The 118,923-nt window shown below is 39.3% G+C and overlaps 4 protein-coding genes across 10 annotated transcripts; 1 reads left to right on the top strand and 3 right to left on the bottom strand.

The window, feature by feature from the left end:
* Positions 1-14,578: 14,578 nt before the first annotated feature.
* RNF168 (ring finger protein 168) lies at positions 14,579-45,637 on the bottom strand. 3 transcript variants are annotated; one of them, XM_039250877.1, is made up of 7 exons: positions 45,366-45,637; positions 44,371-44,707; positions 31,749-31,825; positions 28,963-29,142; positions 26,080-26,201; positions 19,491-19,572; positions 14,579-17,282 (listed from the first exon to the last, which is right to left on the bottom strand). In XM_039250877.1, exons 2-7 carry the CDS (start codon positions 44,669-44,671, stop codon positions 16,347-16,349), a joined length of 1,698 nt encoding a protein of 565 aa, XP_039106808.1. In that variant the 5' UTR covers positions 44,672-44,707; positions 45,366-45,637; the 3' UTR covers positions 14,579-16,346. The 3 variants fall into 3 exon arrangements, with proteins under 3 accessions (XP_039106808.1, XP_039106807.1, XP_039106809.1); XM_039250876.1 differs by lacking the exon at positions 45,366-45,637 and adding an exon at positions 45,053-45,359; XM_039250878.1 differs by lacking the exon at positions 45,366-45,637 and adding an exon at positions 45,195-45,359.
* A 3,449-nt stretch (positions 45,638-49,086) lies between these two features.
* On the bottom strand, positions 49,087-74,902 carry SMCO1 (single-pass membrane protein with coiled-coil domains 1). Its single transcript, XM_039250852.1, has 4 exons — positions 74,884-74,902; positions 60,898-60,987; positions 50,270-50,419; positions 49,087-49,830 (listed from the first exon to the last, which is right to left on the bottom strand). The coding sequence occupies exons 2-4, from the start codon at positions 60,963-60,965 to the stop codon at positions 49,386-49,388; spliced, it is 663 nt and encodes a 220-aa protein (XP_039106783.1). The 5' UTR covers positions 60,966-60,987; positions 74,884-74,902; the 3' UTR covers positions 49,087-49,385.
* On the bottom strand, positions 50,390-93,513 carry WDR53 (WD repeat domain 53). 5 transcript variants are annotated; one of them, XM_039250850.1, is made up of 4 exons: positions 93,421-93,511; positions 86,787-87,282; positions 81,898-82,072; positions 50,390-50,419 (listed from the first exon to the last, which is right to left on the bottom strand). In XM_039250850.1, the coding sequence occupies exons 2-4, from the start codon at positions 87,264-87,266 to the stop codon at positions 50,415-50,417; spliced, it is 660 nt and encodes a 219-aa protein (XP_039106781.1). In that variant the 5' UTR covers positions 87,267-87,282; positions 93,421-93,511; the 3' UTR covers positions 50,390-50,414. The 5 variants fall into 5 exon arrangements, with proteins under 5 accessions (XP_039106781.1, XP_039106780.1, XP_039106777.1 ...); XM_039250849.1 differs by lacking the exon at positions 50,390-50,419 and adding an exon at positions 75,010-75,083 and having other exon boundaries at positions 93,421-93,513; XM_039250846.1 differs by lacking the exon at positions 50,390-50,419 and having other exon boundaries at positions 81,448-82,072; positions 93,421-93,507.
* Positions 93,514-93,767: 254 nt separating this feature from the next.
* FBXO45 (F-box protein 45) lies at positions 93,768-108,641 on the top strand. Its single transcript, XM_039250851.1, has 3 exons — positions 93,768-94,200; positions 101,066-101,422; positions 105,435-108,641. The coding sequence occupies exons 1-3, from the start codon at positions 93,886-93,888 to the stop codon at positions 105,618-105,620; spliced, it is 858 nt and encodes a 285-aa protein (XP_039106782.1). The 5' UTR covers positions 93,768-93,885; the 3' UTR covers positions 105,621-108,641.
* Positions 108,642-118,923: the final 10,282 nt, after the last annotated feature.

The following is a 118,923-nucleotide window of genomic DNA, read 5'->3' as shown; positions in this document are numbered from 1 at the left end:
AGATTAGTTGGCTGTATACTTTTGGGTCCACTTCTGAGTTCTCAATTCTGTTCCATTGGTCTATGTGTCTGTTTTTGTGCCAATACCATACTGTCTTGATGATGACAGCTTTGTCGTAGAGGTTAAAGTCTGGGATGGTGATACCTCCCATTTTGGTTTTATTTTTCAGTATTACTTTGGCTATTCGGGGTCTTTTGTGGCTCCATACAAATTTTAGGATAGTTTGCTCTAACTTTGAGAAGTATGCTGGTGCAATTTTGATTGGAATTGCATTGAATGTGTAGATAGCTGTGGGTAGTAATGACATCTTAACTATATTTATTCTTCCTATCCATGAGCATGGGATGTTTTTCCACTTCTTTGTGTCTTCTTCAATTTCCTTCATAAGTTTTCTGTAGTTTTCATAATACAGATCTTTTGTATCCTTGGTTAGGTTTATTCCTAGGTATTTTGTGGTTTTTTGTGCAATTGTGAATGGGATCAGCTTCTTGATTTCTCTTTCTGTTGCTTCATTGTTGGTGTATAAAAATGCAACTGATTTTCTGTACGTTGATTTTGTACGCCATTTTATTTCTTACAGAAATAAACTCAAAATGGGTGAAAGACCTAAACGTAAGACAGGAAGTGATCAAATCCTAGAGGAGAAAACAGTCAACAACTTATTTGACCTTGGCCACAGCAACTTCTTACTTCACATGCTTCCTGAGGCAAGGGAAACAAAAACAAAAATGAACTACCTGGATCTCATCAAGATAAAAAACTTCTGCATAGTAAAGGAAACAATCATGAAAACTAAAAGGCAATCAATGGAATGGGAGAAGATATTAGCAAATGACATATCAGATAAAAGGTTAGTATCCAAAATCTATAAAGAACTTGTCAAACTCAACACCCAAAAAACAAATAATCCAGTGAAGAAATAGGCAGAAGACACAAATAGACACTTTTCCAAAGAGGATATCGAGATGGATCATAGGCACATGAAAAAATGCTCATCACTCACCATTAGGGAAATATAAATCAAAACCATAATAAAATCAATACCACCTCACACGTGTCAGAATGGCCAAGATGAACAACTCAGGCAATGACAAATGTTAGTGAGGATGCAGATAAAGAGGAACCCGTTTGCACTTCTGGTAGGAACGCAAACTGTTGTAGCCACTCTGGAAACAGTATGGAGGTTCCTCAAAAAACTGAAAATAGAACTACCCTATGACCCAGCAATTGCACTACTAGGTATTTATCCAAAGGATACAAAAATGCTGATTCGAAGGAGCAGAGGGATTCCCAATGTTTTTAGCGGCACTATTGACAATAGCCAAAGTATGGAAAGTGCTCATATGTCCTTCAATTGATGAACAGGTAAAGAAGATGTGGTATATACACACACTGGAATATTACTCAGTGATCAAAAAAAATGAAATCTTGCCATTTGCAACAACGTGGATGGGAGTAGAGTGTATTGTGCTAACCGAAATAAGTCCCTCAGAGAAAGAGTATAGTTTTACTCATATGTGGAATTTAAGAAACAAAACAGATGAACATAGGGGAAAGGAAGCAAAAATAATATAAAAACAGAGAGGGAGACAAATCAGAAGAGACTCTTAAATACAGAGAACATACTGAAGGTTGCTGGTGGGTATTGGGTGGAGAGATGGGCTAAATGGGTGATGGGCCTTAAGGAAGACACTTGTTGGGATGAGCACGGGTGTTATAAGTGATGAATCAAATTCTATTCCTAAAACCATTCTTTTTTTTTTCTTTTTACAAATAGTTTATTTTCGAGTTGGTTTCCATATAACACCCAGTGCTCATCCCCACAAGTGCCCCTCTCTATACGTGGATAGTAACTAGCTTGGATTTTTTTTTTTAAACCCTGATCCTGCCTACATACTCCATATCATTGCACCTCTTCAGCAATTCTGTGAGGAAGAGTTTATTGTCTGTTTTTTTACAGTTGCGGAAACACTCAGAGTGGTTAAGACTTCACAGCTAGAAGGCAAATTTGAATCCACATCTGTCTGATTCTAGAACCCTTATCTTGTCATCTTACTGTGGATAGGCATTCGGAAGTATAACCTAAAGGTTCCAGGCCTTTTCAGACTGTGGGTGCAAATGAGGTCACATTAGCGCTTACCCAAAATTTTGCTTCCAGGTCACCCTTCACTTGTTCCCCACAGGATCTCAGCCCATTCAAACTGTGTCTCAAGAAGATTCTCGAAGACGTTCAAGAATATGTTCACTTTGCTAAGTATTGGTGCCCTCTTGTCTCTCCTCCTTGACAAGGAGAACTGACAAACTTGATGCTCATACTGCCTGCTGTGCCATGAATAATGAGGTCCTTTCCCTCTGACCCAGCAATCTCAGGACTTCTGCCAGCATCGGTGAAACAGTAATAGGCTAACTTATTAGCTTGTAAGTAGGGTAAGATCCAATCGCAGACCTGACATGTGACATAGGCCACGTGACCAGGACTATGTGAAAGCAGCCACACACAGCAGTTTAGAGCCGAGGCAGAACCGGTGACTGGAATAAGAGGCAGGTAAAACCCAGGGAATCCAAAGAGATGATGACGTGTCCCCTACTACAGTTCTCTCTCCTCAAATCTTATACAACCACCCTCCCTGCTCACCGTCAGCTGAGAACGTGAAAACTGGAGCCATTGGGCAGGAACTCAATTGACCTGTAGCCACTACACCCACAGATGTAACTTCACTCATCCAGTCCTCTCTCAAGACAGAAAAGCCATCTTTCCTCTTGCACAAGATCTATCCCTTCTTTGGCCTGCCTGTGTAGAGGAAAACAGTCCTTCTCAACTGGACCCTCTCTACTGGCACTTAAATATATCCAGGTGTGCTCCCCTCCCCCCATACCTACACCCTAATCCTTCCAAACCAGACTTCCCTACATTGCTGTCTACACAACCATCTCCATTTTTCTTTCCTCCAACTCACTTAGAAACCACTCTATTCAGGGGCACCTGGGTGGCTCAGTCGGTTGAACATCCAACTTCAGCTCAGGTCATGATCTCACGGTTCATGGGTTCGAGGCCCGTGTCAGGCTCTATACTGACAGCTAGCTCTGTAGCCTGTTTCAGATTTTGTGTCTCCCTCTCTCTCTGACCCTCCCTTGCTCATGCTGTCTCTCAGAAATAAATAAAACATTTTTTAAAATTTTAAAAAAAAGAAAGAAAGCACTCTATTCAGATTTCTGCTCACACTTCACACAATCCGCTTTTACTAGGACCTCAAAGTTGCTCATTCTTATAGATGTTTATTAGTCTTTAGCTTCACTGAATTTTTGGTAGAATTTGGCATTTACTTACTCCTCCTTCTCAGAACAGTCTCACTCTTGGCTTCCCAGGTACCATCGCCCTGATTTCCCTGCTATCTTTCTGGTCCTCCTTCTCCTCTGTAGTGTCTTCTTCTCTTGGCAGCCATTCACTGTCCTTAGGCCTGCTCAGGCCTATCCCTGTTTTCCTTTGCAGGACAGGATATCTTCCTCAGCTTTAACACCAGAAATAAATGTGACTTACATATTTTAGGTGTCATACATTAAGTCCTTAGGTTTATTTTATATAATTTATATTTAACAAGGCAGCACATTTTGCTTAAGAGAAACGGGCTTTGGAATCTGATCTAGATACAAATCCTGACTCCACTTACTTACTGTCAGAATCCCCTTGGAAAGTGTTAACTGCCCGGGTCTCAGGTTCTTCCTCTATAAAATGGGGCATATCATCTCCTTATTAGGTGTTTGGAACAGCACACAACCCCTTCCTTTTTTCCCTCTAAATTAGATCCTTGCTTATTTCCTTTCTGAGTAGAATAGAGTCAGAGTCCAGTCTCTGGAGTCAAGTAGTCCTGTGTTCAAATCCTTACTCTGCCTCATTCTTTCTATCTGATCTTGGGCAAATTACTTAATCTCTTTAAGTTTCAGTCTCCTTTGTCTGTACAATGGACATAATGATAGTATCTACCTCACAGACTTGTTGAAAGGATTAAATGACATGTTAAGCGCTAGCCCATAGTTGGTTTTCAATAAATGTTAACTCTCTGAAATATCATCATCTCATACACTTAGGCAGTCATATTTCAGTTTTGATTACTTGAAACTCTAGAATTGTCCCCAAACAAGATGTAATTTAGAGGTGATGAATGAAACTGAATATCTTGAAAAAGTTGGCACACCTTTTACCAAGGTTAACACCAGAATAAGTTAGCCTCCTGAGTGTGACTCAGCAGTATCTTAATCTGAAACTCAGACAGTTGATGCTTGTAATTGGGACCTTTTTAACATATAATGATAAATTAATCTTTATAATTGATTAATTAATTTGTTTTTAGAGAGAAAGAGAGGCAGAGAGAGAGAGAGGAAGAGGGAGTCTTAAGCAGGTTCCACGTTCAACACAGAGCTGGACAGGGGGCTCAATCCAATGACCCTGAAATCTTGACTTGAGCTGAAATCAAGAGTTAAGTGCTCAAATGACTGAGCCACCCAGGAGCTCCTGTTTTATTTATTTAAGTACACTCGATGCCCAGTGTGGGGCTTGAGCCCAATACCCCAAGATCAAGAGTCAGATGCTCTACCAGCTAAGCCAGTCAGCCACCCCAGTAAGCTAACTTTTTTAGAGGGTGGAGGAAGCTAATAGCTTCTGTATATAACATCCTCATCTTTCTACCCCAAAGTGTGTGCTATTAGTAGTGCTCTCTTTGAGTAATGTCCAAGTTAAAGACCGATACATGCAAAAGATCACACAATGTCTTTCTTTCTTTCTTTCTTTCTTTCTTTCTTTCTTTCTTTCTTTCTTTCTTTAAAATATTTTTTATTTATTTCTAGGTGAGAGAGAGACAGCATGAGCAGGGGAGGGTCAGAGAGAGAGGGAGACACAGACTCTGAAACAGGCTCCAGGCTCTGAGCTGGCAGTCAGCACAGAGCCCGACGCGGGGCTCGAACCCACGAACCGCGAGATCATGACCTAAGTGAAAGTCGGACGCTTAACTGACTAAGCTACCCAGGCGCCCCACAATGTCTTTCTTTCTTGATGCTGCTCCTGTGCCCCTCCTCACCAAGAGCCTGATTACCACAGGAAACCTTTCTAGACATTTACAAGAATCTGGGAATGCACAAATGGGAAAGGTGCTTTGAAAAACAGAGAAAATTCTGGAGAAAGTGACTTGAGAGTGAGAATGGATAGTGGGATCATCCAGGCAATGTCTCTCTCTTCAACAGCATTTTCAGAAATCCTCTGACTTTTAATTTGTCTTCAGATACCTTGTCACTGAAATGAATGAAAAATATTTTGGACACAATAGGTAGTCACATCATAGTACATGTGATAGGTGTCCCTTCCTCTTAATTACTGTTTAAAAATAGCTAAAATGAAAGAAGGTGAAGGGAGAGAAGAAGAAATAGACGATAGTCTCCACATTTAAAGTAAGGTTGTCATTTACTAAGATCCGTAGGCAGGGAGGGGAAATAGAGAAGCACACACAGAGGTAAGGTTCAACTCTCTTACCGCTTTAAAATTATAAACTTTAAACAAATGTGCCTTTATTCAGAACAAATATGTGGAACTGCTATAATAACTTGAGGAAGCCATAAGATTCTTTTTCCTCCCTGTTAACTATTTCCCTTTGTGGTTCGGGGATCTCTTGAGACACAGGGAAGCATGGAGGCAGGGGCTTCATGTGATATGGGAACTATTCAAAGGATCATTGAGTGAATCCTAGGAACCAATGGGCATGGATTGACAGATTTCATGGACTGATTAAAGCAGAAATTTTTTAAATATTTATTTGTGAGAGCAAGAGAGACGGAGTGTGAGTGGGGGAGGGGCAGAGAGAGAGGAAGACACAGAACCCCAAAGCAGGCTCCAGGCTCTGAACTGTCAGCACAGAGCCCAGTGCGGAACTCCAGTTCACAAACTGTGAGATCATGATCTGAGCCCAAGTCAGACACATAACTGACTGAGCCACCCAGGCGCCCTCATGGACGAATTATTTTTTTTTAATCGAGATATAATTTACATGCAATAAAATGCATACAATTTAAGTGTACTGTTTGATGAGTTTTTAAGAGATGGAACATCTCCATGATTTTGAGTAACTGGTATGCTTCCTAGTCTAACTAACAGTACCACTTAGAGGCCTGGCAAGAGATAGATGGCTCAGTTAAAACTAGATAATTTGAGAAGAGGGATTATTTATAAAGGCGTGGGCATGGTGTGGGGAAAGCACAAGATGGTTCCTTGTAGCAAAGCCAGAGAGCTGTTACCACTCCTAGATCAGAAGGGTGGAGAAGAGGAAGCATTTACCAGACCCAGGAAAGACAAGCTGTGTGGCGGGTATTTCCTTCCAGGAGCTATGACTCAGTTGAGAGGCACAGCCGGCCAGACTGGGGTGGTCCTGCAGAGGGGTGAGGGAGAGAAGTACTCCAATCATACTCTCCTCTCTCTTTGGTTTCCTGCAAACCATAATTCAACTAGAAGTCAGAGGGTAAGCAAGGCTCCTTACAGGTTATCTTCTTGGGGCATTTCTGGGACAAGGGTGAAAAGTGGCATCTGGAGGGGCAATCAGAAAATATATGTTATGCTAATAAATGAGTTTAAAGAAGAAGTAGCAAGACCTCTTATGGAAAGGGTTTTTTTGGGCAAGGGTGGTGAATGGGGAGGAAAGGCCACTTCAAACTCAGTTTCTCAGGCCCTATGACCTGTATCGGTTAATGACTGATGCATAACAATATAACCATAGTGTCTTGAAACAACAGAGCATATATTACATAGTCAGGAGTCTGGGCACGGCTTACTTACATGGTCTCCATAAGGTCTCATAAGGCTGCAGTTGAGGTGTTACCCAGGTCTGGGTTCTCATTTGGAGGCTCCACTGGGGGCAGGATCTACTTCCCTGCTGGTGTGGTTGTTGGCAGCTGTAGTACAGAGAACTTTGATTTTTGCTGGCTGTGGTTGGAGGCTGTCCTCAGCTCCTAGAGGTCATTCACACTTCCTTGTTCCATGAGTTTCCCCAGGATGGCTTCAAGCACTCTTAGCCAGAACAACCAGCCGGGGAAGCCAAAACGGTGCAGTGGATCTAGAGAGTGCAGATGGGCAAGAAGGGGGAAGGGTCAAGGGGTCCTAGAAGTGGCAGATCCCAGGACATCAGGAAACATTCATCTTCAGGAGGTAAGGTTCCTTGTGTGTAGAAGAACTTCTGTGTGCAGATATGGGAATAAACAGGGCCAGGCATAAGCATTGCAGGGGGAGGCCAGGGAGGCAGGTGGAGAGGAAAGATGAGAAAATTATAACTAGTGATGGCAAGTTTGAGAGGGTATCCCTTTAGAAAGCAGAGGCAGTGTCCCTCAGTAGCAGCTACTGTGATTGAAAGAAAGGAAGTGTTTAGAGGTGAGAGACCATCAGAAACAGAATATGATTCTAGTTTATATGGAAAAAATAATGAGAATTGCCAGGATATTGTGAGGGGGGGAAAAAAAAGAGCCATGAGGGGGTAATTTGCTCTATCATAAAATTTCAGTAACTAAAACAGTATGCTATCAACACATAAATGGATAGCATGGCAATGACACAGAATAGGAAATCTGGATATAGACCCTAATATGTTTAGCCATATGAAAAGTAAGCATCTTGGATTAGTGGCAATAATGGATTTTTAAAAAAATGATGATGGTCGAGGGGTGACGGAGGGGTGGAGGCAGCTGGCTGGCTCAGTTGGAAAAGCATGTGACTCTTGATCTCATGGTAGTAATTTCTAGTTCTAAATACATAAACAGGGGCACCTGGGTGGCTCAGTCGTTGGTGTGTCCAACTCTTGATATCAACTCATGTCACAATCTCAGCGTTCATGGGTTTGAGCCCCTTGTTGGGTTCTGTGCTGACAGTGAGGGGTCTGCTTGGGATCCCCTTGCTCCCTCTCTCTCTGCCCCTCCCCTGCTCTCTCTCTCAGAATAAATAATCTTAATACATAAACTTCAAAAATGGTGATGGGAAAACTGGATAAACAATGGGAAAGAAAAAGTTGGACCCTACTTAACTTCCTACACCAGGTTAAATATCCAATGAGTCAAACATTGAAATGTAAAACACACACATATTTAGGAAGGGGGGAGGAAGGTAACACCTTTTAGGCTAGCTGTGGAGAAAATCCTTTTAACAAAAACTTCAAAAAATGTTTTTAAATGATTGAAAAATTCCATAAAGATAAAAAAATTTCAGCATGGCAAAAAAAGTGCCAATTTGTCAAGGACAAATTGGTGTCAGAATATAAGATCAACGTTCAATAAGTAAGCCCCCAAATCTGAGTTTATTACTTATGAAAGGAATAGCTATGCAGGTGGTCAGTGATCAGCATTTCACAAAGCAAACTGCCAATCACATAGGAAAGTGTGATGGTACTGATTGTGTTGGAAAGTGTTCACTGGCATTAGGCCACCAATGATTAGCAACTGGTTGGTTCTCAGAGGTGTGTTCAATGAACCAAGTTGTCACTGATTGATTAGACAGGCTTACAACCTGTTCTGGTAAGGTTATTTGTTACCATGGCTATAGAATAATCAATTTTTCTCAGAGTATGGGGACTCTTTTATTCCCATTGGGAATTTTTTTTTTCTTTTGTAACTTATTACAAAGAAAGAGTCAATCTGGGATGCCTGGGTGGCTCAGTCGGTTAAGCGTCCAACTTTGGGTCAGGTCATGATCTCATGGTTCGTGGGTTTGAGCCCCGCGTCGGGCTCTGTGCTGACAGCTAGCTCAGAGCCTGGAGCTTGTTTCAGATTCTGTGTCTCCCTCTCTCTGTGTCCCTCCCCTGCTCATGCTGTCTCTCTCTCTTTCTCTCTCTCAGAAATAAATAAAAAGCATTAAAAAAAAAAGGGTCAATCTTCCCAATACATAAAGAGCCCCTAGAAATGGAGAAGAAAGTCCAACAACTAATAGAAAAATAAGAGGGCAAACAAAAATACTGTTCCTAAAACATTAAACAAAAACCCACCTCAACCTCATTCAAAATAAGTATTTTTTTAAATGTTTTGTTTATTTTTGAAAGAGAGATAGAGACAGAGTGAGCAGGGGAGGGTCAAAGAGAGAGGGTTACAGAATCCAAAGACAGGCTCCAGGCTCTGAGCTAGCTGTCAGCACAGAGCCCGACGCAGGGCTCGAACCTACGAACCGTGAGATCATGACCTGACCCAAAGTTGGACGCTTAACTGACTGAGCCACACAGGTACCCCCAAAATAAGTACTTTTTATAGTAACTGTCCTTAAGACCCTGGAGAAAAACATAAACTACACTCCATAAAATTAAGGACAATTTAATGCAAAAGCCACCAAACTTAGAATTAATGTTTCAGAGAAATATAAGATAGATACACCAAAGATTTCTTTTTTAAGACTTTTTTTTCTAAGCCAAAGAAAAGAGGCATCGTTGGGTTCAGTTCTCATTTTTTTTGTTTCTTTTACTATTATGCAACATTGAAATTGCTACTTCTCTCCCTCCCCCCAAAGACTTGGGTAATTAGGCCTCTCACCTAGTTTTTGGTTTGTGACCTGCTCTTATAAGCACACTCCCAAAATTCTCTACTTTAAAAAATAAGCCAATTAAATTAATGTAATTTTAGCATTATATAAGTAAAAGAAGTTTGCTAAGCATTTGCCAGTAGAAGGAATCAAGTAGATTTTTTTGTTTACAAGATGCTTTTTTTTCCTCAAACAGTAAATCATTCTTGAAATCTTGACATTTTTGAACACTGTTTTCAATTCAATAAATTTAGAATACAGTTGTATAAACTATAGCACTTCTAGCTCTTTGGAAGAGGAACAATTCTGTCACACACTAAAATAAAAATTATTTGGTATTATCTTAGTGTCTCTTGCTAAAATTATGTAATTCCTCTGTCATCTGACTTTTTTTGCAATCTAGGTTTACCCTGGAGAGTTATACTTCATTATGATCTACTTCAGTTGCTCAAATGCCCTCCTTTAAATTTTATACAGGCGTTCTAACTCTATTATCTCTGAGATGTACCCAGAAATACACTGCTAGGAGCTCTGGGAATATAGTGATGATGCCTGAGGCCTCAATTTTCTATATAAGAAATGTCAGGGAGGAGTTCTTGGTAGTGAGGAACCGGAAAGCTTGTGAGGAGTCAGGACAACGGTGGCTTTACGTTAAGGTTAGTCTGCGTGCAGTAGCACATACAAAACTTCAAATTGTCAACTTTAATCAAGATGGGGACACTCAAGATATCGTCAGGGTGATAGAAACTAAACAATTGGGAGGGCTTTCCTCAGGTACTTGGGAAGGTTCTCCACAGTTTTCTTCCACAGACCCTCAACGAAGTTTTACTTCTATACATTTGTATGTAAGCATCATTTCCCCACAGAAATAACTGCATTTGTCAGGATAAGAGCTTTCCATGGTTTTGCCTTAGAAAATTCAAGACATCAGGACTGGCTCAGTCGATTAAACATCTGACTCTGGTTCAGGTCATGAGCCAAAAATAAATGCTTATTATTATTTTTTAATGTTTATTTTTGAGAGTGAGTGAGCACGAGTGGGGGAGGGGCAGAGAGGGAGACACAAAATCTGAACCAGGCTCCAGGCTCTGAGATGTCAGCACAGAGCCTGACGTGGGCCTCGAATTCATGAACCACTAGATCATGACCTGAGCCGAAGTCGGACGCTTAACTAAGCCACCCAGGCACCCCTCATTAAAATTTTTTTTTAAATTCAAGACATCTTAGTCCCAGAATCCATGGAAGGAAATCATCTCTGGTGTGGGTTTTTTCCCCACCCTGCTTCTTTCAGCTCCTAAACCTGCCATTCCAAACTCTGCTGTGACATAAAAGACACTTTCCTAGACTCTCCCACACTCCTCCATCAGCAAGCTTCCTGTTCAGTTCTATTAAGCGACAAAAGGAGAAAAAGGGAGGCATCTTGTTTTTTGCTGTTCTCGTCAATGTTACCCCAGCAGCAGCAGTTGACTCCAGCTACCAAATTCTTTAAACTTTTCTAGAACTAGACTCACTAGACCCTTTCACAGCACTAGCAGCATCTGAGAGTGGTCTCTCAGAGCTCTAAACACCAGTTCTGTACCGTCAGCCCTCCTCCACCTCCTAAGCGCCTCATTCTAGTAACTGAAACCCTTCCCTTTTGTTTCCCAGCTTTGAAGGTGCAGCCACTTCCTGCAGTTATCATCTCTGAGTTACCTCAGTGTTCCCCTTTGCTCCTGCACCTGTCTAACCAATTCCCTACACTGTATACTCTCTGCTGAAGTATTGATTGTGGTTTTTGTTTTCTTAACTGGACCCTGATCAATACACTACACATTCTAGTATAAACTGAAAAGGGAGTGGGGTGGGTTCTCATCTTCAGGAAGCCCGTGGCACGTCAGTCTAAACTGCAGTAAAAAACAGACACCCAAACTTCTTATGGGACCTAAAGAGACGGAGTGGAAAGATTAAAAAAAAAAAAAAAATGGACACTCAGTGAATGACTTCCAACTGAAAGCCTTCTGAATTGAACAAGTTCCAGGGACAAGAGCCTAATATTGGACAGCCTGGAGCTACAAAAGCCACATTGAAGAGAAATGTAGTCAGTAAAATGTAGTCCCCTCAGTTGAACTCAAGGTTCAAGTTGCTCCAAGTCTTGCCAACACAAGGCAAAATGTGGAAAAAAACAAGTCAGACTCAAAATTTAAAGTCATAATTGTTTATTAAGATCTTTATGCCAGGAATAAGAAATGGGTAAACATACAGCAGTGGCTTAACTCCCATCTTTTTAATCTCAAAATGTTTAGTGTTTCTCACACCTCTATACACACCAACTGTGAATTAGTATAGGCATTTGTGGAAGCCACTTAGGATTTCTAAGAATTAATTTCCTCTGGGGCCAAGGTCTCTTGTGACCTGAGAGCTGTCGCAGAGGGGGATGTGTGGGCAGGGGTCTCTTGTGATGCAGGGAGCCACAGACATGCCTGGCAGAGGAAAGATGAGTGGAGGGAGCCTTCATCAGTAGACAGAAGAGAATTGAAATTTATTGGATGCCACATTTGGAGATTTAGGGGAGCATGAAGTCACTGTGTGAAGTGAGATCCTTCCAGGAAGTGGCCAGAGAATAATAGCCAGGGGAAAGGAACCATCACTTATTCTGGTTCTTTTTTGAGTCAAGGCCTGCACCAGATGCATACCTCTTGATAGCACTAGGTTAGTTACATTATGATTCCCATACAGAAATTTAAAAAGTGAGATAATGAAATGTAAGTAGTTTACCTAAGGTCATATAGGTAGAGACCAAATTAAGAAAGGAATTCTTTTTCTTCCTTCTTTCCTGCACTATACATGTCTTTGTTTTCATAGTCCAAAACAGGCACAAATTACTAGCCCCATGGTTAAATTCCTTATGGATTAAATATTTGTGAACTAAGAAATCTAAAAGCCATTTAAAACCATTCTTAGCCCACAGGCCCTAAAAACAAGAGGTTGCAGATTTGGCCCCAGGGATGCACTTTACCAGATTCCTGTGCTACAGCTTCCAGTTGATGTCCTGGCTTCCTTCCTGTTTAACAGGCTTCCTTCCCCCGGTTGGTCATGAATGCTTTTCTTGTCTCATCAGCAGTGTGAGCCTGATGACAATTCTCTGCTTTTCAGGGGTTTTCAGCCTTGTAGCGTCTGCCCCAAGCAGTTTCAAAATTCTGCAATTACACCTTGGTGGGAAAGCTGGCCTTTCGGGTCTCCAATATCCTCCTCATTCCAGCTTCATCAGAAGAGCTCTGCCAGTTTTGGTTCACCAGCACCAGCCCTGATTCTTGTCCTGTACCCAAAACAGGCACGTGCGACCAGCAAAACCACTTTCGGGTTGTAAATATCAGTTCACTTCTCGTAAGTCTTCCTCTAGAATCTTAGCACCGAATTTAGCCCTCATTGTTTCAATAGCTCTGACACATTTCAAAGAGTAGGCAATTTTACACTTTTAATTTTTTTTTCATGTTTATTTTGAGAGAGAGAGACTGCAAGCTTTGTGCACGAGTGAATGGGTTAAGGGCAGAGAGAGAGGGAGAGAATCCCAAGCAGGCACCATGCTGTCAGAGCAGAGCCTGACTCGGGGCTTGATCTCACACTGAGATCATGACCTGAGCTGAAATCAAGAGTCAGATGCTTAACTGACACTTAAAACAATTGAGCCACCCTGGTATCCCTTTCCGGTTTTACCTGGCTTTTCTCATTGCTCTCAGCAGGATTATAGGTCTGTTGCATGCAATGTTACCTGGAAAGCATTAAGTCTTGCTTTTCAAATAATTTAAAAATAGTACCTTAAAGCTAAATACATTCAAATTCACTCACAATGCTGTATTTTTTCCAAACTGGAAAAATCTTCCTGAATTATAATTTTTAAAATTTAAAGGCAAAAAAGACCATTTACAGTAGTGCAGGCTGACATGAGTAAATTTTCTTTATCTTGCTTGCAATGTATTTTTTATTTATTTTTTAGTAATTTCTACAATCCAAGGTGGGGCTCAAACTCACAACCCCAAGATCAAGAGTTGCATGCTCTTCCAACTGAGCCAGCCAGGTGCCCCATCTTGCAATATTTTAATAACATTTAAATTTTGATTAGGTGATATATTCAATATGACTGATCAAAAAGTATAAAAGAACAGAGTGAAAAGTTATTCTTCCATCCCTATCCCCAGCCACCCAGGTGGCATGGGAGATGCTGGCGACATTACTCCTTCTCTTTCTAGACATTTTATGCAAATACATGCATATATCTTTTCATATCAGTAAAGTGATTTTGTTGTTGCTGTTAATTGCATATAGTATTTCTTTGTACCATCATTTATTTAGTATCTATTGATGTAACATTAAGTCTGTTTCTAGCTTATTATTATAAACAATGCCATACAGAAATGTTTTGTACATGTCATTCTACACACATGTGAAGATAGTTTTAGGAAATTCCTAGAGGTTGAATTGCTAAGTTCAGAAGTGGGATTTTAAAGTTTCTACTGATACCAAACAATAGATACGACTGTCTATCCCTGTCAAGATTTAAAAAGCACACATACATACACAAAAACAAAATGAAAAAGCACCTTATCTTAGCTAATTTGAAGGGTGGAAAAATAAAAGTGTATGAACATTAATGTAAGTGATGTTATGCATTTCACATATTTAAGAGCCATCTGTATTTCCTTTCCTGGGAACTATGTTTCTTGGGAGCATTTCTAATTTTCCTTTTGAGGTATTAGTCACTTTCAAAATATATTGGCAGACACTTCATATAAAGTAAATGGAGCTCTTTGTGCTGAACTGCATCTATTTCTTCCCCAGTCTGTCATGTTTTTCAATTCTTCATTATGGTAATAGTCTTAGTTATGCAGAGCTTTCCATTTTTATATAGTTAATTTTTATTTTTTAATAGTGGTAAAATATACATAATAGTCCAATTTTATTTTTATTATTTTAATGTTCAGATTCTCCACCTCTGTGGTCCTAGTGCTCCTTGAGAAGTTAATCAGTCCCATGTCCCTTCCACAAAAAGGAGAGAAGTAGCAATACACTCTAATGACTGATTCAAAATATTTATTAATTTCTAACAAAAAGGCATATAAGGTCAGACTGTCCAAAAAACTAATAAATTAAAATTTACCTTAAGGTCAGGAAGACTACTTCACAGACAAATAAGTGGTTAAATGTATAAATCCTGAAGATGTCACACTATTTCCCTTCTCGGTCATGGACTATTCTAGGAAAATTTAATTATATAATTTTTAAGGAGTTCCAAGAGTTATCTACCCTAAAATGTAAAGTGAAATTGCTCTTAGAAAAATACTGGTTTGATGAAAACAGATTTTAGTCTATTTTAGAGAAATCTGGTTAGCTTCTCACTAGACTTCATTTCAGCACAATCATTACTCAGAGGGCAATCATTCTTTTTCTGAGAAAGGGCAAACTAAATTTTAAACTAGCATCAGAACTCTTCCCCGTAATTACCCAATCAATACTGAAATAGATGCCACCAAGTATGCAAAGATTAACAGAATTTAAGTTACAAAATTTGGAGGGAAAAATAATAAAGATAAAAATACTGACAAATTTAACCTAGAATTAGCTCTAGGACATTTTATTATACTTTTATTTTAAAAGGATGGATAACTAGAGATGAGCAGAATTGCTGTTTAAACTGTTATTTGCTTAAAGTTGTTCATATTAATAAACAAGCAATTACGTCTCTAAATTAAATTTCACAAAATGAAATCACTGCCTTCTGATTTAACTTTCAGGGGTAAGATGGCAAAACTCAAGCATGACTTTTTCTATCCATACACACAAATAAAAGTATCAATACAACTGATAAAATAAGGAAATAAACACATGGTTATGTCTCAGGTCCCATAATATGAGATACTGATATTTAACTCTCCTAAATTTCCATTTTTTTCCTGGAATAGCAGAATAATAGAAATGTGAACTCCCCAAATTTCAGGCAATTTAGTAACTGATTTTGATTTTGACACCAGATACTATGGTGTGAAAAGCCTAAAGCCAAATGTTTTCCATGTCACCTAGCAAAGAAAGGAGGACGGGGAATCCTCTGCCAAACCTCATCTGCTACTCCATCCTGAACTCCGTTTCTAACTATTCCCTCAGTTCCAGGGTTTCCAAATTGTCAATCCATCCCACTGAGCCTCAACCCAACTCTTAACTCCTTTTGCAACAAGAGTCTAGTTTCCTTTGTCAACTAATTCCTAACTTTCCAGGACACTCTGATTTTTCTGATTTCACACTGATCATAAACCATTTAAATTGAAGAAAATGCTACAATGCTTAAAATAACTAAAATGGAGATGAAAACTAGATTACATTAGTGTTATGGAAGATGCATGTCATGTACTCTGCAAATAAATGGGAAAGTAGTAAGAAAACTCACCCTGCCTGGGCTCCTAACTACTTGGTATAGTATAATCTTGCTTTGATTACTAGTTAGGACAAAAAGGGAAGGAAGCAAAGGCCATAAAACATGCATTTTTTGGAAAGAGAATGGCACTTGAAGATTTCTTGGGAGTTCGCCAAGGCATTTTTATATCCATAAGGACTGTCAAACAGTACATCACAGTTATTAAAAAAGGAAAGGACTGGGACTCCTGCTTACCACTGAGTTTGGCAGAAACACATTTATATATTTCTCCCTTGTAATCACCAGTCCTTTAATTAAGGACAATGAGTGTGACCACAGAGCAGAATTAATGAAAAAAATTTTAAAGATTCTATGATAGAAAAGTGAGCTTCACAATCCAGCTTTACTAGATTATGAAACACTCCCTTTGCCCACGTATTACTTTGTATACCTCTGAAACATCTGAAAAATACTTTTCTGTGACTTACTAGGCTGTAGGGAACAAGCATTTTTAGATACATTACAATTATCTCTCGAAGAATTTGGCATCTTTCTCCCATTAACACTGACTGAATGTTTCAACTGGATCTTAAAAGATGGTTGCCAGTTTTCATTTTTTGAGCCTCTCCGAGATTTTGAATGCTCTGTATCAGTCTGTCTTTTGAAGTTCCTATCTTTGGAATTCTTCCTCTGTCCACTTAGCAACTTGTCTGGTGGTGAAGACGTAGGACGTAACTGATACTCATCTGGGGATCCTTTCTGCCGGTTTGGCTTCATTTGTTCTTTATCAACTTCTTTCTGAAGCTGTACTGCTAACAACCTGTCCTGTTCTTCCTGTTTATGTCTCTCAAAAAGTAAGCGTTCCAAATCTATCAGTTTTTGGGTAAAGTTGATTTCTGTTTCCTCTTGGTCTGAGGAAGCTTTGGGGAACATTTTCCTCCTTTTTGCAGAAATGCATGGATCCCTGACTGCTTCAAACGAAGATTCCTGGTTTTTTCTTTTGGAAGTATCTTCACTGATCTGTAGGCAAGACTCTTCATTTTCTGTCTCAACTGTGTTACTTTCAATTATCTGTGTCATACCTGATATACTGCATGTGTTCTCTGTTTCTCCAGAGCAGGGAACTCTGGCTTCACGTCCCTCATGATTTAGGACACATAACTCTTTATCATGATTGCTTGGTCTCATTTTGACTTTTGCTTCAAGACACCACTCTCTACCACTGGCATATAACTGAGGCATAGGTGACTCGACTGAAGACTTTGCACCTTGTTCCGGAGTGTCCATGCGTATTTGCGGAGAAAGTGTTGGCATATCTTCTTCAATTTCTGTATCTTGCCCTGTAGGACTATTTACAACAGTACCATCAGTTTCCTGTAGAAAACAAAGAAGACTGAGTGAACCAGGGGAAAACATCAAGTCATAATTTAGAACTCTATACCGATACTCTAGCTGAATTGTAACTATAAGATAGTTAGCATTAGGGGTGCCTGGGTGGCTCAGTCAGTTGAGCGTCCAATTCTTGATTTCAGCTCAAGTCATGATCCCAGGGTCATGGGATTGAGCCCCATGTCAGGATCTCTGAGCATGGAGCCTCCTTAAGATTCTCCTGGGGCACCTGGGTGGCTCAGTTGGTTAAGTGTCTGACTCTAATTTGGCTCAGATCATGATCTCACGGTTTCTGGGTTCAAGCCCCTCATCAGGTTCCATGCTGATGGTGCAGAGCCTGCTTGGGACTTTCTCTCCCTCTGTCTGCCCCTCCCCTGCTCACTCTCTGTCTGTCAAAATAAACAAACTTAAAAAAAAGAAAGCGTCTCTCCATCTCTCTTTGCCCTTCTCCTCTGCTTGTACCCACTCTTAAAAAAAGAAATGATAGCATTACTAATAATAACATATTAATTCTTAATAGTATTTGTATTGTGGGGGTGCCTAGGTGGCTCAGTCAGTTAAACGTCCAACTATGACTTTGGCTCAGGTCATGATCTCAACAGTTTCTGAGACTGAGCCCTGCATTGGGCTCTGCACTGACAGCACTGGGCCAGCTTGGCATTCTCTCTCTCCCTATCTGCCTCTTCCCTGCTTGTGTAAATGAGTTCTCTCTCTCAAAATAAATAAAAACTTAAAAAAAAATTTTTAAATAGTATTTTTATTCTGTGTGCTAATTTAAGACATTTCTTCATTTTCACTCCCATGAATACCTACAGATTAAAATGCACAAACTGGATTGTTTATATGGCCAATAAACTGGCACTAGGACCTGACCTCTCTTTCACCTTACAAACTTTCTCTAGTCCAGAGATTTTTAGCCCCTCTTTGTGCCATGGACTCTCTACCTTTCAGTATTTTGGTAAAGCTTACAGACATCTACTGAATATTTTTCAGTATAAAAATAAACACATAGGATTACAAAGGGAACAACCTAGATTGCAACACAATTATTAAAAATGTTTTAATTTCTTATGTAATAATGTGTCCCCATTAATACATTAAATAATAAGATCTAGTGACAAGTCTAAGAACTTGTAATACTGAACGAGGGATGAATAACAATATTTCAAGAGACCTGCCACAGACATAACATGATAAAAACTTGACCTTTCCACTGATGATCAAAGGTACAGCTTTTGCTAACAGTATTATGGTTTGCAGTATACGGTCATAATTAAAGGAATGACAGGTTAGGTGAAAATAAAGATAAACCTTTTCTTCCACTGAGCTTCATATGTACTTCCTGGATTCTAACTGTAGACCTTATTAGGTTAAGAACTTTGCTTCTGCCAGTATATTTCTTTTCACTTACAGGTCTTAGGTAAGTAAGGACCTAGGATTAGTTTTGACTTTAAATCTTTCTTTTACCTGTTCTGCTTTGCATTGATCATTCCTTACAGCATTTCTTATGAACCAATGTGGTTGGACTAGACAAGTTCCAGGTTGTTTACCTAGTTTTGCTGTGAATATGAACACCAGGGTAGGAAAAATAGCCCCACCTTGAAATGCCTCTTCCATCCTTAGTTCCATTATGAGCCAGATCATGTGGACCTAAATCCTCCCTCTATATCATCTCTACTTAAGGGACTTAGTGCAAGTCTCATATTTCTGTGTGCCTTGGTTTTCTTAACTATAAAATGGGCACAAGAATAAATACTTACCTTATAGAGCTGGTGCTTGTGATGGAGATTGAAGAAAATAATACATACATTATCTGGCACATGGTAAATGCCAATTAAATGATAGGTGAGCTTAAAAAATTTTAGGAGCCTCTTAATAAAGTGTTAATAAAACTTCTCTGTAGGAAATCAACCATGGTGTCAGTTTACTTTTTTCCCCTAGAAACTTGATAAATGTGTAATGTTACCTGTGTTACTAGGCCACATAGCTGACGGTAAAAATGACCTTATTGGTGAATTGCATCTTTAGAGAAGGTTGCTGACTCCTAGTATAGGTGAGCATAAGATGACTAAGAAAGGGGGTTCCATATACAACAGTGATTTAAGAAAAAAAAAAAAAAGGAAACTACAAGTATTAGCAATCTATAGCATTAGTAAACTTGCCAAACTAAGGATATCTTTAGTATCCACATACCTTGGACATGGAGCTTTTCCTGCTTTCTTGTACAACTTCAGATTGTGATGCTGACCCAAATTGAGATTTAGGTGACAAATACCTTAACAAAACAAACAAACAAACAAACAATGTTTACCAAAGTTTGAATGCTTTGACAGACAAGTGGTATGTAACTAATATAATATGTCACATAGCTATTTATGTGAAGGTTGTCTGTTTGCTGCTTGGCTGATTTATCAGAAAGAGTGTAGTCCATTTCCTTGTCTCAGGTATTTTGGCCTAACTCCAAAGCAAAACTTAAAAGGCCGAGTATTGATAGTTTAGTGAAAAATAGCAGGAAAGGAAGTAAAATCCAAACATTTCTTAATTCTCAAAAGAAATTCAAAAGGTAGACAGCATCAAAACAACTCAAAACTATATAGTCTTCCCAAAAGTGGTGGAAATGAAATTTTAAATCAGGAGAAAGAATATGTTAGTTTCTTTTTAATGCCAGAAATTCTGGCTGTTTACTACATTAAAAAAAAAAGTTTACTTATTTGAGAGACAGACAGACAAACAGAATGTGAGAAGGGGTGAGGCAGAGAGAGAGAGAGACTCACACAGATCTGAAGCAGACTCCAGGCTCTGAGCTGTCAGCACAGAGCCCGATGTGGAGTTTGAACCTGTGAACCACGAGATCATGACCTGAGCTGAAGTCGGACACTTAACCAACTGAGCTACTCAGGGGCCCATTTACTACACTGCTAAGGGCTACTATTGAGAAAGTATCCATGATTAGATTCTTTACTATTCTGAGATAAAGATTTTGTTAGATACACATTTTATATAAACTATGCCTACAAAAATACAAATCTATCAATGTATCCGTTATAAGAGTATATTTCTAAATTTCTAAGCATCATTAATAGGCTGTTTGCCACTGAAAACATGAAGTCTGTAATATGATGAAAAATGCTGTAAAAGAAATGGGAATAAAAGGACAGGTTATGAGAAAGTTAAGTATATTTTTAAAACTAAAAAAAAAAAAATACATATACAACTTGCTTCAAATCTCCTAAAATGTTGGCAGTCTTCAAGCAATGGAAGTAATATCAGGTGATTTTCAAAGAGTAGCTAGCTATTGTTTTTATAGTTAAAGAAAACAATGGAAAAATGTCTGACTGCAAATAGTATGTAAAACCATGAGTTCCATAGTGTTCAAAACACCATGAATAGTATGCGAAACAATAAAATAAAATCTAGGCAAAGATCTCATATAAAGAACAAATAACATTCCTTCTAAACTAGAATATCTAGACCATATATTTAGTTGAATCATTCTAAATACTCTGCAAACTTGTAAGTACAAGAACTACCTTTTCAACTGATAAAACAGGAGCCCAGTTTAGTCTGATTTTAATTTTGTGTCTCAAAGCTGAAGAAACTCTTCTGCCAATATTAGATATTAGTTACCAAGATAGATTTATTATAGCATAATCCTTTTTTTGAAATCCATAAGCAGAGAACAAAATGTGACCAGATACTTATTCAACATGATCAGGAAAGATTTATGAGCTTGTCCTGAATATTCTTTATAGTATGAATAATGTATGAATATGTGCTCATTCTAAAAAAGTAAACAGAGGGGCACCTGGGTAGCTCAGTCAGTTGAGTATCTAACTTCAGCTCAGGTCATGATCTCACAGTTCGTGGGTTCAAGCGTCTTGTTGGGCTCCGTGCTGACAGTCAGCTCAGAGCCTGGAGCCTGTTTCAGTTTCTGTATCTCCCTCTCTCTCTGACCCTTCCCTGCTCATGCTCTCTCTCTCTCAGAAATAAAATAAGAAACATTAAAAAAAAAATAGTTTTACCACACATTTGTATCCCTAAACATGTACTGCTCAGTTCTGCATGATTTTGAACTTTACATCTATGGAATCATATTACATGCATTCACCAATTTTTTTCCTCACCCATTTTCCTGACTCATGCTTGTTGTCCTCTGCTGGATTCATTCTGACTGTTGGACAGTATTCAGTTCTACTTTTGGACATCTGGGTGCTTCTACTTTTTGCTGTTACAAATAGTACTGCTGGGAACATTCCTGCACATGTCTTCTAGGGTTTCTTTCTTTTTTTTTTTTTAATTTTTTTTTTAAAGTTCATTTATTTTGAGAGAGAGAAAGAGAGGGAGGGAGGAAGAGAGAGGGAGGGGGCGGGGAGGAAGAGTGAGAGAGAGAGAGAGAGAGAGAAAATGAGTGGAGGGGCAGAGAGAGGGGGGGAATGGGGGTCTGAAGCAGACTCTAATGTTGACAGAACAGAGCCCGATGCGGGGCCAGAATTCACTAATTGTGAGATGGTGAACTAAGAAGCAAGTTGGGATGCTCAACTAACTGAGCCACCCAGGCGCCCCTCTTCAGGGATTTCTTTAGTGTCTGCACCCCAGAGTCCTAGGGTATCAACCTTTTACATTCCCACTAAACATAACTGTTCCTTAGTATCTATAGCACTTTATATTGCCAGAGAGATTAATTTTTCCAGTAGGATGAGTATGAAATGCCACCTCATTGTGACTTTGTGTTTCCTTCTTCTCAAATATTTATTAACTTTCAAGGTTTCATTTTCTATAAAGTCAAAATTTTTTGTCTCTCTTTCTACTGATCTTTCTCTTCCTTATAGGTGGGTATTTCTTTAACAGCACAGTCTTTTTTTTCAGTTAAGTATGTTAAAATTTCTTTTCTTAAAAAATTTTTTTTTCTTTAATGTTTTTTATTTATTTCTGAGAGAGAGACAGCATAAGCAGGGGAGGGGTCAGAGAGAGAGGGAGACACAGAATTTGAAACAGGCTCCAGACTCTGAGCTAGCTGTCAGCACAGAGCCTGACGCGGGGCTCGAGTCCACGAACTGTGAGATCATGACCTGAGCTAAAGTCAGACGCTCAACCAAATGAGCCACCCAGACGCCCCTAAAATTTCTTCTTAAAAGACAGAAGAGTATCATTTTATTCTCTAAAGGTATTTTGATAAAGACATTCTTAATCTTATAATCTGTTTTGTTCTTTACAATAGCCTTCCCCAAAGATAATCTGCTTCATTATCTTCTTAAAGATTTATTGTCTGCCTTTTTAATAGACCTTTAATTCACCTTAATTTTTATACATAGTATGAATAGAGGTCCAAGCTCATTTTTTCCTTGTATAATCAATTGTCCCTGTGACATTTACTGACAAATTCATCTTTTTCCCACTGATTAAAACGACTACTACTGTATTAGCTACCCAAAGTATCCCAAAACTTAGTGGCTTAAAACAACATTATCTCACAGTTTCTGAGAGTCAGGAATCCAAGAGCAGCTTAGTTGGGTGGTTTGAGCTCAGGATCTCTCACTAGGGTCTAGTGAAGATGTTAGTCATTTGAAGGCTTTATTGGGGCTTAAAGGATCACCTTCCAAGAAGGCTCACTCACAAAGGCTATTCTATAAGTCCCATTTTGCTATTGGCTGTTGGCAGAAGGCCTTAGTTCCTACCAGGTGGGCCTCTCCATAGGGCTGCTCACAACAGGGCAGCTAACCTTCCCAGAGCAGGTACTCCAAAAAAGAGAAAAGTCACAGTGCCTTTCAGGATTTAGTCTCCAAAATATACAATGTCCCCTCGAATAATTCTATTTGTATACTTAAGTCCAGCCCACATTCAAGGGGAAGGGAATGAGTATCAAAGAATTTGTGGGTATATTTTAAAAACACCAATAACATCATGAAGGCACCATAAAATTGTTGTATTTCTACACTAAGGCCATTACCCTGCCTTAATCATTTTGTTCATCTATTCTTGTGCAAATATCACACATATTTACTTATAAATTTAAAGCATCCAACTCTTCACCACACATTTTATTTCTCTTTAGTGGCACCTGAAAGTCCTTTCTCTTCCATATAAATTTTTAGAGTCAGATGGTTAACCAACTGGGCCACCAGGCGTCCCAAACTCATTTATTTTATTTTATTTATTTATTTATTTTTTAAATGTTTTATTTATTTCTAGGAGATAGAGAGAGAGAGAGACAGCATGAGCAGGGGAGGGTCAGAGAGAGAAGGAGTCACAGACTGAAACAGGCTCCAGGCTCTGAGCTGGCAGTCAGCACAGAGCCCGACTCGGGGCTCGAACCCACTAACTGTGTGATCATGACCTAAGCGAAAGTCGGACGCTTAACTGACTAAGCCACCCAGGCGCCCCCAAACTCATTAAATTTAAAAATGTATCTCTGAACTCTTGGATTTTCAATGAATTTTCTATATTCCACCTCTAATAAAAATGGCTTTTTTTTTTTTAATCCACAATGGTAATTTACTTATTTTTTAATGTTTATTTGAGAGAGAAAGAGAGCACGCACAAGCAGGGGTGGGGCAGAGAGAGAGGAGACAGAGGATCCGAACCAGGCTTTGTGCGGGCAACTGAGAGCCTGATGTGGGCCTTGAACCCACAAACTGCGAGATCATGACCTGAGCCAAAGTTAGATACCCAACTGAATGAGCTACCCAGGTGTCGCTAAAATTAACCACTTTAAAACTGTACAATTCAGGGGCGCCTGGGTGGCTTAGTCGGTTAAGCTTCTGACTTTGGCTCAGGTCATGATCTCACAGTTCATGGGTTCAAGCCCCGTGTCGGGCTCTGTGCTGACAGCTAGCTCAGAGCCTGGAGCCTGTTTTAGATTCTGTGTCTCCCTCTCTCTCTGACCCTCCCCTGCTCGTGCTGCCTCTCTCTCTCAGAATTTAAAAAAAAAAAAAAAAAAAAGTGTACAATTCAGTAGCGTTTTAGTATGTTCACAAAACTTCAACCATCACCTCTATTTAGTGCCAAAACATTTTCATCATCCCAAAGGAAACCATGTATATGCTAAGCAGTAACTCCTCATTCCCACCTTTCCCCAGCCCCTGGTAACTACTAACCTGCTTTCTGTCTCTACAGATATACCTACTCTAGCTATTTCATATAAATAAAATCATGTTAACAGGCAGCTCTCTTTGTCTGGCTTCTTTCATTTAGCATGTTTCTGAGGTTCATTCATGTTAACAGCATCTATCAGTATGTCACTCCTTTTTAGGGCTGAATAATATTCCACTGCATGGATTATACATTTTGTTTATCCATTCATCCTTCAATGGACATTTGTGTTGTTTCCATCCTTTGGATGTTTGAAGTACTGACCCAAACATTTGTAAGTATTTGTTTAAATTCCCATTTTCTACTTGGGTAGAGGTGGAATTGCTAGGACATATGGTAATTCTGTTTAATTTTCTGAGGAACTGCCAAATTGCACCATTTTATATACCCACCAGTAATGTACAAGGTTACAGTTTCTCCAATCCTTGCCAACACTTGCTATTTTCTTTTGGATTATAGATATTCTAGTGGATGTGAAATGGTATCTCATTGTAGTTTGATCTGCATGACTTATGATATTGGGCATATTTTCATGTGCGTCTTGGCCATATGCACATCATTGGAGAAATGTCTATTTCATATCCTTTGCTCATTTTGAAACTGGAATGTCTTTTGTTAAATTATAAGAATTCTTTACATATTCTAGGGGCACCTGGGTGGCTCAGTGGGTTAAGCGTCTGACTTCGGCTCAGTTCATGATCTCAGTTTGTGAGTTTGAACCCTACATTGGGCTCTGTGCTGACAGCTCAGAGCCTGGAGCCTGCTTCAGGTCCTGTGTCTCCCTCTGTCTATCTGCCCCTTCCCTGCTCACTCTCTGTCTCTCCCTCAAAAACAAATACTTTTTTCTTTTTCAATTTTTTTTAATGCTTATTCATTTTTGAGAGAGAGACAGAGACAGAACGTGAGCGGGGGGTGGACAAAGAATCTTAAACAGGCTCCAGGCTCTGAGCTAGCTGTCAGCACAGAGCCCGACACAGGGCTCAAACCCACGAACCATGAGATCATGACCAGAGCTGAAGTCGGACACTCAACCAACTGAGCCACCCAGGTGCTCCAAAAACAAATACTAAACAAAACAGAGTTGCATGCTCTACCAACTGAACTACACAGGTGCCCCTATTTTTAATGTATAGACTGTGGTTCTTAAACTCTTCTAATTGTTAATTACTATGGGAAAGCTTATATCCTCATAAAATCACCAACACTACCTGCTGCTGGAGGGGCATTATGGGGAGACTAAATCACTCTACTACTGACTATCTGACTCGTACTTTTTGTATAGTAGAGAAGAAATATAATGTACAGACTAGGGAAAAGAGGATAGGGGAATGGCCTAGATGCCAAGTTATAACCTCCTTCAGTGAGGATAACCTTATATGAGACCAGCCTTTCTCATCTGAATCTAAACCAGGAGAAAAAGGGAATCCAACTGGTTAATTTTGAGAAAATGGGAACATGAAAATCCTGAGGAATCAAGATAAAAAGACTTCATATCTCTCTTTATGCTAGCCAGGTGTCTAAGCTATGTGAGTAGCACCCTTATTTTCACTTTACATCAATCTCAGACCATTTGGAGAGATTTCACACAGAGTTGATGGACTGGATTTTGTTTATCAGTGGACTATATGAACAAAAACACCAGTATACAGTAAGTTGATCAATAAGTAGCTGATAAATAGTCATGTTTACTTACTTCTGAATATCTCCAGTGTTTGTTTGTTTGTTCTTACTTTTCTTTTGGGACTTGGTTGTGACTGTATCAGATTTTCTAGAATTCAAGGGAGAAGCCAAAACGCTTCCGTCACAGAAATTGTTCTTCAACAAGAGAAAAAGGATAACAGACGTTATTTTAAAAAATTATAATAAAGTAAGTTATTATTTTGACTAATTCAGACTCTACCATAGAATTTTTCAGGAATTATGCTCACATTTAAATTCTACACATCCTTTGAATAATAGTGACATGCAAAAATTAGTATAAATAAGATTCAATCCATCGAAGTTGGTCTGCATTAATTGCATTTTTATTCTACATTAAGAGCACAAAGGGTATGATGTTACTAATATTCATTTTTCTAATGAATAGCTTCATGTAATTATAACTACCTTAATCTACAGGAAAAAAATGTGGATATGCCTGGAATAAAAGTTAATTTTATGTGAAGATAATTTAATTGGGGGATTTAAGAACATACCAATATCATAAATATTTACTTGCTATTACCGGTCTCATAAATTTCTTACTACACTACTGGAAAAATTAATAAAATTGGTGGTGATATACATTTGGTTTTGGACCACCAAACTTTCTCAAGTAAACCCAAGAATTCTTCTTTTTTAAATGTTTATTTATTTTTGAGATGGAGGGACAGAGCATGAGCAGGGGAGGGACAGAGAGAGAGGGAGACAGAATCCAAAGCTGGCTCCAGGCTGTGAGCTGTCAGCAGAGCCTAGTGTGGGGCTCAAACCTAAAAACCATGAGATCATGACCTCATGACCGGAGCCAAAGTTGGATGCTTAACCAACTGAGCACCCCAGCCGCTCCAAGAATTCTTCTAAAATATCAATGGTTCTACTCTTATAATCTCTATTAATAACAAGAAGGATCAGAATAAGATTCTTAAAAGATAGGTAAAGATAATCCCAGATTCTCCTCTTTGATGTATTTTCTTACCTATCTCATCTGTTATTCTACTGGTCAGTGTCTTTTATTTAATTTCCTAATTATGTACTTTTTCAAAACTATTCTGGGGCGCCTGGGTGGCTCAGTGGGTTAAGCGTACGACTTCAGCTCAGGTCATGATCTCACGGGTTCGTGGGTTTGAGCCCCGCATGGGGCTCTGTGCTGACAGCCAGCTCAGAGCCTGGAGCCTGTTTCGGATTCTGTATCTCCCTCTCTCTCTGACCCTCCCCTGCTTGCGCTGTCTCTCTCTCTCTGTCAAAAATAAATAAAACATTAAAAAATTTTTAAAAAAGCAAAAAACTATTCTACTAAAATTTTAAAAGAAGAAATATATTAAAAAGGGTATATAATCTAAAACTTAGATATACTAATGGACCACCTCGGTGACTCAGTCAGGTTAAGTGTCTGACTTTGGCTGAATTTGAGCCCTGCATTGGGCGCACTGCTGTCAGAGTAGAACCTGCTTCAGATCCTGTCCTCCACCTCCCCACCCTCCTCCACTCACACTCTTTCTCTCAAAAATAAACATTTAAAAAATAAAATATAACATTATCATGAACAGAAGGCCTCTAAAAAAAAAAATCCCAATTCTGGATATACTTCATTTTGGTAATTATATTTTAGGATATTTGTTTGAAAGCAGAGGAATTGTTTTTAGAGGCTCTCACACCCAAATGCACATTCAGCTTCCCTAGATGCCTCTGGGAATGGCATTCCCTAAATCTTATCCCAAGAGATTCTGATTCAGTAGATTTAGAAAAGATATGGGAATTTGTATTTTAAAAGAACCCCAAATAAATTCTGCCAGGTTCTTTCACGTCACTAGGTCTCACTGTACCCTCAGGTCTTACAGTATGGTTTTATCACCCCTTCTTCCATTCATTTTTCCTGAGGCAATAATTTAACTACAGCAAGGTAGTAAAATTCAGGTCTAAGGTCTACTGTATTACTTAAAGCTTTAATGTGCTTGACTTCCAAAGAGTGATTTACATCCATACAATGGATTATTATGCTACTCTTAAAAAAAGAATCAGATAGGGGCGCCTGGGTGGCTTAGTCGGTTAAGCGTCCGACTTTCGCTTAGGTCATGATCTTGCGTTTCGTGGGTTCGAGCCCCGCGTCAGGCTCTGTGCTGACTGCCAGCTCAGAGCCTGGAGCCTGCTTCAGATTCTGTGTCTCCCTCTCTCTCTGACCCTCCCATGCTCACGCTGTCTCTCTCTCTCCCAGAAATAAATAAAACATTAAAAAAAAAAAAAAAAGAATCAGATAAGACTCTGTAGTTACACTGGGGTGCCTGGGTGGCTCAGTTGGTTAAGTGTCTGACTTTGGCTCAGATCTGATCTCATGATTCATGAGTTCAAGCCCTGCATCAGGCGCTGTACTGACAGCTCAAACCCTGGAGCCTGCTTCGGATTCTGTGTCCTCCTCTCTCTCTGTCCCTTCCCTGCTCATGCTCTATGTCCCTCTTTCCCAAAAATAAATAAACATTATTAAAAAAAACAAAACAAAACTGTGTAGTTACATAAAAAAAATCTCTAAGACATATCAAGTGAAAAAAGACAAGGAAAAAAAGTGTGCTTGATACACCCTTTATAGGTGAATAAGAAAAAATGATAAACTGTTAATAGTGCTAACCTTTGGGGAAAGAGACTGATATAATGGAAGAGGAATGGGAATACAGATGTGGAAGGAGAGAGACGAAGCTTTCCTATATGTTCTGAATTTACTAACATGCTAGGAAATTTTAAGTATACTTCAATCAGAACAAATATGTAGCAAAAAAAATTGTGTTTTGTTTTAAGTAGAACAAATATGTCAGAAACACTTCCTCAGATCTTTGAAAAACATGCAAAGCAATGGGAATGTACTTCAAAGTACTCTCCTAAAACTTACAATATTAATGCTTAGCTTTCTTGCTAGTTCTTCATCACTTTTTAGTTGTTCTTCCATCTCTCTTCGCCTTTTTTCTGCCTGTTGTTTTTCTTCCTCTTCTTCCTCTGCCAGTAATCTCTGTATGTATGCTTCGCTGGCTTTGTTTTCTTCTTCCTCACTGGCTCGTCGCTCTGCCTCCACCTTAAAAAAAATTAATAAAGAACATTTCTCTGAACTTTTGATTATACTTGCAATATTTCTCTTTTCTTAAAAGCAATTCTTTTTTCTTTTCTAGAGAGAGAAGAGTGCGAGCTGGAGAGAGGGGCAGAGAGAAGGAGGGAGAGAGAGAATCTTGAGCAAGTTCCAGGCTCACAGTATGGCAAAAGACAGGGACAGACATTCCATCCAAAAAAATAAAAAATTATAAAAATGTCCCCTAATTACATGAAAAGATAATCTTTTTCATAATAAGAGAAATAACAATTAAATCTACACTGAGATAGGACTTCCAGTTTCCAGTAATGATACAGTAAAACACTGGGGGAAAATCCTCCAACAAAAACTGACTTTAAAACCTGGGCATGATAAGCAACTACCGAAGGAACTGGAGAGTGAACATGATCAGACAAACTGCTCCTCCTGGCTTGAAGCCTGGAGCTAACATAATCTGACACTGGTGGAAACAGACCCTATACTTGGGGTTACTTGAAATTCTAAAAGGTTCACAGATAATTTACTGGGGAAAAGATGCTTGTTACAATACATGGGGGTAGAATACAGAATATTTGTAGAAGAAAAATAATGAATCTCAACCCTACCTCATGTCATACTCAAAAACTAATTGAATGGATTATACATCTAAACATACGAACTAAACCAAATTCCAAAAGAAACCTTTGTGACTTTGAGCTAAGCAAAGTTATCAAACTGTATACCTAAAATTAGAAAATTTTCCTATATTGAAACTTACTATAGATAAATTCCACCTTAACAAAGCTTTAAAAAAAACAAAACAAAACAAAACAAAACAAAAACGATGCCAATATCATTCTCACACATCAGACTGCCAAAAATTCAAAAGCCTGACAGTATGCTGTTTTTTAAAACTTTAAATGCTTATTTATTTTTGAGAGAGAGAGAGCAGAGAAGGTGGGGGGTGGGGGGGATGGAGACAGCTGAAGCAGGCTCCAGACTCTGAGTTGTCAACACAGAGCCTGATGTGGGATTCAAACTCACAAACTGTGAGATCATGACCTGAGCCAAAGAAAACCTGATAATACTCTGTTGTCAAGGGTATTATCGAAACAGGTGCTCTCATTGGGAATGCAAAATGGTACGCCAATCAAGGAGAATTTGACAGTTCTAACAAATCTATAGATCATTTAACTTTTGACCTGGCAATGTCAGGTAGAAATCTACCTTGAAGATATACTTCTAATAATATTAAAATATACATGCACAGGAGCACCTGGGTGGCTCAGTTGGTTAAGTGTCTGACTTTGGCTCAGGTCATGATCTCACTGTTTGTGAGTTTTAGTCTCATGTCAGGCTTTGTACTGACAGCTCAGGACCTGGAGTTTGCTTCGGATTCTGTGTCTCCCTCTCTCTGCCCCTCCCTCCCTCATGCTCTGTCTGTCTCTCAAAAATAAACATTAAAAAAAAAAAATACAGGGGCGCCTGGGTGGCTTAGTCGGTTAAGCATCCGACTTTCGCTTAGGTCATGATCTCGCGGTTCGTGGGTTCGAGGCCCGCGTCGGGCTCTGTGCTGACTGCCAGCTCAGAGCCTGGAGCCTGTTTCAGTCTGTGACTCCCTCTCTCTCTGACCCTCCCCTGCTCACGCTGTCTCTCTCTCTCTCTTAGAAATAAATTAAAAAAAAAAAATTAAAAAAAAAAAAACATATATATATATGCACAGTATTGCAGTACTATTTGTAATTAGAAAATACATAGTATGCAGCATTTAATAAGCAAGTACACTTATACATCTGTTTATCTTTACAAAAGACACCAAAGGAAGGATAAAGTACCCTGCGATGAAATTAGTTATCTACAATGTGGGCAGACACAGGGTAGATAAGATACAGGAGGGAGTTATTCTCTCTGAGAGTAACTTCTAATGTAATTTTTATGTTTGGGTGAATGTTAATATTCTACACATTCGGGGGCGCCTGGGTGGCTCAGTTAAGTGTCTGACTTTGGCTCACATCATGATCTCCCAGTTCACGGGTTCAAGCCTGGCATCAGGCTCTCCGCTGACAGCTTAGGGCCTAGAGCCTGCTTGGGATTCTGTCTCCCTCTTTCTCTGCCCCTCCCCAGCTTATGCGCACAGGCTAGTGCTCTCTCTCACAATAAATAGATAAAATTTTTTTAAAAAATATAAGGGAAATGAAAAGAAAATCACTATCACAAAGGAGTAGCAATTATATATAAATAAAACTACTTTCTACCTATTTTAAACATGTAAAAAATAGAGCTTTTGTAAAGTACATTAAAATTAATTATATCACAATATATATTATTTACATAGGCACATAAAAATGTATGTAAAACCTAAAATGGAAAACAAAACAGAGAATTTTTCCAGAAAAGAATAAACATTAGGGTGCCTGGGTGTCTCAGTCAGTTAAATGCCCAACTCTTGGTTTCATGACTCAGGTCATGATCTGATGGTTCATAAGATCAAACCCCGTGTTGGGCTCAGGCTGCCTGGGATTCTCTCACTTTATCTCTCTCTCTCTGCTCCTCCCTCTTTCTCAAAATAAATAAATAAACCTAAAAACAAAAAAGAGTAACTATTTAGTACCTACCTTGCTGATCTCCTCTTCATATTCTCTTCTCAATTCCCCAGGTTTACTTAATAAGCGAACTGGCTGATAGTCATCAACTGTTAGAGATCAAGGAAGAAAGTAATATTATAGGCAACACAGAATTTTATGGCTAGCTTTGGTCTTCAGTTAAACCTATATTAACATGCAAATGTGATATTAAAAGAAATGTACAATTATTAACAGTTATAGCAGTATCTTCTCTACAGAATTCCATTATAAAAGAAAAGTCCAGAGGCGCCTCAGTTGGTTAAGCGTCTGTCTTCGGCTCAGGTCATGATCTCACAGTTCATGGGTTTGCGCCCTACATCGGGCTCTGTGCTGCCAGCTCAGAGTCTGGAGCCTGCTTCGGATTCTGTGTCTCCGTTTCTCTCTGCCTCTCCCTTGCTCTCACTCTCTCTCAAAAAAAAATAATAAACATTAAAAAAAAATAAGAGAAGAAAAGTCCAGAGGTTTTTTGGTTCAAAATGGCACATGAATACATATACTTAACTCCTGCTCTAGAATCTGTTAAAATAACAGTGAAGGAATTTTTTGAAAGTAATCCTACAACAGAAAAGAGGGTCATCGGTAAACAAGAAACTTTAATAAATGTCTAGAAAATGGGAAGCCAATAAATTTAAAAGAGGTGACTTATATAGCAGAATGAAGAAAAATGCAACCCATGGAAGGGAAGGTGACATAGGAGACCTGCCCCACATACCTGAACGTCAGCTCAGGATCAAAAACATAAGGTACAATAGAGACTTGAGTGAATGAGTGTAGGACAGGGAATTTAAAGTTTATAATCTGTTAAATCAGAATATTTGGCTGGTAGGCACTTCTTCCTAGATATTAAGTGTACATACCACAATCAGAAGTTATTTTTTAAAGAAACTAAATTGTCTGGACAGAGCCCTGGCACTCAGGGATGGAGAAGCATAATGGCCAGGTTTAACCTCAAACAATGTCTGCCAGTCACCAATGCCAATATATGTACAAGGAGCTTTATTCTAGGGCCTCATTTTTAAATATGAAAGCAAAACCAAGAATCATCAGACATTTCAAACAAATCTACGGGACTAAAGAAACACTGAGATGCAAAGAAGGAAAAAATAATCTTGAGCTGAATCCAGAAAAAGAGAACACAACTGCTGTTTACATAGGCAGCTGTTACTCAACTCCAGCTGACTACTGCCACCAGGAAACTTAGGTCTGTATTTGTTATAAATTCTGACTTTTTCAAGACAATCCAGAAATCTATATGTTAATATAAAATCTCCAAATTTTAAATGTTGGCACTGAATGGGTTAACACAGAAATCATGTCTGTAGCCTTTACATGGCTTGTAGGCCAGTAGTTTGTAAATTCTGCAACAGAGGAACTAAAAACATATTAAGTCCATTACTGGTAGCAAAGAAGTATACTAAATTCTTATTTTAGCTGTTGAGGAAGATTCATCTGAGACAATATAGTGGGAAATACAGGAGTGATGGCACTTTAATTACATTATTTCTAGTAAAGGAGGACAGGGTATGTACAGAGAGGTAGTATCAGATGTGACAGCTTAGGGGGTGGGCGAACTTTTTCTGGAAAGGGCAAGATAACAAATATTTTATGCTTTGTGGGCAATGCAGCCTTTGTTGGAGTAATTCAGCTCTTGCCACAGTTAAGCACAGAAGCAATCATTGACACAGATGAGCACACTGCCTCTGTCCTAGTAACACTTCACTTACAAAAAGAGATGTGGGCCAAATTTGGCCTGTGGAGGACAAAGTTCTCAGAAATTCTGTGTGCACATGTGTGGTGGTGTGGTGAACATCAAACAATTGTAGGCAACTGGGAAAGGAAAACTGTTTCCTTTTCTCATTGAAAGAGTTCACTTAATAAAGAATAAATATAGCTAAAATGTTATGAAAATTAGAAGATAACCCATAGAATGGAAGAAAATACCTGTAAATCATATATCTGATAAGGCATTAATATCAAGAATATATAAAGAACTCTAGGGGCATCTGGGTGGCTCAGTCGGTTGAGTGTCCGACTTTGGCTCAGGTCATGATCCCACAGTTTGTGGGTTCGAGCCCCGCATGGGCTCTGTGCTGACAGCTCAGAGCCTGGAGCCTGCTTCAGATCCAGTGTCTCCCTCTCTCTCTGACCCTCCCCTGCTCACGCTGCCTCTCTCTCTCTGTCTCAGAAATAAATTTAAAAAAATAATAATAAAAAAAAAAAAGAATAAAGAACTCCAACAAGCGAACAACAAAAAACAAGCTCAGTTAAAAAAAAAATGGGCAAAGGACAGGTATTTTTTCCAAAGGATATGCAAATGGTAACAAGCACATAAAAAGATGCTCAAGATCATTAGGGAAATGCAAATCAAAACCACAAAGAGATACCACTTCATACCCATTAGGGTGGCTATTATAAAGCTAAATAGTGTTCACAAGGAGATGGGGAAACTGAAATCCTTGTGCACTGCTGGTGGAAATGTAAAATGGTGCAGCCACTATGGAAAACAATATGGTGGTTGCTCAAAAGAATTAAGCAAAATTACCATAGGACCCAAGAATTCCTTTCTGGGTACATACTCAAAAGAGTTGAAAGCAGGAACTCAAACAGATACTTACTTGTACACCAATGTTCACAGCAGCATTATTCACAACAGCCAAAGGTGGAAGTAATCCAAGCATTTATCAACAGATAAACGGATAAATAAAATGTGGTAAATACATACAGTGGAACATTACTGTCATAAATGAAAGAAATTCTGACACATGCTAAAACAAGGATGACGCATGAAGATATTATGCTCAGTGAAGTAAGTCAGACAAAACGGGACAAATACCTACTATAATGCTACTTATACAAAGTACCTAGAGTAGTCAAATCTGACATAGGTAGCATGGTGGATGCCAGGGGTTAGGGGAAGGGGGAATTGGGGAGTTATTGTTTAATGAGTATAAATTCAATTAGAGAAGATGAAAAAGTTCTAGAGATGGATGGTAGTGATGCTTGCACACCAATGTGACTGTACTCAATGCTGCTGAACTGTACACTTAAAAATGATTAAAAAAGTAAATTTTCTGTTATCTGTATTTTACCACACACACACACACACAAAACTTCTGTTATGGGACACCTGGATGGCTCAGTTGGTTAAGCGTCTGAGAGTTCATGAATTTGAGCCCCATATCAGACTCTGTGCTAACAGCTCGGAGCCTGGCGTCTTCTTCAGATTCTGTGTCTCCCCCTCCCTCTGCCTGTCCCCCCACTTGCACTCTGTCTCTCTCTCAAAAATAAACATTAAAAAAAAAAAAATCAAAAAAATCTTCTGTTAAAATGAAAACCAGAGGAGGATGGCTTGTTTCCTTCCCCTTAGAGTTGCATGCTCTTTGTGGTCATTTTGTAGAATAAAAGCCACCTTGGATACTCACCCATTGTTAATATCTTGGGTGGCAACAATGGATTTTTACTTAAAGATTTAAAATGGCTTTTCAGGGAGCACCTGAGTGGCTCAGTCAGTGGAGCATCCAACTCTTGACGTTGGCTCAGGTCATGATCCCAGGGTGGTGGGATCAAGCCCTATGCGGGGCTCTGCGCTTAGTGTGCAGCCTGCTTGAGATTCTCTCTCTCTCTCTCTCTCTCTCTCTCTCTCTCCCTCTTGCCCCTCTCCGCTGTTCATGTGCTCTCTAAAATAAAATAATAAATAAAAAAATAAAAAAATAGTAACATGGCTTTGGAATAAACACAAGAAAAGAAAAAAGAAAAACACAGAGTCATTAGGGAGACACTTAAGGCCCTACATCAGTAAAGACTTAATATCTATCCTAACTTCAGCCTCAGCCCCCTCAAATGTAATCTTTAGCCACCCAAACTATAATTTCCTATAGGCAATATCCTGAGAGACCCCCCCGCCCTTTAGGAGGACAACTCTGCCTAAACACTGCATGCAGTCCTTACTAATAAACTGTGGGGTTTTTAATGTTTGTTTATTTTTTTTTTAATTTTTTTTTATGTTTTATTTATTTCTAGGAGAGAGAGAGTGACAGCGTGAGCAGGGGAGGGTCAGAGAGAGAGGGAGTCGACTGAAACAGGCTCCAGGCTCTGAGCTGGCAGTCAGCACAGAGCTCAACGCGGGGCTCAAACCCACAAACTGTGAGATCATGACCTAAGCGAAAGTCGGACGCTTAACCGACTAAGCCACCCAGGCGCCCCTAATGTTTGTTTATTTTTGAGAGATAGAGAATGAGCAAGCACACATGGGCGAGAACACACAAGGGAGTGCAGAGAGAGAGGGAGACACAGAATCTGAAGCAGGCTTCAGGCTCTAAGCTGTCAGCACAGAGACCAACGTGGGGCTCAAACTCTTGGAGCTGTGAGATCATGACCTGAGCAGATGCCAGACATTTAACTGACTGGGCATTTAACACCGCTGGGTTTTGTTTGTTTGTTTGTTTGTTTAGGCCTCTTCACTGCCTTTCCTTTTCTGCAGCTCACCGGAGTTCTCTACTGCTGGGGAAAGGAGATGCTGCCTGATTCACTAATCGTTTAATAAAGTCAATTAGATCTTCATATTTACTCAGTTAAATTTTTTTAAAATACTTCTATATGATGACAAACATCACAAAATTAAAACAAACAACAAACTGGGAGAAGTTATTTGCAAATACACAAACCAACAGAGAATTATGTCCAGAATATAACAGGAACTTTAAAGATTAAGAAAAACACACTACATTAATGGGCAAAGAAACATACAATTTACAAAAGATGCTTAACTACTCTATGGTAAGCAGAGAGAACTGTAATTTAAAAAACAAACAAAACAGGGGTGCCTGGGTGGCTCAGTTGCTTAGTCTGACTTTGGCTCAGGTCATGATCTCACAGTTCACAGTTTCGAGCCCCACATCAGGCTCTCTGCTGTCAGCTTTCTCTGCCCCTCCCCCTTCTTACCCCAGAAGGTAAGAGAAAGGCACGGAACAGATCCTCCTCTAGAGCCTTCGAGAACATGTTCCTGTTGACACCTTGATTTTGGGCTTTTAGCCTCTGAACTGTGTGAAAGTAAATTCTGTTAAGCCACCCAGTTTGTGGTAGTTTGTTATGTCAATCCTTGTATACTAATAGAATTCCATTTATCTGAAGTTCTGGAAAAGGCAAAACTCATCTATGTTGGGGAACAATAAAAACACTGGTTGACTTAAGGGGCAGGGAAGAGATTAACTGGAAAGGACATGATGGTATTTTCAAGAGTGATGCTAATGTTCTGTATTTTTATAAGAGTTCATGTTACAAAAGGTTATACATATATGAACACTCAGTGAAGGTACAATTAAGATTTGCACATTACAGGGGCACCTTGGTGGCTCAGTTGGTTAAGCATCCCACTCTTGGTTTCAGCTCAGGTCATGATGTCATGGTTCATAGTTCGAGCAATCACCACAGAGCCTGCTTGGGATTCTCTCCCCCCCCCCCCCCCCCCCCCCCCCCCCCCCCCCCCCCCCCCCTCTCTATCTCTCAAAATAAATAAATGAACTTAAAAACAAGAGCTTGTATATTACATTATATGTAAATTAATAGTAAAAGAAAAGTTGTAAGGTAACATTGACCTTAATATGTATACTTACATATTTCAGGCAAAGTGAAATAAATGAAAAAATAAGATAGACTGACAAATGAATAGATGAAAGATCTGTGACACAGTAAAATACTGTCACATCTAGATATGGGTGTATGAGAGTTCACTATAAAATGCTTTCACCTTTTCTATTATGTTTCAAATCTTTCATAATAAAACACCCACCAAGGGGTAGTCTTAGGCTATACTAAACATTCAGACTCCAAAACTAACCACAGGACCACATTTGGCATCAATTGAATAACATGAAAGCAAGGAAGCCAGATATCCTTGCTCTACATCACCGAACACTTCTTATGGCAACAACACAGGCCCAGGCTCTCCACAAGGAACATGGTCAGACACAATGCTCACTATGCTAGAGGAGCACAAAGTACAATATCCCAGTCAGTGTTTATAATCCCTTCCCACAGAATAGCAATCTGTCAACAGGGGATCATTTTTATCATTAAGCAATGTTGCCTAGTAGCCATTAACATTCTTATCCTCAAGTTTAGGGGAAATAAAACTAGAGATTCAACCACAGGATGAATTCTCATCTAGCACAGGAAAGGATTTAACTTTTTACTCACACTCTGTGACCCTGAATTCCATTCTCTTGCTCTCTCCCAAAAACAAATTTTTAAAAAAAAGTACAAATGTAAAAATATCGACAGTAGCGTTATCCATGACAGCCTAAAATGCCTAATGTCAACAGACATAAAATTTTTCATTGCTTTCATCATGTAATATCTACACAACATAGTACCACAGAGCAAAGAAAATAAAAAAAACCCAACCACATGAACCAATCTTACCAATATAATGGTGAGCTAAAGAAGCCAGAGATACAAGATTCCTTTTTTTTTTTTTTTCATTTTTTTAACATTTATTTTTGAGAGACAGAGCGAGAACATGAGTGGCAGAGGAGGAGACAGAGAGGGAGACACAGAATCTGAAGCAGGCTCTAGGCTCTAAGCTGTCAGCACAGAGCCCAACACAAGTCTGGAACTCACAAACAGTGAGATCACGACCTGAGCTGAAGTAAGATGCTTAACCAACTGAGCCACCCAGGAGCCCCAAGATTCCCTTTTTTTCTTTTTTTTTTTTTTAAAGTAGGCTTCATGCCCAGCACAGAGCCCAACATAGAGCTTGAACTCATGACCCTGATATCAAGAACTGAGCTGAGATCAAAAGCCAGACACTTAATTGACTGAGCCATCCAGGTGCCCCACAAGATAGCATTTTTTTTTAAAGGTTCAAAAACAGGTAAAAGCAATCTATGAAGACAGACATCAGAACAGTAGTTACAGGAATGGTGAGCAAACAGAGACTGCAAAGGGACCACAAGGAGGACTTAGGAGTTTTCATAAAGTTCTGGGTCTTGACCAGAATGCTGGTTACATAGACATTGTCACTTTGAAAATTCAATGAACTGCAGACTTATGATGCAGACTTATGTAAACTTCTGTATGTATGTTATATTTCAAAAATTTTTACATGAAAAACTAAGAAGGATCAACTTCCAGAACAGTAAAGTGAGGAGATCTGCAGACCTGTTTTTCAACAAAACAACCACAACTGGAGAAAGGTATAAATAACTGATCATATCAAATTCCTTGAAATTGCCCTATGAGCATACAGCAAACAAAAAAATATTTCCAAAAAATGTTTACTAAATTTCAGTAAGAAATGTGAGAATCTGTGGCACTTGAGCCACAAAAGAGGGAGCCTCCACAAATCATGGAAAGAGCCTAAATGTTCATCAACTAACAAATGGATCAAGAAGATGTGGTATATCTATACAATGGAATACTACATAGCAATGAGAAAGAATGAAATCTGGCCATTTGTAGCAAGGTGGATGGAACTCAAGGGTGTTATGCTGAGCGAAATAAATCAGGCAGAGAAAGACAGATACCATATGTTTTCACTTATAAGTGGAACAGAAGAAACTTAACAGAGGACCATGGGGGAGGGGAAGGGGAAAAAAATAGTTGGGTAGAGGGAGGGAGGCAAACCATGAGAGACTCACGAATACTGAGAACAAACTGAGGGCTGATGGGGGTGGGGGAGAGGGGCAAATGGGTGATGGAGGAGGGCACTTGTGGGGATGAGCACTGGGTGTTACATGGAAACCAACTTGACAATAGACTGAAAGAAAAAAAAAAAGGGAGGCTCCACTCCAAGTGGGTGTGGCCAAGGCAGGGCTCCCTGTCTCCCCAGCTCCTGGTTAAGAGTTACAGCATCCCTCCAGTAGGAACAAACTGCCAGCATTTATCCCTTCTAGCTCACTATTGCAGAGGTGAACTCTAGGTGAGTGGACCTAAAAGACTGTGGTCTCCCTTCCTCCATTTGCTTCCCATTCAGAAGGGAAACATGACCCCACACACAGCAGGCAAAGAATACTGGCGCCCCATCGCCCTCATCACAGCTCACTCACAGGGCAAAGGTTCTAGGGCAGGCAAGCCAAGAAGACTGGAGGCTATATGTCTGCCCACTAGCCTGTTCATAGAGAGAAGTAAGCCATCGTCTCTGCCTCCAGGTCTAGAACAGTGACTCAGAATTTGCCCATGGAAAGAGGGAGGCCAGGAGACCTGAGAGTTTCAAAGTTCTCCCTCAGAGAAAATGACTTTATTTAGAACAGAATGTGGAGAATTTCAAGCATAAGGGTATTTTTGAAAATAATATCAATTTTAGTGGTAAAGCACTCAAGGCTGATAGAGTGCTGTCAGCAAAATGGCAGAGGAGACAGTTCCAAGCTCTCATCCCTCCAAAGGATTAAAAAACAAGCAGAAACTATCAGAGCCAATATTTTTGTTTTGTTTTGTTTTTAATGTTTTATTTATTTCTAGGAGAGAGAGAGAGAGACAGCATGAGCAGGGAAGGGTCAGAGAGAGAGGGAGTCACAGACTGAAACAGGCTCCAGGCTCTGAGCTGGCAGTCAGCACAGAGTCCGACGCGGGGCTCAAACCCACGAACCGCGAGATCATGACCTAAGCGAAGTTGGACGCTTAACCGACTAAGCCACCCAGGCTCCCCTATCACAGCCAATATTGTCAGAACTCTGGAAAACAATCAAAGGTTAAGAGCAACCAAGAAAATGATGAACCAAGAAAAAAGCAACTTCAAAAATAGTAGGTAAGTTTTTTGGCATTTTTACTCTCTCCCTACCTCCTCCTCAGTATAGTGGGAGTCTTGAAGATGGAAATCCACATTCCCAGAATGGGACACTGGTCCCTGGTTTTGGAGCGGGTGCGGCATACCCAGGGCAAGACACATGTTTGGAAAATAAGTGAGAAGACTCCAAACTTTGACCTTGGGCTGATCCCTAAGCTCAGTGCAAGCCTGACTAAGTGTTGAAGGACCATCTCAGCACCGAGCCCATGTTCCAAGACAAAAAGGTACTTTTTGTTTCATTTCTTTTTGTTGTCTTTAGCTCCTGACATTCAAAGAAATCTGTCAAAACACTAACTGAACACAAGTTAAGGCACAGAGACTTAGGTGACCACACCCAAAGGAGGTATATAGTCTGTTTTACTGTTTTACATTCGCACCAGCAATATGCCTTCAACAATCAAAAAAAAAAAGGTAGGGGCGCCTGGGTGGCTCAGTCGGTTAAACGTCCGACTTTGGCTCAGGTCATGATCTCACGGTTTGTGGGTTCGAGCCCCGCCTGGGCTCTGTGCTGACAGTTCGGAGCCTGGAGCCTTCGGATTCTGTGTCTCCCTCTCTCTGACCCTCCCCTGATCACGCTGTCTCTCTCTCAGAAATAAATAAAACATTAAAAATTAAAAAAAAAAAAAAAAAGGTAAACTCTGGGGAAGGGAAAGATTCTGACTTTCAGCAGCACCATACTGTAACATTCAAATGTCCAATTTTCTAAAATAAATAAAAACCACAAGGCATACAAAGAAATAAAGACTATGGACGACTCATAAGAACAAAATTAACAGAAACCATTCTGGGAAGTCCAGGTATCAGACTTACTAGCTAAAAACTTTAAAACAGCCATCTTATCAACGAATGGCACTAGGAACACTGCACATCCACATGTAAAAAAAAAAAGAAACTGAACCCTTAGCCCGTATCATATAAAAAAAAAATAACTCAAAGTAGATTAAATACCTAAAACTATAAATTTCCTAGAAGAAAACAGGGGGAAAAAAACTACATGATATTGAAATTTAGCAATGATTTCTTGGATATGACACCAAAACCACAAACAACAAAAGCAAAAATAGGCAAACAGAACTATACCAAACTAATAATGGGAAAAAATATTTCCAAATCATATCTCATAAGGAGTTAAGATCCAGAAAATATAAGGAACACCATCAACCCAACAACAAAAACCAAATATACCAATTAAAAATAAGCAAATGACTTGAATAAAGATTTCTCCAAAGAAGATATACAAATGGCCAATAAACACATGAAAAGATGGACAACATCATTAATCATTAGGGAAATGTAAATCAAAATGAGATAGTATCTCATACTCATTAGGATAGCTCTATTAAAAAAAAAAAAGAAACTAAGAAAGTAACAAAGTTCTGAAAAGAGTGTGGAAAAATAAAGAGTCCCTGCATATTGCTGGTGGGAATGTAAAACAGTGCAGCTGCTGTGGAAACGAGTATGGCAATTCCTCAAAAAAAAAAACACCTCACAGAATGAACATATGACCCAGTAATTCCTTTCTGGGTACATACTCAAAGGAGTTGAAAGCAGGAACTTAAAAAACTATTTGTATACCAATGTTCTCAACAGCATTATTCACAACAGCCAAAGGGTGGAAGTAACCCAAGTGTCCACTGATGAATAAAAATGTGGTAAATACATTCAAAGGAATGAAATTCTAACACATGCTACAACATGGATGAACCTTGAAGACATCTAAGTGAAATAAACCAGATACAAAAGGACAAATACTTACTATGACATGAGATACCTAACGTGGTCAAATTCATAGAGACAGGAAGTAGAATTATGGTTAAAAGGGCTGGAAGGAGAAGTAACTGGGGAATTGTTTAATGGCTATGGGGTTTCAGTTTGGGAAGATGAAGAGGTCTAGAGATGGTTATGATGGCTAGTGATGGTTGTACACCAGTGTGTGACTGTACTCAATGCCACTGAAGTGTACACTTAAAAACAGTGGGAATTGGGAGCACTTGGGTGGCTTTGTTGAGTGTCTCACTTCAGCTCAGGTCATGATCTCAGTTGATGAGTCAGAGCTCCATATCAAGCTTGCTGCTGTCAGCCTGTCAGTGCAGAGCCTGCTTCAGGTCCTCTGTCCCCCTCTCTCTGCCCTTCCCCTGCTGTGCTCTCTCAAAAATAAATATTTTAAAAAAAGTGAGAATTGTAAATTTTGTTATGCATATTTTACCACAGATACTAAGATACCACTTCACACCTACTAGGATGGCTATTTAAAAAAACAACCATAAAAACCAGAAAATAACAAGTGTTCGTGATAATTGGAGGAATTGGAACCATTATACATTGCAGGTGGAAATGCAGAATGGCACAGCACCAGGGAAAAGTTTAGCAGTTCCTCAAAAAGCTAAACCTAGAATTACTATATGATCCAGCACTTCCACTCCTAGGTACATACACAAAAGAACTGGAAAGACATTGAAATACTTGAACGTGAATATTCATATCAGCACTACTTCAAACAGACAAAAGGTGGAAACAGCTCAAATGTCCATCAGTGGATGAACAGATAAAATATAATCCATAAAATGAAAAACTATTCAGCTCTAAAAAGGAATGAAGTAATGATGTATGCTACAACTGTGAATAGCCTTGGAAACATTTAACTGAAAGAAGCCAGACACAACAGATCATATATTGTATGAATGCATTTATATGAATTACATACTAGAAAAAGCAAATTCATAGACACAAAATATATAGAAACTTGGGGCAAAGGGTTGGGGAAGGAGACAAATGGAGAGTCATTGCTTAATGGTTAAAGAATCTGGGTGATGAAAAAGTGAAAACATAGTGGTGATGGCTATACATTGTTAAGATAATTTATGCCATTGAATTGTACACTTAAAACGGTTAAAGTGGCAAATTTTATGCTATATATATTTTACCACAATTTTGAAAAAAACTGATGTAAAATACCCAAAACCACTGAACTGTACACCTTAAGTGTTTATGTTTTTAGAAATCTCTACACCCAACAAGGGGTTCAAACTCATGACCTTGAGAGTCACACCCTCTTCCCCGAGTGAGCCAGATGCCCCAGAATTGTACAATGTAAATGTATTAATTCTATGTGAATAACTCAATAAAGCTGTTTTAATAAAGTGTAACTACTGCTGAAATCATTAAAACAGCAAATGTCTTATACATATTTACCACAATAAAGGTAATTCCCCCTTTACCAGAGCACAGGCACCATACTCAAAGCCTAGACAAGAAACTGCATGGCTAATTGATCACGTAAGTGTGCTAGAGTCAAGTGTTCAGTTTGGGGCACAGAGCTGCTGAGTCTACAGGGTGGAGCGCTTTAAATAAAAATGACAACTAGACGAACTGGTCACTGAAAGCTATTTTAGGTTGCATGTTTAAGAGAAGAGTTAAACAAATGGAGATGTACGGTCAAGTAGGCTAAAGAAAATATATGAAAGTAAAAGAAACGGTAGTACAGCAATCCAGTACTTTCTATACTTCACATGTTGCTGTTCTGCCTACTGTTGATCTGTGAATACTTATGTAACTTTCATATGACTGAAGGCTCTATGTGGGCCATTCTTGTGGGTTTGTTTCTTTGTTTTCATTTTTAACCCAACAAACACCAACTGTAGCCTGCGCATTATTACAAGGAACACAACTGCTATCGACTTCAACATTTTGGGACCCATGACACCCAAAACCCTGAGAAAAAAATTAAACAAATATGAATCGGTTTCTTTTTAATCCTTTTCAAAAACGGATTAGTGGTAATTCACTCTTGAAGAATTTTGATTTTTCACAAACACGCTGGGTTTTACTCACCGATCTCCTCTGATTCCTGCCCGGAGACTCTAAGCTTGCATTCCTCTGGATAGTGTTTTTGGATCATCTCCCACAGTTCCATGTTGACAAGAGAATTTCTTCGGGTGTGATACCGGGTCCACGAAGAGACCCGGCGGCGACAGAAAGGACAGCATAAACTTGCCTTCTCGACAGTAGATTGGAAGCAGGGATTACAGAGCGTGTGGTTACAAGGCAGTGTTATCGGTTCGATGAGGATTTCCACACAGATGCGGCACTGGCATTCCGACAAGGAAGGGATGGCGTTTTGGTGCACAGCCATTTTAATATGCTAACAAGGCATATTCAACATCAATACCTGAAAGAAAAAGAATCTCATTTCCGTCCCAATTACGGAGAAGGGAAATCCACAGTTTTGTGTTTAAATATTTTGCCCAGCTGCGTATCAGAATTCAGAGACTGGGGACATCACACAGCGTCCTCAAGTAAAAAGGCACCCTGTGACCCAGGTAAACAGTACTACCCTGAAAGGCTGCGGTATCTGTCCATGTTTCAGACAAACGTCGGGTAAGGAAACGTACATTTTCGTCGGGAGACCTAGACAGCACCGAGGCATTAACACAACCTTTGTGAGGGCTGACTGCGGGCTCCAGCTCTCCCGCGCGACCAGAGGTACGCGCCAAATTCCCCTCCTCCCCCTTACCAGCTGAGGATGCTCCCTTAGCTCAGCGCAGCGCAGCCCAGCCCGAGACCGCCTAGGGGCAAAGCTTCGGGGCCTCAACTCCGGGAAGAACGCCGTTTCCGGCCAGACGCCGGGCTGCGCGGGAACGTGACTTCCGTTTTACCGTTGCTGTGGCGGCAGCACGCGAGGCCCCGCGTCCCGGCTTTCGTGCACCTGGAGCCGGTTCCCGGCGTCCTGAACCCACACTCCTCTTTCCTCGGTCAGCCCAAAAGCCTGATCTTTGCAGGGGTGCCGTCGCAACCCGACAAGGGCTAGTGACATCACAACTGCTCACCCAAACGGGCCTTCCCTTCAAGAGAACCGCCCTAGAGCGGACACATCTGACTTTCGGCGGGGTGGGACTTCCGGGTCGTGTGCGCACCGCCCACCCCGGCCCGGCCCGCCCCGCCCCGCAGAGGGCCCGCCCCTTACGTCGCAGTCCCTTCCGTTCCAGCTGGAGGAACGTCCGACTATCCCCTGAGCCTTCTGCGCCCGGAGGCTGCGGAAACCATGGAGTGTCGCCAGGTTGGTGTCTGGCAGAAAAAGGGAAACCTCAAGATGAATTAAAGAACCAACAGTCATTTGAAAAATTCTTCCTCTTCTTTTTAAAATTCTACTCCTCGGACTACTTTTCTGTTTCTGCTATCTTGTACCAAGCTTCTTAGGTCCCTTTCTAGGGTTCTCAGGAAGGCATCTGCGAGGTTGATCTTTTAGAAACGTGGTCAGAGAATCCACAAACTTGCTACAATTTAACACGCACTAACACTTCCTCCTATAACCCACCCCTTCTTCAGTCTGAGGCCCAGAGATGGGTTGTTTTAGGATTGCCTTCCCTTCTGTTGCCCAAAACCGACCTCTGTGCCCTGGAGCTGAAATATTTAAGGCGAAGACAGAGTTTGTATATGATTACTTTGCCTGGGAAAGGAGGCTGCAGCAGGCTAATGCCTCCCAAGACTGTAAGCTTGCCCAGGGTAAAAGGCTGAGACGGTTTTACAAGAAAATATAGGATCTAGGCAGTTTCCATAGGAATCTGATACATGCTGCCCGCCACGTTCCTTCCTTAAGTCTACAAAGTCGTCTCGTCACTCGCGCGGCCAGGCCTTTGGCCATGCAAGCCTCGTTACTAAGTATTGACATCGATATCCAGTTCTTGGAACAAAACATTCTACAGAAAAACAGGCGGGGGGCTTCAAGAATGAAGAAGAGAAAAGTGTGTTCCGTTTAAAATCAAGTCTTGCATTAATGTGTCCATATTCATTTCCATCCATTTTTACATTTCTTTTTTTTTTTTAATGTTTTTATTTATTTTTGAGAGAGAGAGAGAGAGACAGCGTGAGCAGGGGAGGGGCAGAGAGAAAGGGAGACACAGAATTCGAAGCAGGCTCCAGACTCTGAGCTGTCAGCACAGAGCCCGACGCGGGGCTTGAACCCACAAACCGTGAGATCATGACCTGAGCTGAAGTCGGATGCTCAACCGACTGAGCCACCCAGGCACCCCCCATTTTTACATTTCTATAGCGGCCTCATAAGAGCTTGGAAAACAAACTGCAGGGCGGCCTGGATCCTGGGGCTTAGCTGTCGTGTGCATCATTTATGGTGTATTCCCGTCTTATTAAAGTTCAATCTAGAACAATCAAAATCACAAAGGAGGTAAAAAAAAAAATTAACATTTTATGCATTTTAAAATAAGTTTTTCCTCTCTGGTATTAAGTTCTTGTGCTTATTGTATTGAATCCTACTGTACTGAATTCTATGCAAAAAGTAGATTTTATCTAGGAAGAGGAAGACTGATCCCTTGTACTGAAGAACCAAGCCAAAAGACAGACATTATGGCGGTTGCCAGGGGCTGGGAGAGTTATTATTTAATAGGTACAGAGTTTGATTTCAGATGGATGGTGGTGATGGTTGCACAAATTCACTGAACTGTACACTTAAAAATGGTTCAGATGGTAAATTTTATGTGTATTTTACCACAATAAGAAAATTTTTGAAAAACAAAACAAGACCTGAGGTTTTTGAGGAAATGTAACAAAGATGTGGGGGAAGAGAAAAAAATCACTGTACGTGAATATTGTCTTTAAGGTCTTTTGGGTTTGCAGAGGTCATTCAGGTGGGACATGGATTCCAGATAGAGCCAAAGCAAGGAGGTTGTAGAGTTCTCTTTGGTAGAGAGCTTTGGGAGCTTTTGTTTTGTTTTAATGAGAATTGAGAAACTTTTGTCATTCAGTTGACCATGATATCAACACCTTAGACTGGAATTCCAGGCTCTCTAATAGGTCCTGTGGAATCTCCCCTTATTCTCTTAAACATTAAATCATGATCTGTCATCCAAACCTAGTGCTTTCAGGCCATTGTTTGAAATCTTAATTCATTCTAATGAGTTACTTTGTTCCTTTGCCTACTTGAAGGATCAATTCAATGTACTTCTTCAGGAAATATTTCTCAATCACATAGTGATAACCCTCCCAAACTCACCCAATCACATATTGCCTAGTGATCCTGGTTTTCATTGTAGTCTTATTATTTAACTCTTGCATTTTGATTTTTTGTGTTATTTTTAGAGAGCGAGCGAGCAAGGGAGGGGGAAGAGGGAGAAAGAGAGAGAGAAAATCTCAAGCATGCTCCACGCTCAGTGAGGAGTTCCATATGGGGCTTGATCCCACCACTCCAGGATCATGACCTGAGCCAAAATCGAAAATCAGATGCCCAACCAGCTGAGCCACACAGGCACCCCTGCATTTTGATTTCTATATTCAGGTACTTACAGCAGGTATAATGGATACATTTTATGTACTTCTTCAGATTTCCTTGGCCTTGTTTACTTTCTGGACCCACAGTCACAGTCCCTAGCTCTGTCAGGCCCTGACCAGTTGCATTTCTAGAATCTCTGGCTCTTCCTATCACTTCTGGACTCCAGTGAAACACTGCATTGAACAGAGCGGGCACCGGCCTCCATCTGACTCCTGAGAGGGCTTAGAAGCTGCATCCTGGAAGTATGGAGGGGAGGGGAAGGTCATTCCCCACGGAACAAACTTTGACCAACTGAAAACAGTAGACTAAGTGAGCATGACAGAGAAATTCCCTTTCCATCTACCTTCCAAGGCATGGTTTTTAAGATTTTATTTTTAAGTAATCTCCACACCCAGTGTTGGGCTCAAACTTAACAACCTTGAGATCAAGAGTCACATGCTCTACCAACTGAGCCAGCCAGCGCCCCAACATTGAATGCATTTACCTACCAAGGAAGCTGCTGTGTCTCATGGCTCATTTTCAAAGGTGGGGGGGGGCAGCAAGGTAATATCATTTTGTATTACTTCGAATCCTCTGCCTAACATCTTTCCAGAGTGGTACCTCATTCTGGTTGATCTGAATTTGTATCTCCCGGAGTGCCTGGGTGGCTCAGTCAGTTATGACTTTGGTTCAGATCATGATCTTGCAGTTCAGGGGTTCAAGCCCCATCTCAGGTTCTGTGCTGACAGCTCAGAGCCTGGAGCCCACTTCACATTCTGTGTCTCCCCCTCTCTCTGCCCCTCCCATGCTCACACTGTTGTCTCTCTCTCTCAAAAATAAAATAAACATTAGGAAAAAAAAGTTTGAATTTGTACCTCTCAAATAAAGCATAAGCACTCAAACTTTACCTGAAAGACTAGCTCCACATTTTTTAATGTTTCTGTTAATTCACAGCACCTAGCACATGGCATTTGGTGTTCAAGAAATATTTTAATATATACTTAATATATTAGAGTTCCCCTTCCAGTGTAAAATTGCTGTAGTACTGTGCCAAAGAGAAGATGTACAACATACAATATATATTAGGTGTATTGTATTTTTTGCCTTTTAATATACAATGCATTCACATGGTTCAAAATTCAAAATGTACAAAACAGGACATTCTTTTATAGTAAAAAGAATTCCTCCTACCAAAGTTACCATTTTCTAATGTATCTCTCCAGAAGCAGCTTAAGAAGTGTATGGGTATATTAGCTTGTGTAATGTGTATATATGTGTATATATGTATATATACATGTGTATATGCATTTTTGCCCTTTTCTCTCCCACTTAACAATATATAGGAAATATTTTAAAACAACACATCTTGGTGATAGCTCAGTATCATTGTACAGTTATACAAAGAGCTTCTTCATTCTCTTATATTGCTACACAGAAAATATCCATTGTATCAATTCATCATTATTTTGTTTAAGGCTCCTCTCACTTTTGCTATAAAACTAGGTATATAGTAAATTGTACATATATTTCCCCCCATCTGTGAGATAAACTACTAGAAGTAGAATCCCTTGGTCATAGGATAAAGTTAGTTTTTGACTAATGGAATCAGCTCTTTTAAGGAGGACTTTTGCTTTTCAGAGGCCCTCACTGCTTTCCCCTTGTCAACAACCTGCACAGCCCTGAGCAAACCATCCTGCAAAGCCTGGTTCTTTACCATGTTAGTGATCAGGAAAGTGATGTCCCTGATATACATCTGCCTCACCTTAGCAACATAGTATTCTGCCTTGTTACCATATGCAATAAAGAAGGTACAAAGTGCTGTGACATCTCCTTCCTCCAGCCCACATTCCTCCAGGACAGACTCCCATACGCCTCTAATGCGCTGGTTCTTGACTTTTCGTCTTAAGACAGAGGCTAAGGTGGGAAGACCTCTCACCAGGTCTGGCAGCTTCTCAAGCACACGAGTGTGCAAGCAGATGAGTACTTCCATGACGTAGCTGTATAAAATATTCAGTTCCATTGAAGTGAATCTACAAAACATGTGGAGAGCTTCCTAAGCAGTGGGACTCTATGTACAAACATCAAATGAATTCTATTAGGATACAAACCACTAGAAGAACAGCTGTTGTATTTTAGAAAATACTCACTTTAGAAATAGGGCCTGCATTAACTGGATAGCTTAGTTCTCGGGCCGCTTATACTACACATTTCTCAGTGGCAGGGGAGTTATGTCATCCATCTCTGTATTAGTAAGACATTGGCAAGCAAGAGACTCTGATGAGATGTCTATAGCGGTGCTGGTGTATCAACAGGTGTTCAAATTAATCTTTTTTGAATGAATTAACCTAAGAAAATATGATTTCTTCACAATCCATTGTTAGAACCATATTAAGAAATCCAAGTTTAGAATGTCCACTGCAAGCTCTCACAAAGCCACGAAATTCCACTGATTTCTCATCGGATACTCACTTGAGTGCCAGAACTGCTGTCCATAGCTCATCATGGGCTGACTGTCTTGCCAAAGCCTTGCTATGATGTTCAAATTTCTGTGTCAGGCTATCCTTGGTGAAGTCCAGTTCTTTAAACTGTGCTTCTAAAGCTTGGAGTTTGTGGTCTACTCTATAGGATAAAAGAATCAAGGGGTACTTTAGGTCGAGGAGCAGTACTAAGGTTTTGCCTTAAGAGAAGGCTCTAATATATTGTTTATAATCACTATTAATTTGGGTAACTATCTAAATTCAAAATTATGAACAGATGTTTCCATTTGCCATTCTCTCTAGCCATCATCCCAGTTCTTATATTCCTTATATTGCCAAACTTCTGAATTGTCTAATTACTTGAATTATCTAACATCTTGTTTTGGAATTGAACTTTATACTTTAAAAAGTATTTTAGGGGCATCTGGCTGCACAAGTCAGTGGAGCATGCAACTCTCAGTCTCAGGGTTGTGAATTCAAGCTGCACATTAGGTATGGAACCTACTTTAAAAAAAGAATATTTTTAATTAAAAAAATTTTTATAATGTTTATATATTTTTGAGAGAGAGAGAGAGGGAGAGAGAGGCAGAGCAGGAGTGGGGGAGGGGCAGAGAGAGGGAGACAGAATCCAAAGCAGGCTCCAGGCCCCAAGCGGTCAGCACCAAGCCCGATGCAGGGTGAGATCATGACCTGAGCTGAAGTCGACTGCTCAACCAACTGAGCCACCCAGATGCCCCTTATTTTTAACTTAAAAAAATTTTTTTAAGTTTATTTATTTTGAGAGACGGTGTGTGCTCGCGAGAGAGTGGGGGTGGGGCAGAGAGAGAGGAGAGGGAGAGAATCCCAAGCAGCCTCCACATTGCCAGTGCAGAGCCTGACAGAAAGCTTGAACTCCAAACTATGAGATCATGACCTGAGCAAAAGTCAAGAGTCAGACATTTAACCAACTGAGTCACCCAGGTGCCCCCCCTTAAAAAAAGTATTTTTAATACAAGCATTACTTTGATTCTCACAACAACCATAAGAAGTGAAGCAGTCATTTTTATTATTTTATAGGTAAATCAGGTCTCAAGAAGATTAAGATCTAATGTCATAGCTAGTCCCAGCTAGTGCTGGGACCACTATTTAAAAAGGTTCTTTTCTCTATTCTGACTACCCAAATTGTATCCTACTTTCAAGAATAAGTTCACTTTCCACACTGTTTTCTTGAATCCCCTAGCGTTTCTGCCTGGAGATCGCCCTGCCTACATTTTCACAGGGACTGCCTCTATTACCTGTCACTGTTCACCTCCTGCTTTATTTTTAGAGTTAGGATTTCATGAAGAAAATTTTAAACTGTTGGAGAGAGGGGATCAGAGGCTATTTCTTAGACATCTTTATGCCTTGCTAAGGCCTTACACAGAAGTAAGAAAATATGTCTCATATGATCGACATCCATAAAGTGAATGAGCTGCTGAGCTGTGTAACCCAACAAGGGCATCTGGGCAGCTCTGAACAGCCGTAATCATCAGAGGGCACTGTGGCACTAGAATTATGTCAAATTGAATCACAAAGAACTGAAAGAACACAACTCACTTGCCTGAAGGCACTCATATTTTCACCAAAGAAGTGACACAAATACAGGTACCACTTCCCTGAGGTTCTATGTCCCCAGTGACCTGAATACTTTGTGGTTGCCCAGGTTCCGTCCTTGACCATCTTCTCTTTTAGATCCTCAGTTTATCTCAAGGCTAATTCAGCTTTAAGTACCACTCCTAAGCTCTAGAGTTGTATCTTTAACTATGTTTTGTGCATCTCCAAACCCAACCGTCCTAAACTGAACCTATGCACTATCCCTCTCCCTCATCTTCAGAAATTACTATGGTTGGAATTTTCTCACTGCTTTGGATATTTTACTTACATATAGATGAGGCCCACTATGAAATGTGTTTCATAGGATGTAAGCCTGCATGACCTAACATGCCAGCGATTTCTGACTACATACGAAAACAATGTCAGCTGGCACACTGTCTGTATTAACTCTGACACCTTTAAGACTATATTGCTTATAGGTCCTCTCTAGCTTGAACTCTAGAGAGCAACTCTAGCTTGTCCGTCATTGTAAAACTTCACAGTTGTTAACAGGTTTTTTTTAAATTTTTATAGTTTTTATTTATTTTTGAGACAGAGAGAGACAGAGCATGAGCGGGGGAGGGGCAGAGAGAGGGAGACACAGAATCCGAAACAGGCCCCAGGCTCTGAGCTGCCAGCACAGAACCAGATGCGGGACTCTAATCCACGAACCGCGAGATCATGACCTGAGCTGAAGTCAGGCGCTTAACCGACTGAGCCACCCAGGGGTGCTCCTGTTGTTAACAGGTTTTTGAGAGTCTCTCACAGAAAGGCATTCCCACACCATTCCAAATAAATCCTGAATGACATGTCTACAAATGCAGATCTGTGTTCTACTATTAATTCCCAGCTCAGTTAGTGACATCACCATCTATTCAAGTGCTTGAACTAGAAATTTCAGAATAATTCTTACCTTTTTTTTTTTTCTTTCTCTTTACTAATGCCTCTAAACGATCCCCTCCTGGGGCGCCTGGGTGGTTCAGTCGGTTAAACATCTGACTTGGGCTCAAGTCATGATCTCACGGTTCATGGGTTCCAGCCCCGAATCGAGTTCTGGGCTGGCAGCTCAGAGCCTGGAGCCTGTTTCAGATTCTGTGTCTCCCTCTCTCTCTGCCTCTCCCCCACTCATGTCCGTCTCTCTCTGTCTCAAAAATAAATAAACTATAAAAAAATTAAAAAAAAACTCCCCTCCTGTCCATCACCACTAAACCAGTTAATAACTATCTTTCACTTTGACTTAGGATCACAGTAGCCTAACTGGATCCCTGCTTTTGATTTCTGCCACCTCTAATCCATCTTTCTAGAAATGTGGCTCTAAAACACAATTCTGATCATGTGACTCAACAGATTATGTATGCTTTATGATGCCCTGACTTGCCCAAAGATACAGGTAGAGTCAAATTGGCTATCCTCAGAAGGGAACATAAAGCCCTTAACCCTTTGCTCCCATCTGCTGTCAGTCTTCTCACATCCTAGTCACTAATCACCCAAGACATCTAGGAGCTGACGGAACACAGGCTTCTGCGGCCTCCATGTTCCATGTACGTGTCCCAAGTACTATTTCCTCAGCCTAGATTCCTTCCCATACTTTCCTTTCTCATAGCCTTTTACTCACACTTTAAGATCCAGTTTAAATGTCTCTCTATGCCTTTCCTTTTCCTGCTGTCAAAGGCAAAATTAACTGGTCCTCTCTTCGTGTCCTCACAGCCCTTTATGAACAACATTGTTACAAGGCCAATCACATTAAATTCTAAGTATTTTTAAATGATTCTCTTCTCCTTATAGACTTTAAGCTCCTTGAGGACAGAAACCACATTTTACTTATTTTGTATACCTAAAATATAGTACATACATTAATTGAATGGAATTCACCTGGTAGTAGATTTTTCTTTATTTATGCATATATATGCATATATATATTTAAATATATGTGTTAAATATATATAAATATGTGTTAAAATATATATAGTTAAATATATATGTTACATATATATTTTTTATTTATGTATTATTTAAAATATACATTTTTGTGGAAGACTTAAACCACTTTAAACAGTGACAGAATTCCAATTTGCCTATTTTTATTCTTTATTCTTCTCTTGCCCATCTTCCCAGAAAAGCAGACCTATGCTTGTTCCCGCCCTGTAGCCCTTAGCAACCTTTTCATTGCCTCCTTCAAGGATATCAGGGTTGTGGTTTCATTGTTCATCTTCTTAAGGCAAAATGAAAGGAAACAAAACCAGGAAAATAAAAACCTAATGGAGGTTTGAATCCAGGGTTTCCTACTGTCTTCCACTCAGCAACAAGCAGCGGCTTGTGTATTTGATCTGAATTCTGCCTCAAAGGTCACTCAGTACAAGAAGCTTTTAATAGCTTGTACATCCAAATATAGTTTCAGAGAACTGATCTTCTGAACACAGGTGTCCTAAAACCCACTATAATGTTTGCCTTTGTAAAGTGAGCTGTAGCACATCAACAGAGCACAACCACCAGATGTAATTGTGGCTCTCTGTATATTCCAATAAATGTATACTTACATATATGAATATATAATATACTAGGATTAAATTTGATGGGAATATTACTCTCAAATTTTAACAGCTTAATTATTCAGTTACAATCTAAATGAGGTTTAAAGAGAGCCCTAGACCTTTTATGATATATCAATGGCAAAAATCTAATCATCCTTAGAAACTAATAAATATTTATTGAGAGCTTCTAGTATTAGATTAAGTATTGGAAGTGGAAACAGATATCAAACAGAATTCCTAAATTCAACATGCTTAACTTCTAAATGGGAAGACAGGACATACTTAAAAAGAAAATGTATATAAAATGTTGTGCACTCAATAGATATAGACCATAAAAAATCATATATGAGACAGTAAGTCACTGAAGCCTTGGATAATTGAGAAATGTTCACACTGAAGGTAGGATTTGAGCTTAGTCTTAATGGAAATGTAGGTGTCTGATTATCAGAAGAGAGGATATTATAAAACTGGAGAAATTATGTGAGCAAAATCAGAAAGGCAAGGTACATAATGCGGTCAGGAAACAATGAGTAGATATACCTTAAACAAAAAAGTCATGTGAGGAAAAGAAAAACAACAATTAAGGGGTGCCCGGGTGGTTTAGTCGGTTAAGCGTCCGACTTTCGCTCAGGTCATGATCTCGCTGTTCGTGGGTTCGAGCCCCGCGTCGGGCTCTGTGCTGACTGCCAGCTCGGAGCCTGGAGCCTGTTTCAGTCTGTGACTCCCTCTCTCTCTGACTCTCCCCTGCTCACGCTGTCTCTCTCTCTCCTAGAAATAAATAAAACATTAAAAAAAATTATAAAAAAAAAAGAAAAAGAAAAACAACAATTAAAAAAAACCCTAACGTTTAAACTAATAAGATCCAGGTCATGAATTTATTCATTCATTGAATAGTTTATTCACTTATTCAATACTTAGTGAACGCTATAAATATCAATTGAATGTATAAAACACTATTCTAGGTGTTGAGAATACAATAATGAGTAAGGTAAGTTTCTTGCCCTAAGGAGTATAGTAGTAGGGAGACAGAAAACAAGAGTAACAAAAGAGTGGATGGTTCTAGACAGCTGGTGAGGAGTTTGGACACATGTGAGCTGTTCATTCTGTAAAGTTAATCTAGCAGTGGCATTTAGGATTAATCCAGGTGTAAAGAAAACCAGAGGCAGAGAAGTCCCTCAGGAGTGACAGTCAGATGTGAGGTGAAGAGGGCCTAGATTACAGTGTTGGTCCTAGGAGTGGAAAGGCAAAGGGATAGATCTGAGAGACACCGTAACTCCCCCAAGGACTCCTGGGGATTTGAGTCAATAAGTCTCACATGAATCTTCAGAAAAGTTTGAGTGTCCTGAGGGAATCATTCTTTACCACAGTGTGAAAAACCTTGCTCCTATTTTTGTGTCTTATATCCTCTCTGCCACCCTACCCCATCCCACCCCACCCCATCCCACCCCCCGATACTTTTATTTCAACAGAATTCAATTTTTTAAAATGTTCTATTTGTTTCTGAGAGAGAGACCGCATGAGCAGTGGAGGGTCAGAGAGAGAGGGAGGTATAGAATCTGAAGCAGGCTCCAGGCTCTGAGCTGGCTGTCAGCACAGAGCTCGATGTGGAGCTCGAACCCACGAACTGTGAGATCATGACCTGAGCCGAAGTTGGATGCCTTAACCGACGAAGTCACCCAGGCGCCCCTATTTCTTTTTTCTTTTTCTTTTTCTTTCTTTCTTTCCTTTTCTTTTCTTTTTTTTTTTTTTTTACCATGAGATCATTTAAATGTATTTGCAAATTTTGATAAGGGAAAAGTGATTTACAACACGGGAAACTTCTTATAACAACCATAGACTTAAATACACTGCACTGTAGGTCACCTAGACTAGGTTAGCAAGAATGAACAGAGTTATAGATCCAAAAGGCAACCCCAAACACCTTCCTCAGATGGAGACTTTGGTAACTGTCTGTGGTCAAAACAAAACACCAATTCCTTTTCTTCACCATGCTGGATGGTCATTCCATCCATTTTTCTCCCGCAATGATGAGTCCATTTTAAATACTGAAGTATTATTATAATAATATATTATTATTATGAAGACACTCCAAATCCACAGAACAGCAGACACTTCCATTCTTGCATTTGCAAGTTGTGCAGGGAGATCCAGCCATTGTCCACACTGCAGGTGCCCCTATTTCAACAGAATTCAAATATTGTTCAAGTATTGGGCAGCCATGTGCTTCCAGGGAGGCTGGGCCCCTCCCCAGTCACAAGGGAGTGAACATTGATTAGATTAATCCAATTATAGTAATTTCACTATTGTTGCCATTATCATTAGTTTAGGAATAGGCAGTGGCAGAATTCTGGCCTATGAAATGTAAGAGGAAGTCTACTGTGAGACTTCTGAGAAAAGTTTATTTTTACTTGTGATAAACCATATAACAAAATACACCATTTTGGGTGGGGATGGACAAAATGGGTGAAGGTAGTATACACCCATTTTGTACAAAGTACAAACTTCCAACTATAAAATAAATAAGTCCTGGGGATGTCATGAACAACACAGAGACTATAGTTAACAATATTGTATTGTACATGTGAATATTGCTAAGAAAGTAGATCTTAACATTTCTCATGTCAAGAAAAAGTTTGGGGGTGCCTGGTTGGCTCAATGGGAAGAGCATGCGACTTGATCTTGGGGTTGTGGGTTTGAGACCCATGTTGGGTGTAGAGATTACTACTCTACATAAATAAACAAAACTTTTTAAAAACAGAAAGAAAGAAAAAAGTTTGTAACTATGTGTGGTGATGGATGTTAACTAGACTTATTTGGATGATTATTTCACAATATGTATTTATATTGGGTCATTAAGCTGTACACTTGAAACTAATGTATGTCCATTTCATCTTAATTTTTAAAATTTAACCATTTTTTAACCTTTGTAAAGTCTATATTTCTGTGGCATTAAGCACATTTACACTGCTGCCCAGTCATCACCACCATCCATCTCCAGAAAATTTTCATCTTTCCCAGATGAAACTCTGTACCCATTAAAATCCTGTACTCTGCATTCTCCCCTCTCCTCTGCTCCTGAAACCATCATCCTGCTTTTTGTCTCTATGAATTTATCTCCTCTAGGTACCTACTTCCTGTAAGTGGAATCGTACAATATTTGTCCTTTTGTGACTGGGAGGGAAGTTTTTCTAATGATAAAAAACACACACAGTAAAAATAGTCTGTCTTCATCCCTCATATTATTGAATCTTCCTGTAATGTCTGGTCGTGCAGCACTCACCCTTTCATGACCATGCAGGGAACCAGCCGCAGAGAGCAAGCCAAGACAGCAGAGCAGACAGATGAAAAGAACCTGTCACAATAGAAAATAGTATGAAAATTCCTCAAAAAACTAGAACCGAAACTAATGTGTGATCCAGCAATCCCACTTCAGGAGATATATTCAAAGAAAATGAATAGAGGATGTTGAGGGATCTGCACTCCCATGCTCACTGAATCATTAAATCACAATAGCCAAGTGATGGAAACAACCTAATTGTCCAGAAAGAAGGAAACCTTGCTGTGTATGACAACATGGAAGGACTGTGAGGGTGTTAATGCTAAATGAAATCATCCCAACAAAGGAAAATATGTCAGAGTATCACTTATATGTGGAATCTACATTCAAAGTCAAACTCAGAGAGTAGGAAAGTGGTTGCCAGGGGTGGGGAGTGGGGGAAATAGGGAGAGGTTGTTAAAAGGGTAAGAAGACAAACAAAAAACCCCACCAGTGAATTAACCTCACCTAGGATATTTCCATTGCTAATGTGCTTATTGTAAGGAGTAACTTTGCCTTATTGATTAAGCCTTTTATAGTTGGGCTTCTGCTCTTAAGGATTAACAGTTCAGTGAAGGATACTTCATATATCAGGTTCCTTTTTGCTGAGGTTTCCTCTGAAGCCCTTCATTTTTCTGGAACTAATATTGGTTTTCTTATGGTAGATCCTTGACAAGGAAATAAAAGAGAAGGAAGGAGAGAATAGTGGAGACTCTGATTTAACTTGGTGTCTCTGTCTTCTGCCCACTCAGAATAAACCATTGCGGAACCCTGTCCCCAGATTTAGAACAAGGCAGAGTAGAGTTCTGCTCTGGGATCAGAGCCTACTACCAATTCTACCCAGCGGTACTGTTTTCTCTAGGATGCTGCCTGCCTATCCAGATCCAGTAGTTGTTTTTTTCTCCCCACTTTCATCAACTGCCTCTTGTCTGTGTAGACCTAAACAGTATCTGCTGATCACTCCATCCTTGATTGCCTCCCTGGATTGCCTTTTGTCTATCCAAACTTTAGTGATTTCCTCATCTCTTCTGCCAGGCTCATCTCTCAGACCTGCCTGGTCCTGTCATATTGCTTAACTAGAGCAGTTTTAGGTTCACAGACAAAAGAGTGGAAAGTATAGCAGAAAGTGTATCCCTACCTTTATAGAGCCTCCCACCCCCCACTATACACACCCTACACCACAGTGGTTACATTAATTAGTTCTGATGAACCTACATTGACTCATCATGATCACCCATAGGGCACAGTTTACATTAGGGTTCACACTTGGTGTTGTCCATTCTATGGGTTTTGACAAATGTATAATAACATGTATCCACCAATGCAGCATCATACAGAATAGTTTCACTGTCCTAAAAACCCTCTGTGCTCTGCCTGCTCACCTCTTCTTTCCTCCCACCCCCAAAACTTTGGTAGCCATTGATCATTTTACTGCCTCCATAGTTTTGCCTTTTCCAGAATGTCACATAGCTGGAATCATACAGTATGTAGTCTCTTCAGATTGGCTTCTTTCACTTGTACTATGCATTTAAGTTTCCTCCATGTCTTTTCATGGCTTGATAGCTCATTTCCTTTTAGTGCTGAATAATATTTCATGTCTGGATGCGCCATAGTTTCTTTATTCGCTCACCTACTGGAGGATGAGTATTTCCAAGTTGTGGCAATTATTAATGAAACTGCTATAAACATCCATGTACAGGTTTTTGTGTGAGCATAAGTTTTCACTTTATTTGAGTAAATTCCAAGGAGCATGATTTCTGGATTGTACAGTAAGAGTATGTTTAGTTTTGTAAGAAACTGCCAAATTGGGGGTGCCTGGGTAGCTCAGTCGGTTAAGTGTCTGACTCTTGATTTTGGCTCAGGGCATGATCTCACAGTTGGTGGGTTCAAGCTCCACGTCAAGCACTGCACTGACAGTGTGGAGCCTGCTTGGAATTCTCTGTCTTCCTCTCTCTCTGTCCCTCCTTCGCTTGTTCTGTCTCTCTCTCTCAAATTAATAAACTTTAAAGAATTAAAAGAAAGAAAGAAAGAAAGAAAGAAAGAAAGAAAGAAAGAAAGAAAGAAAGAAAGAAAGAAAGAAACTGCCAAACTGGGGGCACCTGGATGGCTCAGTCGGTTAAGCATCTGACTCTTGATTTCGGCTCAGGTCGTAATCTCTCACAGTTCATGGGTTCGAGGCTCTGTGCTGACAGTGCAGAGCCTGCTTGGGAGTCTCTCTCCCCCTCTCTGCCTCTACCTGACTCATGCTCTATCACTCTATAAATAACTAAATAAACTAACAAACATTAAAAAAAAAGAAATTGCCAAACTGTCTTCCAAGGTGGCTTCACCATTTTGCATTTCTACCAGCAGTGAATGATAGTTTTTGTTGCTCCACATCCTTGCCAGCATTTGGTGTTGTCACTGCTTTGGATTTTGGCCATTTCAATAGGTGTGTAGTTGTGTCTTATAATTTTAATTTCCATTTCCTTGATGACAAATGGTGTTGAACATCATGGCTTGCTTGCCATCTGTATATCTCCTTTGGTAAAGTGCTGTCCAGTGCTTTGCCCTTTTTAAAATCAGCTTGTTTCTTATTGTTGAGTTTTAAGGGTTCTTTGCATATTTATCAGTTGTGTCTTTATCAAATATTTTCTCTCACTTTTTTATAACCAAGCTGCAGCCTGGATTCCTGTGTGCTTTCTGTTGCAGGGTATAGATCTTTGAAAGAATGCCGTGTTCAAAAGTTAAACAGCAGTGCCAAGAAATAAATAGTACTTTGCTCTGCTAAAACAAACATCTGGAAACAAGCATCTAATGCAGCAGTGGGTTTTTGCTGTTTGTTGTAGAGTTGAATCAATTACTAATAATTGAATACTTTGAGTACTATGCTTTGAGTGCAAAACTCAAAGTGCTGAACTTGAAGTACAGACACTAATAGAGTAATGTTATTTCCAAAGCCTTCTAACTCAGGGGAAAAGATCTAGTTTTTGCCAGCGGTTGTTACCATTAGTAAATTTACTAATGGTCACCTTACCCCAAGATTTCTCGTAACAGTAACACATGTGAATGGAAAGAGGATTTAAAATGATACTTTGGCAGGGCTGCCAACCTGGTTTTGTCCACTTTGCACTTTGCTCATAGTGCAATCCTCAGGAAGATGCATTCACCCCATATACTTACCTACACCAATACATCAGAGAAAGGAGTCCCTCAATTTGTGAATTCATACAGAGCACAGAAGGATTCATCTACAATGTCTGAGCTTGTATCCTAGAAAGAGAATTCCATACATTTTATCAGTTCCATCACCAGACGCAAACCTGTACCCCGCCCAGTCACCATATAAAAACAAGATCCAGATAGCAGTGCTGATTCTAGAAATCACTCCATTTGCTTGCAACTGCTTGTATTTTCTTCCTTCTCTCTTGTTTCTAGATTCCAGTTTCTAAAACCTGGTTTAGTCTCCTGCAGACCCAACTATTCTTGGCTCTGATCAGATTGGCACAAATTCTTGTTCTACCGCTTCTTAGCTCTGTAAGTTTCTGCAGAAGACTTAATATCTCTCGATCCCTATTTCTAGATTTATAAAATGGGGATCACAGGAGTAGCAAAAAAAACCCTTGGAGGAGTTGAGCCTCAGTTACTCACAGAAGGAACTTACGGTTCATGTACTCCTCTGTGTCAAGTTCCTTCCTTTCTCTGTCCTATTCTTCTTCTGTACAGTGTGCTTCCTGGAATCGCCTCAAGTGTTATTAATGTGAATTTGTGCAGTTCTCATCTTACGTCTTCCTCTAGGGTAAACCAAATTAAGGCTACACCCCTACTGTCTGTGTGACATTTTTTTATTCAAGCATTAGTTTCAAAGAACCTTGGCAGATCCTATTAATTAGATCAACTATTAACTTCAAAATGTGTTAGTTTCAATTTTATTTTAGAGATGTAGGCATATTTGTAGATAGTGGAGTTCTTATGGAAGCTTCCATTAAGGAACTGATAAAAAAAACATACTAAAGGTTTACCTACTTCAAATCTACTAAATATTTGCAAATTAATAAGACATTTTATTTTATTTTATTTTATTTTTGAGAGAGAAGAGTGTGCACATGAGCAGGACAGAGGGAGAGAGAGAATCTTAAGCAGGGGCTTGATCCCACAACTCTGTTATCATGACCTGAGCTGAAATCAAGAGTTGGACACTCAACCATCTGAGCCACTCAGGCACCCTAATAAGACATTTTAAAAATTGAAGTATAAAATCTACATAGAAAACTGTTATGTCATAAGCTTGATGACTATGATATGATATAATAAGAAATTTATATTTGGTCTTTGTCCCAGTTCTGGGCACAGAGCTAATCAAACTCTTGTAACTTCTTAAACGATAAGAACCATAGGAACATCTTCTGTTATATACATATGTTTCGTCCCCAGCTTCTAAAACAGGTGAAAGGAGAGTCTTTCATTATAATATTTGGGTTTTACTAATGAAAACCCTAGTTACTGAAATAGCTGTAGAGGGATAAAAGTGAAGGAGTGCTTTTTGTTGTTTATAACAAGCCCCTTTCGACCACACCTGAGTTTATGGTAATGAGGCAAATTTTTTTTATTTTTTGATTTAAAAATTTTTTTTTAATGTTTATTTATTTTTGAGAGGGAGAGACAGACAGAACATGAGCAGGGGAGAGGCAGACAGAGAGAGGGAGACACAGAATCTGAAGCAGGCTCCAGGCTCTGAGCTCTCAGCACAGAGCCTGACACGCGGCTCAAACCCACAGACGGTGAGATCATGACCTGAACTGAAGTCGGACACTTAACCAACTGAGCCACCCAGGCGCCCCATTGAGGCAATTTTTAAAAGCCCCTAAGGATGAGGGCTGGTTGCGAGTGAACTGACCATGTGACTAGAGTTGGAATTTTCAGCCCTACCCCTCAACTTCTGGAGAGGGAAGAGGGCTGGAGTTAAATTTTTTTTTTTTTAAGTTTATTTATTTTTTGAGAGAGAGAATGAGCAGGGGAGGGTCAGGGAGAGAGAGAGAGAGAGGAAGAGAGAGAATCCCAAGCAGACTCTGCACTGTCAGCACAAAGCCTGATGTGGGTCTCAAACTCACAAACCATGAGATCGTGACCTGAGCCAAAATCAAGAATCAGAGGCTTGATTGACTGAGCCACCCAGGCACCCTTGGAGCTTAAGTTAATCACTAACAGCCAACAATTTAGCCAAGCATGCCTACTATAATGAAACCTCCATAAAAATCCTAACCAAAAGCATTTGGAGAGTTTCTGGGTTGGTGAACAAGAACACAGCCATATGTCAAGAGAGTGGTTACCCCAAACTCCACAGAGACAGAAGCTCCCGTGCTCAGGACCCTTCCAGACCCCACCTTAGGTATTGATCATCTGGCTCTTCATTTATATTCTTTAATATATTTTTTGTAATTAGCAATAATGAATAAGCAGTTTCCCTGAGTTCTGTGAGCTATTCTAACAAATTATCAAATATGAGGAGGTGGTAATGGGAAACCCCTGATTTATTGTAAGTCAGAAGTACATGTGACAACATGGGACTTTTGATTGGCTTCTGAAGTGGGGAAAGTCTTGTGAGACTAAGCCCTTAACATGGGGGGTCTGTGCTAAGTCTGAGGAGTTAGTTTTAGAATTATATTAAATTGTAGGACACCTAGCCAGGATCTGCCAAGGACTGGAGAATTGTTTGGTGTGGAAAATCCCACACATTTGGTGTCAGAGTATTGGGTATTGAGATGAAAGGGTGTTTTTCCTTTGAATGATTTATCACAAAGTGAACACTCTCATGTAACTTTAACCCAAATGGAGAAATAAAATATTACCAACATGCCAGCATAGGCACGGACCTCATGACCCGCCTGAACTATTGTTCTCCCTCTCTTCCCAAAAAAAAAAAAAAAAAAAGATAACTACCATGTCTCACTATACATTAGTTGTGTCTATTTTTGACCTTTTTGTAAATGGAATCATATGGTATATATTTTAATAGCTTTATTGAGATATAATTCATATATCATATAATTGACTCATTTTAAATGTGCAGTTCAAGAGTTTTTAGCATATTCACAGAATTGTGCAACCATCACCACAATTTTGAACATTTGCATCACCACAAAAAGAAACCCTGTACTCATCAGCAGTTACTCCATATTCCTTCTAATCCCCCCGCCCCCTGCCTCAGCACTAACAACCATTTCTCTGCATCTTGTCTCTGTAGATTTGTTTATTCTAGACATTTCATATAAGTAGAATCATACAATATAGTCTTTTGTGACTTCTTTTACTTAGCAGAATGTTTCCAAGGTTCATCCATATTATAGCATATATCTACTTCATTCCTTTTTATTGTTAAATAATATCCTACTATGTGGTGATGCACTAAATTGTACCCACCCCCCCAAATTCATATGTTAAAACATTTACCCCAATGTGACTGTATTTGGAAATAGGGACTTCTAAGAGGTAATTTAGGTTATATGAGGTCATAAGGGTAGTGGTCTAATCCAATAAGGCTAGTGTCCTTATAAGAAAAAGAGACACCATGGGGTGCCTGGGAGGTTCAGTCGGTTATGTGGCTGACTTCGGCTCAGGTCAAGATCTCGTGGTTCGTGGGTTTGAGCCCCATGTCGAGCTCTGGGCTGACAGCTTGGAACCTGGAGCCTGCTTCGGATTCTGTGTTTCCCTCTCTCTCTACCCTCCTCTGCTCATGCTCTGTCTATCTCTCAAAAATAAATAAATGTTTAAAAAAATTTAAAAAGAAAAAGAGACACCAGGGATGTGCATGCACAAGGGAAAAAGCCGTATGAGGACCCAGTGAGGAGGCAGCCATCTGCAAGCCAAGGACTGAGGTCTTGGGAGAAACAAACCTACAAACACTTTGATATTGGATTTCTACCCTCCAGAAATGTGAAACATAAATTTGTATTTTTTAAGCCATCCAGTCTCTGGTATTCTGCTTTGGCAGCCCTAGGAGGTTAATACACGAACAAATGGAAATTCTCGAGCTGAAATGTGCAACATCTGAAATTAAAAATGCACTGGATAAATTAGGAGCTAGAGATGAAAAAGAAAGGATCAATGGATCTGAAGACAGGGCAATAAAAACTCTTTAAACTGAAATACAGAGAAGTAAGGATGAAAAATAATTAACAGAGCCTCAGGGATCTGTGAGACAATATCAAGAGTTCTCACATATCTATATTAGAGTTCTAGCAAGAGAGGGAGGGAGGTAGAAAAAAGATTTGATGAAAGTAATATTTCCAAATTTGATGACATAGGTAATTTTAAGAAGTTCAAAGATGCCCAAGCATCACATATATAAGGAAAAGCATACCAAAGGTGACTGTAGTCGACGATACTGTTGTGTAATAGAAATTTGCTAAGAGAGTAGAAATTAAATGTTTTCATTGGGAAAAAAGGAGAACTATGTAAGGGTATGTAAGGTGATGGATGTGACAACCACATGAAGAGAATCCTTTAACAATGTGTGTGTATATCAAATCATCACACTGGGCACTTTAAATATCTTACAATTTTATTTGTCAATAATGCTGGAAAAAAAAAAAGAAAACCATACCAAAGCACATCAAAATCAAATATTTGAAAGATAATGATGAAGAGAACATCTTAAAAGCACCAAAGAGAGGTACCTGGATAGCTTAGTTGGTTAAGTGTCCAACTTTAGCTCAGGTGATGATCTCACAGCTCATGAATTAAAGCCCTGTGTCAGGCTCTGTGCTGATAGCTCAGAGCCCAGAGCCTGCTTCAGATTCTGTGTCTCTCTCTCTCTCTGCCACCCCCCCATACACTGTCTCTCTCTTTCTCTCTCTCAAATTAAATAAACATAAAAAAACAACACCAAAGATAAAAAGAATAATTACATACAGAGAAAAGTAAACAATACTGCTGATTTTGCATTAGGAACAATACAAGCCAGGGGAAATTGGATTGTCATTTGAAAACAATAAAACAAAACAAAAATGAAGGGAAAAAACCTACCAACCTACAATTCTCTATCCAGCAAAAATAACCTTCAAAATTGAAGGTGAAATAAAAAGACACTCAAAAACAAAACAGATAAGATTTGACTAGGATGGGCCTTTCCTCCAGTAGGACTCGCATTGTCTTAGTCCCGTCAGACTGCTATTATAAAAAATACCTTAGACTCAGTAGCTTATAAACACAGGAATTTATTTCTCACAGTTCTGGAGGTCAAGACACCCGCATCGTTGCCTTCTGGTAAGGGCCCTCTTCCTGTTTCATAGCTGATACCTTATTATGTCTTCATATGGTGGAAGAGGCTAGGGATTTCTCTGGCGTCTCTTTTATAAGGAGCCAATCTCATTCATAAGGCCTCCACCCTCATGACCTAGGCACATTCCAAAGGCCCCACCTCTTAATACCTTTGAGGTTAGGTTTCAACATATAAATTTTAGGGGGACACATTCAGACCATAGTAAGTGTCTTTACAAGAAGAGAAGGGATAGGGGCACCTGGGCGGCTCAGTCGGTTGAGCGTCGACTTCAGCTCAGGTCATGATATCATGGTTCATGGGTTGGAGCCCTGCTTTGGGTTCTGTGCTGACAGCTCGGAGCCTGGAGCCTGCTTCCAATACTATGTCTCCCTCTTTCTGCCCCTCCCCTGCTTGCCTGCTGTCTCTCTCTCTCTCTCTCTCTCAAAAATAAATAAACATTAAAAGTTTTTAAGAAAAAAAGAAGAGATAAACACACAGACAACACATAAGGGCAAATTGTCATGTGATAACAAAGGCAGATTGTAATCCAACAGCTATAAACCATGGAATGCCAAGGATTGCTAACAAGATGCAAGGAAGGATTCTCCCCTACAGGCTTCAGACCCTGATGACACCTTGTTTGTAGACTTCTAGCCTCCAGAAAATTCTTAAGACATACTCAGTTTATGGTACTTTGTTATGGCAGTCCTAAGAAATTAATGTGCCATGTGTCCCTTGACCATTAAAATGTATATCCACAGGGGCGCTTGGGTGGCTCAGTCGGTTAAGCATCCAACTTCGGCTCAGGTCATGATCTCACAGTTTGTGGTTTCCAGCCCCGCATCAGGTGCTGTGCTGACAGCTCAGAGCCTGGAGCCTGTTTCGGATTCTATGTCTCTCTCTCTCTCTGCCCCTCCCCTGCTCACATTCTATCTCTTTCTCTTGAAAATAAACATTTAAAAAATTAAAAAATAAAATAAAATGTATACCTATAAATATACATGAATATTTATAGCAGCTTTATTCATAATAGCTTGAACTAGAAACAAATATAAGTTTCCACCAATAGGTGGGTAGATTGACAAAATGTGGTATATTCATACAATGGAATATTACTCAGCATTAAAAGTGAATATCCCATGGATAAATATAAAAAAATATAGGAAAATCTTAAGAACATTATGCCAAAAGCAAAAATAGAGGCTATACTATATGATTCTATTTTCCTGAAGTTAGAGAATGGACAAACTAATCTATCATGAGAGATAGTAGTTCTGTGATAGTTATGCAAATAAATCATTATAAACATTTGACAAAATTCACTGAGCTAATACTTAAAATTTTAATTATGTAAATTATACTCAACATGGTTGATCAAAAATATATACCATAAAAACTTGTAAGAATGGTCATAGCAGCATTATTCATAATAACCAAAAAGTAGAGACAACCCAGATGTTGTCTATCAATTGATGAAATAGGTAAATAAAATGTGGTTTAGCCACATGTGTTCATTAGTCTTCTGTGGCTACCATGACAAAATACACAGGCTGGATGGCATTTCATTTTCTCTTAGTTTTGGCATCTAAAAGTCCAAAATTAAGGTTTTACAGGTTTGATTTCTCCTGAAATCCTCCATGGCTTGTAGATATCTATCTGCCTTCTCACTGTATCCTTACCTAACCTTTTCTCTTGTATATTCACTTCGCTGGTGTCTCTTCTTCTTATAAGGACAATAGTCATAATGGATTAAGGTCCCACCCTTACGACTTCTTTAACCTTAATCACCTCTTTAAAATCCCTACTTGAAGGGATACCTGGGTAGCTCAGTTGGTTAAGCATCCAACTATTGATTTCAGCTCAGGTTATGATCTCACGGTTTGTGGAATAAAGCCCCATGCTCTCAGCCTCAGCACAAGCCTGCTTGGGATTCTTTCTCTCCCTCTGTGTGCCCCTCCCCTGCTTGTGCTCTTGTGCTCTCTCGCTCTCTCTCGCTCTCTCTCTCAAAATAAGTAAATAAAATTAATAAATAAAGTCCTTACTTCCAAATATAGTCACATTGGGAGTTAAGAGTTTACCACATGAATTTGTGAATGTTGGGGGGTACAATTCAGTCCATGGCAGTTTCTTTATAGTTTTCATTTCTGTCCTTATTTGTTCATCTTTTCCTTAAATCCTTGACAACATTTATTTATTTAAAAAACAATTTTAAAATCTTTATCTATTTTTGAGAGAGAGAGACAGAGTGCAAGCGGGGGAGGGACAGAAAGGAAGGGAAACACAGAATCCAAAGCAGGCTCCAGGCTCCGAGATGTCAGCACAGAGCCTTATATGGGGCTCTAATGCATGAACCAGCAAGATCATGACTTGAGCTGAAATCAGTACCCCGCAAGATCATGACCTGAGCCAATGTCAGATGCTTAACCGACTGAGCCACCCAGGGGCCCCTCCTTGACAACGTTAATAATTGCTCTTTTAAAAACAGATTTTAGGGGCACCTGGCTGGCTCAGTCAGTAGAACATGTGACTCTTCATTTGGGTGTCATGGGTTTGAGCCCCACATTGGGGGTAGAGATTACTTTAAAATAAGGATAAAAATCTTTAAATAAATAAATATAAAAACAGACTTTAAATTTCATTTAGTTTTATCATATCTGCCATATAAACTTCTGTTTCTCCTAATTTTTCTCCTAAGTGTAGGTCATACTTTCTTGATGTTTCAATATCTAGAGGATTTTTAAAAAATTTCACCCATTTGAAGTGACAATTCAATAGATTTTAGTATATTCACAAAGTTGTGCAACCATCACGAAATCTAACTCTAGACCATTTTCATTCCCCTAAAAGGAAAACCTATGCCATTAGCAGTCACTCTCCAATCCTTTCATCCCCCAACACTAGGAAACAACTAATTTACTTCGTATCTCTATAAATTTGCCTCTTCTTGCCATTATCTAGTAATTTTGATTGGATTCTGGTCATTATGTCTGTTACATTGTTGAATTTATAGATTTTGTTGTGTTCCTTTTATAAAGGGGCACCTGAGGGGCGCCTGGGTGGCTCAGTCGGTTGGGTGTCTGACTTCAGCTCAGGTCATGATCTCATGGTTTCTGGGTTCGAGCCCCGCATTGGGCTCTGTGCTGACAGCTAGCTCAGAGCCCGGAGCCTGCTTCAGATTCTGTGTCTCCCTCTCTCTCTGCCCCATCCCTACTCTCTCTCTCTCTCTCAAAAATAAATAAACATTAAAAAAATTTTTTTTAATGTTGAATTTTATTCTGGTAGGCTATTTAGTATAAATCAGAGTGGTCCTTTCAAGACTTGTTTTTAAGCTTTGTGGAGTTTTTTTTTTATTTTTTATTTTTTATTTAGAGAGAGAAACAGAGCACACAAGTAGGGGAGGGGCAGAGAGCGAGGGAGAGAGAATTCCAAGCAGGCTCAACACTCTCAGCACAGAGCCCTGACTGACATGAGGCTCAAACTCACAAAATGTGAGAGCATGACCTGAGCTGAAACCATGAGCCTGTCACTTCACTGACTGAGCCACCCAGGTGCCCCTGATTTTAAGCTTTGTGATGATAGCTCTAGAGTAGCCTTTTCTATAGGTCTAATTTAGTCCTATAGACTGTATCAGGTCATCAAAGTCTCTCAACACTAGTCTCCCAACAAGATCTCTTTAACGCCGAAGTCTCTCTAATGGTAGTTCAGCTTGTAGTTCTCCAGTAAGTTTTCTTTGCTCAGTGTCATGGGGTCTCATCCTACTCTTGTACAGCTTTGTATTTGGTCAAAGACAGGGAAACTCCTATGCAGATTTCTGGATCTCATTTTCTGTATGGTTCCCATCTCTCTGGTATTCTGCTCTGTAACTTTTAGCTGCCTCAGTCTCTACAGGCTCTGCTTTTTTCTCAGATCATCAAATACTTACCAATATTTGGTAAATGCCACCAGGAAGAAAGCTAAGGAAATTGTAGGACTCACTTCATTTTCCCCCCTTCTCTCAGTAATGACAGTCCTGTGCTGCTTTGCCTTGGTCCAGTGTCTGAAAATAACCATTTCACCTTTGTTGTATAGTTATCCAGTTGTGTATGACAGGAGGTTTAGTCTGGTACTAGTTACTTTGTCATGGTTAGATGTGTATGTTATTTTTTGACTGGTTCCCTTTTTGCTCAATATTATGTTTGTGGATTCATGCTTGTTGCTGAGTGAAATATTTAGCTCACTTCTTATTTCTTTATGGTATTCTATAACTGAATATATCACAATTTATTTATATATTCTATTGTTGGACATTTGAGTAGTTTCCATTTTGGAGCTATTATAAATAATGCTATTATAAACATTCTTACAACAAATGTCTTTTGGTATATGAACTCCTGTTGGGTATATATCTACAAATGGATTTGCTGGATGGGCTATGCATTTAGTCAGGTTTACCCGTATTGTCCATTAGTTTTGCAAAATAGTTGCACCAACTTTCAAGCTTATGTACAGTTGTATGAGAGTCCCAGTTACTCCATGCTTCATTAACACTTAGTACTGTCAACTTTTTAAATGTTAGCCCTTCTGGTGGGTATGTTTTAGCTTGTACTTTCTGCTTTCCAGGGAAGTTGATCACCTTTTCATATGCTTACTGACTTTTTGTATATCTATTGGCCTATTCATATCTTTTGTCCATTTTTCTTTTGGATTGTCTGACTTTTTTCTTTTGTTGATTAACCGGTTAATCTATTGAGTATTTTTCCATTCCAGATTTCAGTCCTTTGTCAGTTACACATATTGTACACATCTTATTCTACTTTGTGGCATGCCTTTTTACCTTAACAGTATGTTTTGATGAACAGAGGTTCTTAATTTTAATGTAGTCCAATTTGTCAATATTTTCATTTTGATGTCTTATGTTTGAAATCTTTCCTACCCCATGGTCATAAAAACATATTTTTTATTATTATTTAGAAGCTTTATTACTTTACCAGTGACATTTACATCTGAAGCACATCTAGAAAAAAACTTTTGGAGTAGTGTAAAGAAAGAATCATTATTTCTTTTCCATATGGATATACAATTGACTCAATCCCATTTATTACAAAGACAGTCCTTTTTTATATTCATAAATATCTATTTCTGTTCTCTATTCTGTCTTGTTGGTCTATTTATCTATTCTCGTGCCCGTATCACATTCTTAGTTACTGTAGCTTTATTATAAACCTCTCATATAGTGTGAGTCCTCCACCTCTGTTCTTCAAGTTTATTTGGTCTATTCTAGAACAGTACTAGGTGGGATTGATTAGCATTACACTGAAATCTTGATAATATTTAATCTTTTAATTCATGGATATGATAAAGCTCTCTTATATTTTCTTTAATTTTTCTCAATCATGTTTTACAGTTTTTGTCTGTACAGTTTTTGTATGTCTTTCATTATATTTATTAGTAGGTATTTGATGTTTCTTGATGCTATTGTAAATCATATTTAAAATTTTCCCTTTATTGTTGGTATTCTATAGGAATACTACCATTTTTCGGGTATGTTTATCTTTTTTTAAATGTTTATTTTTGAGAGAGAGAGAGAGAGAGAGAAAGAGTACAACCGGGAAAGGGGCAGTGGGAAGGGGTACAGAGGATCTCAAGTGGGCTCTGCACTGACAGCAGCAAGCCCAATGCCAGCCTTGAACTCACCAACCACAAGATCATGACCTGAGCTGATGTTGGGTGTTCAGCTGACTGAGCCACTCAGGTGCCCCTGTATATTTATCTTTCTATTCAACAACCTTACTAAATACATTTTTAATTTTAGCAATTCATCTCTAGATTCTTCTGATTTTCTGCATACAGAATCATGTCTATAAATAACTGTTTTACTTCTTTCTACTCTGATGGCTTTCTTTTTCTTACCATACTGTAGTTCCTAGGACCTCCAGTAGACTGTCAAATAGAAATAACGATGAACATATCCTTCATCTCTTGTACCCAATATCCAGGGGAAATGTGTCAATATCTGCCATGTTTCTAAATAATCCATGTATCAAAGAATAAATCATGATTAAAATATAAAACGTTACATTGAAAAAAATGTTATATTGGAACAGTTAATGAGAGTGTGGCACATAAAACTAGAAGGATATAGATAAAGCCATACTTAGAAATTTTATAGCCTTAAATGCATATACACAAAAAAGGGGGAGGGCTAAAAAAATCAATGAACTAAGTGCCCATCTAAAAGTGTTAAAAAAAGAGCAAATTAAACCTAAAGATAGCAGAATGGAGGAAATACTAATGATTACAGCAGGAATTAAATAGAAAACAAACAGAAAACAAAGGATTATAACCATCTATTTGTTTAAGGAATCTGGGCTAATTCAAGTTTACGGCTACCATGAATAAAGTTGCTATAAATATTCATGCACAGGTTTTTACATGAGCATATGTTTCAATGCCCAGGAGAACAACTGCTGGCTCATATGGTTCTGGTATAGTTTGTTTATAGGAAAACGCCAATCTGTTTTCCATAGTAGCTGTACCATTTTACATTCCCACCATCAACAGATGAGAGATTCATTTCTCCTTACCAGCATTTGGTATTATCACCAAATTTTTTATTTTAGCCATTCTGACAGGTGTGCAAATCAATTAAAAATATTTCATTCAGATTAGTGTATTTTTAAGGATATTATTTTTAAGTAATGTCTACACCCAACATGAGATCAAACTCACAACCCTGAGATCAAGAGTCACATGCTCCACCAACTAAGCCAGCCTGGTATCCTCAGATTATTTAGTAATTTTGGAGGGTGAGTTGATCTGCAAAATATTAAACCTCTATAATGAGTACTGAATTAGGTTTTTGAGGGATAGGACCCAGACATCTAGATATTTTAAAAATCTTCATTGGTGAATCTGATTTGCAGTTAAGATTATGAAGACACCTTCATCTCAGAGGAAACAAACTTAGAAGGAAAAGTCATCTTTTGAAGATACAGCTATATCTAATAATGGGAATATCATAAATAATGAAAATATGACAGGATAGTAGAGTTGAATGACATTTCAGAAATAATAACCAAGGATTCTACAACCATGGAAAATAATATTTTTTGGAAAATAATTTTTAAACTTTTCAAAATTCAAAATATATTAGTTTTAAAGAGGTCTAAGTAGACCAAAAATAATTTTAAATTTTGGTATCTAAATAATAAATGGTTAGAGTCATGAAGAATTCCTTATTACCAAGAAAGAAAAATAAAGGTGATATGGAGATGTATAATTATCCAAATCGCTGAGAAAAGATAAATAGAAAAAGTTCAGTTGGGATGAATTAAGTTATTTGATTCGAGGCTATCAAAATCTCTGCAAACCAGGAAAGTTGTGGATTGTGTCTCTAGGGGGCGCTGAATCTCTACAGAGCAATGCAGGAAAGGAAAATATTGAAAATTCTAAGAACCAAAAGTAATGCTTCATGAATAGCAGTCACATCAATTAGAAAATTAGAGTATATTATTAAGAAAGGAGCAAGTCTAAGAGTAAGAGGTTTAAGGGAAACAAAGAGAAATGTCTCCCTAGTCCCCACTCTGGCTTAAGAAGTCCAGTAAGACTCTAAACCACCCCTGCCTCTCCAGTGCAACCAGACTCCAGACTAATAATAGCTATATGTCATTTTGGAGATGATAGTAATGACACCTGAATGGTGAGGCCCAGTCAGGGCAGATTAGGTAGGTCTAAGTGGCCAAACCTGCCCATCCTCTTGTGCTCCCTACCTGAAATTATGACCCTAGGATCCACCCAGTCACTGAAACCAAAAACTTGGGCTTCACTCTTGACTCTAATACCTTCCACTAATAATATGACTAGTTTCCCTACATGATTACTTTAGAAATTATTCTGAACAATTCATGCTCTTCCAAAATATACTCTTCCATAGCAAACTATGGGTTCCATCCTTGCTACTTCCCCGCATTCCCCAGCAACATCACTTAGTCCTAGTCTCATATGGAGATGCTGAAGGTCACTCAAGAAGATTTTCAGAATTTTGTCTACAAGTTGATGCATTTGAGTACTGTAAGGTTTTAAAAGAAAAAATTATTAGACTTCTAGGATTAGTAATTACTTGTTATACTGAAATGACTTTTAGTATAATGTTGCTTAAATATGTCCAAATCCAACATTAGGTACAGACTTCTTATAACTCTTATGTGACCATAAAATCCAAAGAAGCCTACATACTGGGGCACCTGGGTGACTCAGTTGGTTAAGCATCCTACTCTTGGTTTCAGCTCAGGTCATGATCTCATGGTCCATGAGCTCAAGCCCTGCATTGGGCTCTATGCTGACAGTGCAGAGCCTGCTAGGGATTCTTTCTCTCTCCCCTTCCCTTGTTTTCGTGCATACACTCTCACTCACTTGCTCTCTCTCTTTCAAAATAAATAAACTCAAAAAACCCTACATATTATATACAAACCAAATTACAACTAATAAATTGTCAACATTAATTTATTATCATGGCTGATCCTGTTTTGCTGAAACTAAATTACCTCTCACATGAATTTGGTACTAATTGCTTTGGAGGAGGTTCTTTGCATTTGGCAAGTTGATACTACCTTGGGCAGAGCAGTGACTCAATTATAAGACATTTATCTAATTGAATTGCATGCATTACTTGGTTCACGCATTCTCAGTTTATCAACTTTAGATTTACAGAATTTTTTAATAAAACTAAATATACCTATTGCTTTTAAAACAATTTTAGTTTTTTTAAGCCAAAAGTATTCTATGACATGATAAATTCTTCCTGTTAACTTCTACCAAACATCTGTACCATTCCCCTACTCCAACCATAACCATTTCACTTTCTGCTCTTACAATTCCTTTAAGATTCCACATATAAGAGATATCATACAGTATTTGTCTGTTTGACTTACAACACTTAGCATGTTTTCAAGGTCCACCCGTGTTGTAGCAAATGGCAGAATTCTTTTCTCATGACTGAATAGTATTCCATTACATATATGTATATGTATGTGTATTTGTATGTGTATACACATACATGCCACCACATCTTCTTTATGCATTCATCCTTTGCCAGACATCTGTTTCCATATCCTGACTATTGTGAATGATGCTGCAATAAAAATGGGAGTACATGTCTCTTCCAACAATGTGTTTTTATTTCCTTTGGATATATACCATATAACAAGATCATATGGTAGTTCTACTTTTAATTTGTGGGAAAATCTCCATGCTGTTCTTCATAGTGGCTGACCCAATTTACTTACTATTATATCTATTAACTTTTAATAAAGTAGTAACATTTGCATTTATCTAGTCACACCTTGGCTTATAACACAATTAACAATGTTGTACCTCCCAGATATGATACTTAATGAATCTAATAATGGAACTTCTGACAGTACAACATATGGTTATTTATGAGTAAATTCAGGTTTGAGAAGTAGATGAAGATATTTTTTAGTCTATGGACTCAGAAGACATACAATTCTTACAAACTCTTTCATTGTATTTCATAATTGCATATTTGATGGTATACTTTGTAGAAATTCTAAGATTGAACAAATTAGCAACTTTCAAAGATGCACTCATTTTTCAGGTCTGTGACCTGTTGTGTCAACATTTATAAGTCATTGTTTTTACTTGACCACTCCATGCTCTGGATGCTTCTTCAATCATTGCCTAGAATGATTACAGAAAAATCATGTCCAAGTGTAGGGTCACTTCCCCCAAACATATTTTAGGGCTATAGACGAGGACCTGAAGGAGGCTCTATTAAATAGCCCAGACCTTTCCTCCACCAAGAGTACCAAGGTATGACAGGGCTTTCCTGGTGTTGCAGAGGTGTTCTGAATTTCATCCACATTCTCTCCTGGGCCTAGATTAAATCCTACTCCTCTGGCTAGCTTAAGGTCCCAGTAGTGGTGGCCATAGTAGAGTACTTTGTTCACTCCAGCGGAGACTCCTATCCTCACTCTCCCAGTGTCCCTCTGGCCTGATAGTTTAGTCTCTAAAATGGACTTTAGCCCAGTGGAAGGGTCAATCTTCCTCGCTACAGGCATACCACAGGAAGAGGGTTGTATACAAAGGAGACTCATTTCTGCTCAGACACCAGACTACACCACAAGGATCCTCTTGTTCCCGGCCTTTTACCTCTTTAAGCCCTTCCCAGCGCTGCCAGGCCCATGTTTTGCACTTCTGGCTGCCACCCTCAACCACTAACTTTTACCAGCACAGTAAAAATGGTATTAGTCACAATTGGCTGGCCAAGAGTAAGAATCTAATTATTGCTAAATTTCTTGGATATATTAGAATTATGTTTTTATTGGAAAGTGTCCTTTTTGGGAGATGTGTGCTGATGTATTCACACACACGCACACACACACACAGCACTTGTACAGTATATTCATGTTTTCTACTAACTGTCTGCTTATAAATAGAAAATCTGAGGTCAAAGGAGATCTGTTCATAGGTTAAGGCACCAGAATTATACATGATTTTGCCAAAGGGTGATTGATTAATCCTAAAGGTATTTTTGCTCCTGGCAGGGAGAACAACTGGGTGCCACTGCATCAGCCTCAGCATTGTCTATCTTGGACCACAAACTGATTGTAATGTGGAGAGGGAACATCAAATACGAAATGAGCATGTCTGGGTGTCTGTAAATTGAGAACCATGTGTACCCCTGACAGCTGGTCTTAAAAATAACATGAAGCACAAGCAAAGGGTTCAGTCTGGTTGCCAGGCAACCTTGCCACCAGCATCCTTCAGGTTGACCTTTCTATCTACATCTCTTAATATTTATACTTACAGGACCTCCCTTGATTCACTTAACATTTAGTGAGTACTATTTGTATAAGTGGAGGGGATCCAGGATAGACCAGACCATAAGCTCTGAAATAAAAGGGCAGAATCCTTGCCCTCAAGCATCTTACAGTCTAATGGGGTGGGGGTAGGGGGGCTCGGTGTCTCAGTCAGTTAAGTATTGCACTCTTGATCTCAGCTCAGGTCATGATCTCATGGTTTATGAGACTGAGCTCTGTGTAGGGCTCCCTGCTGACAGCATACAGCCTGTTTTGGATTCTCTCTCCCTCTCTCTCTGCCTCTTACTCGCATGGACTTGCTTTCTCAAATAAACTTAAAACATTTTTTTAAAGCAGGTATACAATTACTATGATTATGTTTAACATAATCCTTTACTACTTGCAACACAATTACATCTGCAAGGATCCTTTCACCAAAGTAACATTTACAACTTCCAGGCATCAAAACCTATTATTTTGGGGGGACATTTTCAGCCTACTACAAATGGGGGACTTTGGAAAGCCCACTGGGGGGGGTAGAGGGAGAGAGAATCCCAAGCAGGATCTACACCCAGTGTGGAGACTGACACAGGGCCTGATCTCACAACTGTGAGATCATGACTTGAGCTGAAATGAAGAGTTAGAGGCTTAATTGACTGAGCCTCCCAGGCGCCCCGGAAAGCCCACTTCTAAGGAGTGACTACTCAAGTTCTTATTTATTATCTGAACAGCTGGCTGGCTACTAGAGTTAAGCTATATTCAAAATGGTATCCTGCTTCTCTGTAAGCCCAGGCGGAGGTGCCTTCCTTTGCTACCTTTACCATCATATTTCCTCAAACTTTCATTAACTGAAGTAACCTGGGTAGGTCTCTGTTGCTTGCCAATTGAAAGGGTCAAACTGTAACAAAATAGCTGACCTAAGGAGGCTTCATTTTATATATAATTTTTATACAAATATCAATAGTTAATTGTAGATCTTTGGACTATTAGTTTAGCCTCTACACCCCTTCTCTGAGAACTTCCTCTCCAACTATGGGAGTAGGCCCTTTTGCATATGCTGATACTAAATGACAGTAGCCCCGTAGTCAGAGCTGAATGGATCAAAGGCAGATGCTTAACTAAGTTGGATCAATCATATTCTCTTCAGGGTTGAGACACTGCTCATTTGGTTTCTGGAATTGAAATGGATTGTTGATATAGCCCTGAAAGGCCATCTTTTTGCAAGTAAAAACCATCATGTAGAGAGTAGCAGAGACAAATGACCATGAGAACTCAAGAAAATGCAGCTGCCTTGATTCTTTTTTTAAATTTATTTTAAACTTAAAATTTTTTTTGATGTTTACTTATTTTTTTGAGAGAGACCAGGCACGAGCAAGAGAGGGACAGAGAGAGAGGGAAACATAGAATCCAAAGCAGGCTCCAGGTTCAGAGCTATCAGCACAGAGCCTGATGGGGGGCTCAAACTCCTTGATTGCAAAATCATGATCTGGGCTGAAGTCATATGCTTAACCGATTGAGCCACTCACCCAGGCGCCCCTAAACTTTTTTAAAAAGTTTTTCATTTTGAGAGAGTGCATGCGCATGTGTGCATATGATTGGGGGAGGGGCGGGGGAAGGGAACAGAGAGAGAATCTCAAGTAGGCTCTACCCTGTCAGTACAGAGCCTGAGGTGGGGCTATCTCACAAACTACCCGATCATGACATGAGCTGAAATCAAGAGTCAGACACTCAACAATTGACTGAGTTATCCAGCGCCTTTTTTTTTTTAAGTTTTTTTTTTTTTTTTTTAAGAGAAAGAGGGGGAGAGAGAGCAAGTGGGGGGAGAGGGGCAGAGAGAATCCCAAGCAGCCTTCATGCTCAGCTGAGAGCCGGACATGGGGCTCAATCCCACAACCTGGGATCACTACCTGAACCAAAATCAAGAGTTGGTCACTCAATCGACTGAGCCACCCAGGCTCCCCCACAGCTGCTTTGATTCATAATGGCCTCACTTGTTAGAGACTCAAGTGAAACCAAGCTATATTTCTGCTCCCCATGCCCCAGTGTCCTGATAGTAAATTTCCTTTTTTTGCTTAGGCAGCCTGTCAGAAACCAAAAGAAGTTTGACTGATTTTCAAACCTGGTTTAAGTACTTCTTACCTTATTCCCATAAATTTATGCAGGCTCATTAGCTAAAATGATGCTGTAACTTGGGTTATTTCTGAAAAGGTCCCTCTAAAACCTCCAGAGATTAGCCATGAGCATTAGTCCTTTCTAATGTTTTAATATTAGAATCATTGGATAAGCATAATACTATGATGATGGTATTTTCATTTCATTTCATTAAAGGCACCTTAGAGGGGTTTCTAATTCAAGCCCTTCACTTTCAAAGAAACTAAAGCAAAAAGTGTCCAAGAATCTTGCCCCAGTGTGGGATTAGAACCTTGTTTCTGTCAATACGCAGGCCAAACTCCTAAACCAATATATACATATTTTTTTAAAGTAATCTCGGGGCGCCTGGGTGGCTCAGTTGGTCAAGCGTCTGACTTTGGCTCAGGTCATGATCTCATAGTTCATGGGTTCGAGCCCGACATCAGGCTCTGAGCTGACAGCTAGCTCAGAGGCTGGAGCCTGTTTCAGATTCTGTGTCTCCCTCTCTCTCTGACCCTCCCCTGCTCATCCTGTCTCTCTCTCTCAGAAATAAATTAAAAAAAATTAAAAGTAATCTCTATGTCCAATGTGGGCTTGAACTCACAACCCCAAGATCAAGAGTTGCATATTCCATCAACTGAGCCAGCCAGGTGCCAATGCCAATGAATTTTTTCTTAAAATTTTTTTAATGTTTTATTTATTTCTAGGAAAGAGAGAGAGACACCGTGAGCAGGGGAGGGTCAGAGAGAGAGGAAGTCACAGACTCTGAAACAGGCTCCAGGCTCTGGGCTGGCAGTCAGCACAGAGCCCGACGTGGGGCCTGAACCCACGAACCGCGAGGTCATGACCTAAGCGAAAGTCGGACGCTTAACCGACTAAGCCACCCAGGTGCCCCACCAATGACTTTTTTAACGCCAAGATGGTATTCTTCTTTCCTTAAATTCCAAGTGAGAACACTCAACAATCTTTATTGATTGCCCACTTAATTGGCTAGAACTTTTAGTTGCAAGTTAAAAAAAAAAAAAAAGCCTCTAGGTATGACTAAAAACCATGGTGAGTATTCCATCTCCACTTCTCAGAAAGACTTTCCACAAGATGGGACACCTGTAGACTCATCCTATTAGCTTAGCTACCTCAGGAGTACATGCTGATTATCCTTGGACTTCTCAGTTAAGTCAGCCAAAAAACTCCTTTTTATTCCTTTAAACCAATTTGAATTTGGTTTCTGTCACTTGCAACAAGCTTTGGACTAAAACTGTGCTTATCAAAGAGTTCTCCACAAACAACGTTAATGGTAACCAATCAGATTCTCCTTAAAACTTGGAATATAAGAGTAGGCAGTATAAGCAGAAGTGCAAAGAACATGGGGCACCTGGGTGGCTCAGTCGTTAAGCATCCAACTTCAGCTCAGGTCATAATCTCATGGTTCTTGAGTTTGAGCCCCGCATCGGACTCTGTACTGACAGATTCAGATTCTGTGCCTCCCTCTCTCTCTGCCCCTCTCTCACTCCTGCTCTTTCTCTCTCTCAAAAATAAACATTAAAAACATTAAAAAAAAAAAAGTGGAAAGAACATGTAGAGAAGACAGCAATCCTGGCCATGATGAAAAGGAACTTAATCTTGACATATTATCTTGGTTTCTATTCTCTACCTCTTTTATTTCTTCTCTATATCTTCTGCTTAGTCAGAATTTCTGTTTATTTGTAACTTTGGCTTCTTCTTTCTGTCAACACCACAGCTTGGATTACTGCATAATATCCTACACTGATCTGACCCTGAAGCCCTTTTCTTAGAAACAACAGAGGTTGATTGTTAGCAAAGCCTTCTGGGCTTTACAGAGAACAAGCAAGAACAGGTTTCTTCCTCCAACTTTGCAAGGCTCCTCAAGACATCCTACGATCTGAATTAACCAATGTCACTTGGTTATACTACACTTGGATTAGGTCATATGTGGGCCTCCCTGAGGCAGGAGTCTTGACAAGACAACCGAGAGCCTTTCCAGGTAAGTAATCATGCCTGCCATTTTCCTGGTTCTTTGTTACTTAATAACTTTGAGTCCAATCACTGTGGCAATAAAATGATTGCCACATAAAATTCACAGATTTGGAATAAGAAATCAAACAAGGGGCACCTGGGTGGCTCAGTCGGTTAAGCACCATTATCGATTTCGGCTCAGGTCATGATATCACAGTTCCTGAGATTGAGCCCTGAGTTGGACTCTACACTGAGTGGAGCCTGCTTTGGATTCTCTCTCTCCCTCTCCCTCTGCCCCTCCCCTGCTCACTCACTCTCTCAAAATAAATAAACAAAATAAAAAAAGAAATGAAACATCTAAAATGGGTGGTACATATCATTACTCGGTGAATATTAGTTCTCTTCCCCCCAAATTTTAATGTCATTTACTATATAAAGTATTACCCAATTATCTTTTACTCAAATGTCTTATAATTTATACAATGGAATGGTATTATTCAAAATATGACAAACATTAAGAATGACAAAAATGAAGAATCAGGATTTTTTTTATCCTATAAAAAGTTTTGCTCCAGTTTTTCAAATGTTTTTATTTGATTTAAAATGCTTTTAAGGGATATACAGATACACAACTAGTTTGATCAGCTACTAATATATTTTGGTGTCCCTTTATTTTGGTACCCAAGAGCCAGTTCACCTTTTCTCCGTGTTCAATACTTAGCTTTGGCAAAATTTTGCCATGTTCTTCTTCACCTGCTACTAGAGCATGAGTGTTTACACCCTGCTTCGTATAAGCTGCTCTTTTAGTTTTCTTCCTGTGGGTATGTTTTGTAGGGCTCTTCTGTTTTTTTTCAACTTCACTGCTTACATCCCACAACATTATCTTCCCATCATTCCCTCCAGTAAGCAGCATATAGGATTCTGGTAGAAAGCAGACCTGGGATACTCCCAAAGCATGGCCCTTAAATCCTAGTTCTTGTTCACACTTAACTCCTACCACCCTAAAGATTCGAACCTTACCATCTTCTGCACCACAGCTAAAAATATTGCCACATGATGCCACAGACACAGAGTGGGCTAAATCAGGGTTTAAAAGCTGACCAGGTGATTGTGGGCTTTCCATCTCTTCTGTTTCATCTTCCTGCAAATTTGTAATCCAGAGTGGCCGTGCTTTCTGAAGGTTCCACAGCATCACCTTTAAATAAGAGGAAGTTATGTAGTCAAACAGAGGCCTGGCCATTTTGCTCAACTAACATGCTTATTCTACTTGTAATAAAGTCATCAAAGTAGTCTGACAATAATTAGTATGATGCATTTCTAGCAATATTAAATTTTTAAAAATTTAGCTGGCACCACAATATGCCAGTGGAATGCTACCCTGGTGCCTGTATATCGGATGCCAATGTACAATAAGGTAATAACTTGGGATGAACAAACCCATCAAAGTGTAATCCACATTCTTAAGCAGTTGCATTTCTTTCTTTTTTTTTTTTTTAATGTTTATTTATTCTTCAGAGAGAGAGAGACACAGAGTGTGAGTGGGGAAGGGTCAGAGAGAGGGAGACAGAATCTGAAGCAGGATCCAGGCTCTGAGCTGTCAGCACAGAGCCCGACACAGGGCTCTAACTCACTAATGGTGAGATCAGATCTGAACTGAAGTTGGACACTTAACCAACAGAGCCACACAGACATCCCAAGCAGTTGCATTTCTTAAAGTCACTGTACCCTCGTCTCTACAAGTAAAACAGAAGATTATGAAACTTATCAACTTTAATCTATGCTGGTTGCAAGTCAAAAAGCTTGTCAACTAAATAAACAAAATCTAGATTATCACTGAAATTATTTGTATCTAGAATGCTTTCTTTCCTTTCATACTACCTAAAGTACCCATTTTAGAGGTTTACCTCAAGTTTCTGTCCCTCTAGGAAGGCTTTTAAGTATTCCAGCCCACTGCCCTCTTTCCTGTATTTAATTTTTGTGCTATTAAATAACATACGCCACTAGCTTGTCAGTTTCTTGAGATTTAATTTACCTTTTTTTTAAAAAATTAAGTAGGCTCCACACCAAACATATAGATTGAACTTACAACCCTGAGATCAAGAGTCATGTGCTCTACCAACCAAGTCAGCCAGGCACCCTGAGATTTAATTAATCTTTGCTTAATGCCTGGAAAGAGCAAAAATTCCATACCTATCTGTTGATTAATTTGTCATCTGGTATATGTGGTTTTCTTTGTTGTTTCCTACCATGATTTTGTACCTACTAAACTGATTTATATGAAATGCTAATTAAAACCTGTTAAAACAAAAAAACAAAAAATTCTGTGAATTGATTTTACTCTATAATCTGGTGATTCATTTTCTTCTCCCAGCAAACAATTTGCAAAGGAAAATATTCTTCATACTTTTAGAGGATAGACAGCTTTATTTTACCATCTAGTATCATCCCTTAATTATTACTCACAATTTAAAACAGACACGAGAATATCAGTCAAAAGCTCAGATCTGAATTGACAAGATTACTACTGCTGATGATATTAAGGATTTGGTTTTCTACTGAAGGTAACTTCGTTCAACTCAGCCTCTGGAAGTCCCCTCTAATAATACATTCTGCTTCTATCAAAGCAGAAAGCACTGAAAACCCTTTTAGATTGGATTTATAACATTTTACTAGGTGGCCAGCAGTTGCTGCTTGGCTGAAGCTAAAATATTAACAAATCAAAGTAAATTAAGCAAAGAAATATCAGAAAATATAACAAAGATGTGATATGGGAACAAATCTCTATTTTAAAAAATCTGAACACAAGGAAAATGGCACATTCCAGAATCTGCTAGATGGGACTCCAAAATTAACTCCATTCCACTATTATACCTACATTCTTGGACTCCTCCATAGACTGGCTATTCTTAAAGTTTAGAGTAATATCAGATAGCCACATTTTAAGAAGTAAACTGTTAGATACTACAGTTTCAATTTCAGTTAAGGAAAGTAATTTTTTCTGAGAGAGAGGGTGCACATAAGTGGGGAAGGGGCAGAGAGAGGGTGAGAGAGAATCCCAAGCAAGCTCTGAACCACCAGTGCAGAGCCCTATGTGGGGCTCAAATTCACGAACCACAAGATCACAACCTGAGCAGAAGTCAATGCTTTATTGACTGAGCCACTCAGGTGCCCCAAGGGAACTAATTTCTTAAAAGCTCAGTTGTGCTGTCTTACCACTGTTGTTATATCACAACCCAATGCAGAAATTAATCTTCAGTGAATATTTAGGTCTTGGAGTCAAATTAAGTAAACAATTACCTAAGCCTCCTTTTCATAAAATATTTATGTTCTATACTGCTCTCTAGCAGCTGCCTGCCACTAGAATTTCTCTCCTAGAACTGATGAATTCTAGATGCCCATTTTCTGATCTAATCTGAGAAGTCATTTTTGCACACCTAATTGTTTACTGCCATGACTAGTAAATTAACGAACCAGTGGTTGAAAACTGGTATAGCTTAAGGTTGAAAGAATGACTAATCAAAGAGACACTGTACAATCTGCCTATTCAACACAGATATCCACCTGGCTGTGTAGGTCTTGCTTGTGTGTGTGTGTGTGTGTGTGTGTGTGTAGGTCTTTCTGTATAACCAAAATAGGCAGATTATTACCATGAGGGCAGAAAATGTAGGTTTATAAGGGCTTGTGAAGACTTAGGTGTGGAAAAAGAGTTTATAGGTCATAGAGTCATTGTGCTCCTCAAGTGTGGGATATAGTTCACAATAGAGAACTATAGACATTTTTGGTAAGATAATTCTTTATTGTTTAGGAACTGTTCCAGTGCTGTTGGCCATCCACTGATTCTGCCTACTAAATACCAGTAGTGTGGGGGAGAGTAATGGCAGTCATTATGAAAACAATAAAACCCACCCTCATTTATTTTTAACTTATGAGGAGTATAGAAGGTAGAGAGGGAGTGGTAAAGATTGCTGGCCAAAAATGTAGAAAGACAAAGTCTTTGATGGTATTAATGGAATCACAGAGTCTTGAAAGATACTGTACACAATAAAGAATATAGACTGGGCCGTGTGGGTGGCTCAGATGATTAGGCATCTGCCTCTTGATTTCAGCTTGCGTCATAATCTCATGGTTTGTGGGATCGAGCTGTGCATTGGGTCTGTATGGACAGTGTCGAGCCTGCTTGGGATTCTCTCTCTCCCTCCCTCTCTGCCCCTCCTCCACACACACTCTCTCAAAATAAATTAACATTAAAAAAAAGAATGTAGATTAAATGCCTAGAACAGTATAGGACACACAAGTCACTAATAAATAATGGCTCTTTTTCTAGAAGTCACCCGTTTGCAAACCAAGAACCTTTTCTATCACTTTACTGATGATCTCTTGTTTGATACCTCTGGTGTCACAGGAAAAAAAAGAAAAAAAAAACACAGGCTTTGGAGCCAGAGAGATTCAATCTAGTCTGAATCTCAATTCAGACAGCTATATGGATACTTAATTTGAACCTCAGTCTCATTTCTACAAAAAGCAATAGTAATTACAAAGTGTGATCTGAATGAAAACAAATATATATAAAGCGCTGGCGGGGCGCCTGGGTGGCTTAGTCGGTTGGGCGTCCGACTTTCGCTCAGGTCATGATCTCACGGTTTGTGGGTTCAAGCCCCGCATCGGGCTCTGTGCTAACAGCCAGCTCAGAGCCTGGAGCCTGTTTCAGATTCTGTATCTCCCTCTCTCCCTGACCCGCCCTGCTCATGCTGTCTCTCTCTCTCTGAAATAAATAAAACATAAAATTAAATAAAAACTAGGCTTCATGCCCAGCATGGAGCCCAGTGTAGGGCCTGAACTCACAACCCTGAGATCAAGACCAGAGCTGAGATCTGAGATCAAGATCTGAGATTGATCTGATTGATCAAGACCAAGATTGATCTGAGATCAAGACCAGAGCTGAGAGTTGGACACTTAACTGTCTGAGCCACTCAGGCAACCTTACAAGGTTTACTTTTAAAAGGAAGTACATCTGCTATGGGAAAGTTCAAGCTATCTGAAAGCTTTTTTTTAATTAAACCAAAATCTGCTTCCCTTTAACTTCTATTTGGCTAGCACATTCCACTTTTCCCTCTCATGAAAACCAAGAATTAAACAATTAAACACTTCCATTTCCAGGGTGCCTGGATGGCTGAGTCAGTTCAGCATCCGACTCTTGGTTTCAGTTCAGGTTGTGATCTCACAGTTTATGAGTTAGAGGCCTGCATCGGCTCCCTGTTGATAGTGTGGAGCCTGCTTAGGATTCCCTCCCTTCCTCTCCCCCCATCACTCCCCAGCTCATGCTCTAATAGATAAATAAAAAAAATAAACAAGGAAACACTTCCATTTCACCTACATGATGGGGTTTCTTGATATATCCATTCTCCTGATAGCTTTCCTCTGAATTTGGTCTAAGTTGTGATGTTTCTTTTAAAACTTATTGAATGCAAAGCTCTGATCTTGGTCACCAATATACAATAGTTTAATTAATATACCACAGAATTTTAAAGTAAGAACAACAGATCCAGTCTCTCTTTTTTTTTTTTTTTTTAAGAAAAAATAGAGTTTGTAGAGAATGGGTGATAGTCTGTTCAGCATGCTCCTTTGTTTAAAAAGGTGTTTAGAATCAAATATTTAAATTATCAGGTTTTAAGACAGTCTTAAGCACAGAGAAAGGAAGGCTAAGGAATAAGTGATTACTTTGTGAATAAAATCTACTAGGCTTTGTCAAGTTAGCATTTACACACAGAAGTAAAGCTTATGGTTCATACAGAGATAAGACACATTAGCAGAGAACAGAAAACGCAAAGATATATTTAGTCTGGTCAGTATCTGATTGTTACCAAACCCATTAGAAATTACCCAAGTACTCTCTGCAAAGCATTCATTACCTGCATATCCAGTCCACACGATACCAGGCTCTGAGGCCTTTGAGGACGAAAAGCTACCGAAGAACAGATATTGGAATGTCTCTTCAGTGATCTGCTAACTTTCTTATTTTCCAAATCTAGGATTTTGATTGCCCCGGAGTCATCAGCAGAAGCCAGCAAGTTTTCAGTTTCATTCAATGAGAGACAATTGATTTCTTCTTCATTCACATGAAAATGGTCCAAAGAACCTTTGAGGGATCTGACATCGAGTAAGCTAATAGTTTCTCCATGTGAGGCATAGAGCTTGGTGGGGCAGGAGGGAGAGAATAAGACACTGGTAACATCATCAGCCCCTTGGAAGTGTGTATGTCCTAATGGAGTCCCATCTTCACCCCAAACCATAAGATAACCACCCTCTGCTCCAGAAGCCACCAGCCCTTCTTGACTTGCATTCAGGCAGAGAATAGGTGAAGAATGTCCACCAGTCCACTTGACTGCCATTATGGCCCCAAGCACCCTGTGGAGAGGGGAGCAAAAACTGTAACCTCTTATTTAAGAACTTGATGGGAGGAGACAAATACAATACACAGTATTTCACTTAAATATTTTTAAAAAGACATCTAAAAAGTATAATTAAAAAAAAAAAAAGACACTTGAAGGTCAAGTCTACAAAAGCCTAGTTAAACACAGGATTGTGGTACACCTGGCTGGCACATGCATAAATGGGCTTTCTTTGCATTCAGGGACCCAGGCAAACCTTGTCCTGCAGCATCTGATGTGAGGTTCACATAAGAATAAACATTATATATTTAAATTAGTAAAAATTATTTTTAAAAGAGAGCTGCTTGGGGCACCTGGATGACTCAGTTGGTTAAGCATCCGACTGTCGATTTCAGCTCAGGTCATGATCTCGTGGTTCGTGAGTCTGAGCCCAACGTCTGGCTTGGCGCTAACAGTGCGGAGCCTGCTTGGGATTCTCTTTCTCCCCTCATCTCTCTGCCCTTGTTCCATTCATCCTCTCTCAAAATAAATAAACTTTAGGGACATCTGGGTGGCCCACTCAGTTGAGCATCTGACTTCGGCTCAGGTCATGATCTCACAGTTCGTGGGTTCAAGTCCCACAACAGGCTCTGTGCTGACAGCTAGCTCAGAGCCTTGAGCCTGTTTCAGATTCTGTGTTTCCCTCTCTCTCTACCCCTCTCCCACCTGTGCTCTGTTTCTCAAAAATAAATAAATGTTTAAAAAAATTAAAAATAAATAAATAAACTTGAACCTCTCTGTGATTCATTTTCCTTCTCTATAACTAGGGGTAATAAATATAATAGCATCATTTCATAACTAGGGGTAATAAATATAATAGCATCATTTCATATGATCATAGAGAAATATATGTAAAACACATATAACAGTCTCTGGTACATAATGAGAACTCAACAAATATTACCATTATCATTTTTCCTATTAAAAATTGTTTTAAATGTAATCTCTATACCCAACATGGGGCTCTAATTCACAAACCCAAGATCAAGAGTCACATGCTCCACTTACTGAGCCAGCCAGGCATCCCTCACTTCTCCTATTTTCATTAGGCTGGACAAAGTGGCATCATAGATCTGTATCAATGTTCCTCAAAGTATGGCCTCCAGACCAGCAACATCAGCATAACCTAGGAACTTAGACATATAAATTGCCCGATTCTACCCTAGAGAATCAGAAATGCTGGGATTAGGGCCCAGCCATGCATTTTAACAAGCCTTCCAGTGATGCTGATGTATGCTAAAATTTGAGAACCTGTACTACGCCAATAATTATCCAGGGAAATGGTTAAAAACGTAGGCCCTTGGGTTTTTACCACCAGAGATGAATTCGGTACATTATTAAATTTTATTCTCAAAACAGCCTTCTGTTTAGTATTATTCCATTTTAAAGATAATAAAACTTGAGATTCAAAAATAATTTGACCAAAGTCATCTTGGCCCTTAGGATCTGTACAACAGATCCAATACAAAAGGATCCCAGACTTTTAAATAATGAAGACCCTTTTCTAACAATTCCATTTGACAATAGTTCCAAAAATTATTTTTTAAACATTTATTCATTTTTTGAGAGACAGAGTATGAGCAGGGGAGGGGCAGAGAGGGAGACACAGAATCTGAAGCAGGTTCCAGGCTCTGAGCTATCAGCACAGACCCAGACGCAGAGCTTGAATGCAAGAACTGTGAGATCATGAGATCATGACCTGAGCCGAAGTCAGATGCTTAACTGACTGAGCCACCCAAGCACCCGACCACTTGTCAATAGTTTTTAACTTGTTAGGATTCTCTGAAAGTACAGAAAGTAATGAAAAGCCATGAATAATTAATTAATGCTTTTAAACTACTCATCTATTTTTAAGTTTATTTACTTAAGTAATCTCTACACCCAACATGGGGCTCAAACTCACAACCCCGAGATCAAGAGTTGCATCCTCTATTGACTGAGCCAGCCAGATGCCCCATACTCATGTATTTTTAATTACTTTACCACCCACTTATACTTAATAGCAGTACTTATGTGCAAAACTGAGATTCCTGATACACTAGGCTTCACAGATTTATACAATGAAACTGCCACATAATATTACCCTTCCTTAACTGCCTGCTGGGTAAAGCAAAAAGAGGAAATCAGGGCAATTTATATAACTCTAAGTGGTTAGACAAAAGAAAGCAAACAGATCTACCAAGAGAAATTATCTAGTGAGAAATTGCCACAGTTGTTTTCATATTTTCAGATATAAAATCTGAACCTAGTCCAATAGTACAGAGATAAATTTCCTAATATTGTTTTGAAAACATATTTAAAATAATCTGGCAATCTGCCTAAAGTTTCTATTCTTGCCACAAAGCTTATTCCCTCCCATTTTTAGGCACTTACACATACACAAAATCACGAACTAGACTGCAAAAAAAATCACCAATCTTTCAGTAATCAAAGTAACAGAGGGGTGTGGGGGGAGGGGAAAGTAACAGTAACCATGGTCACATAATCAGATATAGCAATTTTCATAAAGATGACAAGACGGGAAAGACAAAAAGATACATTTACTTCAGCACAAGTACTGAATTAGTATACAGAGGAAACTAATTAAAGACGGAAGCAAATTAAGTTTTAAAGGAGAGGTTTGGAGAGGAAATGACTCAGAGAGAGGTAAAGATAGGGAACTCTGGTGGTTTGATTTTTGCTGACAAGTAATGAAATAGTAGCTAAATACTTTTCTGCCATAAAAAAGACTTTTGTCAAATGTTCCAGATAAATCAAGAAAAAAAGGACACAGCACAATTTGAAATAAAACGTATTGACATTATTTATCCTTAGGGACTGTCATCTGTGGTGACTACTTACTTATATAATATAGATAAAATGCTACCTTAAAATATGAAGTTTGTACTAACCATTGAAAAGGACACTTAAGTTACAAATAATTTTAACTTTTTTCCTTAGAAAGCTGATCAATTATTTCCTACGTTAGTTTTAATTTTTCTACAGTGAAGCCACTTTAAAGCTTGGGGAAGTCTGCCCCCTACAGCTTTAGGATTCTGTGTGCATATGTTTTTGGATTCCTACTAGAATTTCAAATTTTCTGTAAGACAAGAATGAGGCAGAGTTTCTAGTACTTCTATTTTCCCATCACATATCTACCCACAGGGGACCTAGGTAAATGCTGACTGGTAAAGTTTTAGCAGGTTTTCTGCCTAATATACTTTTTTTCCTGGAAAAGACTAACTCAATTTTAAAGACACACATGGTTAATCTCGCCCCAAAGTGTGAGAAATTTGGCAATAAACGGATTTTGTACTTAAAGGAACTATTAGATAACACAGTTCCTGAAAATTTTTCCATAATGGAACCAGTAGTGTCTATTAATGTCACAAAACCAAGGTCAGCTCTACCTTAACCTCTATGCACCAGTGTAAAATACAAATTAAACTTCTAATCTCTATATCACATGAATATTTACTGATCACCAAGCTAGTCAGAAAAATAAAAGTAAAGACCTATTATGGAGAATGTTAAGAAAAATAGTTGATGGGCTTCTGGGTGGCTCAGTCAGCTAAGCATCTGACTTTGGCTCAGGTCATGATCTCAAAGTTCATGAGTACAAGCCCCACATTGGGCTCTCTGCTATCAGTACAGATCCTCTGTCCTTCTCCTCTCTCTCCCCTTTCCCCACTTGTGTGTTGTCTGTCTCTCAAAAATAAACAAACATTAAAAAAATAAAATTAAAAGAAAAACAATCGAGCAAGTCCCAGAAATCTACTATACATTAAGGCTTTTCAGCTTATCATGCAGGGTATTGATCACAGGAGCCAACCAGAGCGCCAGAATCACTTGTTTACTTAGTCTACAAAATTAAAATTATTTGTTCTAATTTGAAACATACCCAAAGGCCACTATCAAAAAGTATTAAACAATAGGGGTGCCTGGGTGGGCCAGTTGTTGAGTGTCTGACTCTTGATCTCAGCTCAGGCTATGCTCTCATGGTTTATGAATTTGAGCCCCATATTGGGCTCTGCACTCAGGCACGGAGCCTACTTGGGATTTTTTTCTCCCTCTCTTTGCTCCTCCCCCACTTGTACTCTCTCTCTCTCTGAAAATAAATAAACTAAAAAAAAAAAAAAGTATTAAACAACAGTCTGCTGTGGTATAAGGCAGTGGCAAAAAAATATAATTAGATCTGAGTTAAATCAGAACAATCTTTCAGAAATGAGTTGTCAAGCCACTGTTTCTTGTTTTTCTCTTACTGGGACAGGAAAGCCTACAAGAAATAAGTAAGTACCATTATCTCCATGTTCAGGTATCAGGTCAACAAGCTTCTCTTCCCATAGGTAATGTCTAAAGCAATTAATCATAGCCTATTGTGCATTACTCTAATTAGATAATAGTTTCCTTTAACACCTAACGAAATCACGGAGCGGGCAGGTGGCATATCTTGAGAACATTTTTAGAAAGGCTGGAAGGCAAAGATGGAAATTCTGAACAGTCAAAAGGCAGGATGGTACTAAATATAGGGGAGGGGCAAGGCCAGGAGGGTGACTGGTAGAAAGAAAAGGACCCAGTCATAACATCTTTTCCTACTTTGAAATTCTGCCTGGGACACTTGGGGGGTACTCTGCCACAAAGTCACCTCACTGACTGAGCTAGATTAGCACCAGAATTTATCTCATCAAATCCTTCAAAGGCTCTACCTCACCTATACTGTGACAGACAGGATAAATGTCAAAGTCTTTAATAACTGAATGATCACTAAACACTGCTCCAGTTTTACTTCCATGTGCCCACATGTCCTTTTCAAGTGTCTGTGCCTTCAAAGCTGTCGATTCTGCCTGGTTCTTTCTCCCCTTCTCAGATGGACCAAACTCGACTTATCTTTGAAGATTTTTAAAAAATTTAAGTACCTTCCCAAACAAAATTTGGACCTCCTTCCTTGGATGTCCCACAGTTGAAAGTTGAAGAATGATTAATGAATAAAACTCCCTAGTCTGGGATTATACTACCATTCAAACAATATGAGGTAGTCACTATCACTATAATGAGTATAGGTCAATTTTTCTTCCCATGTTTGGGTTTTCCAAAGTTGGTCCTGATGTGGAGAAGCTGTAATAGCAACCAAAATGACTGAAGGGCTGTGGCATTAGCACTAGTTAGGAAAGAATCTGGGTTACTAAACTGGGAGGGAAAAACAAAAACAAAAAAAACATCTGGGAAGAAGGGTCTAGCAAGTAATAATCAAACACCATTTACCAGAGAGTGGAGGAAGTAGTTGCTGTTCTTTTGTTTTTAATGGAGAATTAGAAATGTATTATACACAGAGGGAACTACTGAAAAGATTTCTTACTACATAAAGGCAAGACAATGGAGTTGACTACAAAGGGAATCTGTAAGACCTATAATAATTACCTCAGAGTCGTTCTGAGAATTATATAAAACCCGAATAAAAGACCTAGCACAGTGCCTTGATCGCATGATGGTTATTTTCTCTCACTAAGCATTCCTTAAAGGCTGTCAGAAAACTTTCGGCCACCTAGGAAAATGCAATATGACCAAATAATGATTAAATTCTTTCTCTCCCAAGAAGCTATCTATAATTACAGCCTCCACAGCATTCTCCCTATTGGGATGTCTAATTATTTAAAAACATGCTGCCTAGATCCGCCTACTAATAGGGTTAGCAGGAACCACTGGGAAAGGCTACATTTTGTCCAAAAGAATGGAGCACTTAATCAGCAATTACATGGCACTTTCAGGCTATCGAAACATTTGGGCAGAGGGTGCGGGGATTCATAAAAGATGATCTTATTTTCCGAATACACGCTAGGACTCATTTTCTGATACGTACCCGGTACCAATAAAGAACAAAAGTGCTAGACAATGAGAAGACGACCTTAGATGCCGAAGGTAAAGAAAGATCCAATTCAAATCGAAAGTGGCGGAGCCAGGAATTGGCTAGCAAGTAACTGGAAGTTTCAGGCGTTAGGTTGGGGTCTGAAGCAGGGACCTGACACAGGAAAACCTCACAAGGAAAGGGGCCCAGGAAAGCAGACACCGAGACCACTAGATCAGAAAGAGGAAAAGACACCAAAGAACTGCCACAGAGCCACAGAGGCCAGCCTCATACCTGCGCTTCCCGCTTCCCTTATCGGCGCCTCGTGATGACCTCACCGTGGGCGCCCAATCCCATCTAGCGCCGGGAGCGGGGCGCCTCAGCCCAAACAGTCACATCCGGGGCCGAGAGGAACCGCGAGCGAGCTGGGCGTGCGCCCTTGCTTCGTGCCCTCAACCAGTATGGCGGAGTCACGGGCGCGCCGCGGGGAGGCCGTGCGAGTCGGGCGGTTCCGACGCCCGCGCTGAGCCGGGGAGGAGGGGCGGGGGACGCCCGTGCGGCCGGTGCGTCTGCCCTCAGTGAGGCGGGGCGCGCGGCGGACGCCCCCGGGCAGGGGCGGGAGTGGTGGAGGGCCGGTGGTTGGCTGTGAAAGGGGCGGTGAGCGAGGTGCTTCGGTCTCAAGGCGAGGCTTGGCCTCCCCAGCAGAGACGGGGGGAAGAGGCGGCGGCAGCGGCGGCCCTTGGGCCGGCTGGTGAGGTGATGGCGGCACCAGCCCCAGGGCCTGGGGGAGCCTCTGGTGGCGCTGGCTGTAGCGGCGGCGGCGGCGCGGTCGGCGGCTCGGGCTCCGGGTCCGCGGGGGCAGGGGGCCGGCTGCCCAGCCGGGTGCTGGAGTTGGTGTTTTCCTACCTGGAGCTGTCCGAGCTGCGGAGCTGCGCCCTGGTGTGCAAGCACTGGTACCGCTGCCTGCACGGTGATGAGAACAGCGAGGTGTGGCGGAGCCTTTGCGCCCGCAGCCTGGCAGAAGAGGCTCTGCGCACGGACATCCTCTGCAACCTGCCCAGCTACAAGGCCAAGGTGAGGGAGCCCCGGGCCACGCCGCTGCCCCCAGTCCCGCTTCTCTGCGCCGCTCTGTCTCCGTGCTTCTCATCTGAGCTCTGACTCAGACGCCTCGCCTCACCATCCCGCCTTTGCCCGGCTGCAGTCAATACCTTACTTCGCGTCCCCCTCCATAAAGATCCTCTTCTCATTGAAGTTCTGCTCCTTAAACCTAACCCCCTCACTTCCGTGATACACTTTTAAAAGGACCAGATAGTTTCCAGTTGCTGGTTTCCATCACTCATTCCACTTTCCACAGTTTTCTGACATAAAGACAGACCACCCCCATTGTTGTACCATTCAGTACTCTCCTATGTTTATTAGATCATCTTAGCTGCCTTAACACCGGCTGAGTTTCTGAGATCTTTGCTTTCACCCCACATTCACCTCACTCTTTCCAAGCTCTGATTTACAACTATTTTTTTTTCTATTTTCGCTTAAGTTCCCTCGCCTTTAATTCCCTCCATTATGTTTAAGACTTATAAGTGAGTGTCGTCCCAGACATCCTGCTAACTTTCAAATTACAGGCTTTTAATAGAACATCTTCTCCCCTTCCCCCGTCGGCACCACTTAACCATCCTAGTACTGCCTTGTCTCACTATTATTGGCGACTTCCCTGCCAACTTTTTCATAGTTCCACCTTGATGGTGTGCCTCTTCTATTCTATGTGTCATGTAACGTGCCGATTCTGGTTTTGATGCCTCTTCCTCCTAGATTCTTGTGCACATTCCTGCCTCCTTCATATGCAAATAAAAACTTCAAGTAACAGGTTATGGTAGGGCTGAGAAGATTCTTCTGGCAATGTAAAGGCCTCGAGCTTGAATTCAGTTGGATGGATAACAGCTATTCAGCATAGCAGTCACCAAGAGTATATGTGAGAGAGGATGAAGTCTGTCCTAGAATGTGGTAAACAAAAATACACCAATAACTAAAAAAGGTAGATATCCTGTTTAAAACTAGACTGCCAAAGAGGGAGTCAGAGTAACTTTTTCCCCATGTGAAATAAATGTAAAATTTATTATTCCGTAATAAAACAGGTTTTAGTTTAATAAGATAAGGAATGTTGCAGTTACATATGTCAACTATCAAATTAGTTTTTTTCTATTAAGTGAAAGAACACATTAAGTTTTTTTAAGTTTATTCATTTTGAGAGAGAGCATGTGCACAAGCGAGCGGGGTTGGGGGGGGGGGCAGAGAGAGAGGAAGAGAGAATCCCAAGCAGTCTCCAGGCTGTTGCATGGAGCTGGACATGGGGCTCGATCTCACAAAATGAAATGTGAAATCATGACCTGAGCTAAAATCAAGAGCGCTTAACCAACTGAGCCACCCGGGTGCCCCAACATGTTAATTTACTAGGACAGTATTTGTACCTGGTGGATGCTCATTGGATACTAGTTGTACTTTATGAAGTAGAATGCAGAACATTGCAGTTTTGTCCTACTTTGCCTGATAAGCCAGTAAGCCTTAAGACCTTTTTTGTTATCGGTCTGTCAATGATGTATTTACATGAGCCCGGATTCATATGACAGTATGTGTTCATGTGAGTCAACATGCAAAAGAAGCAATATGGTATAAGCAAAATGTCTTCCTTTTGCCCTGTCTGCCAGCCGCCCAGTTTGACTTCTTGGAGGCAACCTGTGTTACCTGTAATCCTTCCAGAGATATTTTAGGTTTCTTAGGTTTTCAATACTTTATAGTGTCTTTCTCCCACACCCGTGACAGACATTGTAGATTTGTACTAATAATATGTTTGTTCAGATGTTGCAGGACATAAGAATGTATTGAGGATAAAAAGATTAATTAAAAAGAAGTTAGATACCCTAGTAAGAAAGTTTTCAGTCAAGTAGAGGAGAAGAAAAATGTATAGAAATAACTAACACATGATAGAAATTGCTTCTGTCAGAGATGTATTTATATAAGTAACGTATACTGGAGGTGTTTGTATACACACACTAGAATTTCAGTGAAAGGAGAGATTTACAAGTTGAGTGGATGCTTGGCGAAGGTTTAGGTTAGGATTATATTTGATCTGAATTTTAAAGATAGGGAGGATTTGAACATTTTACTAAGAAATGCCCTGAACAAAAGCAGGACAAGAGGAAAGCAAAGGCTTTGCATAGCATATATGTTTATTTTAAAAAGGGTTGTCGCCAGGCACAATGCTCACTTTTGCAGATGCGATGCTGAATAAAAACAGACACAAAACTCTTAATGGATGCCTTGCTTACAGTCTAGTGGGGGGAAATAGATATTAATCAAATACACAGTTGTAAAATTGCATCTGTGGTAGGTGAAGGAGAGAGAGGTGCACAATGCTCTGAATGTCAGAAATGGAGGATTTTAACTAGGTAGGGAGGTCAAGAAAGGCTTTCTCTGAGGAAGTAACGCATGTACTGAGACCTCAGCAATAAAGCCAAGGGGAGAGAGGAGACTTCCAGGACAGAACTTGATGATTATGAGGGACAGAAAATATATCAGTGTGGCTGAATCGGAGAGAGCAAAGGTGAGACAGGTTTGAGAGAAGATGGAAGAGGTGGACTAAGGCCAGACTACAGGGAAACCATTTTGAATTGTAAGCAAGAGGGAGTTAGGAGTGTTAGGTGATGTGATTTTTTATTTTTTTGCATTTTTAAGAGGTTATTTCTGACTTTGATATGGAGAACAGATTGGAGGGGGACCTTAGAAATATGGATAGATCAGCTAGGAAGTGGGTAGTGAAGGAGATGGGAGAAACAAGAAAGATTTAGGAAGTAAAACCTACAGGATTTGGTAATAGATTTGAAATAGGGGTGAGAAAAGAGGGAGGTGTTAAGAATAACTCCTAGATATCTAGCTTACATAATATGGGAATCACCTGAGCTAGATTTAGGAGAAATAGCTGTGAGTTCAATTTTGGTAGAGTAGAATTTACAGTGTTTTTGAGGCATCTGAGAGATTTCAGATAGGCAGCTGTTACAGTTTGAAGTTTAGAGGAAAGGCTAAAGATTTATATCTTTATATAGGGTCTAATGAGATTGAATTGAAATAGTGGGAAATATTATAAAGGTAAACTGAAACTATCATCATGGATGTTCATGGCATATAGCCTTCAGTGTATAGTTTGGGCTTTGTTCAAAACCATAGAAGTTTGAACAGAGCAGTGACAAATAAAAACCGTGCTTTAGAAAAACTAGGCCATAAGATAAATTGTACAGAGCAGGGGTTAGTACCTATACCAGAGGTACTTAAGACCTGAACAAGTATGTAGAGAAGAGAAGAGGATGACTGGGAGAGCTGTTGCAGAGAACACATCCACATAGGTGGACAGCTGAGAGTGGGTGAGATGAGGAAGAAGAAAGAGCCAGACAGGATTTCCAGAGAGCCTGGGTAACTGGGAAGAAGATGGGACAGGTGTGGGATAGCATAAAACTGGAAAGTATTTGGAATTGCCAGTCTAATTAGGATTTGTCTTCTTTTTAAAAGTTCATATTTTCCATGTCACCAAGAAGCATCCATTATTCCAGTCATACTTAGCATCTAACTATAATGTATTCTCTGATTTTCAGACCTAGATCCTAAAGTAAGTCTTAAAGGTGTTGGTTACAATGTAAAATTTAGGGTGTACAGGAGACTGTGGGAAAGGAACTATGGATTTTCTTTATTTATTAATCTGTATATTTACTTTTTCATTTCATTTCAATTTTTCAGTGTTCCTCTCTAAAAGATAAGGACACTTAATATAATCACAATATCATCACACCTAAAGTGTAAAGAAATTAACAATGATTCCTTATAAACAATGCAGTGTTTAAATTTCCAATCGTTTTATAAATGTCAAATGTTCTATTTAAAATGTTGAGTTTACTTAATCAATATCTGTATAAGGTTCTCATGGTAAACTGCTGATATATATCTCTTAAGTCTATTTTAGCCAACAGAGTCACTCTCCCATCTCCCCTAACTCCCATTCCTGCAACTTATCTGTTGAAGAAACCAGGTTGTTTACCCTGTAGAGTTTCCCTCAGTCTGGATTTTGGAGATTTTATTCCCATAATATTCCTTAACATGCTCTTCTGTCTTAGACCGTGAGAGGTTTGATCAATTTAGGTAAGATCTGTATTGTTATAGTTTCTGTTCTTGTTGTTTTTCAGTGTATTTTCTACTGGAATCAAGTGGTCAGATTGCATGCAGACTTAAATGTTGTGTGCCAGCTATGGTGGTGGATAAGAATTTAGGAGAGTGAGATCAGGGAGATTGGGTGGTCGTGGTTAGAATAACTTCATCCAAGTGGTAAGCCTGATTCTGATAGAAGATATAGGATATGTTGGAGGAGGAAAGCAGATATGATTCTACAGATAGGGAGAACAACGTGAAGTTAGAAAGGGAAATAGGATGAACTAGACCTGGAGGGCTTTGAAAGCCAGAAACAATGTTGGTATGGTAGATAGTATGGAACCATCAAAGGTTATTGAACTGGGATGAAATATGATAAAGGTGCTGTTTTAGGAAAATAGGTCTGGAAATAATTGAGGTAGAGAGTTTAGTATTGAGGTTGGGACAGTTTTAGCGGGCAGAGGTATGGTGATCACCAAAAAAGGGCATAGTGAAGAAAGATCAGTCTAGAGTAATAAGAAGGGATAGCAGTTTGGAGAAGAGGCTGGCAACAGTGTCATTGTGACAGAGAAAGATAGAGAAAAAGCAATTGGTATTTGTAAGAATTATGGAATAGGCATAGGTAATTATCAGTTAAACATTTTATAATGAGGATTTTATAAAATATTTTATATTTTACTTGTCTTGATAGTAATCTCTTGAGTTTTTAAATACTTAAAATTTTGGGGACATTTTACTCCCCCATTTAATCTTATGTTCTGATATTTTATGTGCTTAAAAGTGTGTTATATTAGGAACAGATAGGATAATATTTAGAATTACTTAAGTATTGGGGCACCTGGGTGGTTCAGTTGGTTAAGCACCTGACTTTGGCTCAGGTCATGATCTCGCGGTTCGTGGGTTCGAGTCTCTGTCAGGCTCTGTGCTGGCAGCTTAGAGCCTGGAGCCTGCTTCAGATTCTGTGTCTCCCTCTCTCTCTCTGCCCCTCCTCTGCTCCTGCTCTGTCTCTCTCTGTCTCTCTTTGTCTCTCAAAAATAAATAAAAGTTAAAAACATTTAAAAAAAAATACTTCAGTATTACAGCCTCCTGAATCAAGCAGAGTGTTTGTTTTGTTTGTTTGTTTTTTAATGTCTCTGCTCTGCAGTGTAACAACCAAGCAGTGAGGTACTGGCTAATAGTAACTGAACACTGGATGAAGGGACTAGATACCGGACTTCTCTTTGGGACTCTTGTTCTAACCAGCTGTTGAATTTTAGGTCTGTGCCCTAATCTCTGTGTTGCAGTAGGTCCCTTTAAAGCCCTTCCTAATGCTAAAACTATGATTTTGGAGTTGGTGGCTCAGATTACCTAAAGCAATAGACCGCAGCCTTTGACTGTTTTAGGGTAGTTTGAATAAAGAAGGGATTTTCAAAAAACATACAAATCAAAAACTTTAAATTATTAAAGCATGAGAAATGTTCACGATTTATACAGAATAGCAATTTTCATACTGTCTTTATTTTGGAAGCTTAAAAAACTGATTAGTGAAGATCAACTAATCTGTCCTATCTGTGGTAGCTGCTCTTAATGACTATCTCTTTGTAAATTCTAGTGCTTGAAATTAGATGCTGTCTAGGGGGTTATTTGATTTGGTAAAATGAGAGTGATGCTGTCTCAATGTACGAGTAATAACTAGCAAGGAGGCTGAGGATCAAACATAGTTTGTGTTATTAAAATTTTCCATAAACTTTAGAACTGCTATGACTAAGTTCTATATTAAAATATTTTTGGGGGGCACCTGGGTGGCTTAGGTAATGATCTTATGGTTCGAAGGTTCGAGCCCTGTGCTGGGCTCTGTGCTGACAGCTCAGAGCCTGGAGCCTGGTTTGGATTCTGTCTCCCCCTCACTTTCTTCCCCTGCTTGCGCACGCTGTCTGTCTGTCTGTCTGTCTCTCTCTCTCAAAAATAAATAAACATTAAAAACTTTTTTTAATAAAAAATATTTTTGATGACTGCATCGCCAACATGAAAACTGTATATCCCTTAACTTTTTGATATAAAAATACCAAATATAAACTAGAATAGAGAAACTAGTTTAATGACCCTCCCAAACCCATCACCAAGCTTTACCAATGATTAAATTCACAGACAATCTAGTTTTGTGTTTACCCTACCCATTCTCTCACTCCAGCCCTGGCTATTTCAGAGCAATTCTGAGATATCTTTATGTCATCCATAAACATTTCAGTATTATCTCTAAAATATACGGATTCTTGTGTATATCTTTTGATATTTTAAGAAGTCTATTTGGAGAAATGATACCAGTTTAGATTTTGATCAATATTGAAACAGTTGGTAGTCCTTTTATTTTTTATTTTCTAATGTTTATTTATTTTTGAGAGAGAGAGAGTGCAAGCAGAGGAGGGACAGAGAGAGAGGGAGACACAGAATCTGAAGCAGGCTCCAGGCTCTGAGCTGTCAGCACAGAGCCTGATGTGGGGCTGAAACCCACAGACCTCGATATCATGACCTGCTGAAGTCGGAGGCTTAATCGACTGAACCACCCAGGCACCCTGGCAGTTGTTTTAAATGTTGCACATATATTTTGTTAGTATCCCATTCTGAAACTAGCCATTTTTCGGAAATACGTATTGTATTATTTAAAAATATGTAACTTTATTGTCTAAAAACATGTAGCCTAAAGTTTGGGTACTTTCTAATGTTAAAGAAAAATCAAATTTCTATTTCTTTGGTCTGTTTTTCATCTTTTCAGGTGCGTGCTTTCCAACATGCCTTCAGCACTAATGACTGCTCCAGGAATGTCTACATTAAGAAAAATGGTTTTACTTTACATCGAAACCCCATTGCTCAGAGTACTGATGGTGCAAGGACCAAGATTGGTTTCAGTGAGGGTCGCCATGCATGGGAAGTGTGGTGGGAAGGCCCTCTGGGCACTGTGGCAGTGATTGGAATTGCTACAAAACGGGCCCCCATGCAATGCCAAGGTTATGTGGCATTACTGGGCAGTGATGATCAGAGCTGGGGCTGGAATCTGGTGGACAATAATCTACTACATAATGGAGAAGTCAATGGCAGTTTTCCACAATGCAACAATGCACCAAAATATCAGGTGAGAAGCTGGGTATTTTCTCAGTTGTGGGCCTTTGTCAAATCATAAATCATGCATTAATTTGTTTTAAATTCACAAAATTTTATATAGCAGCTTTGCATGTCTTTTTGGTAATTTAAAAATAAATAGGGTAACTGGCCCCTCTTTGCTACTTTAATAATCTTTTAATATTTCCATATTTGTTTCCTAATACATATTGGCTGTGAGCATTCTGTCTTTTCTCTAAATCAGGGGTTGGCAAACTTTTTTCTGTACAGGGCAGGTAATAAATATATCAGGCCTTGTGGTACCTATGGTCTCTGTCAGAGCTATTCAACTCTTGTTGTTGTAGTACAAAAGCAACCATAGATAATATGTAAATGGGTGACCATAACTGTGTTCCAGTAAAACCTTGTTTATGGGCTGCAGGCAAGATTTGGCCCAGTGACCATAGTTTGCCAACTGTGCTCTAGATTGTCCTTTTTCTGGTATCATGGCACATCCGAACCTACTTTTTTCTAGACTTCTCACTCCCACAAATGTAACTGTGCACGTGCACACACATATCGACTCTCTGCTATTCGTTAATCTGTCTGTGGATTCAGAGCCTCTGGAGATGTCAGTGATATCTATATGACAGGCAAATTTAGGCAAACTACTGGGTTTTTTTTATTCTCTTCATCTTAATGCCATACTCATCTGATTCTAGGGTCAAAATTATAGTTCCTATTTGTAAATGCCATTATGATTAGCATAGAGTTAGCAGAGTCTAAAACACAATAAGATTTCTGATAAGAAATTAGAAATTTTAGGGGTACCTGGGTGGCTTGGTCGGTTAAGCATCCAACTTTAGTTCAGGTCATGATCTTGTGGTTCCTGATTTTGAGCCCCACGTTGGGCTTTGTGCTGACAGCTCAGAGCATGGAGCCTGCTTCAGATTCTGTGTCTCCCTCGCTCTCTGCCCCTCCCCCACTCACAATCTGTCTCTCTCTCTCTCTCTCAAAAAATGAGTAAAAATTAAAAAATTTTAAAAAGAAATTGGAAATTTTAAAGAATTATAGACTTAAGATTAAGGGACATTATTAGAGTCATTTCATAATGATAAAAGAGTTAATCAGGTAGAGAGATATAACAATTCTAAATATATATGCACTTAATAACAGAGCTCCAAAACACGTGAAGCAAAAACTTAAAGAACTGAAAGAACAAATAGATAAATTAGCAAGTATAGTTGGAGATTCCAATGCTGTTTATTTTGTCTGATGTTAATATAGCAACTTCAGCTTTCTATAGTACCTCTTTTTCCCTATTCTTTTACTTCCAATTGTCTTTAACATGGATCTCTAAACCAGCATATAATTTTGGGTCTTGAGTGTTCAACCTGTTTACATTTAATGTAGTTGTTGGACTGCTTGATATTGTCCTGATCTCTCTGCCTCTGAAGCTGTGGTGGGTGTTGGTTTTTTTATCTTTTTTCTCTTTGTTTTTTGGATCAGGTAATTTCTGTTGCTCTATCTGCAAGTTCATGGATTCTATGGCCATTAAGCCAGGGTAGCAAATTTTGTTTATTGTATTTTTCAACTCTGGAATTTTCATTGGGTTCTTTTTTAAAGTTTCCATTTTTCCATTGAGATTCTCTGTCCATTCATTAATATTAGATTTTTCTTTAATTATTTGCACATATTTATCATAACTGCTTTGAAGTCTTTGTTCACCAAATCTAACATGTAGGCCTGCTTAGAATTGATTTCTATTGACTGCTTTTTTCCCCCCAGAGTATGAGTTGCACTTTCCTGTTTCTTTTCATATCTAGTCAGTTTTAAATTGAAAATTAGAAATTATAGATAATATACTAGTAATACTGGAATGTTTTGGTTTTAGAATCACTTTGTTTTTCTGAAAAGTGTGGGTTTTCTTGTTTTAGTAGACAATTAACTTGCCTAGGTTCTTCAAACTGTGAACTCTGTCTCCCCCTTGGTGTACAGCAGCTAATGTCTTTGTTCAGTTTTTTTTATTTGTTTTTGTGGTGGGGGGAGGCTACTTTCCTAGCGTGTTTCTGTAGGGGTTGCCCCTGTGTCTGTGTAAGACAGTGATCACACAATAATTTGGGCAGAGTTTATTTTTGGATTTGGGCCTCATCCTCTTTGTGGTTCCATACTTCTGGAGTTCCTCCTCTAAGTTTCCAGTTGCTCTGCCATCTCCCAAGTTTTCCCCTCTGACACCTAAAGCTAGTAAGACTTTTGCTTTCTGTTCTCTGTGTTGTGTTCCTGCTGTGTGCTCAAAGGTGAAGCAGACTTGCACATTTCACCAGGATCGGTTCTGTCATCTTAGTTTCCATCTTCTATAAAATAGGGAGAAATCCTAAGATAGACGTGAGGATTAAATGAGATAATACAAATAAACCACAAAATGAACACCCAACAAAATATTAACTTTTCTATTTTGTTACTGTTTGTTTTGTTGGTGGCAATAGTGGTGATGATAATTAGGATGTTCGTAGGTCTATGAAATGGGGTGTAAGTTAATCTATGAGATGGGCAAAAAAGCAGATGTTTGTAGTTTATGACAGGAAATACAATGAAGGAAAGTAACAACAGCAGCAAGAGTTCTCATAATTGGGAAGTATTAAATTCTGGCTTTTGATTGCTAATATTAGGACTTTCTGCCTCCAAGTATGTAAATGAAACAACCATTTATAGATGCAAATTGGAAAAGTAAATCATCCTCCTTATTTGTCTGCACTTTCCATGTGGGAAAATATGTTGTGCTTCTGCTTTAGTTTAACAATCAGTGCTGCTGTTTTTATAACAAACAGGTGTTTCAGAGCAGTGGCCCACAAAATGACTAATAAGCCTATTCTGTATCTTTAGAACCTATAGTCAGATTTGGCTCTTCGTGATTATGTAAGTTCTACACTGTTGGAAGAACTGCTTTGTCAACTTTAAAGGTTATATAAGTGTTTTTATATAGTAATTTTTATTGTGATAAAACATACACATTTATTATTTTAACCATTAGTAAGTGTATAATACAGTGGTGTTAATACATTCACAACATGTGTATCCATCACCACTATCTATACCTAAGACTTTTTCATCATGCACAGCACAAACTGTGCTCATTAAACAATAACTTCCCATCTCTCCCTTCCTCCAGCCCCCAGTAACTTCTATTCTGTTTTCTGATTTGAATATTGCAGGTGCTTTATATAAGTAGAATCATACAAATTTATTTTTTTGTGTCTGGCTTATTTCACATAACGTTTTCAAGAATCATCTGTGTTGTAGCATATATCAAAATTGTATTTCTTTTTATGACTGAATAATATTCCATTGTATATACATATTATAATAATTTGAAAAGGTTATTTAGATAGACTTTTTGGTAAAATATTCCAAGTTACAGATTTTAATAGTAAACTTCTAAGAAAAGCCTTTAAACAAAGGGTAAATAAAATTTGGAAACTGTTCAGTAGGAACATTTAAATTTTTGGTATTAAATGCAGAAACCATCTTAAAAAAAAAAAAACAACTATTAGGTGCCTGGGTGGCTCAGTCAGTTAAGCATTGGACTCTTGATTTTGGCTCACGTCATGATTTTGTGGTCATGAGACCAAGTCCCAGCTAGGGCTCCCAGCTGGGCATGGATCCTGCTTAAGATTTCTCTCTCTCCCTCTCCCTCCGCCCCTCCTCAGTTTGCTCACTTGCGTGCACATATACACTCACACACTCTCTAAATAAAAAAAAAATTGGGGCATCCAGGTGGCTCATTTGGTTGAGCGTCCAACTTCAGCTCAGGTCATCATCTCATGGTTCACTAGTTTGAGCCCCGTGTCGGCCTCTGTGCTGACAGCTTGGAGCCTGGAGCCTGCTTTGGATTTGTTTCTCCCTGACCAGAAAGCCTCTTACCATTTTTCTAGATAAATTTTAGAATATATATTCTTAATATTTTAACTTGTTGATTTGTATCTTGTTTCTTCTAGCTATGTCCTTGGTGAGTTTTCTTCTAACCTTCATTTGGTGTCTGTTTGCAGATAGGAGAAAGAATTCGAGTCATTTTGGACATGGAAGATAAGACTTTAGCTTTTGAGCGCGGATATGAGTTCCTGGGGGTTGCTTTTAGAGGACTTCCAAAGGCCTGCTTATATCCAGCAGTTTCTGCTGTATATGGCAACACAGAAGTGACTTTGGTTTACCTTGGAAAACCTTTGGATGGATGACAGTGGCTTTCTTGGGATGAAAAACTGAATGGAGAAGATATCTGCTTGTGGAAAGTAGAATCATGAAGTGACAGTGTCATACATGCATGCCCAAGAAACATCCTGAAAAACACATGAAATTGTTAACTGGAGAAGCAACTCTACAGCAGAGATCATCTTAGTGTTTCCTCTTTCTACTGGGCCAGAAAAATCCTCAGGGTTGCAGTTGGTTGAGTGGGCAGTTGACATATGCATGTTGCAACAGATTTTGTCTCTAAGTTAGCAATGTGTTATTTCCAACTTTTAAGGTGAGATTTTAGAGATGCTATAAAAGGGATAAGATAAGGAAATAGCAAGATTTTTAAGTAGTGTGTTTGTGAAGAAAGACTGATCCTGTTTTACAACTGCCTGTTTTTTCTCCAGACCCTTTTTTTCCAGCCAGCTTGACTATTAGAAAAGTATGAAACTGGTTGGGTTTTATTTAATATTTTTAATATATTGAGAAGCATGGTCTGCCTGGACTGCACTTCTCTAACAGTGAGTTGTAAAATTGTGCAGCTATTTTAAAAGTTGTATATATAATAAGTGTGTAAAAAAAAACCTGTAAAAAACAAAAACAGGACAAAGGGGTTGCTTTGTTCTAGTTCAATTTCTTAAAAACCACTACATGGTACAAAATTAGAATAACATTTAGGGAAAATTAGGTAACTACAAAGAAGAAGATTAAGAGGAGATGTGCTGTATTGGCTTATTTTTAAATTAATTTGGTTTACAGTTTCCATAGCTATTACAGTCTATAGTTATTTTTCTTTTAATGATCAAAATTATTGTAAACATCCATCAGCCTTGAGTTTAAGATTGAGGGAAAGCAAATCTATTTCTAATCATACATATATCAGTAGTAATAAGAATAATGTGTATCTTATAGTATCTGGTTTTATTTTTTGGCCTTCTGAGGAAGTGTCTCATAACAACACAGAACATTGCTGTTTGCTCTTACAGACCTCAACTATGAAAGCTGTTAGTCACAGACCTTAGGAAAAGAATTAATGGTCCTTTTATTTTGTAATTTCATAATGCTATAGATATTATAATTTTTTAAATTTTATATTGTTTACATCATGGCAACAAATCTAAGCCTCAGAACTCTTCCTTGGGGTTATCAAGAAAATGTTTACTCACCCACCTGAAACAGTGCCAGCCTGAACCCAGGTTAGGAATGTTATTAATCTCATCATAGATAATTGCCCCCATGGGACTTGAAATAAAATACCTTGTGCTGAAAACTTCAGGTTGGCAGTATTTTGAAGGTTTCATTGTAGAAGAGCTTGACATTAATTCCTATTCTGAGTTTTTGACTAATAAATCTGATTTCACTAATATTCTTGAGTTAATAATCATCTAACATATATGAGCTGAGGTTTCCTTTTGTTATGAGAAAAACAAACATCTTTCTGTATGAAAGTATAAATGTATGGTTTCAGATGCATCTTTGTGAAAAGAATTGACTAAGGCAGATGGAATCTTTTCCTTTTAGGTTATTGCTGTGCGTAATTTAGTTTTAAATCTAATCAAATTAGAGATAGCAAGCAGCTGGCTGGGGTTCTTGGGTTGCCCCTTGAGAGTTAAGCTTGTCAATGCTCTCATGAAGCAGGGGATTTCAGTCATGAACAGAGATTTATTTTTGCCACCTAACAAGTTTACAAATATTTATTGTGTATTTGGTATGTTGCTTAAAGGTGAAATCCGTTAAAAGTCCTTTTCAATATCCGTGTCAAGAAGAAACCTCCTGAAAACCATATTTAATACTACAGAATGAGACTATATGTTAAATGTATTAGAGGATATAGCTGCTACAGAAATTGATTTTTCCGGTGTAGAACAACTCCATTTAATTGACAAAGTTTAAAATTAAAAGAAAACTGGTTCAGGATGAAGACTGATAAAACAATAAAGTCCCTTATGTGCTTAGTCTTTTTTCAGGGTATAATATAGCCAATTCCAAGAGCTTTTGCTAAGAGTTTTGTTTATAACTTCTGTTTTGTCTTATTAGTAAACATTCATTTGTAACAAAGTTTTGAAGGTGCTGAATGGAAAACAGAAACACATGGTTATTGCACATTTAACCTAGAATCAAATATTTGCCTAAATATTTAAGAACAAGCCATTCTTATCTCAAAATTTAAATTCGCTAATTATGCTATTTGCAGTTTTATAAAATGGAGGCTCATATTTAGAATGAGCACCAGGGGAATGAAGAGCCTTCATTTATAACCTGGTAAATTATTTTATTACTGGAGACCAATAGCTGTACAGAGAATATTAAAACAAACTATTACAATGTTAAAGGAAAAGGAATCTCTTTTTCATTGGTGCTGAGAGAGCATTCAGGTAGAAGATGTTGCACCTGAAAGTTGAGTGTAAATCATCTAAACCAGTGGTTCTCAAACTTAGCTATACTTTGGAGTCATGTGCATTTTGAAAAATATTGATGCTTTTAAGGTCCCATACCCTAAAATTCTGATGTTGCTCTGATGTTGGACATGGTCATAAGGATTTTTTTAAGCTTCTTAGGTGATTTCAGTATGCTGCTAAGGTTGAGTTTTAAATTCACCTTAAGTTTTCTCATCTGCAAAATTAAAAAAAACAATAATCCTTGCTCCCTTCACTACCTCACAAGTGTATTGAGGGTAAAGGAGAAAGCAATGGGGAAGTACTTGTGTGATGGATAAAAAGTTCTATTGAAAGGTAAAGTAGTATTTGTTGTATTTCAACTGAAACTATGATCAGAAAAGAAAAATATGTAATTGAATTTACTTTGTTGACTTGGGAAACCGGGAGCATTCTCTTTGGTTCTTAACTTTAGTGAAGCATGCAGATGTGTAAACACACAATACTACTATTCTTATTCATACTATGGTCTTCTGTCATACTCGAGATAGGCTGTTTTAATTATCTGGTTCTACATAGGAAAGAAACATTAAGGCTTAAAGTCTGTAATGGCCAATGGCTCATAATTCATTAAAACTTTTCATACAAGGAGTTCTGTGGTTAATATATAATCATTTCATAGTTGCCATTATTTTTTTCATTATCTGACTTGAATGTTAAGCCATTTATTTCACCTCCTTCATTCTTACTCGTGTAAACTTAGGTATAGATTTTATAAAGCACATAAAGCAAGTAGGTTTTGCCCAGTTGACTAAAGTCATGACTAAATGATTAGGCATCATCTGCCTTTTAGATACAATTTAACCTGGGAAAGAGAGTTACAAAAATAACAGCCCAAAACCATACAATAGGCATTATAATTTAAGTCCCCAAACTGCTGTTTATATGAACTATAATATTAGTATTTTTTGACCTTTTTAAAAAAGTGAACAGTTTTGAAGAAATAGAAATGTAAAGAGTTTTCAAGATTACTTCCTGGAAATCAAGACCATCTCAATTAGAACCACTCTGAAGCCCTTCTGGAAGGAACAGTCCATACATAATCCAAATACTATCCTAATAAAGCATTCTTAATTTCTCTAGCTGAATATAATCTCTCCTTCCTTCAAATTTCCCTATTTTTATATTTATACTTAACTCATGCTATGTTACTTTATACCTTGTATAAATTTATTTATATTTATTATTTTTTGGTGTCTTATCTCCTCTAAACATCTTAAGACAGGATCTCTGATGGACTCCTCTTTATGCCCACATCATCTAAGCCCAATAGGTAGGTGCTCGCATATTTGCTGAAGGAACAGAGAAAGAATTATGTAGGGACACTAAAGCTGCTCTGAAGTTACAGACTATACTAACGAGATAGATGAGAAAGAAATTCTGTATCCTGTTTTAAGTGAAGCATGAAGGAAAAGGATATAAATCTGAGGTTAATAAGGAAGAAATGACTGTGAATGCATTTTAGCCATTCCCCTATTATGCTTAAATATTGATAAACTGATTTTTAGTTTTGGGTGTAAATTTATTTGTTTAGAATTAAAATTAGAATTCTGTATTTTAATTCTTTTGAAATTCTGTCGTTTTGCTTTATTTTCTTAATAAAAAGTTAAAACATTAACCACCTGTGATTGCTTACATTTAAAACAACTTAAAATATATTGGTCGGAAAGGAAAACTGGGGTAGCTTAATAGCCAAATGTGATGGGATTTACTTATAAATTGCATGTCTTTTAATGATGGAATCCACATTTCCCATGTTTAGCATGAAAGTTAAACAGGGAATAGTAATTCGCGAGGATCCTGTTCCCCAATTATCTCCACCCCAGCTAACAGTTGTTTGATAATGTTTGCCAAGAGTTACATGACGCAAGCATGGCTGAACAAATTGCTCCCGTGATCCAAAAGCTTAAAAGAGAATTATCGATCATGTTGCTAAAAGTTGTTAGATGTTTTAGTGTGTTCAAATTTTACAAAGGGTTTTAATTTCCTAAGAAGAAAAATAGATGTAAAATTTCTGTATCTTTTGTTTAAGGAGAGCTTTGCTAGTCTGTTGTCCTAATTTCTTTTCTTGGATCCTCCCCCAAACCATTTGCTTTTTATTTAATGTATTCATTAATATATTATTGAGGGCATTCTATCCTCTTCAGTATATGGTTCATTAAAAGAAATAGCCTCTCAGAATTTAAAATTGTCGTTAATCAGCTTGTGTACATAGGATTTTACAATAAGTGACAGGAAGTAAGAATCATTTAGGAAGTTTTCTTTAGGCCACCCTGTTGACAGTCCATAATTTCTGTTTATTTTTAGACAAGAAAACATAAGAGTTTAGGGAAATCAAGTTCTGTCTGTTGTATGATATTTAGCAAGTCATAGTATTTCTGCTACCTTTTTTCCTCTATAAATAGATGGGATGTGACATTGAGTAATGGGAATAGGTTTTGAGTCCTATCCCCCTTGGAAATGGCTCCTTGAAGGAATTTATTAAAATGCTAATATCCAAAGTTAGGTTAATTAAAGGCATATTGTAATGGAAATAGCCAGATATCTTTGTTTATGTTAGTGTAGCTAACCTGTTCACATTTTCCAACCAGTGTTGGTCTCTCAAAAACAAGAAATTAAGATATCTTTCAGGGGCACCTTGATGGGTCAGTTAAGTGTCCCGACATACGGTTTTGGTTCAGGTCATAAGCTCATGTTTCTTGAGTTCAAGCCTAGTGTCAGGCTGTGCCATAGCAGTGCAGAGCCTACTTGGGATTCTTTCCCTCTCTCCCTCTCAAATAAGTAAACTTTAGTTCATAGCAGCACTCTCAACAATAGCCAAAACATGGAAAGAGCCTAAGTGTCCATCAACGGACGAATGGATCAAGAAGATGTGGTTTATCTATACCATGGAATACTACATGGCAATGAGAAAAAATGAAATCTGGCCATGTGTAGCAACATGGATGGACCTTGAGGGTGTTATGCTGAGTGAAATAAGTCAGGCAGAGAAGGACAAATATCATATGTTTGCACGTATAGGAGGATTAGGAGGAACTTAACTGAGGAACAAGGGGGAGAAGAAGGGGGGAAATGGTGGGGGAAAGGGAGAGGCAAAACATGAGAGACTCTTGAATGCTGACAAAAACTGAGAACTGATGGATGTAGGGAGGAGGGGGGATGGGCATGGAGGAGGGCACTCGGGATGAGCATTGGGTGTTATGTGCAAACCAACTTGACAATAAACTATTTGTAAAAAAAATAAAAATAAAAAAATAAAAATAATAATTAAAAAAATAAGTAAACTTTAAAGACAAAAAAAATAAAAGGTCTTTCATGGGACACCTGGCTGGCTCAGTCAGAAGAGCATGTGACTCTTAAACTTGGGGTCATGAGTTTGAGCCCCACGTTGGGTGTAGAGATTAGTTAAAGAAAACTTAAATTTTTTTAAATGTTTATTTATTTTGAGAGAGAGCACACGTGCATGGGAGGGAAAGGCACTGACAGCGTGTAGCCCAACTCAGGGCTGGATGTCACAAACCATGAGATCATGACCTGAGCTGAAATCAAGAGTCAGATGCTTAACTAACTGAGCCACTCAGGCACCCCTTTAAAAAAATGTCTTTCATTTGTCTCCCTTTGTTGGTCACTTTTACCTTGGAGGGAAGGAATGCTTTAAGGTTGGAATGAGAGTGGTCAATGATTTCTCTCCTTCAGCAGGCCAAAGAGTGATACAGTTCATGAACAAATTGCCCAGAGCAGTAAAGGACGTGGACAGATGGCTGCTTGCTGAAAGGAATGTTGGTAGCAGAGACTGGTTACAGTGAGTTTTGGGGAGCTGCCAGATGCATCCAACCTTCCAATCACAGGAATAGTGAATTTCAGTACCCATGGAGCCAAATGGAACCAATAATAACTCCCTAGGCCACTCTGGGTTTTATGTGGCCACAGGTGAGCCATGGCATCTGAAATTGTGGAGTGCACCTTGCTGCCAGTCACCTACTTAGTATTGAGAAAGAGTGAGAAAAGCAGAAAAGAAATTCCAAATTCATGAAATATTTTTATGCATACATCTGTATGTACCAGGGTCTTGGCAGGCCCTAGAGATACAGAAATGGGAAAACAAAAGCAAAAATAAAAACATAGTCTGCTTTAATGCCATTCACAATTTAGTGAGAAAGCATGTGGAAATAGACTACAATGAAACAGTGGAATAATTGTTTTAATGGAGTTATGTATGAGGACCAGGGTGGCATGGGAGAGAGGGAGTATTTGACTTAATCTGGAGTGATATTTAAACTGAGCCATAGGGGGTACCTAGGGTGGCTCAGTTGGTTAAGCATCTGACTCTTGATTTCAGCGCATGTCATGGTCTCATGGTTCGTGAGTTCAAGCCCCGCATCAGACTCCACACTGACGGTGCAGAGCCTGCTTGGGGTTCTGTCTCTTTTTCTCTCTCTCTCTCTGCCCCTCCCCCCCCACACACTCTCTCTCAAAATAAACTAAAAAAATAAATAAACTGAGTCTTAGAAGATGAATATGAGTTAGTGAGGGTAGATCTGCTATTACAGGCACACGGAGTAGCATGTATGTGATACAGAGGCATAAGTGGATCCAGTATGTATAGAAACAATACACACTGGAAGAGTAGTGGGAGAGATTATGGAGCCAAGGGGTTGGGGCCAGATCATAACTGCCATGCTAAGGAGTTTGGGTATCATCCTATTTTTCATGGGGAAGCCATTCAGAGGTTTTCAAGCAGGAGCATGGCATGATCTGTGGGCTTTGACAATTGCTCTAGCTGCAAAAGGCTGTGATAGAAAAATGGGAGATGAGATAAGCAGCAAGTGACTGTAAAGATGCAGAGGAAAGATGTATTTAAGAGGCATTCAGGAAAATAAATGGAGACCATTTGTGTGTAGAGGATGGGGCACTTTTTTTGGTGTGGATATTTGGGAGAATCATGGTACTCCATTGGGATAAAGAATTGGGGAATATAGACTGGAGGAGCAGATGATGCATTCAGCCTTGAACATGTTGAATCTGAGGTAGAAATACACAAAAAGCAGTTAGAACTACTGTCTGGAGTTAGGGAGAGAGACAGACAACAGGCTGCTGAGCAGGGAGTGAGAGCTGCTGACACTTTGCTTTCTTCGCTGGTTCTACCAGTCCCGCAGAGGGAGTGGGGGTGGGGGGAACCACCCTGTGGGCAGAATGAGGGGCAGGGATGCCTGGAGTACCTGAAAAGACAACTACCTGCCCCTCTACATGGTGACTCTACCAGGTAAAGACTGGTGGATTGTTTGGGTGTTTTTTGTTTTTGTTCTTGTGTACCCTACTTCTGTGAGTGACAGTCTTAGCACTTCAACATTTTTAATGCCTGTTTTTAAGTTTTTTAAATTTCCTATCATTTTGGTTTTCAGGCAAGAACTCTGATGTCGTAGTTCAAGAGTCATAGGTTCTAAGTCCCAAGCAGATTTCTTCCCTTCTAGGGCCATTTCTTTATCTTTTGATGGTTTTCATTTGGGGATGCCCACTAGAATCACCTGGAAGCTTTTAATTTTTTAAACAGCTTTATTGAGATATAACTGACATACAATAATCTATACATATTAAACTGCAGTTTGGTAAGTGTTGACATCTGTATACATCCATCACAGTTAGGAGACTATGTATCTGGGAGCTTTTAAAAGATAAAATGCCCAGGCAGATTAAATTAGCATGGGGAATAGACTCAGGCATCAGTGTCAGGGGTTTTTTGGGGTTTGGTTTTTGCTTTTTTTGTTTTGTTTTGTTTTTAAGTTCCCAGGTAATTCTCCTTCGAACTAGGGAATCTCCATTCAGGACTGACTTTTGAGGATTCTGAGAGTAGAAGCGAAATCTCTTGTTTTATGACCAGGAAAATACATACAGAAAAACAAAAACAAAAAGGCAACTAGCCATACACTAAGAACAAGTCAATGTCAGAGCCAGAGCTGGTACTGAAGGCATCTAATACCTCTTCTGTTGGTCCTTCTCTGACCCTTAGAGCTAAATGTATGTGGTCATTTAAAAGACGTCAGTGTCCTTATCAGCATTCTTTCAGGGACAGTGGATTTGGTATCCTTCCTGAATCAGAGTAGCAATGAAATTTCAATGAATTTCGGTGTTAAGCCGAAGCTGTACCTGTGGTTTGTCACATCTTAGAATCAAACTTTTTACTGTTCTGAAAAAAAAGTAGATATAATCATTGAAAATTGCAGCAGGAAAGAAATAATAAAATCTTGTGTTATGGGTTGGACTGTAGCTCCCCAAAATTCATATGTTCAAGTCCTAATCCCAAGTACCTCAAAGTATAACCTTATTTGGAAATAGAGTAATTGTTTGTAATTAGTTGAGGCCTTACCAGAGTAGGGTGGGCCTTAAACCCATGTGACTGTGTCCTTATGAAAAGTGGGTATTTGGCAACAAGATACTTGCAAATCGAATTCAACAGCACATAAAAAGAATTATCCACCAAGATCAAGTGGGATTCATTCCTGGGTTACAGGGCTGGTTCAATATTCGCAAATCAATCAATGTGATACAACACATCAACAAAAGAAAAGATAAAAACCATATGATCCTGTCGATAGAAAGAGCATTTGACAGAAAAAGCATTTGACAAAATACAGCATCCCTTCTTAATAAAGACCCTCGAGAAAGTCGGGATAGAAGTAACTTACTTAAACATCATAAAAGCCTTGTATGAGAAGCCCTTAGCTAACATCATCTTCAACGGGGAAACACTGAGAGCTTCCCCCTGAGATCAGGAACACGACAGGGATGTCCACTCTCACCACTGTTGTTTAACATAGTGCTGGAAGTCCTAGCATCATCAATCAGACAACAAAAGGAAATAAAAGGCATAAGAGTTGACAAAGAAGAAGTCAAACTCTCACTTTTCGCAGATGACATGATACTCTACATAGAAAACCCGACAGACTCCACCTCCTCCTACTAGAACTGATCCATGAATTCAGCAAAGTTGCAGTACACAAAATCAACATACAGAAATCAGTTGTATTTTTATACACCAACAATGAAGCAACAGAAAGAGAAATCATGAAACTGATCCCATTCACAATTGCACAAAAAAACATAAAATACCAGATATAAGAGATCTGTATGATGAAAGCTATAGAAAACTTATGAAGGAAATTGAAGAAGACACAAAGAAATGGAAAAACATTCCATGCTCATGGATTGGAAGAATAAATATTGTTAAAATGTCATTACTACCCAAAGCAATTTGCACCTTCAATGCAATCCCAATCTAAATTGCACCAACATTCTTCTCAATGCTAGAACAAACTATCCTAAAATTTGTATGGAACCACAAAAGACCCCGAATAGCCAAAGTAATATTGAAGAAGAAAACCAAAATGGAAGGCCTCACCATCCCAGACTTTAGCCTCTACTACAAAGCTGTCATCATCAAGACAGTATGGTATTGGCACAAAAACAGTCACATATATCAATGGAATAGAATAGAGAACTCAGATTTGGACCCAAAAATGTACAGCCAACTAATCTTTGACAAAACAGAAAAGAGTATCCAATGGAAAAAAGACAGCCTCTTTAACAGATGGTGCTGGGAGAAGTGGACAGTAATATGCAGAAGAATGAAACTAGATCATTTTCTTACACCATACACAAAAATAAACTGGATAAAGGACCTGAATGTGAGACAGGAAACCATCAAAACTCTAGAGGAGAAAGCCGGAAACAACCTCCTTGACCTCTACCGCAGCAATTTCTTACTTGACACATCCCCAAAGGCAAGGCAATCAAGAGAAAAAATGAACTATCGGGACCTCATCAAGATAAAAAGCTTCTGCACAGCAAAGGAAACAATAGGCAACAAATAAAACTAATAGGTAACCGACAGAATGGGAAAAGACAGTTGCAAATGACATATCAGATAAAGGGCTAGTATCCAAAATCTATAAGGAACTCACCAAACTCCACACTTGAGAAACAAACAATCCAGTGAAGAAATGGGTAGAATTTATGAACAGACACTTCTCCAAAGAGGACATCCAGATGGTCAAAAGACACATGAAACAATGCTCAGCATCCCTCCTCATCAGGGAAATACAAATCAAAACCACACTGAGATACCACCTCACGCTGGTCAGAGTGGCGAAAATGAACAAATCAGAAGGCTCTAGGTGCTAGCGAGGATGTGGAGAAACGGGCACCCTCCTACACTTTTGGTGGGAATGTAAACTGGTACAGCCCCTCTGGAAAACAGGGTGGAGGTTCCTCAGGAAACTAACAATAGAACTCCCCTATGACCCAGTAATAGCACTGCTAGGAATTTACCCAAGGGATACAGAAATGCTGATGCATAGGGGCACATGTACCCCAATGTTCACAGCAGCACTCTCCACAATAGCCAAAACATGGAAAGAGCCTAAGTGTCCATCAACAGACGAATGGATCAAGAAGATGTGGTTTATCTATGCAATGGAATACTACATGGCAATGAGAAATAATGAAATCTGGCCATGTGTAGCAACATGGATGGACCTTGAGGGTGTTATGCTGAGCAAAATAAGTCAGGCAGAGAGGGACAGATACCATATGTTTGCACGTATAGGAGGATTAGGAGGAACTTAATGGAGGATCATGGGGGAGAAGAAGGGGAAAAATAGTGAGGGAGAGGGAAGGAGGCAAACCATGAGAGACTCTTGAATGCTGAGAACAAACTGAGGGCAGATGGCGGGGAGGGGAAGGGGGGTGATGGGCATGGAGGAGGGCACTTGTGGGGATGAGCACTGGGTGTTATATGGAAACCAACTTGACAACTTAAAAAAAAGAAAAAAGAAAAAAATGGATATATTTTTTTTAATTTTAATGTTTATTTATTCTTTGAGAGAGAGAGCATGAGTAGGGGAGGGGCAGAGAGAGGGAGACACAGAATCTGAAGCAGGCTCCAGGCTCTGAGCTGTCAGCATTGAGCCTCATTCAGGGCTCGAACTCATGAACTGCAAGATCATGACCTGAGTGGAAGTTAGACACTTAACTGACTGAGCCACCCAGGCACCCCATTTTTGTTTTGTTTTGTTTTTTGTTTTGTTTGTTTTGTTTTGTTTAAGAGAGAGAAAGCACAAGACAGGGAAAGGGGCAGAGGGAAAGAGAAAGAGAGAGAGAATCTTAAGCAGGCTTCATGCTCAGTGCAGAGCCCAACATGGGGTTCAATCCCACAACTTTGGGATCATGATCTGAACTGAAATCAAGAGTCAGCTGCCCAACTGACTGAGCTACCCAGGCACCCCATAAAGTGGATATTTGGATACAGACATGCACAGAGGGAGAACACCATGTAAAGATGAAAGCAGAGTTTAGTATAATGCAGCAGAAGCCAAGGAATGCCAAAGATTGTCAGCCAGCCGCCAGATGCTAGAAAAGAGGCACGGAACAAATTCCTCCCTTACAGCTCTCAGAAGGAACCCACTCTGCCCACACTTTGGTCTCAGGCTTCTAGCCTCCAGAATAGTGGGATGATACATTTTTGTTGTGTAAGCCACCCAGTGTGTGGTATTTTGCCCCAGGAAATTTATACACATGGTAAGTTTTGTCTCCACCAATTCTTTATTTTTTATTTAAAAAAATTTTTTTAATGTTTACTTTTGAGAGAAAGAGACAGAGTACAACCAGGGGAGGGTCAGCGAGAGAGGGAGACACAGAATCTGAAGGAGGGTCCAGGCTCTGAGCTGTCAGCACAGAGCCTGACGCGGGGCTCCAACTCATGAACCATGTGATCATGACCTGAGCTGAAGTCGGATGCTTAACAGACTGAGCCGCCCAGGTGCTTCCCTCTCCACCAATTCTGCTATTCCTCTTTGGAGACAACTTGCTGTGTTTAGTGGTTTCTTGGAATAAGGCCCCTGAACAATTTGAGGGATGTGATAGATTTGTTGGAAGGTCTTTTGTCAGGTTACATTGGTAACCTAGCATTTGTTAAGGACATAAAATAGGGATTAAAAGCATCCTGAAGTCAACCCTGCCTGCATTCAAACCCAGTTCTACCACTTACTAGTTCTGTTACTTTGGGGAAGACATTTGATTTCTCTGTGCCTCAGTTCCCTTTTCTGTAAAATGGGTAGAATAGTATTACCTCCCTTAAAAAACGTCGTGAGGATGAAATGAAAGCCACATTGAGCTGCTTAGGATAGTACCAGGAGCATAGTAAGCATTCCATATGTTTCTCATTATTATTACTGAACTGTTCTACAATAGATAAATGTCATTAGGAAACAAGAGAAAAGCAATTTTTTCTTGTAGGGTGCATGTGTGTGTGTGTATGAGAGAGAGAGAAACAACTTTTAACTCATTTCATCCCAAAATTGGGAAGAGGAAACACTTTTAAAATATTTGAAGCAACAGAAACTTGAGGTAGTTTAAGCAAATTGAGTTAATTATAGAGATACAGGGGTATCTCACAGAGGTGGACTTCATGAGAGACTTGGACAAGACAATGGAAAGCCACTGGAAGTCTGGGATCATCACCTCTTCCTTGTTCCTGAGACGTCTCGTCATCTTTTCCTAAATGTTCTCTTCTGCACAGTCTACATTGTGGAAAATAGTTGCCAACACCTCTCTTCCTTTCAAGAGATCAACCCAGGACGAGATTGGACTCTTCATCTCAATACTGACAGGGACTCCGCTTCCCATGCCAGTCCTTCAGCTGCAGCCATGGGGTGGGAAGCAGGTCCCCACAGCCCTTAGGTAGCTGCTAGAATCCCAGTTCTGAGACCCAATGGCGGAGGTGGGGGTGGTCAGTAGGAGGCAGTCACAAAGAGAGGCTGGGTACTCCACAGACATCCATACACGTGCTTTTTTTTTTTTTTTTTTTTTTTTTTTTTGT

Source organism: Hyaena hyaena, unplaced genomic scaffold (genome assembly GCF_003009895.1).
Source record: "Hyaena hyaena isolate Hyena2069 unplaced genomic scaffold, ASM300989v1 scaffold_382, whole genome shotgun sequence".
In the NCBI taxonomy this organism is placed as follows: domain Eukaryota; kingdom Metazoa; phylum Chordata; class Mammalia; order Carnivora; family Hyaenidae; genus Hyaena; species Hyaena hyaena.
The sequence above is the reverse complement of the archived record's forward strand: the minus strand, read 5'-3'. Positions and strand labels throughout refer to the sequence as shown.

What these genes read in the sequence shown, in the direction of transcription:
- SMCO1 (XM_039250852.1), bottom strand. Translation starts at nt 60,965, where the DNA reads ATGAATCCTTCTGTGCTCTGTATGAATTCACAAATTGAGGGACTCCTT. An exon ending in TCTCTGATGTATTGGTGTAG is followed by an intron (nt 50,420 to 60,897) that starts GTAAGTATATGG and finishes TTTATCCTATAG; the next exon opens with AGTAGACCACAAACTCCAAG. An exon ending in ACAGCAGTTCTGGCACTCAA is followed by an intron (nt 49,831 to 50,269) that starts GTGAGTATCCGA and finishes CATGTTTTGTAG; the next exon opens with ATTCACTTCAATGGAACTGA.
- FBXO45 (XM_039250851.1), top strand. Translation starts at nt 93,886, where the DNA reads ATGGCGGCACCAGCCCCAGGGCCTGGGGGAGCCTCTGGTGGCGCTGGC. An exon ending in TGCCCAGCTACAAGGCCAAG is followed by an intron (nt 94,201 to 101,065) that starts GTGAGGGAGCCC and finishes TCATCTTTTCAG; the next exon opens with GTGCGTGCTTTCCAACATGC. An exon ending in ACAATGCACCAAAATATCAG is followed by an intron (nt 101,423 to 105,434) that starts GTGAGAAGCTGG and finishes GTCTGTTTGCAG; the next exon opens with ATAGGAGAAAGAATTCGAGT.
- WDR53 (XM_039250846.1), bottom strand. Translation starts at nt 87,266, where the DNA reads ATGGCAGTCAAGTGGACTGGTGGACATTCTTCACCTATTCTCTGCCTG. An exon ending in CGTGTGGACTGGATATGCAG is followed by an intron (nt 82,073 to 86,786) that starts GTAATGAATGCT and finishes TCTTATTTAAAG; the next exon opens with GTGATGCTGTGGAACCTTCA.
- RNF168 (XM_039250877.1), bottom strand. Translation starts at nt 44,671, where the DNA reads ATGGCTGTGCACCAAAACGCCATCCCTTCCTTGTCGGAATGCCAGTGC. An exon ending in GCAGGAATCAGAGGAGATCG is followed by an intron (nt 31,826 to 44,370) that starts GTGAGTAAAACC and finishes GATCTCTAACAG; the next exon opens with TTGATGACTATCAGCCAGTT. An exon ending in GGAAAAGCTCCATGTCCAAG is followed by an intron (nt 17,283 to 19,490) that starts GTATGTGGATAC and finishes TGTTTTCTACAG; the next exon opens with GAAACTGATGGTACTGTTGT.